Source organism: Trichosurus vulpecula, chromosome 1, assembly GCF_011100635.1.
Source record: "Trichosurus vulpecula isolate mTriVul1 chromosome 1, mTriVul1.pri, whole genome shotgun sequence".
Classification (NCBI taxonomy): domain Eukaryota; kingdom Metazoa; phylum Chordata; class Mammalia; order Diprotodontia; family Phalangeridae; genus Trichosurus; species Trichosurus vulpecula.
Window position 1 is genome coordinate 35,128,401 of NC_050573.1, and position 144,179 is coordinate 35,272,579.

Genomic DNA, 144,179 nt, shown 5'->3' on the forward strand with positions numbered 1-144,179 from the left:
TTTTTTCACCCTTGAACTTATTGGGAATGCTTCTAGCTTATCCTCTTTACATATAATGCTTGCTGATAGTTTTAGATACATACTGCTTATTTTTTTGAAGTCTCCTCTTCATACAACTGACATTTATTTCATTTCCAAACATAACAGCATCCCACAGACTTGAATGGTGATTTTCAATTTCACTCTTTGGTGATAGTGTATAATACAAATAATCAGTTAAGCTGACCAAAATTATCCCATCAAATCCCCTTATGCAAACTTGTATTGTACATTTCCCTTTTTACAGGTAGACCTCTGTATGGTTTCTCTGTAGGTACTTTGGTCCTTGGAAGAACACTAGTAAATCCCATTAGTGGTGCCTAGGAATAGCTATATCCTTCTCCGGTTTAAAAAAAAAATCTAAGTGTACCCTGCTGTTTAAAAAGTCTTATCTTTGTTTTCCCCTAGTGAGATGGTGATGAACATGCCTTTAACATAACTGTGAAGCAGCTACTGTCGCATGTGAAGCCATTCAGGCCTAAGAGAAGCCAGTACCACCAGCCAAGCGTGTTCAGAATTCTGTTTAGATGGTGAAATAAAACGGGAACCCAAGCATCCCTCACTGTGTTGCTTTGTTCTTCTTGTCTCTCTTCTTTAGCCCATCCATGTTTGCTCTTAGCAAGTTAGAATAGGCCATCTGGAATCTATTCACTTCTTTGGAGCTCACCACAGTGCTGACCTTCTTTTTCCCATCAGTAGCCGCTTATTGTCTGAAGGCTCAAAGCCTTCCACAGGCCTTTTCCATGGAATGGGTTTGGTCTGACCATCATATTTCTTCAGGGTGATGAACATGCTCTCCGAGGATCAGCACTTCTGAAAGAGCCTGGTCAGCTCCATCAGGAACTGCTCGCTCTCCAGCAGCACCCCCGCTTGCCTACTGCTTATCATTTTAAGGAAAACTTCATTTATTCTTATACTCTCTAATAGGAATGGGCAGCAAATAAACTTTTGAGATTATTTCTGGTACAGAATAGCTGGAAGGAATCTTTGAGATCATCCAGCCCAAGCCCTCTCATTTTAGATCACATTATATATCGTTTTAAGGTTTATAAAGTGACATCATACAAATGCATACATAATTCTATCTCCTGCAATAAAGCTGTGAAGCTTTTTTTTTTTTCTAATTTCAAAGGAGGAGCCAGAGGCTTACAAAAGGGACTTGCTCAGGTCACACAGCTAGTAAGTTTATCTGAGGCAAGATTCCAATCCTGGTCCCTCTGAAGAGGTTAAAGAAAAATGAATGATAGGTATGGAACCATAGGTTTCTAGGGGTGCTCCAGGCTCCAAAATACCTACATGCCAGGTCCTGCCGAAAGAATTGACTCAAGCCTTCTGGGCCAAGGGAAAAGACAAAGTTTATTAGGGATTCACCATAATGGGTTGTCTTAAGAAATCCCACCCTTTGTGACACCGATTTTCACAAGCGGGACCAGATTCAATCTATTGAGCTAGACTGAATCTGAGAGCCTGCATGGAGGCAAGATGGAGATTATATACACAAAGATTGTGGGAGGGATTGAGGGGTGGTCTGGGGTGACTAGATGAGGGGTTTAGGGAGGGTCTTGAGGAGGAGTCTAAATTGGAGCTTGATGAGACTGGGATGAGGGCAGACTCCAGGAACCAAGGGAATGGGATTAAGGGTGGGAAGTAGCTGAAGGCATGGATATTAATAGTGTCAAGGGTGGGAAGTAGCTGGACAATAAAGGACAAAGCTAGGTAGAGATTTGAGCCTAATGATGATGTAAGGTTTATGGCCTTAGGGGAAGGCCAGATCTAGTTGGAAGATTCAAGGAGAGTTCAAGGGGGCTCCCAGAGACTGTACTCCAGGTTCAAGGGGGTTCCCAGAGACTGTGACCTCATCACCTCCCCTCCCCCATGTCGACTATAGGATGTAGCAGGCTCTGAGAGGGTCAGGGAATGACCTTCCTAGTCCAAATGATACCATGGTACATGCCCAAGGCTTGCTTCTCTTCAGTCACACAAGGTGGTGCATCACTTTATGGTATTGGGGAGTGGGAGGGAAGCTAACATTTATATTGCACTTTAAGGTTTGGAAAGCGCTTTACAAATATCTTATTTGATCCTCCCAACAAGGAGGTAGGTGCTGTCCTTGTCATCTTCATTTTAGCTAAAGAAATTGACACGGACAGAGGTTAAGTGACTCGTCCAGGGTCACCCAGCTAGTCAGTATGTGAGGCGAGATGTGAACTCTGGTCTTCCAGATTCCAAGTCCAGTGCTCTGGCCTATGAGCTACCTAGCTGCCTGATTTTACAAATGAGGCAACTGAGGCAGACAGTGACATTCCCAAGGTAACGCAGCTAGCAAGTGTCTGACGTCGGATCTGAACTCAGGTCTTCCCTGGAACCCAAGTTCCGCTGACCCAGTAGGAGCCTAGGTACTCAGTGGAGGAGAGAGGGTTAGGGGATGCTGGGGGCACACATCTGCCGAGCGGACCCAGAGCAGCAGCTGGACAGAGAAGGGTGGGGTGGAAACCATGTGGAACAATGACTCGCGCAAGCGCGGTTAACCCCGACGGTTGGGATTGTCTTAGACGCGCCTAAACGAAAATATTTAATTTACTCCGAGAGTTGCTGAGGCTTTGTAGTTAATTTGTATTCCTTTGAGGAAGCAGAAAATTACGCGAACACGTCTTATGTGGCTAACTTTCGCGGTAGGAGCAAAGTAACTGCTCTTCCTTATAGATAATACATTATAGCACTCCCGGAAGGACCGAGGATTTTTTTTTTTTCCACACAGGCAGAGCCCTAGACTCCCTCCCATTTCAGCAAGGGGCCTGGCGAGGACCCCGGGCCGGCGGCCATTTTGGCGCCTTCGCCTAGGTGCCGCTCGCCGCGCTCGTCGCCGCTGCCCTCCCCTCCCCTCCCCCCAGAGTCCGCCGGTGTCCGGTCCCCGCCTCGGCCGCCGCTGGGTCCTCGCGGCCCCTCCGGGAAAGCAAAGATGAATGTGATCGACCACGTGCGGGACATGGCGGCCGCGGGGCTGCACTCCAACGTGCGGCTCCTTAGCAGCCTCCTCCTCACTATGAGCAACAACAACCCGTGAGTGCGGCCCAGCGTGAAAGGTCCGGTGGGGGGAGGGGAACGGGGGGGGGGGGGGGGGGCCGGTGGGGGCGGGGTCAGGGGTGCGCACCTGAGGGGGTGTGGCTAGGGGGTGCGCGAGCCAGGAGAGGCGAGCGAAGCTGATGGGGGCGGGGTTAGGAGGCGCGCCTGAAGGGGAGGGGACTTGGGAACATTTGAATTGGGAGAGGCAGAGGGGCCTGAGGGGGCGGGGTAAGGGGGGGGGCAGAGTTAGGGGGCGGGGTCAGCGCGCACCTGGGCCCGGAGAGGGGCGGAGCCAGCGAGCAGCCTGGACAATGAGAAGAGGCGGGGTAAGAGAGGGCGGGGCCTTGGGAGGTGGGCGGGTGGGATTTGGACGCGCGTGCGCGCCTGGAGGCGGGGCTTACGTAGTCGCGGTTAGGGGTTAGGGTTTTCCTGTAGTCCGAGCTGAGAGGGGGTGGAGCGCTGGAAATGGGAAGTGACCAGGAAAGGGGGCGGGTCCATGGGTGTAACTGGTACCGGAGGTGGGACTTCGGGCAGGTGCACGGCTGAGGTGTTGGGGCCAGAGTTTGGGATAGCGGGTGGGGCAGGGCATGGCATGGATTAGATGCAGGCTTCTGTAGCCCTTGGCATGAGTCTGGACTGGAGTATGCTGGGGGCGGGAGTGGGGCGGGGCAGAGAAGACTCCTGGGAAAGAATTTGGAATCTTTGGTTACCAAGTTTCCTAGACTGAATTTACACAACATCTTTCCTTTTTTCTCCTGGTGGTCATACAGCCAGCACCGCCCCCATGCCTCTTGTCTGTAACATAAGGCAAAACTAATGCTAGCAGCAAAGTAAATCTGAAAGCTCAACTGCTTTTTCCTTTGCAGTAAAACTACATAACTGATAATTTTCTGGTCTTAGTAGGAAAAATGTAGAGTCTAACATAAAGGTACAGTTTCATGAATTTTCTTGCACATATATTGTCAGTGACCTAGATAACATTGTGTTACCAACTGGTGAAGAATGTTCTCATGACCTACCTTTAAAAGTTCCTCTGTGCTGCAGAAGTCTATTCATTTACCTGGTTGATGCTTCTTTTTGAAAACTGTACTCTTCCGAAATTTATTAACATAATCTTTAACCTAGAAGAAAGGAAAAACATAATTCCATCAGCACATGAGAGAAATTGTTGAACGTAATAATCGAGTATTTTGAGGCTGCTGGGTGGCAAAGTGGATAGAGCCCTGGCCCAGGAATCAGAATGACTTGAGTTGAAATCCAGCCTCGCACAATTACTAGCTGTATGATTCTGGGCAGTTCACTCAACCTCTCTCTGTCCCAGACAGGCCTCTGTCTGCGCTGGTTTCTTCATTTGTAAAATGAAGATAAAAGCACCTAGTTCCCAGGGTTGTTGTAAGACTCAAATGAGATAATATTTGCAAGGTACTATATGAATTCTGGCTGCTGTTATTATTATTACAATAGCCTCCTAATTATTCTTCCTGCATCCAGTCTGTGTACTCTATTCTAGCTTCCACTCCAAGGTGCATCCCCCATGTCCTCCCCTAGCATCTTCTGTGGCTTCCTTTTATCTCTGAAATAAATTACTTGCTCATCATCCTGGCTATTAAAGCTCTCCATAGTCTGGTCTCAGCCAACCTTCAGTTTATTTCACTTTCAGTGTTACATCGTTTTTGTTCCAATCAAACTGCCTTTATTGCTATTCCCCAAATTTGGCATTCCATCTCCCTTTTCCCTGCCCTTGCTTAGGCTGTCCTATATAATATGGAATGGGCTCATTCAAGGCTCAGTTCAGATACCACCTCATCAGCCTTTTCTGATCTCTCCATTTGTTAGTGCCTATATTTCCTAATCTAAGTACATATTGCATTTCTTTTAAGGTCCCTAATGGCAAGGCTTGTTTTCTTTTGTTTGTCTTTATATCTCAACTTCCAAGAAGAAGGCCTTGGCTTGAATAGGTAGGAAAATGTGGAATGAAGAGACAGCAAGCTGGACTGGTTTAGGGAGAGAGTGCTCTAGAGGTGGGTGGGCCTGCGCTGGGGACACTTGTGGCCTGATCAGGATCCAGGGAGCCTGGATATCCCAGGTGCTGGGGTACCATAATAGGGCAACAATAATATGATGTAGCGGAGAGAGAACAGCTCTTGACATTGGAGTGACCTGGGTGTGAATCCAAGCTCTGAAACTTGGTTTTGTGAATTAGCTCATGCAGACTTGAGGATTATAGTACCAGTCTATAGAGTCTGCCTTACACGGATTGTGCTGGGATCCAGTGACATAAGAGGGAAATGTTTTGAGAACTTTGAGATAGATAATAGATATATTGATGAATATAAGCTCTTATTAATCATTCATTTAGTTGGGAAACATTAAATGTCAACTATGTGCTAGGCATGTGCTAGGCATATGCCTGTGATAGGGATACAAAGAACAGTGAAAGAAAGATCCCTGTCCTCTTGGAGCTCACATGCAAACAACCGTGTCCAAACAAGCTGTATACAGAGAAATTGGAAATACTTGCCAGAGGGAAGGCACTAGAATTAAGGAGGGATTGGGAAAGGCTTCTTGTAGAAAGTGAGATTTTAGCTGGGACTTGAAGGAAGCCAGGGAAGCCAGGAGGCGGAAATGAGGGAGAGCATTCCAGGCATGTAGTCTGGTGTAATAGTGGAGGCATGAAGTGATGAGGGTCTGAGCCAGGATGATGGCTTTGTCAGAGGAGGGAAGGGGATCAGGCTGTGTGGTGGGGAGATGTTCCGAAGGTAAAATTGACAAGCTTTGGCAACAGATTCGATATGAGGGGAGTTAAGGAGGAAGCCTTGATTTCAAGCCTGGGTGATTGGGAGGATGGTGGTATCCTCAGCATTAATAGGAGAGTTAGGAAGGGTTTAGGGGGAAGTTCAATTTTGGACTTGTTGAGTTTAAGATGTCTACAGGATATCCAGTTCAAGATTTATAATGGGCAGTTTGAGATGCAAGACTATAGGTCAGCAGAGCTGTGGGCAGAATAAGTAGATTTGGAAATCATCTGCAAGGAGACAATAATCGAATCCATAGGAGGTGATAAGATCACCAAGAGGGACAGGAGAAGAAGGTCCAGAACAGAGCCCTGTGGGACACTTACTTTTAGAGAGCATGACCTGGAAGAAGAGCCAACAAAGGAGATGGAGAAGGAGCTGTCAGATAAGAAGAGACCCAGGAGAGAAGGTGTCTTGAAAACCTCCAGAGAAGAGTATCCAGGAGGGGAGAGTGAGCAACAGTGGCAAAGGCTGTGGACAGGGCAAGGCGAATGAAGTTTGAGAAAAGGCCATTGAATTTGGCATCTAAGACATCATTGGAGAGAGCAGCTTTGGTTAAATAATGCAGTGGGAATCCACACTAGAGAGTTAAGAGAATGAGAGGATCCTACCCAGTGATAAACAGCAGAGCTGGGAACTGAACCCACATCTTCTGACTTCAAACTCAGCCCTCTTGCCACTGCACCCTGCTTCTAGATTGGTTTAGAGCAGGGGTGGGGAACCTGCAGCCTTGAGGCTTCATATGACCTTGAGGCCGCAGGTTCCCCACCCCTGGTTCAGAGTGTGGAAAGACTCTAGAGTTGAGGCTGTGAGAATTAATAAATAGCTCATGTTCAGGAGAACTTTAAAGTTGACGCAACTTTTTCCTCCTAACACCATTGTGAAACATGTCTTAGAATCACAGAATGTTTGAGCTGGAAGGGAACTATAGGTGGTGATATTAACAACTCTCATTTAATGATGGCAGGGAGGGCGTGGCCCAGCTAAGATACCAGATCAGCCAGTCCATACACATTTCCGAAGTGCCTGTTATGTGCCAGACACAGTGTTAGGTGGTGGAGTCAGAATCACAAATGACATTGACAGGTGAGAAGTTTGGTTCAAGTTGAGTGAGATGAGGTTTAATAGTAATAGTCTTATTAAAAAGTCTTAGACATCTTGTAAGAAAAAAAATCAACTGCGTGAGTATAAGATGTGGGAGCTGTAAGGGCTAGACAGGGGTTGTCTGAAAAAGATCTGGCATTTTCGGTGAAATGCAGGCTCAGCGAGTTTGTGATGTCCTGTGGCACCCAAGTCAGCCAGTGTCATCTTATCCTGCATTTAGAGAGGTGCAGTGTCCCTGGGGCCAGGGGGGTGATAGGCCAACTTTACTCTGCCCTGGGTATACCTGATCCAGAGTCTTGGACTGGGCATTGCCCTTTAGAAATGACATTGATGAGCTGGAAAGCACCCAGAGGAAGGCAAGTCAGCATGGTTAAAAGCCCTGGGTTTATACTATACCAGGATCGTGGTACTGTGAGAAGACTTAGGAGAGAAGTGAGAGTTGGCTTCAAGTGTCTTTGAAAGGTTGTCAGAAGTTGTTGAAAAAGGATTCGACCTGTCTGCTTGACCCCAGAGGGCAGAGCTTCAAGTGATAAGCAGAAGTTTCCAAGAAGCATATGTTTGGTTTGATGTAAAGAACAATTCCCCAGCAATTTGAGCTATTTAGAAGAGGCCTGGGCTGGCTCAGGGAGTACAGAGGGCTTTACACCAATGTTTGAGGATCGCTTGTTAGGAATAATTCATGGTTAGTGATAGGTTGAAGGAGCTGGCCCTGGGAGCCCCTTCCAGTTCTCAGACTCTGTGATTTACGAGGCTGTCTTCACAGACCAGAGAAGTAGTCAGTACTGGCCCTGTTTTAAAGATAAGGGAATTAAGCATGATAAGGTTACATGTTTGCCCCTCATCTCAGCCCCAGGAGTGGTGCCATGAAAAGAGCACTGGTCTTGGAATGAGAAGTCCTGGGTTCTCTACTCAGCCTGGCCCTAGCTGTCTGACCTTGGGAAAGTCACTTCCCCTTGGTGGATCTGATCTGTAAAATAGGTATAATAATCCCTGTACTACCTCTCCTGGACTTACTGTGAGGCAAGTGCTTTGTAAAAGATGAAGTGCTTTAGAAATCATCATTTTTGAGATTCCTTCTACTTCTAACATTTTGAGTGATCTTCTGACTGGTTTCACAGTATCAGAGGTCTCTTGTAGTGCCCTTTATGTACACTGTATTCCAGACAAACTGGTCTGCTCTCTGTTCTCCATTCTCAACTCCTGCCTCTGCATATTTGCAGAGGTTACTGCCCTTCCCTGGAATGTTCTTTCTTGCCTTCCAATTCTCATCTCTCTCCTAGACTTAGCTCAGAAGCTCCCTTTTCTGTGATCTCTTCAGGCAAAAGTGTTCTCTTCCCCCTCACATTTTCCTAGAGTACTTAATCTAACTCTCTCCTTTGTTCTCATCACATGCTTCGTTGTTCAGTCATGTCTGACTCTTCGTGACCCCATTTGGGGTTTTCTTGGCAAGGATACTGGAGTGGTTTGCCATTTCCTTCTCCAGTTCATTTTATAGATGAGGAAACTGAGGCAAAAAGAATCACACAACTAGTAGATGTCTGAGATCAGGATTGAACTCACAAAGATGGTCTTCCTGAGTCTAGGCCTGGTACCTAGCTGCCCCTAGCATCACATGCTCCCTTGTATTAAATGTATAATAGTAGAATTCTAGTAAAATGTGAGCTCCTTGAAGGCAGTGAATGCATTAAAAAAAAAATCTTTGTATCTGTCACCCGTGCTGAAGAGGGCTGGCATTGAAGTCAGGATGACCCGGGTCCAAGTCCTAATACTGACACACACTAGCTCTGTGATCATGGGCTTCAGTGTCCCAGGAAGCTTTTCAGGACTGTGGCTAAAATGCATCAGTGGAAGGAGTTTTCATACTGAGACTTCCATATACTGTTATACCCAAAGGTTTGTACTGCCCTCTCCTCCCTCCCCCAGATACTCATTGCCCAGTATAGTTTTTTATGTTGAATAGACAATAAATGTTGAATTAAATTGTCATAACGAATAACAACGAGTGGCTGAGCTCTCTCTGTGTTTCCACCTTGTTGTCTTCCTTGGGGGCAGGTTATGTGGCAGTGTGATTGAGAAACTTTTGTGGGATGAGCCTGGGAGAGGAGGGAGGATGTGTGAAAAACAGACTTTTTTTCTACATTAAAAAAATGATTCATTTTTAACTTTTTAAATTTTGAGTTCCAAATTGTCTCCCACCCATCCTCCTTCCCCACCACTGGGAAGGCAAGTAGTATGATATCAGCTCTACATGTGAAATAAAAATAAAGGAAGTGGGAACATTATACGTCACTTTACACTCAGAGTTTATCAGTTCTCTCTCTGGAGGTGGATAGCATTTTTTCATCATGAGTCCTTTGGAATTGTCTTAGATCACTGTATTGATGAGTGTAGCCAAGTCTTTCACAGTTGATCATCGTTACAACATTGCTGTTACTGTGCACAATGAGCTCCTGGTTCTTCTCACTTCACTTTGCATCAGTTCTTGCCATGCTTTTCTAACCTTCCCCCATGCCCCCCGGCTTATTTTCTATAGCTCAGTAGTATTCCATCACAATCATATGTCACAACTTGTTATCCATTCTCCAACTGATAAGTATCCCCTTAATTTCCAATTCTTTCCCACCTCAAAAAAGAGCCACTAGAAATATTTTTGTACATATAGGGCCTTTTCCTAGTAGTGGCATTGTTGGGTCAAAGGGTAAGGTTTATAGCCCTTTTTGGCTGTGGTTTCAAATGGTTCTCCAGAATGGATCAGTCCACAACTCCATCAGCACTTTGCTTTTGTACCTATTTTCTCCATCCCCTCCAGCATTTGTCTTTCTAATACATTGTGTGAAATGGTACCTCAGAGTGGTTTTAGATTTAGAGCATATTTTCATATGACTATAGCTAGCTTTGATTTCTCTTTCTGAAAACTGCCTGTTCATATCCTTTAACCATTTATCAATTGGATAATGGATCTCATTTTTATAAATTTGACTCAGTTCTCTAGATATTTGAGAAATGAGGCCTTTATTAGAGAAACTTGGTGTAAAATATTTTGATATTGCTTCATTTTCTGTGGTACCTTTTAGCGAAACATAGTTTCCCTGATTGTCCCTTTTAAGGATGTTTTTGCTTTGTCTGAGGTCATTGGTGCTACCCCTGCCTTTTCAACTTCAGCTGAAGCATATTGAATTCTGTTCCAGTCCTTTATTTTAATTTTATGTGTGTCTGTTCCAAGTGTGTCTCTTGTAAACAATATATTGTTGGATTCTGATTTCTAATCCGTTTTGTTACCCGCTTCAGTTTTATGTGTGAGCTCATCCCATTCCCATTCACAGTTATGATTAATGTGTATTTCCCTCCATCCCATTTTCTTCTGTTTCTTCTCTCTATTTTTATCCTGTCCCTCCTCAGAAGACTGTTTTGCTTCTCACTACTTGCCTCCCTTAATCTCCTCTTTTATCATTTCCCCTCTTTCTCTTATCCCCTTCCCCTCCTATTTCCCTGTTGGGTAAGAGATTTCTATACACAACTGAGTATATATTTATTCTTCCCTCTTTGAACAAATTCTGATGAGAGTGAGGTTCAAGCGTTGCCTGCCACCTTTCCCCCGTTTCCCCCATTTCCGCCTCCATTGCAGAGGCTCTTCTTTGTAGCCTCTTTTATGTGGGAAAATTTTTCCCATTCTGCCATTTCCTTCCCCTTTCTCTCAGCGCATCCCTCTTTTTCACTCTTTTTTTTTCCTTTGGATCATTTCAACATAATTGACCCACCCCTTGTCCTTTGTGTAGACTCCTTTTAACTGCCCTCCAAAATGATAAAGTTCTTTAGGGTTTATATGTATCATCTTCCCATGTAGAAACAGTTTATCTCTATTGAGTCCCTTATGATTATTCTTTCATGTTTTATCTTTTTATGTTTCTCTTGAGTCTTGTGTTTGAGTGTCAACTTTCTATTCAACTCTGGTTGCTTGAAAGTCCTCTATTTTCATAAAATGTCCCCCTGAAGGATTATACTCAGTTTTGTTGGATAGTTGATTCTTGGTTGTAATCCTAGCTCCTTTGCCTTCTGGAATATCATATTCCAAGCCCTCTGCTCCCTTAATGTGGAAGCCATTAAATTTTGAGTGAGCTTCACTGTGGCTCCATGATATTTGAATTGGTTTTTTTTTCTTGCTGCTTACACTATTTTTTCCTTGACTTGGCTGCTTTGGAATTTGGCTGTAATGTTCCTGGAAGTTTTCATTTTGAGGTCTTTTTTAGAAGGTTTTTGGGGGATTCTTTGCATTTCTATTTTACCCTCTGAAGCTGAGATACCAGGGCAGTTTTCCTGTATAATTTCTTGAAATATGATGTTTAGGCTCTTTTTTTGAGTGGTTTTCAGGTAGTATAGTAGTTCTTAGATGAGCTCTCCTTGACCTGTTTTCCAGGTCAGTTGTTTTTTTGATGAGATGGTTCACATTTTCTTCTATTTTTCATTCTTTTGACTTTGTTTTCCTGGTGTCTCATGAAATAATTATTTTTAAGGAATCATTTTCTTCAGTGAGTTTTTGTATCTCTTTTTCCATTTGGCTTATTCTGCTTTTTAAGTATTTTTCTTCAATGAATTTTTGTGCCTCTTTTTCCATTAGGCCAATTCTGTTTTTTAAGGTGTTATTTTCTGTTATTTTCCTCTTTTGCCAAGCTGTTAATTCTCTTTTCATAGTTTTCTTTCATCACTCTCATTTCTTTTCCTAATTTTTCCTCTACCAGGGTTATCTTTTTCTTTAACTCTTCCAGGAATTCTTGTTGGACTTAAGTCCAATTAGCATTTTTTTCTTTGAGGCTTTGTTTGTAACTGTTTTCATTCACATTGTTATATGTTGCCACTGTAGTAGCTTTTTATAGTCAAGTTCTTTTTTTGTTGTTTGCTCATTCTTTCAGCCTATTTCTTGGTTTTGAACTCTATGTCAAAGTTGGCCTCTGCTCACCTGGGAATGGGGAGACACTGTCCCAAGCTTCAGACTTTTTTGTACTTCTACTTTCAGAGCTAGTTCTGGAGATCTGCAAGTTTTCAGTGCTTCCAAGGTGGTGTGATCTGGGGAATGATGTGGTCACTGCTCCTCTGTCTTTGCCCAGGAAACTGCTGCTGTTCCTTTGCCAGCCACCTCCAGGGCCTGCTGCTGGTGCTGCACCATGTGCATTCTGGACCAGCTTCTACTCCAGTGTCACAGACTTCTCCTACCAGCCTCCTAAGTTGTCTTAGGCTGGAGAAATGTCTCACTCTAACCTTTTGTTGGCTCTGCTGCTCAAAAATTTGATGAGACATTATTTTAAAGTTGTTTAGAGGAAAATGTTGAGAGAATTCAGCTGGTTTGCTGCCTCTAATCTGCCATCAAAAAATGTCTGAGAGCTTTTGCCGAGCTTTTGAGGACTGTCATCACTCGGAAATGAATTGGTGCCTCTACTGATTGTCTTCATCCCCATTTGAAACCACCTCTTTTCTATTTTAATTTTTTCTTTCACCATGATTCCCTCCTGGCCCCCTCCCTCCCCAAAATAAAAAAAAAACCACTTATCTGTTGACTTCTGGTTCTTGCAACAGTTAAAACATGCTGAGCTCTCTATTTTTTTCCTTCACTTAAGTCATCGCTTTTTCAGTTTCTCTTTCTCCAGGGTTGGTAGTATATATCTGATACCAAGTCTATCAGAAGAATCACTCAGTTAATATTTCAGTTTTAGGGTTGTGGGATCCGACGCCATTTTAAAACAAATCCAATTGAAATTTTTTAATATTTGTAACCAGCTCGGCGTAAATGGTGTCATATTTAAAATTCCCCTTCATTGTGGGGTTAGTATTCTGGGACTGCTGCAATTTTGGAAACATTTTGCTCACAAACAGAAGGATTACAAATGACTAAAAATGCAGTGATTGCCCAGCCCCTCATTTCCATTAGTGCACTTTGAGCATCCTGAGTGTGAAGCTCACTTTCCCACTGTCCGCTTAGTGTTGACAGTGAGGAGACCTGGTTTTTGTCTGTCTTTAATGTTTACTTTAGAGCATTTCATTTTGTTCCATGTGATTTATAAAGTATACATTTTCTGCTAGCAGACATTTAAATCTAAGTTAGCTATTACTTTTGGTTCCTGAAGATGTTAAAAGATAGAACATCTGGAATATTCAATTACCTTTAGCTAAATTTTGGTCAGACTGGTGGATTGATTAGGTCTTTGGGTCTTTGATCAAGTTCAAGACAATTGTCTTTGTAACTGTACTTTATTCATTGCCCCTTCCTGTGGGCCAGGCCTTGGATTAGGGCCTGTGCACACTGTGTTTAGGTGCTTCATTAGTTTTGAGGAAGAACTTATTGGTGGGATGTGTTGTTTTTATTCCCCCAGTGAATTATTCTCTCCATCTCAGAAGTACCAGCTTTTGGTCTACCATGCAGATTCTCTCTTTCATGATAAAGAATATCGGAACGCTGTTAGCAAGTACACGATGGCCCTACAGCAGAAAAAGGCCTTAAGTAAAACATCTAAAGTGCGACCTTCCACTGGCAGTGCTGCTTCAACTCCTCAGAGTCAGGTATTTGGCAACGCAGATATGATGGTTTGTTGTGTAACACAGGCCCCTGGAAAAAACAGAAATTGTAAAGCTGACTTCGTTTCCTTTTCCTGGCACTTTGAAAATAACTGTCTATCATCGTCAGCAAGTTCATTTTTTTTCTTTTAATTCTAAAAAGATTTATTGATACATTCTGTTTTGACAACAGAGATACTTTCTAACACAAAGCCAAACCCCCTGAAGAAGCACGTTCCCTGAAAAAAGTTAACGAGGTGAAGAGTCCTGAAACAGTATTTTTTTTTCATCTCCTTAGTCAGCAGTAGGAGAAACAATCCTAGCTTAGGAGCCATGAGCCTTGACTTCTCATCTTAGCTCTGCTGTATATAAAGTGCATGACCTTGTATAACTCCCCTTCCTGCTCTGGGCTTTATTGCCCTCAGCTGTAGAATTGAGGGAGTCAGATAAGACAGTCTCTAAGGACCCTTCTGGCTCTCTATACCAGTTTAATAGCCAAAAAAAAAACCCCATTCCCCTGGATGTGTTTACAACCTGAATGTCTCATAGGCATGTCAAACTTGGTGAGTTCTGTTTTGGACCTGTTCTTACCACCACCCCACCACCCCTGCCAAAGGACACCTCCTAAATTCCCAGTTTCTATCAAGGACATCCCCAACTTTCCACTTAGCCAGGCTAGCAACCTTGGAGTGAGTCATCCCTGATTGTTCACTCGCCTTCCATATGGAGGTAGTTGCCAAGTCTTATCAGCCTGCCGATTATCTCGTCTCTGCTCACCTTGCCACTCTAGGTCAGGGCCTTCCCACTTCTACCAGAGCCACCTAAGTGGCCTCCCTGACTCTAGACCGTCCCTTCTCTAAGCCACCTTCACTGTGGCCTCCATAGATATTCCTGAAACACAGGGTCACTTTCTCCATTTGAAAGCCTTCACAAGCTCCCTTTTCAGCCCCATGCTGCGTCAGTTCCCTCACTCTTTCTAGATTCTTGCCCAATGGACTGACTTGCACACAGTCTATCCCTTGGGTCTGCAGCACTCTCTTTCCTTGTCTCCATGTCTTGGAATCCCTTGTGCCCCCTTGGACTACGTTCAGCGGCCACCTACAATGAGAGGCCTTTGCTTTTTCCCCCAGTTGTCGGTCTCTAGTCTGCCCCCCACAATTGGTTTGTATTTCTGTAGTATTTACTTAGTAGTTTATGTGTTAATTTTCCCCCAGTAAGCTGTAAGTACCTAAAAAAAAGGTTGGTAGGCAGTAGGGATTGTTTTGTTTTGTCTTTTGCCGTTCCACCTCCCAGCCCTTCAGAGATGCAGTTCAGGTGACACCTTCTCCATGAAGCTTTCCTCCTCGCACCTCAGTTTCCCACAGCTGAGCAGCCTCTTCACTTATCTAATTCTCCATTGTATAATAGCTCTTTTTGTCCTTTCCCCTGTTGAACTGTACTCTTCTGAGGGCAGTGCTTGGGTTATGGCAGCTTTTACTTGTTCACTGAATTGAAATGAAAGTGAAATAGATTGGAATTTGGATTTTTCCCCCAAATGGCTGCTGCTTCAATAGTATTTTGAACTCACTTATAATATTTTTGTCTTTGTCTTTCAATAGTGTCTTCCCTCTGAAATTGAAGTGAAATACAGAATGGCTGAGTGTTACACGATGCTAAAACAAGACAAAGATGCAATTGCTGTCCTTGATGGGATCCCCTCAAGACAGAGAACCCCTAAAGTAGGTTGGTTTGATACATTTTCAGGCCCATTTCTGCTGGATGTTTTTCTGTTTCCCCTTTTCTCTTGCCTATGTTTCCTATGAATGCCATGACTTGTTTACACATGACTTATCCTGTTGCTGGCTCTACTGCTGAGGGGTTCAATTTAGGGTAATACAGGGAAAAAATTCCCTCTCCTAGTCTACAAGTTGGGCTGAGGGAGATGTCAGCTGCAATGAATCACAAGAATCGTTTGTTATTTTGCTTGGTTTCTTGTCCTATGAAATAGCATATTGCCAGTAGAAGTTGGGCAATGACTTTTTTCCTAAAAAATTTCATCTTATCTGCCAGTGGTTTGTTTGAAAATCCACACTTGCATCAGAATAACGGGAATTGGTTTGTTACCTCCTGTGCTAAGAATTCAAGAATATTAAGCCCTTTTGTACACACTTAAGATGTGGGATACGTTTGTATTTTATTGTACAAGGCATCATTAATCAGTGTTTTTGAAAGCATTGTAATTAAAAGAGCAATGGGAACTTTTGCACTCAGGAATAAATTTATATTCATATTCAGTATCCCCACATCATGCCAAAAATCCACCAAGACACACTTTTATTTTGTACATCTTGTTCCACTAACAAGGATTTGCATCTTAGCATCAAAAACAGTACATCTGGTTTTTTAAGAGAGGGGGCTATTAAACCTTAGAGTTCTGTTATATTTCAGTTAGAGCCTCTGAGTCTGGGTCTAGACTAGGTTTATAACTTCTGGACCCCCAAAGCCGTCACCTTCCATCTCCTGTTTATATGATGTGAGTTATTCATTACTAAGCATAAAAAGTGGCTGATAAATATGATCACTATTTGTTTAAACTAATCCCAGTAGTTGAGAGGGATTTTGATAACTTTTGAGTCAGTTGTTTTTAAAACCAGCATAATATCTGGCCTAAAATATAACCATATTTATTACTGATAGCTCTTTTAAAAGCATATTAATTCTTTTGTACTATTAGCCCAGGAGAAAAGAAATCACTGTCTCCTTGTACTAAGTTGGATTTCCTAGAAATACCCCTTACCCCTACCCCCAAGAGGATATTGTTTTTCTTTTTTCACATAAAGTAGGATTTTTTTTTTTGTCCAAGAAAGGTATAGTTATATTCAAGACTTCTTATTCCTTACAGAAAGGCATTCAGGCTGCCAGTTTTGAATGATAGTGTTTTGGTTTTTTTTTCAGTAAATAGATATGAGATTTCTTCCTTGATGACTTATGGGGTTCTTGGAAGCTCTTGGAAAAAAGTGGTGAAGTAGGTTTTGCAGGCACCTAACGCCTTACTATTTTTTACCTTCCATTCTAGGTGGACTAGGTAATCAGTAAGTTCCTTTCAACTCCCAAATTCTATTACTTTTATTTATTTTTAATAGGGTGATTGACTTGCAACACACAGAAAACTAGAACATTTTACCTTTTTCTGTGTAAAATAAGTTTATGTTGTGTTGGGACCTCCTGTCCTTAGTTTTGTAATAGCTAGGAACAAACACAAAAGATATATTCATCAAATATAATATTTATACTTTTTCTTTCTTGTCCGTTAGGGAGTTAACTGGGCTTCTCAGTCTGTGTAAAGGACAAGGAAGTGAGTCAAAATGCATCTAAATGAACTTCTGTTAATGTATGGTAAACATCGCCACACATTCCCTCACCTTTTAAAGGAAAACTCCAGTGATAGGTTATAATAACTTAGTAAGTATTTAGTTCTCTTAATAGGAATACATCTGTCACATAAAGGTTTTTCATTTTGCCTTAGAAAATTATAACTGCCTGTGTTTGGAACTGTGAGATTTGTAATTATAATGAGATTTCCAAGGAAGGACTTGTTTTGAAGAAAAAGCATTGGCTTTCCCATTAGAAAATACTACAGATCAGATTGGCAGTGACAGTGAAGTAGGCTAAGAGTGTACAGAGCTGAATTGTGTCACACTCCACCAGGACAGGCCTATTGGGCTTTGTTTTGCAAGATCCAGTAGTTGAGAAGGTGCCTTTTATCCTTGTTTATTGGAGATACTAGCACTGGAGTCTTCCTTTAAGCATTCCCCTTTTTATCAAGTGTTACATTTTCAAAGAATTTAAAATGGAAAACCTAAAGTCAGGCAGAAGGTGGTTTGCATTAGTGCATGGCTTGAGAACGTGTCATACTAGATGAGTGTATATATGGTAGGCCTCTATTAAGAGCAGATGTCCTTTACTCTTTTGGATAAACCTGTAGGTGTTGAATTGTATGGCACAGTCGTAGAGTACACAGCAAGCCATAATCTAGACCCAGAGAAGATGCGCCTTGCTTCTTCTTTTCCTTTTGCCCTGCCTACCTTCTCATAGGTCTATTTTGAGGCCTGATGGGATACTGAATGTGAAAGTGCTTTGTATAAAGCGTTATGTAAATGAAAGCTGCAAGATGTACATATTCATGCCCCAGTGGGACTGCCTAATTAGGTCCTTGATAGTGGCTTTGCAGTCCTGGTAGTTTTTTTTTTCTAATTAGGTATCCTAATTTTCCTTTGTGCAGTTGTAGAAAATATAAACACTGTTCTATCCTTTGCATTCTCTTCCTTTCAACATTTTTCTTTTTCTTCAGAATTCATTTTACCCTCTTGCATGTCTAGAAAGGTTTGTTTTAATAAAGCTTTACTAAGTCACATACTTGTGTGTTGTGCCAAAAATGTGGGAGTCTCTGCTTACTAGCATTAAAGAGCGTGGATGATCTGTGTGTGATTATCACCCGGGAGGGGAGGTGTCAGCTTGAGTCTGTCCTTTGGTTCTTTTGGCCAGAGCAGATTGTAGCCATGGGTCATCCCTTAAATACTAGTCAGGCCAGGCTAATCATCAGAGGGAGACCAAGCATTCCCTCTCTGAGGAGATCAGTTTGACTGTCCTCATCTAGTCATGCCATTAGTTCCTCTTTCTTGTGCCTTAATTATAATTAGATATTAAATATAAAGATCCAGGCAACTGCTTGGGGAATTTTCCTGCTGTTTTGAGAACAAGAAAGAAGAAATCTAACTAGCGTGGATATAATACTAATATTTTTCGAATGTAGTATTTTGCAGTTTTCAGATGCAGGAGATTTGGTATTAGACTTGACTGAACTGTTTGCTCATGGTTTGGTCAGCCAGGGAGCCGTTGGGCTTCCTGTGTAGATGAGAAGGCCCAGGGGGACAGGGAGGGAGCTGGTGTTTTCCTGGAAACTCTGGGGTTCTAGCTGATGATGGGGACTAGAACTCCTTTGAGGTGAATCTCTTGGTTTTCACTGGGTTGTTCTCTTTCTTTTTTTCTTGGTGATTTTGTTGATTACAGATAAACATGATGTTGGCCAACTTGTACAAGAAGGCGGGTCAGGAGCGCTCCTCTGTGACCAGCTACAAAGAGGTGCTGAGACAGTGCCCGCTGGCTCTGGACGCCATTCTAGGTAGAGATGCTCTTCTCCCTCATTTTGTATTCTGCTCGCTTGTCTAGGGCTGCTGAGTCAGGTGTCTCAGGAAAAGTTTATATCGCTGTTTAAAATGAAATGTTCTAAGATCGGTTCAGGGATGACAGGGGCACTTGACTGCTGACATTTACCTAGTATCTTGAGGTTTACGAAGTGCTTCCTTACAACCTGATGAGGTAGGTAGCGCCAGTGTACAGTTGGGGAGACTGAGGCACCAAGCAATCTATAGTATGTGGCATAGGCAGGATTTGAATCTAGACCTCCTGACTCCAAATCTACTGCTCTTTCCATGACGTTTCTCTGCTGCCTGATAAATCAGGATCAGTTTTATATGAGTGTATAGTTTCACGTAGCACAGGAAAAAGAATAGTCACTTACTTACTGTATTTGTGAAAATGGACGATATCCCTCACCTCCTGTCTGTCTCTCTTGGGCTAGGTTTATTGTCCCTTTCTGTAAAAGGTGCGGAAGTGGCCTCTATGACAATGAATGTAATTCAGAGCATTCCTAACTTGGACTGGCTTTCAGTGTGGATCAAAGCCTACGCCTTTGTGCACACTGGTGACAACACCAGAGCTATAAATACCATCTGGTAAGAACCACAGACAGTTCATTGAACGTTCTTCAGGCCTTTCCCTGGTGGGAGTCCCCATGTGGCCAACCTGGCTGCCTAGCCAGCAAGGTGCTCCTTCCTCTAAGGGCCTGCTGCCAGCTGTGTGTCCCTGGGATGTTGTCAGCTGTTGCACATTCTCCATGTTGAATGGCCCCAGAGGTAATCATCTTTGTTGGAGACTTGTTAAAATGTAAAATGAGGCTGACCAGGTTCAAGCTTGTACTCTGGCAAAGCATATCTGCTTATCAAGCTGTGCAGGAGTGGCAGGTTCGATCCTGCAGAGGACCTGGGACCTCTCCTAGCTGGCCTGGGCTGCCTCTGGAGAGCATAGTGGGGTGTGCGCGTCTGCTGCTTCTCTGGAAAAAAACAAAAGAAATTCGAGATTTTGAGATTAGTAATCTTATTTAGCTTTATGGCGGACTAACGAGTAGGTGTCACCTTTGGAGACTGTTGAATTACATTGTGTTTGGTATCTCTTAACTACCAGCAAAATCATGACCAGAAAGTTCATTCCAAGTATTGCAATGTTTTCCCCTTATATGTTTTTACTGTTATTCAGTATAGTTAATTTAATATTTTGTTTTTTGTAAGCTGCATTTTAAGTTAGGAAACCCACATATTTGATGACTTCTGTGTGTTTGTTTTATGTAATCTCGAATATTTTAAAGTTCTCTAGAGAAAAAGTCCTTATTGAGAGATAATGTGGACCTACTGGGGAGCTTAGCAGATCTGTACTTCCGAGCTGGGGATAACAAAAACTCCATTCTCAAATTTGAACAGGCCCAGATGTTGGATCCCTATCTGATAAAAGGTAAAGTCGGTTTAATTCTGGGAGAAAAATCAAGAGACATAGAAAATGAAGAGTTAATTGCTGCTAAAATTCTATGTAGAAATCTGTAAACTAGACCATAATCACTTCTTAAAACTTCTCTTTTTGGTAATATGATACTCAAGTATTGTCTCTATTGAAATGATTTTTGCATATGTTGTCTAAATTGAAAGTGATCTCTTTCAGTGATGACTTATTTTAGTTTCTTTCTTTGTACCTGAGCCTCCCTTTGCCACTCATTTAATGAGTGTCTGTAATGTTTACTGAAAGAATTTAGACTCCCAGGGAGTCACAGTGAGCCATCTCACTGTACATGGCTGGTGAGAGTCCTTCACGAAGGCCTTAACACAAAGGTTACTAAGCAGCGGCAGAGGAAGAGAGCAGTTAGGCTCAAATGAGTACCTCCATCAGCATTTCACCTCTGGTTTGGAGGCGAGCCCTGGTATTTAAAGGCTGTGCCTGGCAGGTTCTGCTGCACTGGGAAGGCTTTGAGCAGGGGCCTGTGGACAAAGTGACTGTCCATCTGTCGTTCTAGGCCCAGCCTCGCTAAGCTCTGAGGCTCATCACTAGATGTGACTCTGGCAGGGCCTACAGTTACCCAGGAGCCAAGATGGCCACCCTGATGAAATCACAAACCCATTTCCTGGCCTTAGAGAGAAGGAAGTTTGCAGAGGAGGATGGAGTGGGCATGCTCAGTCAGATACAAGGATCCAGTAAGAATAATGCATTTATTGGGCACTAAACATGATCCTAGGACAACAGGAGGAGGAGAGCTATTTCACCTGTGATTGAGAGGCATACCTGTTGTGCAGGACAGCCCAGGCGATCGGAGGGGAGGTGGGACAGTGTGCTTAGAGTAGCCAGACAGGCTTTGGAAGAGCTAGGGCTGGAGCTGGACTTTTGAGGACTTTGATAGGGGAGGGGGTGGGAAATGAGCAGAGCCCCTGTGAGCTAGGAGCAAGGGCTCGTGCTAAGGAGTGTCAAGGAATGACACAGGCTGGGCTAGGTAATGGCAGCTTCTGAGAGCCCAGCAGATGAACACTAGGGAGTCATTTCAGGTTCCTGAGTAGGTGTGTCACAGAGAGTCATAATTTTAGAACTTTAAGGAAATAATGTTGACATTAATACGGAGCTTTAAGATGATGAAGTTAATTCCTCAAACCACCTTGTAAGGTAGGGAGTACAAGTATTAATCCTTTTACAGATGAGGAAAAGAAGGCCCACAGAGATTGAGGTAAAGGTGAAATCAACTGACTGTGGTCACTCAGCTAGTAAGTAACGGAGCCTGGATTCTGGCCGTGGCCTCCTGTCTCCAGATCCCAGTCCTCTCTCTTTATAGGCCAGGAAACAGGTGAAGTGACTTGCCCAGAATCCCACAGTGAGTTAAGAGCTGGTGCCAACATCTCATCTTGACTCCCATTTCAGCACCTTCTCTCCACACCATTTTCAAAGTGGTTTGGAAAATCTAGTCTATCAGATACATACCAGGGAGAATTGGGATGGGAGAGAGGGGAAGACTAGAGTCTGGTGCATCAGCTTTAGAAGGGTGCTGCAGTTTGAGTGGGAGGTGAGTTCTCATGGGAATTATGACCAGAGAAGAAAAGATGAAAGACCTTGGACATCGTTTATAGGAAATTTCGTAAACGGGACAGCAAATGGACTCTTGAATAACTAGACCAAAGTAGCAGATTGCTTTTTCTAGAGCTTTTAATAGGTTAAATTTTTTTTTCTAAATGTGACTGGTATATTTAACACATCAAGTGTGTACTTTAACTTGTGCCTAGAGCTTTTGGCACCAGAAAAATGATGGTGTGCTTTCTTGAGTCTGATGCTTTTGCTGGATGTTAACGTAGCTATGCCTCACACTGTGGAGAGGGGAGCCAGTAATTCCTAAAAATAACAGGCAGGCATTGTGTCTGATCCTTTGGCTTATTGTACGTGACTGTCATTTCTGTGATGCAAAAAATGGCATAAGGCAAACCAGCAGAGGAGGACACAGGCCTTAGCTCCTGCGTGGGTTTGGGCTGGGGGGCAGGCGGGAGTGCAGGGGCCGCCAGCTGTTCAGCTCTGCCCCTTTATCCTTTATGAAGATACGTTATTTAAGGTGAGAATCCACTGAACAACTCTGAATGCTTATTTTAGGAATGGATGTCTATGGATACTTACTAGCACGAGAAGGACGACTCGAAGACGTTGAAAACCTGGGCTGCCGCTTATTTAATATTTCTGATCAGCATGCTGAGCCATGGGTGGTGTCTGGGTATGCCTTCTTGCTCTTTGTTTTTTTCCCTCCCCTCTATACACCAACAAGTCTTTAGTTTTAGGTAAAGCTGAATTCTTAATACCAAGAAAATTGTCTGGGTCTACTAAATGAAGCGTGTAAAATAATAATAGCCCATAACAGCTTGCATTTATGTAGCGCTTACAAAGTACTTTGCAAATGTGATCTCATTTGATCCTACAAAAAACCTGGGAGGTAGGTGCTAGTATCCCTATTTTACAGATGAGGAAACTGAGGCAGACAGAGGTCAAGTGATGTGCCCAGGGTCACCGGCAGATCTAGTAAGTGTCTGAGGCTGGTTTTGAGCTCAAGTCATCCTGACTCCAGGGCTAGCATTGCTTTCTGCACCACCTAACTGCCTCTAAAAGCAACTTTGTTATTGACACAGCTTTAAATTATTCCCATTTAATAGTATAAGCCCAGATAGTCTATTACCCCTTCCTCAAAGGATCTCTTATTTTGAGAGACTTTTAGGTCTTTGACAAGCCTCTTGGGTCCAAATCAGAGGTATAGATTATGGTAATGGTTTATATAAAGAAAAAAGACAGCTTTATTTTTTTGGTTTGTAGATGAATTTGGAGCTTCCCCTTTGACTTTGGCTGAATAATTAATGAAATTTCTTCCCATGCTTCTGATAATTAATCTTTGTCTTTTTCTTTCTCTAGATGTCATAGTTTCTATAGCAAACGATACTCTCGGGCCTTATATTTAGGAGCCAAGGCTATTCAGCTCAATAGCAACAGTGTCCAAGCTTTGCTGCTGAAGGGAGCAGCCCTTAGGAACATGGGCAGAGTTCAGGAAGCCATAATCCACTTTCGGGAAGCCATACGCCTCGCTCCTTGTCGGCTGGACTGTTATGAAGGTAAGAGCAGTGAGCATACCCAAGGCCATTGGGGATGGAGGGAGGGGCCGTGGCGCTGCCACTGAGCACTCCATTTACTTGGCTTCCTAATGCTCTGGAGTTCTGTTTCAGATCCCTAGGAATTCACCTTGCCTCCATTGTGGGCAGCTGTGCTTTTTCTTCTTCTTTTTCTCTGTAGTGCTGTGGTCTTTCTGAGGGCTGGGAATGTTATATAGTCTTCCCTCTGAATACCTAGAATAGAAAGATCATTGCCAACAAGTCTTTAGTTTTAGGGCAGTGCTGGTGTGGGAACCAGGCGGTTCTCTGGGAGCCCAAAGTGGGGAGGGTTTGGCTCCCATTTTGCTTTCTTTTGAGATATTCAAGTTCATGTGAACTTGACTCCAGGAGTTCAGATCAGCCATGCCAGCTTCACTATCACTTGGTGACTCACCTCACAGAAATTCAAACAGATCTTATAAATGCACTTCCTCCCGAGTAGGTTTTAGAAAAATATAAAAATAGACTCAGAAGCTGAAGACTGATCTGACTCTCACAGTTAGATGAGGAAAAACAAATCTATGGTGATAAAGCTCTATAGCTGCAAATCTTTTTTTAAAAAAGCTTCTTTTTAATCACTCCTTTCACAACTTTCCCCTTCCCCAAACATGCAGTGCCCACCAAACAGGGCTTTTGATGTATTACTAAGCTATGTTCTTGGTGGGGAACACTTGACTCTCCCTGTTTTTCCTGCTGTTGTTGAGACCCTGTGCCGGCTGGCACGTTTCCCTTCTGACGTTCCCGATTGCTTGAGTATAGCTTCCTAATGGCCATGCTTCTTTCTCCCTGTTTCTCTCCCTTCTTTTAAATAAGCCATATACTATTTCCAGAACCAGATTCTAGTCATGGGTCTCATCTCTATGTGGTACACCTTGTTTGTTAACTACATTCTGTGCGTTTGTGTCTAGACGTCTCAGGCCATGGGTTATGTTACTGACTCCTTTCTTTGATTTTTATCTCTTATGAGCTTCTCAGGGTGTTCACAGCTGTTCTTCCTTCGGTGCAGGTACTTTATCTAAAGTATCTAGTTAGATGTATTGCTAATTTGGTGATTCCTGTATCTAGTTTGATGGGTATAAGTTAGCTTTTCTCTCTCTTCTTTTTCAGTTTAAAGTCTTTTTTATTAAATTTGCAAGACTCCAGGCAAATCCATTCTTATTGGCCGTTTATCATAGCATTATAGGGTTAGAGTTGCAAGGGGATCTCAAGATCATCTGTTCAAAGCTTTTAATTTTACAGATGAAGAAACTAAAAGGTCAAGTGGCTTGGCCAAAGTCATATATCTTATTAGATGATTTCTATCACTGGCCAATTTGCTGTTCCTGCATTTCAAGTCATTGTCCAGAAATTGAAGCCCCATTCTTTGACACCATCTTTTTAATCAGCCTCACTTTTCATTTTTTTAAAATATCATTTAATTTTGTCAGTGAACAAAAATCTATCCCTCTCCTCATTGAAAAGAAAAACAAAACTCTAGTAGAAAACATGCAGCGTCAGGTTAAACAAATAGCTGCGTTGGCCACATCCAAAAATGATTCAGTTTGTACTTTGAGCTCATTACCTCTCTCTTAGAAGCTGGGTAAGCAGACTTCGTCCTGGTCCATGGAGTCCTACTTGGTTATTGCATCGATTCATTCCCAGTTGTCTGTCTTTACAGCGTTGTTCTTGCTACATGAATTGTCTTCCCACTTCTGCTCACTTTGCCCTGGATCAGTTGCTGTGATTCTTCCCAGGTGTCTCTGAGACAATCTCCTCATTTCTTATAGCACAGTAGTCCCTCCATGTACCGTAATTGCTTCAGCCACTCTTCAGGTGATGGGCACCCTCCTTAGTTTCCAGTTCTTTTCCTCCTTCCTTCACATTTCCTTCTCGGCAGTTCTGCTGGGCTCTAGCATGGGGACGGCAATGCAACTCGCCGACCAGGAGAGCTTGTGGGTAGAAAGATTGAACATTGCTCCATGGCTAATGAAAACATTGTCCTGTTCCCATCGATCATGGGGCTTGTTCTCCTGGTTGGTTTTAGGTGGGGTACATTGAAGAATCTGCTGGTGACTGGGCAAAGCTGTAGGTCTGAGATGTGTTCTGTGCTTCGTGGTTCTGAGAGATGTGTGCCAAGGGGATTCTTCCCTTCGGCTGCCCCCACGTTCACATGGGTGAAGGAGTGGACTGTTCTTAAAATGATCGCATTAGGCGTTTTACCATTGGTATGGGTAAAAAGTTAGGTAGCTGGCTAAGCACCCAAAGCTGTAGTTCCTGCTGCTGAGCAGCCAAAGGATGTTGGAGCAGTTGAGTTTGGGAGCTCTGAGCAGCAGACAGACTAAAGCCAAGAAGACATCAGTACTTAGTTGGGCACCAAGACACTGAGCCCCTGGCAGTGGAGGAACAAACCAGCCTAGGTGGGAAATGGACCAGGTCAGAGCTTTCATGCCAGGCAGAGTGGGCATGGGCCTGCCCATTCAGTCCGGGCAGCTAGGGAGACCTGCTCATAAAAAAGGGGGAGAAGGTGGAAAAAGAAAGAAAAGAAAGCTAGTTATATGATTTGAATCTGTTTTGTTTTTTTAGGGAATTAAATATTTTTTCTCCAGTCTAATAGAACTTTCATGTCATTCAAAGCAAAACATTTCATTTCTCCTAGTCTGCCTGACGAGGTCTTCTGCTTTGCCAGACTGTCATATTTGGCCTGATCTTACACGACAGAAGCCAGTTTGGGTTTGCCTTTAAACACGGGTCAAAGATAACTGAAAGTACAGCTGACAATCAGATACTTGTTGCTTGAGAGGAGGAAGAGGACTCTTCTTTCCACCTATTCTCTTGGTCACTTTGGCTCTCCCAAGCTGAGTCTCGTGGTTGCATAGCAAGCTCCTGATGGCTCCAGTTATGGAGATAGTGCCTAACACTCTAGCTGTACAATGCAGGCGGGACGGCTTTTTCTGTTTCCTTAGATGCTCGAGAGGGAGAAACCTTTGATATTCTCAGAGTCCTCTGTGGCTCATTTCATTCTAGAAGCTCTCCCCTCGTCTGCCTTTTGACAGGCTCCTAGTTTGCTGGTTTGCACCCTGGTTTGGAATATTAATGCATTTGCCTCCTTTCCCACTTTGTTTCCTTCTTAGGTCTCATTGAATGTTATTTAGCCTCTAACAGCATTCGGGAGGCAATGGTAATGGCCAACAACGTCTATAAAACCCTCGGAGCAAACGCACAAACCCTCACCCTTCTAGCCACTGTGTGTCTTGAAGATCCAGTCACCCAGGAGAAAGCGAAGACCCTGCTGGACAAAGCCCTGACCCAGAGGCCAGACTACATTAAGGCAGTGGTGAAGAAAGCAGAGTTACTTAGTAAGTTTGTCCAAATCCCAAAGACTGTTTAGCCAGCACTGACTGCTGTGAAGCATCGTCATTCATGTTAACTAGAGTGAATGGCTGCTGTCGGCCAGAATTTGTGTCTGTGCCGTGTACTTAGCCAGATGTTGTCACTAGTGAAGGACACGTGGACCAAGAAGGAGCCAAATCATTTTTGTCAGAAAACCAAAATGCGTTTTGGCTTGTGGTTTGAGCCCAGTGCAACAAGCAGTGCAGTGAAAGAAGGAGAAATGGAATTCTAACCCCCAGTGGGACAGGAATTTGAATGAGCTCTCACTTCTGTCATCACTGTGCTGTTGCCAATTCTAGAAATAGATTGTCAGGTTGGGATCAAGGCTGTGGTCGGTTGGATACATGAGGTAACAGGGCTGAGATGGAAATGTCCTTTTCAGCAGACCCTCTAAGTGGGACAATGAGGTAATCTTGCTCTCTTCAGGCAGAGAACAGAAATATGAAGATGGCATTGCTTTGCTGAGGAATGCACTGGCCAATCAGAGTGACTGTGTGTTACATCGAATACTGGGTGATTTCCTGGTAGCTGTCAATGAATATCAGGAAGCTATGGACCAATACAGTATCGCTCTCAGGTAAGGCTTCAGGAGAGGCTCGGGGTATACAGGTTTACCAGATGCAAAGTTTACCTGTGAAGAACGAGCATGATTGTGGAGAAATGATCTGTGATGGACCTGTCACCTCTCCGTGGCTGGAGAGACTGTCCTGAGGTGGCAGACAATTTTCTGCATCTGTTATTTGCATAGAAAATGACAACATTTGGGGACAGATATGGCCCGGTTTTGTGTGTGCTGGCTGCTAAGTGTGTTCCCTGTTTCTAAATAAATAGGAGCTTCAGTAGAAAGTCCCTCTGACTTCTACCAATCATCGAGCCACACAATGTCAGAACTAGAGTGGCCTTTGGAGACTTTTCTAGTCCAGTGTGGGGTAGTAAAACAACCTCTGGATTTGGAATTGGAAGACCATTGCTACTTATGACTTGTGACTTTAGGCACGTCACTTGGTCTCTGTCTCTCTGGACCTCGGGATCCCCTCTCTGTCAACAGGAGATGAAAAGGCCTCTCTCTGTGAGCCGATGAAATCACTTACTCTCCTTGGGATGCATTTTCCTCATCACCAAAATGGAGGGTTGGACTAGTTTGTTTCTGAAGTCCCTACCAGCTGTAACTTCAGGATGTTGTGATCCTCTCCCTTGACAAAAGGAGAGTCCTGGGGCCCAGATTGGTAAAGGGGCTTGGCCAAGCTAAAGGCCAGGTCTGTCTGGTGTCTGTCTGCTTGTTAGAATGACATTGAAGAGCTTTCCTCGGGTGTGTGACTCTCCATATGCCCCAGCCTTGTCCCTGTCTTGCACATCTAGGAAGTCTTAATAACTTGATAGGACTGTTTATTCATATGCTGAAACAGCTTCCCGTGTGACTTAACCTCCACATCTGTGATTTCAGACCCCCATCTATTGGATGGAGAGGCTATTAGTGATTAGTCAGTTGTTCCACCTAACGTGGGCGTGTACTTCTGTTCAACAGTCCTTGACTGGTCATTCATGTTAAGCTGTGCTTGGAATCAGGAATCAATCTGAGTGGGTGGTGAGGAAGATGAAGAGTCGGATGCTCAGTGGTTGCCAATGTGGAGAAATTTGGAACTTTGGCATGGTGATGGCATTCTGTCTTCTGCACTAAAGAGGGGCTAGGCTCACTGTATTTTGAGCTGGAAGGAGCCTCCAAAAGTCCTGTTAACTTTCTAGATAAGGAAATTGAATCCTCCAGAGGGAAGGTAACATGCCTAGCCTGCTCTCAGGGAGTTTGAGGCTTTTGCTCCTCTGGTCTCCAAGGGGGAGCAGCAGTAGGGATGCTGACTTACCAGGATGTTAAAGGATCAGAGTGTATGGAACAGGATGTGACTTAGGACGCTCTCCTTTCTTTTGATGTCTTTTAGTCTGGATCCCAACGACCAGAAGTCTCTAGAGGGGATGCAGAAAATGGAGAAGGAGGAGAGTCCCACCGATGCCACTCAGGAGGAAGATGTCGATGACATGGAAGGAAGTGGGGAAGAAGGGGACTTGGAGGGCAGTGACAGCGAGGCGGCACAGTGGGCTGACCAGGAGCAGTGGTTTGGCATGCAGTGAGGCCTCTACGATCCCCTTGGATGGTAGCAGCTCAGAGTGGCCCGAGCAGAGCCTGGGGCATCCTCGGCTGGGAAGAATACCATGTTAGCTCAACGGGGAATTTGGTTTTCTCACTCTCTATTCTCAGTTGTAACTTCGTTTTTGAAAACTGAGCCTGCCGAGCTCTCCGAATCTCTGTCCCCTCCCTGCTCTTACCACGAGCAGTCTGGGAAGCATGCAAGCGTGCTCGAGCTCTGGGACAAAAGACGGTCTTTGTGCACTTTGGTTCTAAGTCTCTGACTAAGATGCTTCATAGGGAATGTGGCGGTGCAACGGAAAAGAACACCTGCCCCAGGGGAAGTGTGTGTGCCCTTGCTGGTTTCTGAAGGCGGTGCAGGTTGGCCCTTTCAAAAAATTTCCCATTTGCTAACAACTCCCACAGGCTGTTCAAAATCTCCCTTTTGATTTTGCTTCTTTCTGCAGTGTTGGTAATGCCTTAAACTGAGACTTGACATTTTGCAAACATTTTCCTATTTGATAATCTAGTGACTTGCCTGTCGAGCTCAGGCCATGATCTTCGTCATTGGCTATAGCTTATCACAGAGCAGTGAATGGGAGCCCCGTTTCTTAAGATCCCTGGCTCTGCATTTGCTGCAGTTATAGAATAAAGCCACTTTTGGGGTACAGTAATGGAATTCCTCTGGCAGAAAATGAAAGCCACTCTGCAGTTTTGGTTACGTCTTTTCTCCTGTTCTGTCTGGTCTCCAGGAATAGCCGCAGAATTAATTTTTTTGTTAAAGGTTTTAAAATGATGCTGCCTCATCTGTGTGTGGCCGTCATTGTGTGCCAGCTGCGCCTCTGCTGGTAGCTCCCTAACAAACTGGTTCAGGGCCAGAAATGTCGGCCACACAATCTCCATCTCCCCCCAACCCCATGTCTTAAGTACCTGAAGTAGAAACTGACCCAAGCCATGGTTTGAACTTTTGTGCTTAGTTGACTTGTCTGTAGCCTCATCTGCTTCATGTGGTAAAAGGATCCCTCTAAAGCAGGCTCCCCCTGCTTCTCAGAACCAAGCTGTCTGCAACCCAACCTGCGGTTCCTTCAAGATCTGTTCTTTGTCACTTGGGAGGTGGGGGGGCGGGGTAGGTCTGCTTTCTTGATCTGCCCTCATCTGTCTCCAGATGTGAAGCATGCATAAAGATAGGTGATGAAGGCCCTTCTGGGCGAGATGCCCCAGAGTGGAGGTGCACTGCTGGACTTAAATGTGAGGCTGATGTGGCATCCTTTGCCATGGTCCTTAAAGCTACAAGCTTGGCTCCTCGTGGGGCAAGCCTTCCTGCTCTTTCCTTCCAGGTGGTCCAGCACTAGGTGATGGATGTTCAGACCCCAGGGAAAGCTGATTGTGCTGGGCTGCTAGATGGGAGGGCTTCTCTTAGCTCAGGGCGACATAAGGGAGCAGCTCCACTTCCACCTTGTGCTCTTGCTTTCAGCAGTGAAAATAGAAGGGGTGATTAATGGGAGAGCATCACCTTGTGTCTGGTTTGGAGCGCTGAGCAGGCTCCCTCTAATCAAAGCAGTGCTCCTCCTCCTAGCCCCTCAAACACGAGCTCTCAAAGGCCTTTGGGGGTCACTTAGCACCTCTTCTTGTACCTGTTGCTCTGTGGGCCTGCGACTCCAGGCCAAGGTGCAGCCTCCCCTTGATGCCTGCTGACAGCAGGAGATGTGTTAGATCCCACAGACAAGCCTGGGAAACCTGATTAACTAGGTCCCCAGCCTCCGAGTGATCTCTGGGTAACTCCCAAGCTGCTCTTCTGGTCCCTGGGGGGAGAGCACTGTGAGGGAAGGGCCAGATTCAGGTTTTCCGCTTCCTTTGGGAACCTTGGCTGGACATGAGACCAGAGGAGGGCTGCCAGGGTACTAGGCAGAGTCTCCTGGCTGGCCGAGTGTTATCAGTAAGTGGGCGATGGTGGGCTTGCTGTCATAGGACTCCCTATAGAGTGCTGTGAGGTGGCATGGCAAGTGTTGGCAGCCCCGTTTTACAGAAGATTGAGTAACTTGCCAGCGATGACCTTGCTTCTGAGTGTTCAAGCTGACATTTGAACCCAGGTCTCCTGACTTGTTGGCATTTACAAAGGTTGATGGTTCATGGTTTTTTAACTCTTGGGGCTTTACAGGCCATATTGAAATGGGCCAACTGGGTTGTATTTAGCAGTTTTTAAATTAGGCCAGGACAGCCAGCTCCTCTTAACCCCTCCAGCCTAACTTTCCCTTCTGTTTGTGTCTGCTCAGGGAACACACACCCATTTAACATGTCGCCAGGAAGGTCTTTGAGATGTTAATGGTGCTGCTGGTGGGACAACTGGGCTGTCAGGCATTTTCTAGGACAGAGTGAGGCAGATGGTTGCAACTCACCTATCTTCTCTTCTGGAAGCCCCACTTCAGCTCAGTGCATTTATCAGGTGCATGCCTACTGTGTGTCTGACACTGCTAGATGCTAAGAATACCAACCAACCAACTGCTGCTACTCCCAAGAAGTTACTACTGGGAGATACAGTGTGTACACAAAGGACTAAAAATAAGACCGTAACTCTTGGAGATGAGGAGAAACGTCCCATGCATTCTCCTGTGAATCAGAGCACAGCCCCTCAGCTGAGCGCAAGCGGTGGAGGAGATGGGTGGAGGTAGAGCATCCAGGCTGGGAGGCCTTTCCTGCGTCACTGTATGCAGGGAGACTGGCTGTGGGAGAGCAGGCACCGTACTGTAGCCTTCCTGGAGAGAAGGCAAAGTTTCTATCCTGTGTGGCTAACCCCTTTAGCCCAGCAGTAGCCCTACTAGGCCTGTGCCCCAAAGAGATCACAGAAACAGGGAAAGAACCAATATGTACAAACCTTGATAGAAGCTTCTTTTGTGGGGGATGTTGGAAGAAAGTGAAGCTATGTGAATGTAATGGAAGGCTCTTGCACTGTAAGAAATGGGGACGGGGCCTGGAGACATGGGAAGACTCAGATGAACTGATGCATGCATGGAGCAGTGAGCAGAACCAGACGGATGCTTTCCATGGTAACAGCACTGTTATAAAGACAAGACTGGATCATTGTGGGGACTGAGCCCAACTTCAGAAGACCGGGGATGAAGCAGGGGAACCTTCCTCCCAAATGAGACGTACACACCCTTTATGGACAGAGCCAATGTTAGGATTTGTTTTGCTCGACTATGCATATTTGTTACAGGGGTTTTCCTTCTTGTTTTGATTTTTTCGGGGGAGGGGGGAGGTGGAGAGGGAGAAAAAAATAGATTTTTGTTAATTGAAAAAAATAAAATTAATTTTAAAAAGATTATTTTGGCATTTGTGGGCATCTTCCATCCTTGTTGGGGCTTATCTTGGTGGCAAAGTAGGTCAGAGAATGTTCTAGGGTATTAATAATAGTTGGCATTTATATAACACCTACTGTGTACCAAACACTGTGCAAAGAGCCTTACAAATATCTTTGAAGTGTTATTATCCCCATTTTATAGCAAACAAGTGACTTGCCCAGGGTCACTCCAGCTGGTGAGCATCTGAGGCTACATTTGAACTTGGGTCTTCCTCACTGCAGGCCCAGTGCTCCATCCACAGAGCTCCATCCACTTTCCCTCCTTTGAATGACTGTGAATGTGTGGCATCTATCCCTGCTCAACAGTAGAATATAAGCTTCTTGAGGACAAGCCTGGTTGGTTTGGTAGCCTAGCATAGTGCTTTGCTCTGGTAGGTGTTTAATAAGAGCTCGAATTGGATTAGAATTGGGATGAAGTAGTGCAGGAGATGATAACCTTCAACAGGCAAATCAGCTATTAGGGGGCAAGTGCCTGAGCTATTGGTGTGCCTGCTCCCCAGGGGTGCAGGGCCACCCGTTCTCCCCATCCCCAGGGACCTCCTCTTCGGCGGCCCCTGCACCCCAAGGGGAGTGCTGCCCCTTGTCCACGTTCCCTTCTCTTCCTTTCATCTCTGGGGGTGGTGTTTTGGTCTAGGAATCAAGTCAGAGGGTTTAGGGAGGAGTCCAGGGCCTTTAAGAAAGCAGAGGAGGAACCACAGGGTTTGGAGAGGACTTACAAACCTAGCACTGATGCAGGCTGGCTTGGGCTGCGGAAGGATGAGGCTGACCTTTTGGGGTCAGTCTCTCCCTCCCCTCCCTACTGAGCTCATGGCTGACGCTTCCCACTCCTACCCCATGAAAAATGCCACCCTGGACTGGCCCCTTAAGGCCCAGGTTTGTCTTTGAATTCCAAATCAGATTTCAGCTAGAGGGTCAGAGTCCCGGAGGCCTAAAAGTCCAACCCAGCCATTTTACAGATGAACCCGCGGCCCCGGGAGACGACGAGACTCGTTCTTCAGATTTAGTGCTGTCTAGTCACACGGGCAGTGAGCATCAGGTTTGGTTCTGAACCCAGGCCTTCTCCTTTGAGAGCCAGTCTATCGTACCATGCTGCCTCACGAGCAGGAGACCTCCCGTAGGAGAGGTCTGGATGAGCTAGAACTGACTCCTGATTTTGTCATATTGGAGGAAACTACAGATCTACCAGTCTTGCAGATCTTCTGGCAGCCCTGCCTTGGGTCAGGCTGGGCCCAGTAAAGATACTTCATTAAACTGTGGCCTCCTTCCTGGCCTGCTCAGTCAAGTGAGTGGGGTGTGCGGATGGGGAAGGGGTGCAGACAAAGGCTAGGCAGAGAGGAGGAAAACAGGGTGTGGGGACAGGAGCCTGGGGCTAGTGCTGACTTTTCCAGGAGATCCTAACCAAAGCGCTACCTGTTGGGCCAGCTGGCAGGGACACACATGCCCAAGTGTAGGCGGGCCCCAGCATGTTGGGGAGGAAGCTTGCTATTTTAGAAGGCCCGGGAGAGAATGCCATTCCTTTGGGAATGTGCACGTTCATTCACTTAGTGGATTTCAAGTCCTCTGAAGTGGGACCAGGGCTGTTTCCGAGCTTCCCCCATTGGTAATGATTTTTCCCCCTCTCCGGCATTTTGCTCTTCCCACCCAAGAAAGGAGGGTTGGCTGTCTCTTGTTGAGGGTTCAGATAAGATCTATGCCAAGTGCATCTCTGGGGCAAGACACATCCCTCTGGATTACCGCTCAGCTTCAGACGACATCTTGCCCAGCTGCTTCCCTCTTCGTTCCGTGCCCTCCCCCACCCCCTCCTCTTCTTAGATTATCAGTGCTTAGAACCCTGAGGGAACCAGGCAACTTTTGCCAAGATTCATGGGGAGAAATGGAGGCTTTGGTTTGCTTAGACTTGGGGGAAGGCTGTCTCTTGGGCACGCTGTGAGATGATTTCAGATGTCTCCACCCCAGGGTGCCTCACAGATGGAACATCCCTGTGGAATTCACCACGCTTGACTCCCCCCACCCCACCTCCCCCAGTGGATTGGGAAACACGGACATTGTGAGGTTGGTGCTGTTTGGTCAGCTCTAACCTCTTGGGGTCTCACGAGGATAACCTGGGTCCACACGTTTGGGGGTAGAAGGGAAGGCACTTGGGGACTGCAGCAAGATTGAAAAGGGCATTTGAAACCTTACGGAACGGGGATACCGGCATTTTCAAGCAGCTTATTAGGCATTGACCCTGCCTTGCAGGAAACCAGATAGGGGTAACACAGGGCAGGAATGTGGAGGCATTTTATATTGAGGCGGCCAGCAAGGATGGGAAGTCACTGCTCCTCTGACGAGGATTTGGGATTATACAGCTTAATTTGCCTAGAAAAACACTACCATAGTAGGCAAAGCCTTGGGAAGCCCAGAGAGGAACTGATAAACATTTTTTTAGCCTTTGCAGGAACTAAACATTTATGTCAGACCATCCTGCAGAATTTGGTAGTGTAGGGCGAGGTGTCTTAGCCTGAATTCCCCGCAATGCAAACAGTAAAAGACGGGAAGGGAAGCCTGGAGGCCCTTAGGTTTGACCCTCCCTCCTGCCTGATGAAAGGCTCATCCAATCCAGCCCAGTCACTTTGCAAACAGGCAGGGCCCAGGATTTAAACCCACATTCTCCCTCCAACCCTAAATCCTCTGCACTGCCTTCCACTGAAGTACTTCCCAGCCAGCTTGAATAATTCTTGAGTTTCGCCTAGGGAGAGCTCCCCACTGCTAACACGGATGGGTCTGCTCTCTCTACCTGTGAGTTCTCTGAACTGCCCCCAAGCCAACACAGCCAATGCCCAACATCAGCTAAGTTTCTGGCAACGACCTGGCTCTCCTCTGACATAGGGTGGCGTTTGCTTGGCAGTTGCGAGGGCCGACTCCTCCCGCCTCACCGGTCAGTAACATGGCAAAAAGGGCTCCCGATTGGGAGGTAACAGGCATAGGTCCAGCCTCGGTTCACCCAGCGAGGGCTTCCGAGCTGAAGTGAAATTCATAAATAGGGGGTCTGGATAATGGTTACATTTAAAAATGCAATGACTAAGTCAGATGCTATTTAATTATGACTGACCTTGGTCTATGAAGAGAGGAAAATCATATACCTCTTCACCGGGGTGGGGGGACCATACATGTGCGATATTTCGGTTATTCTGCCAGTTTTACATAAGGGAAGGTGCTTGTGTGTGCAGGCACGCCAACCTTTCAAGCAAGGACAATGACATTTTGAAAACACACTCTAATTTGTGAGTAAGGGAAAGCCTTGGGGTCCCGTAGGCCCCTCTGCTCTGCGTGCTGCATGTTGACCCAAGTCCCCTCCTTCTCACATGCTCTTAGGCAGAGGTGAGTCCACGTTCAAAGCCTTTTTTAGTATAAACACGTGGACGGGCCTGGAAGGGACAGGCTACCACAGGGCTACCTCACTGCTTGTCATTGCACCGAGCTCAAGAAAGGTGGGCTTCCCGGATAAGCCAAGGCCACTTCCCTGGCCAGCCCTTCCCTCAGAGCTCTCGGGATGCCAACCATTGCCTCCTTCCTGGGAGAGGGGCCAAGGCCAGGCTCCCAGGGGCTAAGCCATTCAGAAAACTGCGCCAAAGAACACCCCACGGCTGTATTGTAGAATAAATTTATTTACCTGAAACCATGATGGTTGTGATGCTTATTGTTCTGAGCACAGAAATAAACAACTCATCTTTATTTACAGTCTCTAACGTCCAACATGCGTTTGTGATCCAAAGTGGACTTGTAGCATTAGGTCTAAGATAAACGCATCACGACATCTGTATTATTGCACCAACATCTGTCTACTGCTTGGATTTCCTTAAATAAGTTACATTATTACAGTGCAAAAGAGTTGTTTGCACACATTTAAAAAAACCAACAACAAAACTTAAGTTCTGGACTGGAGGGCTGGCTATGAGTTTTAACATTCAACATCTGTAGTGTTTTCCATGAGTTTATAAATAAGCGTACTGTACACGGCTGTTTATAAAGTAGCACGTTTCGATGAGACCGTACAGAAGGTTGGCTACTTACAACAGAAGGCATGCATTACAATCAAGGATTTGTACATTATAGAAACTATGGCATTTTATCCCAGGGAGAAATATGGAAACTTGGCTGCCAGCTCCTAATTCTCGGTCAGCTGAAGTTTTTAAAGACCCAAATCTCCGTACAGCAAAGAACCGAACTTCCCGGGAGGGTTTTCAGATTTGTTAAGCTATATTGCACGTTTGTAAAGTAGTAACTGATTCTTTTTAAAAAGTGAAACCCCATCGGTAACACACGTCCTCCACATCACACACAAGGAGCTTTAGAGGAGTTTTTTTTTCCTTTTTTTTGTTTTTTTCCCAACATCACACATGCAGAGGGCTGGTAGATGTTGCTAAAAAAAACGCACATGCACGCAACAAAACAACCTCACACTTCTGCAAAATGGTTTAGGAAGCGGTTACTCCAGTATTGCTGAAAAGGAAAGAGAAAGGAAATCAGCCTGGTAGGAAAATGGGGGGAGAAAGGAAGTTATTCTTATGATCAAAATGAGACGAAAGATCAACAGTGACAGAGAGACAGTGTGGAGCTGGCTCTTTCTGGACCTCGGCTCCCTGGCCAGCACGTTCCCATGATGACCGTCAATGGCCCTTAATGGGAGGAGGGGGGACACCTGGACTACACTGCCATTTTCAAGGCTACCTGCCCTCATCCTTGGCTTGGTGTAGTTAGGAAACATCCCAAGAGGTGGTTAGTGGATGCGAAACCAGCACACAGGAGGAAGGAGGGTTAATGGTTAAAAGAGCAAGTCCCGAGTGAGCAGTGAAGGCAGGCATTCATTCCACCGGGCCCAGCCACCTGCTGGCCTCCCATCATTGCTTGTGTTCTTGAGAGATGGCCAGTCTCAGAAATGCTTCAAGATGAAGGGAGAAAAGCCCCTTTGTCGTTACCCCAGAGAGCAGCCAGAGGCTGAGCCGCTCTAATGCCCAAGGTCATCCAATGGCTGAGAAGCTTGTTCTCTGTAGCTGCTGCCTTTCCCTGCTAGACTGAGTTTATTCTAATGTGGCACTTTAGTCAAAACCTGACTGGTCAGACTCTTCAATTCCTACATGGGAACACAGATTCATCTTTGGGTGGGGAATGGGCCAGTCTCTTCCATGTTATTCTAAGCTATTGCCAGGGTACTTGGCCCCCATTAGGGCTACAAGGCTCAAACAGGCAGAGGTCAAGATGGCATTCTCCCTGTTCTCCTGGTGGAGACTGAAGAGACGGGTGTTGGTTGAAAGCTCTGGCCCATCACGGGAGCAGAACGAGGATAGGCACGCATCCGCCTCCCTCCCGGGATTCCTACCATACCCCACGGTACCAGCAACACACATGGCCACAGCCAACTGCAAAGCAGCGGAGCGAAGGAGGGCCTTATGGATGCAGGTATTGCCAAGGCACAAAGGGTGTCACAAGCTCCTTGGCATCGAACTGTGAGGTGCCACAGACCAGGTAACAATGGCAGCAGCAATCCTCGGCCTATGCGAGCAGCACCAAGACGGCCCAGGATGAATGCTGGGAAATACAGAGAAAGGAGCCAATCTGTCCACTGCCCTGGGCTGCTCCATCCTGTCAATCATCAAGGAAGGACGGCTCATTTTCCATGGCCAAAGACACTGTGCCCCTCTGTAGGGAATCTGGTGGAAAGCTAGCCTAAGCTACACTGAGGCCCACAGTGGAAGAGCAGCTGTGTCCCCTCTCCTCCTCCAGGCACTTCAGACAAACATGAGACTGGAGGGTGACGTAGGCCCAGGAGGGCACTGGAGACTCTGTCTGCTGCTTTCGTGGGGAAGGCCCCCCACAGATAACCCTCACTCCCTCAAAGGAGGGCTTGGGGGGAGAGCCTCGACTGACCTTCAAGACTGAGCAGCAGCTCACACAGGTAGTTAAAAATGGAAGGAACACACGACCTAAAATTTCAGTTTCCCTTCCCATTCCAGTCCTAGAAGTCTCTTGGCATTTTCTACAAGACCCTCCCTTTTTGTGATGCCTTCCCCTTCCCACAAACACACACACACACACACACACAGAGGAAGGCTGAGGAATGGGGGTCTAGACCAAAGGCTGTGAAGGCCACACCAGACACTCCTGGTACACCAGCTGACCCAGAGGGAATTTGTGGAAGGGTCAGTGAGCATTCACCTAGTACTCTGGACAGGATTCAACCCTTTCTCCCACTGTCATTTATCTCTGATGGGGACTCAACTTCCTCTGTGAAGCCAGCCATCTGACTACTGACTGGATGGCCTTGGCTGACCCAGAAACAGACTAAGGGGAGGAGGCTGTTGAGATTAACTACCTAAAATAATGGATGTGGGGAGGACACTCTGATTCCAGAGCTACAGACACAGTCTGACAGGTGGGCTAGCTCAGTCTACGGCCTGCCTGCCCTCTGATGGTTCCTGGGGCCAAATTCTCATCAGAAGCTTGCATGGCCGCAGGTGCCCAAAGGGTGAGAACCACACAGCACAGCAAGGGAGCATGGGACCAAGGAAGTCATCATTTATTCATTAACATCACACAGCAGACTATTTTAAAAAAAAAAAGCAAAGTTGCCCCTGGTTAACAACAAAAAAATACTCACTTTAGTTGGTGAATGTTGGAAGGCATTGGAGAGAAACACCACAGTTAGGACAGTTAATGACTTACACGTTGTTGGTATCAGACTGAACTTGAAAACATGCGCAAACATCAACCATGATAATGATGGTGGTGGTTAGTGCCACAGAGTAAAATAAAAATCGTTCTATACAATATGTCCATTTGGTCATGTGCTATTTACAGATTTTACAAAACACGCGCACACGCACGCACGCACACACACCCACCCACCCACCCCTGGAGCTCACGTTATGTCTCTATCGGAATGGGCACTAAGTGTATCTAGCAGATGACATCTCATGCCCTCAGACCCAACTTTTAACTGTGCCAGGCTCTTGCCCCTCTGGATCACAATACCAAGGCTCTGCTCTAAGGCCTTGAAGGGAAAGGAATAGACTCTATCGGGTTCGTAAGGAGTCCCAACTAGGCTTAAGCCACTTTTAAGAGTTAAAACGAGACAGGTCTTTTCCTCTGTCCATTTAAAAGGTTTTATTTATTTCTTTTAAAACTAGGTAAGTGCCGCTGAAGTGGGCAACATTGGCAAAACAATGTCTGTTACAAGAAAATACATTAGACGTTTAAATAAATAACCTTAAAAACTACATCGGGGAGATGAGTCCAGGAGAGTGAATCTGGAACAATGTTTTCTGCACAAGCGAGAATAGGCCTACCTCTCATTGAGACGGATGTAAACAAAACCATCGGCATCCGAGAGCCAAGAAGCCAAGAGGGAGCGGGGGAAGGGCAGGGGGCGGTGCTGACGGTGAGGGGCGGGAGGGGCGGCAAACCAAAAATACTGACTGAGGTAGCAGTACTCTGCTCAGTGCAGAAAAATTGGCTTATGAATAAAAAAATTAGACTGTGACGTCAAATTAAATCCAGGTGATCATGCAGAAGACAATACATGCTACTTAGTTTTAGAAAAAAACCACACACATTCATTCCCTAAAATCTGCCGCCAATTAATTTGCTGACAATGTCTGCTGGCTCAACGATTTCTTTATACAAGTATGAGACTATTAGACAGAACACTGTACATGCTTTTTCATCTACAAAAAAATATTTGCATAAAATAGTGTTAGTTCTCTGTACATGTCAATGGACACTTTAATTATGTGTATAAAAAAGGAAAATCTTGCCCCACTGGAGTCAGAAAAAGCAAAACAAAACCTAGAGTATGAAACCTCCTTCACCAGCAAACACGTTCAGGGGAAATTCAGCAGAAATAGACAGTTGCTTTAAACAATAAAAAAAATTAATTGATTAAGTTAAACATCTTTTAGGTAAAACTGCATCAGTCAAGACCAGAACATGTCACTAAAGTTAGTGTCTGTGCTATAAAGCCAGATAACCAGGGGCATAATGATCAGCACAAACGGCCAGGAAATGCCTTCGGTGCAGGCTGGGAAGGAGCACGTTTTGGAGGCGGGCTGTGCACACTCTTTACCAGGTTCCAGGTAGTTACGGGCCACAAATTTCAGGGTCTCGTCCATGAGGATCACGGGCAGGGAGATCTTCAGCACCATAAGCCACTGGGTCACATTCAGAGGTGTGATCTGGAAGATAAGCTGAAGAAGGGGGCGGTGTCATGGTGGTGCTTCCCCACAGGGGTGGAGGCTGGGGAGGCAGGGCAGAGAGGGACCCCTTGGGCCCAAAGGACTCACCGGCAGGGGTTCCACATAGAGGATGAGGAAGTGGAGGGACATGGAGAGGCAGATAGAGCCCACCAGCCAGATGTTCTCCCAGGGCGGCATCCTCAGCAGGGACTGGTTTTCCGATAAGCTGCAGTGAGACATTGACAGCAAACGCACACACACCCCATTACCCATGTGGAAGAGAACTAGAGACTAGAGACTACTAGAGGACTACAACCACCAGAATAAAAACCAAGCAACGAGGATTATAATCCCAGGCTGCCATCTTTCCAATGGTCCCTGACCCAAACCCTGGCTTCATTTGTCCTATCTTCATAGGGGTAAAGAAGAATGATCTTCCTGGGGTGGTGGTGGGGGGCAGCTGAGGCATCTTTCTCTGCTCCTCCAGACCCAAGGGGTTCCTCCAATTTCAGCAATCTCCAAGTTCTGTTCCCTTTGCCCTCTAACATCTCAAGTAATTCAGAAATTTCTGTTCCACCTGGACAATAACCAGTCACCCCAACAGCAGGACCTACTTTGTGAATTAAGGAAAAACATGCTGGGGTTCAGAAATGAGGCCTTCCTGCTCTCCCATCTGCAGGGAGGGTCCCCCTCCTCTAGCACTGACATTGGGGGGCCATTTCTTAGAAGTCCCTGCCCTGCTGCTCACAGACTTGTTGAGGAAACCATCTTGTAAACAGTAAGTGCTACAGACACATGACGATGACAGCTGTTTAAAAGGCACTGGAGCCCCTCACCTGTTGAGCGCATTGCACATCTCAATGGTCACCAGCACAGAAAGCGCCATTGTCATGGGATATGGTGACTCAAAGACACCGCAGTCCACGCCCTCGAAGTCTGGGTTGTCCTCTTTACACTGCAGGAAGTGACTCTGCAAGCAAGAGGGCAGGGTCACGCCTGGCATCTCTGCCACCCTCCCCGCCGCCCCTCAGCCCGCAGGATGGGGCCGTACCAGCTGGTAGAAGGTAATTCTTGGACCGCCATCAGCAGCAATGAACCACCATGCAGCTGCCCCCACGGTTGCTGCTCCGACATAACCTGGGGACCGAACAAATGGCACACGTGAGGGATGCCCAGGTCTTCTCTAGCACTTAGGGGAGGGACGCTTGGGGTGAGCCATTTGGGCCAGCGAGCCACTCAAGGCTAAGAGCCAAGGGAGATACCTCCGGCTCTCCATGGTGCGGTTGGCTGCAAACACCCAAGGCACATGAGCCTCCAGGGCACGCCTCTCCCGCCAATGGGAAGAAATGCGAGAGTGCCCTCAAGCCCACTTCTGCACCATCCATGAACAAAGTTTGCTAATAAATATTTGTAGAACAAAAGTAAGACTATGGGGGAAAAGTTCAACCTACCAAGAAACGACAAATTTTAGAAGGTTTCAGTATGTTCCTTGAATTAAAAAATGGTGTTACTGACAAGTCAACGGTTCTTTCAACGCTGTCCCTTAGAAACGCTCTGTGGCTGGCTGGCTGGATTTACGTAAAGTCCAGTTCTTAGAAATAAAAGTAAAACCCCAGGATTGCTCCAAAGATTCTGCCCCTTCCCTCCGCTCTGAAGTTGAAGTCAGGAGGACCATGTGTCAGACATGCTAAGCATGTTGCCTCATCCTCCTTCTGTCCCTCATAGCGCAGCTAGAAAAGACCCAGTGACATGATGTTCTCCATGGCCCTCTGCACACCACCATCATCTGGTTTACCAATGGGACATCCCTCCTGGTGATGGCTGTTGGACATTGAGTGATTAACAACTAACCGGGAGATGTTCTGACAGCTGGCTCTGGAGCCCCACAGTGAGTCTAGGACCACCCCCTTGGCTAACTCTGTGTGTGTGTGTGTGTACGCGCGCGCGCACATGCGCTGGGACTTAGATCCTTCAGAGCCTACAAGAAATCACCTTCTGAGGCACAGTTGCATTTGCAAATAGGTCTCATTCACAATGAGCCAATACGTCCATTCTGAGCACCCTTCATGGTGCATATGGCACTTTAGAAGGAAAAAAATTCTGTGCCTGGAGGTGTGAAGGTGCTGGGGCTGGGGGGAGAGGGAGAAGGATGTGATGGCATAAACATGTTCATGGAAAGTTCCAGGCCTAAAATGGGTAACATGAGTGAGTCACCTTGACTCATCTACTAACACTTCACAAGGCACTGACAAGGAAGAATTGCTGTCCAGTGTCTACTCACATCCGATGGCCAGGTAGCGGAAGAAGAGCCAGCCGCTGATGAGGGGCTCTTTGGGATTTCGGGGTGGCTTGTTCATGATGTCCAAGTCAGGAGGGTTGAAGCCCAAGGCTGTGGCTGGGAGACCATCTGTCACCAGGTTTACCCATAAGAGCTGGACGGGGATTAGAGCCTCAGGAAACCCTAAAGCAGCAGTCAGGAAAATACTACTCCCCAAAAAGAAGAGAAGGACACATAGTAGGGCCATTATTGTGGGCCACAACTTTAAATAAAACGAGAGAAAATGAATAGTTTGGGACTGAGGCAGAAACAAAGCACAAACTTGTATTCTAGCTCATACACAATTCTTCTGTTACACAGAGATCAGAATAAACAGTTAATTTTTAGAGCATGAGGAATTGGTATGTAATTCTGGGTTGCTTAAACCTGACCGTGCTTTGGAACTCCCGATGCCCTTCTCCACCCTGCCCCCTCCTCTTGGGGTCCTGCTTCACCCTCACTCCCCAAGCCCCTACCCCACTCCAAGACTCTGCCTCCCCTTCCACCATGGGAGTCACTGTTCCCGTTATGACGATGATTACTTTAAATGGCTCATCCCAGACCAGCATGCCCGCTCACAGCTGTGTCCTAGACACTCACCACACGACTTCCCCCACATTGGAAGAGATGAGGTAGCGAATAAACTGTTTCATGTTGTTGTAGATAGCGCGGCCTTCCTCAACAGCTGCCACAATGGTCGAGAAGTTGTCGTCCGCCAGCACCATCTCTGAAGCTGTTTTGGCCACTGCAGTCCCAGACCCCATGGCGATGCCAATCTCGGATTTCTTCAAGGCCGGTGCATCATTGACACCATCCCCAGTCTAAGGGCAGGTAGTTTGAGAGCAAACCGTTAGACCATGACAGACTCACTGGATCAGACAACGTCACAGCCTTCGCTGCCATGTCTCTTTCCTAAGCCTGAGGTAACCTGTCCTGCCCTAGGCCAGCCAGTGAGTGACCAGACCTGGGCCTGCAGACCCCCAGTACAGGATGTGGCCCCCTAGTCTTATAGGGAAGCCAACTTGAATACGTATAAAAACAACATCAGAGCTCGCCTGCGTCCCAGAGGAGCAGGATACCAGCCCCCATTTCCTAGCTGCCATGAGGCTTTTAGATTTCTCTGTATCATATGGCCTGTCTTCCTTCCCCAGAAGATTCATCACTGGGAAATCTCCTTCCCCTGCAAGATGGTCCTCCCATGTCATGTGAGGGCAGGGACGTGGACTGTAGGGCCCCTCTCTAGAAGGGGGCTTGGCACAGGCTGCTCCCCATTCCCCACCAACTGCACTACTTCTCGCCTTCTTGCCCCTGCAGAGCTATCTCTTCCCTCACTCTCTTTAGCTTCCTTCCCCTATCAGACTGTAAGCTCCTTGAAGGCAGGGAGTGTCTTTGTTTTTATTTGCATCTTCAGAGCAGCTTAGCAGGGTGCTTAGCACAGAGTAGGCACTTAATATTTATTGACTGACTCTTGGAGAGACTCCAGTCAAACAGGTACTACAAAAACATTAAGATGATCACATGATACTAATCTCTAAGCACTTAACAGGGAAATGAAAATTGTGACTTGGGCCTATAAGTACGCCCTCTGCTAAGAATGGCTTTCTTTGAACAGCTTAGCTGTCCCACAGGGTAAGCTGCTGCTGCTGTTTGGCTGGATGGGATGCTGCGGTTAATGCCTAGCCAGAATCCCACGCAGCTCAATCCTCCAAGAGAATGGCTCCACCAGCTTCACCCAGACCCTGCCAACCCACACCTCTCTCTGACTCCATGCCAGGGGTCTTCTCGCAGACTCACCATGGCTGTAATCTCATCAAAGGACTGGAGGAACTCTACAATCTTGGACTTGTGGGAAGGCTCCACCCTGGCAAAGCAGCGGGCATTGAGGCAGGCATCCCTCTGGGCAGAAGGACTCAGCTCATCAAACTCACGGCCCGTGAAAGCCTTGGCAGTGACGTCTTCCTCATGCCCAAAGATGCCGATCCGACGACAGATGGCCACGGCGGTGCCCTTGTTGTCTCCGGTGATCATGATGACGCGGATGCCAGCCTGCCGACAGAGCTTTATCGACGAGGCCACTTCGGTCCTCGGGGGGTCGAGCATGCCCACGCAGCCAACAAAGGTCAGGTTGGTCTGCAAAGGACGAGAGGCAAGTGAACTTCCTGGCAGCACAATGACAGAGATGCACCCCAGCTGGCCACCCACCCACCTGCAGACCATTCCCTCAGCCCCCAGTCCTGGCACCTCTCAGGCTGGGTCTATCAAGCCAAATGAATGTTACACAGGATTACAAGCTGTGACAGCCAAGTCACTAGTTTCCCAGGGCCTCACCTACACTTTGAAATGGGCCAAGAGACAAGATTAAAAGCCTCACTGACCCAAAGACCCCGGCATCTCCACAACTAAGAGCACCCACAGAGGGTGAACTGTGAAGACAGACTCAAGCCGAGGAAGCTCACCCCACTCCCTCCCACTAGTGAACAGTGCTCCATCCCTGTTCAAGAACTGCAGGAGCCAGAAACCAAAGCGGCAGGAAACTCACTTCCTGGCTCCATCCTTTTCTGAAGATGCCTCGCCCAGAGTCTCCTCAGCCACTCATCATAAAGCAGGCAGCCCGATAAGCCACCTAGTCTTGGCCCAACCCAGTCCAGTCTTCTGACAGAAGAAACAGGATTTCGAAACAGCAAAAAAGACTTATCTACTGGGAGCAGAAAACCCCTAAGCCATAACTGGCCATTGGCCTCTGGGGGAATAAGCCCCGTCTCTTTCTTGGGGAAAGGTGGAGTCGTGTGACCTTGGATCTGGAGGGTGTGAACAAAGAATCCTGGCTAACCTCATATTTAATAAAGTTGGCAGAGTCCTCCAGATTCATCTCTTCTCTTCTGGGAGGATTGTCATGGGTAGCCAGTGCCAAGCAGCGCAGCGTATCTCTGCCAGTGCCCCATTCCCGAATGACCGTCATGATCTTCTGCTTGACCCCAGGAGTCATGGGAACTTTGGTGCTCCCCACACGAATGTGTGTGCACCTGTCGATGACGCCTTCGGGGGCTCCCTGGAAAGAAAAGGACAAGACTTCCAGGTTACCAAGTGGGCTCTGAGTCACCTCCATATTGCAACACTGAGGTGAAGCAGATCAACCATTTTTGGCTTTATTAAGGCAACAAGAAGCTTTCCTTCTCATCACTTGCCTTAACAAACATCTTGCTCATTGACGTCCGGCTCGGTTTATTCGGCGTACAATAGACAGACATTGATTTTCTGTCTCTTGAAAACTCAAGGGTGAATTCTTTCTTCATCAGTTGTTTTATAACCTAGAAGGACCCCAAGAAGCAGAGACACTGTGAGATGAGACATGGCACCCTCAGGGCGCCCCCAGCCCCCATTATCCTGAGGACTGACCGAGTTGCAGGCGTTGGCACGTTCGATCCTGGAGAGGCCTTTGAGCTCCGTATCAAAGACATTCATCTTCTCAACCAGACAAGTGAGGGCAGTCTCTGTGGCTTCCCCGACTTTTTCATATACTCCTTTTGCCTTTATTTTAAAGAAAAGAAAAACGGAGAGAAAAAGGTGAGGGTCGTTACCATGGTAAAGGCTCTCCAGTGCTGGGACCGGCCCAAAGTGGAGTCTGGCTGGACAATCTCTGTGCTGTCTTCTCGAGGCTCACTGACAATTCCAGTTTGGTTTTGAAGGATGTGCTTTGTAAATGCTTTTTAAAGTGCCCATGTGTGCAGAGCTTCCCTCGATTTGGCTGCTCCCTTCTTGGGAGGTGGGGGGCAGAGACCAAATATTTTCATAATCAATTCTACCTTGACAAAGTTTTGTGTTTAAGCCTTCGTGGTCTCAGCCTATTGTCTCTAAGACAGGATCCTGCCATTTCTGAAGCAAGATAAAACATGTGGCATTCTCTGGGAGGAGACGGCTGGCTGGCTGTGGCTATGTGGCCCCAAATTAAGAGAAGCCTAACAACTCACTTGCATGAGCTGCTCCAGCCATGTAAACTCACAGATGTGCCATTTACAGAACTACAATGAACAGCAGTAAAGGGAACCTGAGTGATGGATCTCAAGTGTTTCTGGCTGGATGCAGGATGCCTCTGATAAATGGAGAACATAAAGAAAGCTCAGCCCTCTCCAAAAGGGATTAAGGAAGCTGGGCTCTAAGACCACCCACAGGGCCCTTAAAGAAGAAAAGTTCAAGTAACAAGAACAGGAATACTAGTGCCAGCTGGCCAGTGTGGGACCCTGCCCCTCAGGCAGGTGATCCTCACCTCATTGTAGTCCAAAGCAGAGTCATTACAAAGGGCACAGATGGTGGCCAGCTCTACGAGACCGTCATACTGATGACACTTCACTTGTTTGTCATCTTTATGCCTGTTCAAAGGAAGAGAAGACAGCGAGCTCAGAGCACATCCCTTCTGACGGCGTGGGTTCCAAGGTGGCTTCCTTTTTAAGTTTCAGTTCTCTATTAATGACCTTTTTTATTCCAAAGTGACGGGAGTGATGACACTGTGCCGACTGGAGAGAGGACATATTAAAATGGGGGTACTCTCCATTTATTTGTCTCCCCTTGAAGTCAAATGCTACATGGGGCTCCATCTAGTCTGCGACAGAGACCCACACCTTTACACCCTTAAAATGAAGGAAGCCCATTCTTCACACAGGACTTCCCTCCTCTGGCCGGCCAGGCCCATCCAGTACAGGCCCTCAACTCAAGAAGGTCTAGAACGACTTCTGGATAGAGAGGTCTGTAAATACACAATGTACAACTAGGTGAATGAAGCCATTTCTAAAAATTCAAAGGAAGTCATCTCTCACAGAAGATAAATGATTGATCTGTTCTTGGAGTCTCTAAGACAAGAGGCAGAAGATTAAAGGGGATGTGTAAAAGGTCTTTTCCTTGTTTCTGTTTTAAGTATCTTATTTTAAAATGAAAAAGAAATGTCACTGTTATTCAATGACACTCAGTGGGAAGTAGGTACAGTGATATGTGAGAAGATGGAAATCATGGAAATCTTCCTTTCCCCACCTACTGTATAAGCTACTTCTCATTCACAAAATAATTTACTTTGGATTAAAATGTTAGATTCACAACCTTTTCTTTTAAATATCATTTGACTTTAAGTCTGTAAGTAGTCACCCAATCATTACCTTTAGAAAGGAGCTCAGAGGATCCCATCCTTTGAGAATAAGAAATAACTTTACTTCTGCCTTGGGAAAATGAACTACTTGAGATCACAGGAGAAGATAGACAATTTACTTTCCATTAAAATGCTTCAGATCCACCAAATGCTTAGATTTTTAATCTTCCTTAGAGAATCCACCATCACCTTCATCCAGTCTGGTTTGCCAGTGGCCCCAAGCTACCTTTGCAAGGCCTCTCTCCTACAGTGTGTCCCAGACAAGCCCAGTCCCCACCATGCCTCCTTCCTCTATCTAGGACTAGTACAAATCAGTACTACCTTTTTTAGGCCAGGGCTGATGTTTGTATGCCATTTTAACATCTGTAAAGTGTCTTCCACACAGTCTCCCTCGATCTTCTGTGAGGTAGGCAACAATCGCTAAGACACTCATTTTAAAACTCCTTTACTTGAGGCCCCCCCTCCCATCTTCCCAACTACCTCCCCTTACCTACAGCTCCTTCTCTGCTGCCCACAAACATGCCCAAGTTAAAAACCACGATTAGGAGCCTGCCAGGCCTCAAACACCTTGAAAAGACCGGTGCTCACGTCCTCTCTCCCCCCAGTTCTCTTGCCTGCCTGTCCACGTTTTCTCAGTCTCCTTTGATGGCCATTGGGATGGAGCATCCTGCCCCTGAGGCTCCATCCTGGGACTGCTTCTCCTTTCTCTCTACACTATCTTCCAGGGTTTCTCATCAGCTCTACATGGATGACTCCCAGACCCACAGATCCAGCCCGAGCCTCTCTCCTGAGTCTAGCTATATGTCACTGCACTGGCCACCTCTCACCTTCAACCCCTGTCCTAACGTGCTGGAATTCCTGGTTTCCTTTAAGAACATGCACACGTACATGCAGGATATGGTTAGGATGTAAGTAAGCTTGAGGGCAGGCCGACTTCACTTGTGTCTCTGTGCCCCTAGTGCCTAGCACACAGCAGGGGCTTACTAAGTGCTTGCATTTGTGACAAGTGATTATTTGCCCAGAGCTGTGGCCAGAGGTACAGGGAGAAGCTGGCCCTCCCAATGCCGTGCCAAGCCCTCTCCATGACGATCAGGCTGCTTCTGGGTGAGTGGGTGGGAAGCTCAAACGTGGACACACTACTTACACTTCTCCCATGGGTGCGTATGTTGACCCAGTGATAGTAAACTCATTCAAGGAGCAGCTGTCCCCTTCAACTCGGTCCAGAATAAACATCTGCGGAAGAAAATAGTAAAACAGGATGAGCTTTGGGCTGGGTAAAAATCAATTACTGTTTCAGCCTGACATGAGAGCAGTTGTCTTTGACAACTTTGGTGGAAAGTCGAAGTGAATCGAGCTGATCACCTGATGCCAAGCAGCAGGCCCCGGGCCTCAAGCAGAGGGCGGCTGCTCTTTGGTCCAAGCCAACGGGCAACCCCCCTGCACCACAGTGGAAAGATTCCTCTGACCTGAATGGAAGGACCCTGCTTCCTGCCACTGGTCACCTGTGCTTGTCACAAAGCTCAACCTCATCTTCTATAACATTAATTATCATTCTATGATGTTATTCTGTAACACCAATAAGAGTGAGGCTCAGCACGCAATTAATGTAGTGAAACAACTTTACAAATAGGGCTGGGAGTAAAGAAGGAAACTACTGCAAGAGAGAGATGGCGGAGGAGCGGAAGAGCGGTGTCCTGGGGCTGCCACTTGGGCTCTGTGCTGGGGGCGGGGGTGCACTTTGCCTGCCCCACCCCTCCCCCCATCCGGACTAGGTCCTAATCCTTTTGTGAAGGGGATGTGCTCTCTGAAGCTTGGATTCAGAGGGCCACACATGGCCTCGAGGCTGTGGGCTCCCCACCCCAGGAGCTCTCCTCCCAGGGGCCTCTGAACACCTACAGTTAAGACTCTAGGCACTTTCCATTTTCTCAATACTAGAAACCACAGCATTTCCCATGGAAATTAGGATGAACACCGTCACAATCATTTTTATCTACTGTTTTGTAATATGCTGATGGCCAAACATTCAAGACCTAGGTACCCTGATGTTCTTTCTATGTATCAAGCACCAACTGCATGCATAGCACATAACAGCATTAACCTGCAGGAGGTCAGCCAAGAGACAGATGACCTGGTCAGTCCTTGCCTTGGGTGGCTGCTATCTAAGAAGCACTTTGGGTGCAGAAGAAATCAAGGAGAACATTCCTAAGCAGTAAAAGCAGCAGCATTTAGAACTGATAGATTTCATTATGAGGAACTTTCAAAAGGTTGGTCACAGAAAGGAAAATGTCATCACCTTGAAAATAGTGATGCCACTATGATGATAACTACGATAACTGTAGCCCTGACAAATATCTCATCGATCCTCACAACAGCTCTGGGAGGGAGGGGCTGTTATCCCACTTTACAGATAGGAAACCGAGGCACATGGAAGTCAGTTGACTTGTCCAAGGTCACACAGTGGGTATAGGAGACAGGATTTGAGCTCAGGTCTTCCTGACTCCAGGCTTTCTCAGACTGGGGGTAATTCTAAGGTATAGAGTTAAGTAAAACATGTACAATGTGGAAATTCAAGTTTATTCTTAAAAAACAGCTATTCTTAAAAACGCAGCTATTTCCCAGGGCCAATACTTGCTTGCTTCTCTGTAGCAGTGGAGTTCCTTTGTGGTGAGATTTCTCAGAAGTTGTCTAGTTTGTAAACGTCTATAGAACCTAGAGTCCTTCAGATCAGCTCACTAGACACTGGAAGGCCCCAAAGCGCCAGAGCACAGAGATAACCATTTTTGCTGTGTTTTCCTAAATGTCTTGGCAGGGTGAGCTAAGAGGGGGCTCTTTACTTCTAAACTGACATTTCAGGAAGACTAAAGTGTTTGATGCTGGTTATAATTTAGCACAAAGGTCTCAACTCGTGTTCCCCTCATTTCCCTCAAACTCTACTGGGGGCCGGGAGAAAGACAAAACCACGGCGAGCAGGACAGCCGACTGCACTTGCAAAGACAGATGAAAAAATTTCAACAAAATATTTAAAATTCCTAAGACAAAGCGGCCTCATCGGTCTATGGGGGACATAAACATTTTCATAGCATTTAAACCAATACATATAAAGGGCAAATAAAACCCTCATTAAAAGGGAAAAAATGTGTCCTATGGGTGATTAGAATTACACCCATTCAGGTCACTTTAAAAAGCCTTCATTTCAGGAGCATTTCTTGATCAAAATTGTATCATGGCCAGCACTTATATAACACTTTAAGGTTTAAGTATAATTTCATTTAATCCTTGCAACCCTGGGAGGCAGGAGCTATCACTAATCCCATTTTATATATGAGAAAACTGAGGCCGATGAGAAGGGACTTGCTGAGGGGGCTTAGAGCTCAGGATCTAAGGTAGGATTTGAACCCAGCTCTTCCTGATTCTAGGTCTAGCACTTTCCTTCCCTGAGCCACCAAGTTCTTCAGAGAAATATTCTCTTGTTAGAATAAAAAATAAGATGGAAAGCAGACAGAAGACTGCCCTTTACCCCGAGGGGCTAACACACCATTTTGATGGCTTGTGGCCTAGGGTTGCCGAGCCATCCCACAAGCAGGGGGGACAGTGTTCTCCTACGCTTACAAGAACAAAAGCCAACAAGCCTCCAAGCAGGCACATACATAGGAGAAAAACTAAACCCCTGCCATGGTCCACTCCAGCAAGGTTTCAGAGTGAGCTCTTAGGAAGGAGGCCGAACTCTCATCTCAAACACTGTTCTCTCCAAGAATGCCCAAAAAAAAAAAAAAAAAAAAAAAAAAAAAAAAAGCCACCTTCACGGGGGCAGCAGCGGTGTTATTCTTTTCTACAGAACTACGTATTTTAGGCATTCTGACCAGGCTTTGCCAAGAAGGTAGGTGGCACAGTGCATAGAGCACCAGGCCTTGAGTCAGAAAGACTTGAGTTCAAATCCGGCCTCAGACACTTCCTGGCTGGGTGACCCTGGGCAAGTCACTTAACCCTGTCGGCCTCAGTTTCCTTATCCTTAAAATGAGCTGGAGAAAGAAATGGCAAACCACCAGTATCTCTGCCAAGAACACCCCAAATGGGGTCACTAGGAGTCGGATATGACTGAAATGAATGAACAAACAGGCTTTAATAAAGGTTGCCAGCTTCTATAGGAAGAAACTGGGTACAGTGTGGATCATGCCCCCACCCCCCCAAACCACCCGTGCACCTAATCTGCGTGGAACTACAACAGCAAGTGGGGTCATGGGATGTTGTCTCCTTATCAGGAGGCTTATGTTGCCCTGTGGCCGTTTACCTGGCTAACCCGGCCAGAGCATCACCAGCCCACCTTTCCATAGCTTGGTGCCGACCGTGTGCCCATAATCCTCAATGCCACCAAAGGGACCAAGGAGAAGTGAGAACGGACCAAGGCCAACATCTCTCTGCTGGTACAGAACATGAGGACAGCACATCTGATGATACAAGGGGCAGGACAGATACCCAGACCCTGCCCCTCCACTATGGAGAAGGCCCCACCTCTTGCTCTGACAGACAGGAAAAAACCAAACCACCAACTCAAGCAGGCAGCAGCCCAATCGGGCCTGACAACAGAGGAGGCCCCACCGGAACGAGATCATACCCAAGATCTCCCCACAACTCCCAGGTTCCTCGCCCAGCCTGGAATCTTTGGGCCAATGACTTCAAAGAGGTGGTGAAAACCCCAGAGGGAGGGGTCCACAGGCTTCCTTCAACAGCCACAAATAGGCAGATCCAGGGACCTCCCAACCTCCCCTGTGGTAGCCCTGGAAACTGGCTCAGAGCTGCTGAGAGGCTTGCTCAGGGTCCCACACCAGGCATACATGTGGAGCGGAGCCAGAATGGGGAGTGGGATGGCGGCCCACACCCTGGCTACAGAGTCTGCTGTGCTGAGCCCGCCTGGCCCACTCCTACTCCCTGCATACGAGGCAGCGGGAGGGAGAGCTCCTTACCCTGCACACGGACATCTGGTTGGTGGTCAGAGTGCCAGTCTTGTCCGAGCAGATGACCGATGTGCAGCCCAGGGTCTCCACAGATGGCAGGCTCCTAACGATGGCGTTCTTCTTGGCCATTCGGCGGGTACCCAGGGCCAAGCAGGTGGTGATGACGGCGGGCAGACCCTCAGGAATGGCTGCGACAGCCAGGGCGACTGCGATTTTAAAGTAGTAGATGGCGCCTCTGATCCAGGATCCCCCGTGCACGGGGTCATTGAAGTGACCGATGTTGATCATCCAGACGGCGATGCAGATGAGGGAGATAACTTTGGACAGCTGCTCCCCAAACTCGTCCAGTTTCTGCTGCAGGGGGGTCCTCTCCTGCTCAGTCGCCACCATTTCATCGCGGATTTTGCCAATTTCAGTGTTCACGCCAGTGGCAACGACCACTCCCATGGCTTTTCCAGCGGCAATATTTGTACCCTAAAAGAGAATTTTGGAAGAAATGGGGGCAGGTGTCATTTTTAAGTCCCTTTTTCCCTGGGCCAGCTCCATGGCTCACAGCACCCATGACGGCCATGAGCTCAAGAGCCGCCATTTACTCAGAAAAACATTCCTGTTTTTCAGAACAATTTCAAGTTCTGGAAATTTTTGGAGTGCAATGCCTATTAGCTAAGCAGGGTTCCCTTTAGCAATCCGATTTGTGGTCAGGTTTTTGGTTATTCATTTTAAGATCTAAGATTCCCCAAGACCCATAACCCTGAGGGCTAGCTACTCTTTCAAGAAATCCTCAGTGTGTTTGGAAGTTTTTCACAAAACACAGGAAAAGTGAAAATGGGCTTTGAGAAAGTACTTACAGAAAAGAGCATATTCTTCTTATCTTGGTTGACAGCCCGGGGATCAGGCACAGGGTCCGTGTGTTTAATAACAGAGACAGATTCACCTAAATTATAAGCAATAAAATGGAGATACTGAAATGGATGCCCCCTGATGAGGAACAGTCAGTAAGCTTAAAGTTGCAAAAGTCTAATACTTTCCATGAGAAAGACAGATCACCAATTAAAAGCAACTGTCAAATAATACAAAGAGAAAGGAAAAAAACCAACGATTTCACAGAAAGGCCAGCAGCTGCTGAGAGCCAGCATTGCTGACCTGGCTCTCAATGACCTGAGCCTGCCTGCCTGCCTGCGTCTCAAGGACTGCCTTGCCCTCCCTGGCTTTAACCAGGAATTATGTGTTAATCATGTTCTTAAACACCTATTAGCAAAATCCTGTTTAACTGATGCAGATCTTTTGGTGGCAGTGCAGTTTTAAAAGGAAGATCTCCCATTTTTCTAGAGTCACTTTTGAAGTTCACTTCCTCTTCAATCAGGATTTTGCACTGAGTCATTAACAGATTCACATATTAGGGGCTCTGGAGGCAGGCTTGCTACTCAAAAGATTAGAGAGGACAGAGCCCGACGTTTTGTTCTTACAATGCAGTCAAGACAAAGATGGGACAGGAGGAGGTGAGAAAGGCCTCCTCACCCTCTGGCTCTCAGGCTCCAAGCTACAGAGTCAGGACACTTGGCCGCCTCTCAGGAGACCGAGCCAGTCCTGGCGACTTCTCCGAGAGCTACTTTTGTGTTCAAACAAGAGAGGCTGCATCAGAGGATCCTTAGTTTTCCAGCAGCAATATTTAGAATCTTGAAAGAACCCTACCTTTGTTATATAATAAAGCATTCAGGTACCATGCAGACACGAGGGGGCCAAGAGGAGAGGGCTCCCACTCACATTCCCTATCTCTTGACAAATCAATGCTAGGTTTTAGCTTCCTTTATTAACAGTTTCTATTTTCAAAACCAGATCTGAACAGCTTAGAAGGGATTCCTATTTTTCCTTTCCAGACATATGCATAGGCTTCATGTACGCTGGTAATGGGTTTACTTGTGGCCTTTGGGAATTTTCTTTTACCATAAAGAACGGTGGGAAAGCTGCCAGCCAGCCTGGGCTATTGTTTCTACTTTTCTCACATCACCTCCTCTATACAAGCAACTGCTTTACAAATTAATAATCTGATATAAAATCTTGATAACCTTTACAATTTTTATTTTTCTCTACCAATCTGTGGGCTTTACTTCAGGTTTTCATTGTTTTTTGTGCTGCTCTTCTGACACCCTTCCTTCCCCGGGTCCTTCGGGTCCTTCCAGGGAGCTCTCCACCCTACCCCGCCCGGTGCCTTGACTGAATAAACAGGGCAAAGAAAGGGCCCCTAGCAAGCTTCCAGCTTCAGTGCACAGAGTCCAGGTAGAAGTAGGGCTTATTGTGAGGCTCACTTTTATTGTTAATCATGCCTGTTTGGTAGGTGATTGCTGTAAAGTAGATCAGATCAGAGATTAGGAGATTAGAAAGCACCAAGCCTGCAGCCTCAGATTCTACAAAATGAGGCATTGTTAATAACAATCTAAGACTTTTTTCTCTTGAGGCAAAAAAAGATGGAATCAGGGCTGGAAGGGTCCTCTGGGAACATTTCAACAATTTCTACAGATAAGGAAACTGAGGCCCACTTTCACAAAACTAATCAGCAGCAGAACAGGCATTTACTGATCTCTAGGAAGGAAAATAAGTTCTTATAGGTCATTCATTATTGACCTTCCACCAGACCATACCGTTCCCCTGATTCCAGCTATCCCAGACCCCACTGCCCACAATTATATAAACATGTATGCATTACCATAGTTTTTTCCTTTACACCTTCCCCCTCTCCCCCAGGCTTTGTTTAAAAATAAAACCGCAAGAAATGCTTGGCTAGAAGTACTTTAGAAATGACTATTTTCTGAAGGATGAAAACGGTACAGGTTCTATCTGTGAACGGGGGCGGGGCGGAGGTGCCTGGTCAAAGGTGATCTCCATCACTGATTCGATTCTTCAATCCTGATCTCAAGGGCATGGACCAGGCCCCCTTAGTGCTTAATAAAAGCTCTGGACCCAGTAGCATTAATAGCCATTTCACGTTGGGAGAGCCCTTTAGCAGTTTCATAGTGACCTGAATCAGGTGCCTGAAGGCTTTCTGCTAGCACCAACAAATTACCTGTGAGAATTGACTGGTCCACTCTTAAGGTGGTAGACTTGATGGATGTCAAACGTATGTCAGCAGGAACTTTGTCACCAACTGTATTAAGAAAGCAAACATGCGAATCAACAATTAAACCAGCAAATCCGCGCTTACAATTTTAGAATGATCCATATAGAAACCATGAATGTGAGGGGCCCTTTACACATACATTTCATCCATCCCTCTCTGCAAGTACAACCATTTTTCAAACAAGCCAAGTACAATGACTCAGAACAAGCAGACCTTAATTATAACCAATGATTATTTAAGTACCTACCATGTGCCAGGCACTATACTACACTCAGGAGGTACAAAAAGAGGCAAAGGATGATTCTTGCCCTCAAGGAGCTCACAATCTAATGGTTATTCATCATACTGGGGCTCTCCCTAAGGCCCTGAGCCTCTCCCTCCTCTCCCCATCCAAGGCCCCCAGGCAAGTGTGCCAAAGCATTCATAGAGAAAATCTTCAGGGCCCAACAAAAACCACACAAAATTTCCTTGGAACACTCAGGAAGCAGAGACACAGACCCATCAGCAACCCAATAAACTCTTACAGGCCCTTCACCGATTGCTTTCTGCTTCTACGACTATTCATTCATTAAATGTCTGAGCACCTCCTCTTGTGGGCACTAGTAGAGCCTTGGAAGTTTCTAATCTCCTCCCTCCAAGCCAGTCCAGCCAGGGAGACTTTATTAAGGGCCTTCTGTGCTACACACCAGGCACTAGGCATTCAAAGACAAACAAAAGCAAGGTGATCCCTCAGGGAGCTGACATTCTAAGAGGGGAAATAAATCAAACCAAACTTTGATGTGAACTATGACCCTCAACTCCAGGCAAGGGGGACATGGCCATACAAGGGCAGGGGGTGGGAAATACAGGCCACCCACATACAGAGAAAAACAAGATGGTGACCAGCACATTTAGCTGGACCCCAGATGGTGTGAATGGGAGTGTATAACAAGGCTGGGAAGGTAAATTAGGGCCAGTTGGTAAAGGGCAGCCATGTGGAAAGGCTCAAGGCCAGCAGAACACCTGGGAGGGGACTGCAATGGGCCAGGCGAGGGGTGGCAAAGACCTGAGCTCAGAGGGACAAGATCTGGCATCTAACTATACCTGGGTTGAGGGAGGAGGAAGGGATGGAACCGAGACAGAGGCTGGGGGTGCTGGGTTGCATCCTCAACAGAAAAGGGGAAACTCAAGAGTGGGAGAGTTCTGGGAGGAAAATGAAGAGACTGGAAGACAGAGGGCACGGGAGAGAGGGGGGAAGTGATGGAGCCAGAGGAAAGAAAGGCAGGTTCCAATGAAGAGGGAGGAGCTCCTGGGTTCATTTGCAGCTAAAGTGTGGAGTGGGTGATGCTGGGGCCAATTCCCAGGAGAAGAAAGGATTCAGGGCACATGTAGAGGGGTAAGCCTCGGGGAGAAGAACTAGACTTCAAAGGGCTGAGGCGTAGAAGAAGAGGGAAGTGGGGGCTCCAGCAGATAGGCTTTGATTTCCTCGGTGGTGTACAAGGCTTTCATAGCACAACTGTTCCCAAGTGGACAAACAGCCAAAAGAAAGGAACACTTTATCGAAGTTAGAAATTGTAAATAATGCCCCTGTTAACAAATTTTAAATAATGCTCAGCTCTTGGATGATCAGAGAAATGCAGGTTAGGAGAACTTTGAGGTACTATCATGCCTTAAACACCTGAGACTTCAACCTTTGTGACTTGGACATACACTGGGAGTTTCTATGGACTCATATCTACTTATTATTACTGCCAATAAAGTTGGCAAATCGAGTTTTAAATGGAGATGTGGGAAAATAAGCACTCTCTCACATTACTGTTCTAATGGTACAATGATAGAATTTTGGGAGAGTGCAACCTAATGTTGCAGAGGAAGTTAGAAAGTACACTCTGCCCTAGTGATCTCATCTTAAGGAAGATATTCTAGAAGAAAAACAAAACAGGAATTCTGAATAAAACCATTCACAACTATTTGTAATGGCAAAAAACCCCAAAACAAATAAAAAATGACAACCCTAGAAGAAACTCCTATATTCAAGGATCAGTAAACTACCAAGCCAATTGTGGGTTATCAACAGAATGGAAACTACAACATTAACGTGACAAATGTGGAACATAAATAATGCAAAGAAAGAAAGCAGAACTGGAAACACATCCCTGACTACAATGACATAAAACCTCAAACCAAGCCTCTGAACATGCAGGCCAAAGATGGCGGAAGGGGATACAGGTAAACATACTGCCACTGTTCTGATGAAAATCCAGACTTTTCTCAGATGCAAATGGATCCTTTGGGATTTACAACTTTGTATTTGCATATTTATTGAGCTTATGAACATGTTATAAAAAGGCCTACTCTTTAGTTCCTCATCAGGTGCTTTTCCCCCCTCCTTCACATCCTTCCAGGGAAGAGGCCCAAACCAGAGGTTCCCACTTATTTGGCCTATCACCTCCTTTTCAAAGAAAAATTACTCAGTGGCCCCCTGGAAATTTACTTTCTTTAACCCTTTAACTTTTTTTAAAATTTGCATCATTTCCATATATAAATATACACATATATACATATACACATATGATGCATCTTAAATTTAATAATTTATTGTAAATTTGTGGGCCTTTTCCTACTTTGAAATTTTGGTGACACAATACTGTATCATGTAACCATACAGTATTGCATTGTAAACAAGTCATTACATGCACACATTCCTGCAGATGCATGCTGGACTTCCTGACATTGCGCAACAACACTTGCTTGTTAAGACCCGTCAGTGGACTTGACCTGATCAGTTACAATTTGCATTTTGTGTGTTTATTTGGAAAATAACATAGTCACTATGACTTTAACTCTGTTATACAATAGAGGAAACTTGTAGGAACCTTTTTTTCAAAATTTTATCTTCCCTTTTTTCCTTATGCTTCCACCACCCCCTTATTTTTATTCAATGCCAGTTACTGCACCCAAGGCTACTACTGCCCCCCCATCGTTCCAGTGCCCCCAAGGGGCAGTATCACCCACCTTGGGAACCTCGTCACAAAGAGTTGAGAAGGGCAGGGTGACTGACAATAATACCACATAGGTCCTTGCTACTCAAGATCAAACCTGTTTTGTATGCAAGTTTAGGTGGTGAAACTATACCTAAAAGTTAACTTGATGGAGATCCAGCATTCAGTTTTCTATTTGGTTTAAGAAAAATTCCCTTTACATATCTGGCAATACATTTGACCTAAATCTGCCTCAACTCTTCAATCTTTGAACCTTCCTAAGTGAGATGTGATTAATTCAATCACTGCCTAAGAACGATACCAGAGGACAGGAAAGGATGTGAGTGGGTCCCCTAGCCTCAGCATTGTGGGTTACACACAAGAGGTGTGGCAGGGCTGGGATTTGCACCCAGGCCCACCAACCCCTGATCCATAGACCCTGTAGTTGGCTTTTCAATGTGCCTCTAGAAACATCTATTCCTTTTCTGTAAGACCAGAAAAAGAAGGGGAACCAATGGCTTCCCAAACATTTTCAAAATGCATCAAAATGGCCAAGGAAAAAAGTGGTCAGGAGAATAAACACAAGTAGAGATAAGTATGCATCCTATCTCCCACCCCCATGGACAGCTGGCTGTCCTAACCTTCTAGCCTTGAAGCCCGCCAAGCAGCTCAGTGAGCTGGGTGGGAAAGAACAAGCAGGCATGAGGGAGCTCAGCAACCCCTAATACAGATACAGGAAGCAGGGAAAAGTGTGCTACAACCCTACCATGCTCCAAGGAACATTAGACTGCAGGACAAGTAAAGAAGGCAGAGGTTGTATCAGGACAACGAGCATGGAGGGGCCCTCTGGTTGGATCTCACCTCCTCAGACAAGATGCCCTTCCTATGGTAAGCTCCTTGCCGCCGTGACTGACCACTCCTCCCAAAGCCTTCCTCTCTAGAAGGGAGTCTGGGCTCTGGGGCTCACTTGGTCTGCACCTGCTGCCTTGGCTGGCATCACCTCCACACAGCAAGATGCCCCTGAGCCACTGCCCCCCACCCCCAACCCTGACCCTGGTGCCTCCTTCCATTGGACTGTAAGCTTCTGGAGGGCAGGGATGGTCGTTCTCTTTACTAAGCGCATCCCCAGTGCCTAGCACAGTGTCTGACACAGTAGGCACTTAACTATTTACTGGGTTAGGTGGGTCAATAATGTTGCACAATGGAGAGAACTCATGAACTCTTCACCTCTGCCTTCAGGTGACTCATCTAGGCTGTTTTCTCTGCCAAAGAGAATGAACGGTCTTTGGAAAGGGGAGAAGCACGGTGGCCAGCAGGGAGATGATAGCCCAGGTAAATACGGAGATAGGGAGAGTACCGAGCTGCCCTTAATGAGTAAATCACTTGATGAACAACACCCTCTGGCACAGAAAGAACTAGCAAAGACAACTTTGGGGCTACTCGGGGTATTTTTTTTTCCAAAGATCACAGAGAGCTAGAGCAGGCTCATTGGAATAGAGGGCAGAGGGCCTGATTTTCAAAGGGGACGAGACTTTATCTCCAAGCCATCAGTTAACAAGCAGACTTCAATACATTCTGGTCTTTGCCAGGAATTGAAAACAGATCTACAAAAGGGCCTGGCCCAGGGCATCCCTGGCAAAGCTGAGGAGGGCCCCTCTATCGACACATTTATTAACTTGAGAGTAGGAAGGAGGCCTGAGAAGGCAGAGTGCCAGTCAAGGGGCAGAGGTGGTCACTGTCAGGTGACAAACCAGGCTTCAAAAAGGCATCCACAAAAGTAATCACGGTGTCATTGCCTTTACAGCTGCAAGCAGGCGCCATCATGAACAAAGCACTGGGCCTAGATTCTGGAAGACCTGAGCTCAACTACTGCCTCGCTTACTAGCTATGTGACCCTGGGCAAGTCACTTAACCTGTCAGCCTCAGTTTCCTAGTCTGTAAAATGGAGACACCACCCCCACCTACCTCTTAGGGTTGTTATGAGGATAACTTAGCACAGGGCCTGGCAAACAATCAGCACTATATAAATGTTAGCTGCTATTACGAATGGTCAGAATCAAAGATAAGTCCATTAATAATTCACTGCTAATTTGGACGCTCTCCCCTGGAGCCATCAACACCCTATGTGGGGTCCTGTGATACTTAATACTTTTATCAATGATCTGGATAAAGGCAAAAACGGCATCAAATTTGCAAATGACACTAAGATGGAAGAGACAGCTAACACAAAGATGACTGACAGGCAGGACCTTGGGCCAAAGTGCACATGTATAAAGTGAGGTTGGCATGTCTGGACCACAGATGGCGGAGGGTTCAGGGAAGTGTTACAGAAGAGCAGCAGCCAAGGAAGCTAAGGCGAGCTCAGGCCGAGCCCCTAGGAAGGTGACAGAACCTAAGTCCAAGTTCAGGCAATGGCTCCCATCTACGGGATGAGTGAGAGTCAAAGCTAGGAGGCTGGGAGAACGTTGAGCACCTTGACAGGATCGGGGGGAAGAGCCTGAGATGCCCAAGGACCCTGAGTTCAATGTGTTACCTCTCCCCATCTACTCTACCCAAGGAGTCGAGGGCTCACCCCACTCTGCATCTGCTGCTCTGCCTGGTTTCAATTTCCCAGAACAAGCTGCTCGTGTACCAAGCACCCCCTGGTCTTCTCTCCACTCCTGCCTCCTCCCATTAGACTGTAAGCTCCTTGAGGGGAGGGATTGTCTTTTAATTAATTGTATCCCCAGTGCTCAGCACAGTGTCTGGCACATAGTAGGTGCTTAATGAATGTCTACTGAAGTACTATCTAAAAGGCAGTTGGAGATGCAGAACTGAAGCTCAGAATGGAGACTAGGGCTGGATATACAGAAATGTGGGTATCAGATATGTAGGGATCATAACTTAATCAGTGAGAACTGCTGGGATCACCAGGAAGATCAAGACAGCGAGGAAAAAGGTCCCAGGACACAGCCTTGGGAAACAGAGTTGGGTGGGTGAAAGGAGGAAGATCCAGCAAAAGGAGACTCAAAAAAAAATGGTGAAAACAGGGAAGCGTCATAAAAACCCCAAGAAGGATTCAGTAGGAGGTGGTGGTCAAGAGAGAAAAGGTCTGGGAAAAGGCATTAGATGTGGGTGGCAATTAAGAAAGATAGTCAGGAACTTTAGAGAAAGCAGATCCGGCGGATGACAAAGAAGCCAGATTGTGGAGGGCTTTTCCAAGGACATCACCAGAAGAGAGAGAGGGCCATAGCTCATGGGGATTGCAGGATCATGTGAGGGTTTGGGGAGGAACAGGGAACGAGCCTATAGATAAGGAGAGACTGAAGACGACTAGGCACAAATAATGGTGCTGGTAATCTGGTGGAGATGGGCTGGTAGGGTATGCCAGAGAGAAGCCAGCAGAGCAAGGGCCTGAAGTTCAAACCATATGAAGACTAGCTGAAGGATGTTCAGCTCCAACAAGGCAGAACCCAAAAGCTGCAGCATTCAGGTATTTGAAGGGCCATCTTGTAGAAAAGGCACCCGATGTGAGCTTCCCCAAGATAGAGCAGCTTTCCTCAATGCTCATTACCAAGTCACTCTATGGGTATGTTGTAGAGGAGATTCTTTGGACCAATGTGGTTCCTTCTGGTTCAGAAATTATCGGACTTGATGGGAGCTACAGCTATGCCATCCACATTCAACAATTCTCTACCTCCTGTCCAAAGGGAGCTTAGTTACACCACAGAACTTATTCCAACTCTCAACTCTATTTATTGCCCCACTTTTGATCATGAACATCCAGTCATGCAGAGTCTGGGCTGACTCTTTAAATCGAGTTCCATTTCACTAAAGGTTACAACTTAACCAGGGCAGGTGATCATCACTAGCCAGCATAACAAGGAGACTGGCAATGCATAATCTCAAGAGATAAAAGTGCAGCCTTTCACTTGACGGCAGGGACACTCCAAGCAGAAAGAAATTCCTTCAGGAAATGCTTATGCAATAAGTAGCAATATCTCACACCTAACAAGTCCCTGAGTCTGAGAGATTCTGCTCCTGCCCCAAAGAAGAGAGCTGAGGAGACAGCTTGGGAGAGTGAATTATCCATATTCTAATACAGTTCTCATACCCCAAAACAAGAGACTCAATGATCTGCTACCACTCACATTACAAAGAATCAATATTAAAAATGATTCTGCCTCCCGTTAACATTACTCATTGCTCACAAAGAGTAATCCACCCCATGTGTTCCCTTGAAAGATTGTTAGAGAATTAGGCAAATAATGAGCAATGACCCCAATAGGAAAACTACTAGCCAACGCTCCTGCTGTAAGGTCAGGAAGAGGTTACCAGGGAGGCAAAAGGAGGCTGACAGCCTCTAGCTATCAGAGTTGCTGGCACAGTTGGCCCATACCTCAGCTAGGGTGGCCTAGGCCCAGTCTACAAGTTCTAATGTAGGAGACATTTAATAATACTATGCGGAGAGCTAGAACCCCTTAATTCTAAACATGGAGTTCCAAATAAATCTTTGATCTGTATAAATACTTATTACAACAGTTTCTGACTCTTCAGAACAGTCGTATAAATACATAACCGCCCACAATTTTTGCCACACTTAAGCTACCGTGTCAAACCTCCAAGCACAGTGCCTGGCACACAGGCTCTAAGTAAACACTAGCTGATTTGCCAGACAGCAAAAAAACCCCACTTGCACTCTATCTGCCTCATCTCCAACCCTGACCATCTCCCCTCCTCCAGGGAAGTCTTGAGCGATGATGGTTCTCTTTAGTTCGATAGTCAACATTTTTTGGTGAAGCTATGTAGCATGGCCTTCGGGCATATCTGAAAGAATGCCAGGGTTGGAAGGGACATTCTCCTCCGATGGGATGTCACCGGGCCCGGGTTCCACAGCTAGGCAGTGGCGGGGCCAGGACTGTCAGCCAGGCAGAGGTCCTTTCTGTGGTCTTCAACCATTAATTTCCACATACCAGGAACTCTTTTCCTCCATCCCCACAGTACTTTTCCATTCAAACAAAGTTAAGCAAAGCCAGCTAATATAGCAGGTGTGATTTATAGGAGAAATAAAATTCTATAAATGAGATCTTCATGAAAGGAAAACATCTGCAGGTATATAATGGAAAATAACACTGATTCCAGTGAAAGGCAGTATGGCCTAGTGAGCTGAGTACAGGTCTTGGGAGTCAGAATACCTGGGTTCAAATCTCTGCCTTGGATATTTATTAGGTAGGTGGCTAAGGTAATGTCTCTAAGTCTCAATTTTCAATTACCTATCAGTTGGGGATAACATCACCTATGGGGTGTGTCTCATAGGGTTCCTCTGAGCATGAAACGAGAGGGGAGGGATGTGAAACGCTCTGCAAAGGTTAGCTCTCACCACCATGATTCATACTATTACAGGCTTCTCCAAGGGATGGGGAGTGAGGACTGAGTGGCTGGAAGGAGATGAATAAGGTACAACCGTCATCCTAACACTCTCTGGACTGGTATGGATGGCAAGTCAACTGTGCATCTGGAAAATCAAATATCTACTTTTTTCATGACCTTGAGTTTCCTGCCTTCTCCTAACAGACCTGCCACCCCAGGGAAGAGAGCAATCAGCAGAATTTTCAACAATCCTGGGGCTCATCCCCACCCTCATCCATCTAGTAACTGGCCAGATAACTTTCCTTAAGGACAGCCCGACCATGAAACTCTCCTACTTGACCAACTCCAGCTTCAAAAAGCCTCCACAGCCTGGGCCTGGCCAATCTTTGCAGCCCCTTTCCAATGCTCCGAGATCCAGACACATTGGTTTTCTCCGGCTCATCACACATAGCCCTCCTGCAGCCACCTCGGTGCCTCTGCCTTGGCTATCTCCCTCATGCCTGGAATCCCTTCCCTCTCCTGACCGCTGTCTCCAAGAGTCATCAAAGTTTTTCCCAATCCTCACACTCAGTCCCAGAGCCCTCTTCCTAAACACCCTTCTTTGTATGTATTTGTCTTTAAGGGGGTGTACACTGATAGATACCCTTGTGGTCTCCAATGTTATGCTACAAGCTCATTCGTTTCATTCTTGGTACCTGTATCCTGAGTGCCTAAAGCTCAGTATGTGCTTAATAAACGCTTGTTGACTGACTGGCCAGTGAGGGCAGATAATGCATCTATTATTCACTAAGTGGGCCTGGAGTTTGTGCCCGGGCGGTTACTTAGCCTCAAGTGTTCTAGGCAGATAAGACCAGAATCGCTAAAAGGTTGCTAAAAGGGTTTTTCCTCTGCTCCAATAATCCAATTAACATTTATGAAGGGCCTACCAGTCAGCCAGGGTGCTGAGTGCAGGAGATACCACTAATTAAAAAAGACAGTCCATGCCCTCAAAGAGTTTACAATCCAAAGGGGGAAAGACAACACAGAAAAGGGGGTGGGGGGAAGGGGACACCAGCGGGTGTCTTGTCCCAAAGGGCTGACGCTAGGCAGAACAGCAGATGCAGGGTGAAGAGAAGTCTCATATAGCAGAGTTCCTTGTCCCCACGGAATCCCATGTCCAGGCCCTGTCCCCATCTCCTGACTGTGAATGTGTCTTCATCTTAGTCATTCTTTTTCCTCAGATTTGTCGATTCATTTGCCAAGTTTGGGCGGGGAGCTTATTTTTTCAGAGGGCACCTCTCTGGGAAGCAACGATGAAGACTCTGAGGTGTAGACAAGAGCCGAAGGGTGAGAAGCAGTTTCTTACTATGTTCATGCCATCCAACTTTCCCCAAAGCATGGAGTAGTGGTGCCAGCCTTGGAATCAGTAAGCCCTGGGTTCAAATTCAGACTGACACATGCCAGCTACATGACCAGATGTACAGCACCCCAGCCTCTACAAGTTGCAGATCAGCGATCTATCAACATCAGAAGAGAATTTCCACCATGGGAGTTCTCCAAACTGATGCAACCAAAGGTCTGGCCCCAAACTGAAAGCCTACAGGGAATCTCCTGAAATGCTAAGATCCACTCCTGAATCACAACACTGTCATCATATATGAGCTATTCCCTTTAAAGCTTTCTTCATAAAAGCCAAATGAACTTTAAGGGGGACAAAAAGTGATCACACCAAAAAGGTAGAAAGAGACTAAATGTTTAAGTCACTCAGATGGACCCCACAAAGGTGGCATCACTGGGGGAACCACATACACCAAATAAGTGAAGAACTACAGCTATGGCCTTAGCAGAATTTGCAAATCCTACAGCTGAAAGCCACTGAGCTCTTCCAAATGGAAAGAGGCAAACAACTTTAAGTCATCCATCCCCAAAGACCAGGACTTAAAACATTCATGAAAGTACTTAAGTGAAAGGAAACCAAGAATTATGGCTGTGGCCAGAGTCTAACACGGTGGTACTGCCAGCAGCCACCCCTGGGAGAGCCCTGCTAACGAAGGGCTGAAGCACATCCAGCACCCCACACTGCCCCCTCCAAGTCCAGGGTAGCCCATTCAGCTGAGCCTCACAACCATCCTGGGAGGCAGGCGGTGTTACTATGCCCATTCTACAGAAGTGGAAACTGAGGCTAAGAGAAGGTAAGTGACTCTGAGGCAGGATTCAATCTTAGGTCTTTTGGACTTCAAACATCAGTAGTCTAGTCATCCTGATATTTAACTTCTAGGAGATCAGGAACATTTTTATCTACAGCCATGCCTATCCCCCAAAAGAAACCCCAAGTTTCCACAGCCCAGCAGGGAAGTTCTAGTCTCCTCACCAGCAGCTATTTTTAGCCTCCAAATGCAGGACTACTGCCAACATTAAGTTGATTACTGGCAGTGCCACAGAGACAGCCATTTTAAGCATGACCAGTCCTGACAACAAGATGGTGCAGAGAATATGGAAATGGTTAACCACCAAGGGACAAAATGATGCCTGCTGAAATGAAACCTGGTAATACTATTTTTCTTGCATATTAAATGGCAAGAAGGCAATAAGCATTTATCCAGTGCCTACTGCATACTAGGCACTGTGCTGGGCATTTTATGAATATATCTCATTTGCATATTAAATTTATTTTGTTAACAAGATGCCTGTAGTCACAAGACATAACTCAGACACTTTTGAGGGCAAATTAACTCCCACATAAAGTTACTATCTGTGGAAAGAACAAGGCTCAAAGAAGGGGAAGGACCTTTGCTGGGTGGGGATGGGACAATGATAACGGCCAACATGCCTCTTCTCTCACACTCCTTCCTTAGGAAGTAACAAGTTTCATCCCTTTCTTTCTCTTTTCTAAACCAGTGTACTCCTTTTTCCCTACCATTCCCCTCCTTCTTCAAACCCTTAGAAAAGGCCCAATCTACTCCCAAGGAGAGCTAGTTTAACTCCCTCAATACCCTTAAGGTTCTAAAAGGACATTTGTTTCTTCTCTCCCTATTAGAATGTTAGCACTTTATCATCATACAGCTTTTTATTGCTCAGATAAATTTACGTTTTTAGGTTTCTCTAGACTCTTGTGTTAATATTTAAAGGTTTCCTACTCAGCTCTGATCTTTTAATCAGAAATTCATGAAAAGTCCTCTATTCCAAAAGGTTAATTTTTTTTTCTTTTTAGAATTATATTCAGCTTGGAAGCATAAATTATTTTTGGTTATAAGCCTGGTATCTTTTGCTCTCTGGAATGCTACATTCCCAGCTCTCTCCTCTATAGTAGAGCAGGGCTGTCCAAAATGTGGTGATTTTTGTGGCCCGCCTACAAGCATAGAAATTTACATAAATGCTTTAGCAAATGAAGCTGAGCTGCCGCAGGGCTCTCACTAAAATGGCAAATCAAAATATACTGTCTATTGTTTCAATAAAAACCTAAGGTTGGACAGCCCTGTAGCAGAGGCAGGCAGATCATGGTGACCTGACGCTGGTTCCTTGATACTTGCACTGCTTCTTTCTGGATGTTTACAGTATTTTTTCATTTGATGCAGGAGAAGCTCTGGATTTTGGCTAGGACATTTCAGTGACTTCTGAGGTTCCTTTCAGGAGGTGATCTGTGGATTCTTTCTACCTTCACTTTATCTTCTGGTTCTAACAGACCGAGACAATTTAAACTTATTTTTTAAATTAGAAATACAGTGTCCTATTTTATCATGGTTTTCATGAAGTTCTTAAAGGATCTCTCTCCTTGACCTGCTTTCCAAGTCAGTTGTTTCTGGTATTAGTTATCTTTTCTATGAATCCGTTTTGCCATCTCATGGAGTCACTGATTTGTTTCGTCTATTTCTGTTTCCAGGGCATGTTTCTTGGCTAAGGTGTATCACTTGGTGGACTATTTATTCTCTCCCCAATTCTTTCCTCCAAAGTTTTTGGTTCTTTTTTTTTTCTCCTGCTTTATTTCCTCTAGGTAATTCAAGTAGTCCTTGTGGAAAGTCCTTTTTTCTTTCCCTTTGAGACTCTATTTGCAATTGTTATGAAATTACTAACTCCTTCTCTGGGGTGGGGAGCTCTAGAAGAACAAAGATTTTTGATACTGGCTGACCAATTCCTCTCTGGCTTTAGCTCCCGAGTTGGCATTTTAGGCCAGGCCAGGCTTTGCCTGTACTGCACTTCTGCTTGGCCTTGTGTTCAGTCGGCTGACTTCCCTCTTGCTCCCAGGATTAGGCCTCCCTGCTCCTTTGAGAGTTAGAGCACAAGGCCTTCAGAGCCCTCTCCAGCCCTGTTTGACAACGAAATAGAGAGACACACAGCCATTAAGTTTGTACAAAGGGCTTTTCAGGTGTTATCTCTTAGGTTTACAAAGAGCTTTATCTATGTTAGAGCTTTAGATCTTCACAACCCTAAGAGGAAGGTGCTATTGCTAGCCTCAGTTTACAAATGAAGAAATTGAGGCTGAGAGAGGTTAAGTAACTTGCCCAGAGTCACACAGGGAAGAACTGGAACTCCAAGTCCGTGACTTTATATAAGAAGTGTTAGAGACACTGAATATACACGGAGGCCCCTGAATGGCCTAGGCCCAGGCTCTCTCTACCCGAGCAGTTCAGCTGCGTTGGCTGCTGCCACTTCTGAGGACTTTCCTGAAGGATACACGTGCTTGTGGCCTGTCTCTGGGAGGCTGCTTGGCCACCCTGCACTCATGCAGGAAGGCCCCTTTCCTACTGCCCTTGGCTGACTCTTGTGTACAGTGATGGGTGGCAACAGTCACTCAAGTTTCTCCATGCATTTCTCAACAGTTTGGTCTGGTGTGAACGTCAGTGTTTTGTTGGGAGCGAGGTGGGAACTGGGGGGAATGGGAAGTCGGCCTCCTCTTCAGGGAGCCATCTTGGCCCAAACTTAGCTATGGCTCAAAGAGTTGTTAATGGTTCGACATCTATGAGGCAAGAGGTTTCCAAGAGAGCGCCCCAGGGAAGCGCACCTGGCACTGGGCTGTTTAACATTCTAATCAATGGCTTGGGGAAAGGCACGTGGAAGCCAGGTTTAGGTCTGCAGATGACATCAAGCTTGGAGGCAGACCTAACACACTGCATGACAAAGCCAGGATACAGAGCAACAGAAATGAACCTAACAAGATGAAATTTGACAGGGTAAATGTCACCTTGGGGAGGTGTGGCTAGATGGCCATTCTACAAAGTGGCTGGGAGGACTGTGAGGAAGAGCGGGCAGGGCAGCGGGGCAGCCTCAAGCTCGCTGTGTCCTGGGCAGAGCTTTCCAAAGAGGGAGGCCGCGGTGCCCTCACCCTCTGCCCTCCTCAGACATACGTGGAGGCCGGGCAGAGTTCTGAGCAACACAGTTGAAGAAAGACTCTGACAAAGGGAGAGTGTCCGGAAGGGGGCAACCATAAGCACTTATACAGCACCTGCTGTGTGCCGGGTGATGTACAATTATCTCATTTGAGGGCTGAAGAAACTAAGGCAGAGGTTAAATGACTTGCCCAGGATCACACAGCTAAGAAGCGTCTGAGGCAAGATTTGAACTCAGGTCTTCCTGACTGCAAGTGTGGCACCCCCTCTACGGCACTGCCTCATTGCCTGAAGAGGGTTCCGGGGGCTTGAGTTCATGTCACATGAGGATTAACCTGGAGAGAGAAGACTCCAGCAGGACATGATGCGTACTGCTCGCCCCAGAGCGGGCCGGGCGCTGCAGAGGTGCAAGGCGGGCGTTCCTCTCACTGCGTGAGGTCCTTTCCAACATTCAGATTCTGGGATTCTGACTGAACAGGAGTGAGTTCACTTCTAGGAGCAAGAGATGCATGCTCAGAGCTTGCCAAGTGTTTGACGCGGGCGGCCACAAGCCCTCAGGCCACAGTGAAAGGTGCTGTACGAAATTCACTCTGACAACCAGAATTTGTAATCTGAGAATAAAACACATTAATGACCAAAAACCCCACACGAGATGGTAAAGTGGTACGTGCTTTATGACCAGAAGGCTTTATGTAAAAGAAAGGCAGCCTTGCCTGAACCTTACTATTCTCAGCACCCAGAGTGTCTGGCACACTACAATGCTCAATGCCCACCTGCTGGACTGATGGACACTTGGTGCGATTGTGAGCAGGGGAGATGAGCGGGTCTTCAGGGAAGGTTTCAGAGCAGACAGGCCACTAGATGGGACTCACAAAAGGATGGAGCATGTTTACAACAAAAATCATTATTTAACAGCACAAAAAACCCACTATTTAAAACCTTATCCATGAAGGACCCCCACAATGAGCAGCCACTGGTTAAAACCAATAAAAGACAGAATATCGCTGATAACTGAGCCCAATCACTAGGCCTCCACTGGAAAAACATGCAAAAACAAACTAAAAACCACTTTTGCTAAGTTACCAAGATTACGAAAAAGCAAACCACTCATCTGCCATGCGTACATGAGAAGACTCCTCTATCCAAGAAGGGTGGCTTCATATTAGATCATCATGACTGATGCTTAAACATTTGGTCCTGCACAACCACAAATAAATCTTATCAGTTCTAATGAGCATCTCAGAGAACCCCAACCTAACAGTTACACGAACACTTGAGGAGAACCTAAGAGCCCTCATAAAACACTCCTCATTTGTGCTCATGCTGAACCTCGCCGGGTCAGCAGAAAGCCCCAAACTGGGGTTTCAAGGTCCCCCCGTGCATGTGGTCCTGGCCAAGTTCAAGCCCTCAGGTCCTTCAGTTTCCTCAACTACAAAATAAGGGATTTGGAGTAGAGATCAAGGGTTCCTAACCTGGGGTCTGGAAACTTGGTTTGTGGTATTCTGATAGCTGTATTTTAATACAATTGGTTTTCTTTGTAATCTAATGTCTCTTATTTCATGCCTTAAAAAAAAAATTACTCAGGTGGCCCCCAACCTTCACCAGTCTGCCAACAGGGTGTACACAAAAAGGCCAAGAACGCTTGGACTACATGTACCCCAAGAGCTTGAAATTCCCTGCTAATTAAAAGTTGGTCGTACAAATATTTTATTAAATATTGTATCCATTTTATGGATAGTGAAACCGAGGCCAAGTAACTTGTTGAAAGTTACTCAGCAAAAGTGAAAGCCAAGATTCCCATTCAAGTCCATGCCACCTTTGGCTTATTCCATGAGAGAGTTCTCCTCCCATCTAAACAATTTGAACTTAACTGTCAGGCAAGCATTTTAATACAATTACCAATTTGGGCTGTGATGCTACAGTCAGAGTGGAAGGAGAAGCCTGCTAATACACATTTAAAGCCTCAGGGACAATGAGCTAAACAACTAAAAGATGAAAGAGCTGTCCAACAGCCCTGCCATTTCTGAGGTGGCAGTAGCAGCGGCAGAGACTATGGGCCTGCCAAAGTCTCCTTGGTTGTCCTTCCTGACTTTTCAGCGACCCTGCTGGGAGACTTCTCCTCACCAGACTGGATTGGGCCAGCTGGCTCTACACAAAGGGCAACCCTCAAATTCCAGTACTGGGGGCTGTGCTCTCCTGCATTTTATTTGGAAGAGCCCCCATTCTAAGGAGGTTGACCTCTTACATGCAGATGATTCACTATTCTGTTCAATGGTTTTGTGGATGATCTGGAGGGAGGCCAAGATGGCAAGCTTATCAACTTGGTGGCTGACATGAGGCCTGGAGATATGACTGACACAATGGCCAAGAATCGAGCTCCAAAAGGCAAGACCGACAAAACCGAACAATGGGTCAAGCCCTGTAAGATCCCATTTTCTGACTGAATAGTAAGCTCTATACCAGGGTTAAAAAAATTACTATAAACTACAGGATTGGGAAGGGAGTGGGCAACACCTGCCATATCTCAGTTCCTGTGGGGAGGAAAAAAAGAAAGGTCATGCTCAGGTCCCTCTTATCCCTGAGAAACGGTTTCTTGAGCCTGCAAGCCCTCTGGCCATTGCTTCTTTCCCTTTCCTAAGCACACTCCCAGAGAAAGCTGCTGATCCTTGATGTCCTCCTTCCTCCTCTCCCCATTAGTCAGAATGCTCCCCAGTTATCAATGTCTGGAATTGCTAAACTTGATTGCCTTCTGACCTAGCTGACCCCACTCCACCCTCCGGGATCCCTCTGCTCCCCAGCACTGGTCTTACTTGATTCTCTTCCTTCCTGTCTGGCCGCTCCTTCTCAGTCTCCTTTGCCAGACCCATGCGCTCAAACCCATGGCCTGCACACCTCCGAATCCCGAGTGGACCCCCACGGTCCCCTCTTGGGCTTGCTTCTCTTCTCCTTCCTTTCTTGAGAACAAGAGTTTTCCATTGCTTCATTTTTTTTTTCCCTACACAGATGATTCCTATCTCTATACACCCAACTCAAAGGTCTCTCTGGAGCTCTAGTCCCCTATCACACATTAGGGTCTGCTACATGGATGTCTTGTAGAGACTTCAAGCACATGTACAAAAAACGACTCACTTTTCTTCCATGAACCTAACACCTCCCCCCTGCCCCTTCTCTCCCTCAACTTTTCTATTTCTTTTAGGGGCATCATCACCTTTCTAGATACCAAGGTTTGCACCCCTGAGGTCATGCCTAGTAACTACTGTGTATTGAAAACATATATACACACCCATGCCTATGCACACTGTCCTCCCCCATGATCTAACCTCATGCCCAAACCTCATAAACCTACCACTGTAAAACCCAACCCTTACTCTCTGATCACAAAGCCAGCCCCTGGAGTGTGCACAGAACAATGCTGGACATGCTACCAGAAGCCCTGGTATCACATCCCAGTTCGGCCAGTCAGCGACTGCTGGTTGGGTTGGAGGTTACAAGTAACCTCCACAGGTCTCCATCTCTTCAGCTGTAAGAAAAGGGGGTTGCACTAGACGGACTTGAGTCCTTTGCATTTGTACACTTTTGACCCAAAGGCTTCCCTTGGCCTACTCCAATAGCCTCCTCTTCACTGGTCTCCCTGCTCCCAATCTGTTCCTTCTCCCAACCTTACACAAAGCAGATAAATTAAAATTCCTAAAACAGAGACCTGATCATTTCACTCTCCTCAGTAACCATAAGTGGCTCCCTACTACCCAAAAGATACAAAACTGCTTTGTTTAACATTTAAAGTCCTTTGTTGGTTTCAGCCTAATCTTTCCAAACATGACCTGTGCCTCATCTCTCATCTGCGTGCACTGCCCTCCACCTCCATTCAGCCTTCTTGTGTGCTGTCTCTCCCCACTAGAGGGTAGGCTGCTTGAGGGCACAGACTTTCTTTTCTGCATTTGTATCCCCAGTATTTAATCGAGTCCTTGGCACATAGTAGGCACTTAGTGGAATGCCACCAATGGCATACACACCCAAATTTACCACAGATAAACACACATGATAAACCAACAGTACGATCCTCCTAATCCTGGGGTTATTTTCAACTCCTGCCAGTACAATCTTGCTAATGTCATCCCGCTGGTTAGTGGTTAGTGATAAGGCTTGGGAGCAGACCCTGTCTGGGACCTCTCCACAGAGGTCCCATCTTTCTGCTGTACATGACTACTTAGGAAAGGTGATTTCCTATATGGGCTGAATGTGGAATGTGTCACAAATGTCTGCATTAGAGAACATTTCACTCCTGATACTCAACCATTTTAAATTGGGTTTTTTCCTCTTGAATTAATTCTGAAGCCACCACTACTGAATATCTGGTATTAGATTGAAGTTCAAACACAAAGCCGAAGATCACAAACTATAATCCCTTTCCTAAAACAGTTTCTAAAATGAATGCAACTAAGTGTATATTAGCAAAGTGTATCATCTCTAAGAGATACAAATTTTAATCTTAAATATAGACTGGCTCCAGACATTCAGCAAACCGTCTGTATCCTCGTTCTGTGGTGAACAACCCTACAGACCACAGCCTCGCTGGGGTCACCCAAGGGTGACTGACCTCAGCAGCACACTCAAAATCCCATCAATTCATAAGCCTAACATGAAGCTTCTGGGATGATCTCATCTTCCCTTATTCCTAACATGCAAGGAGATGATCCTGAAAGCTTTTAAAACCCCACATGTTCATTTCTCACAAAATGAGGTCTGTTTTTTGCTTTCTCTGTTTATCATCCATGAAGGGAGATGTCTGTCTGGAAGGTATCGGTTAAAAGAGTGCCAATCTTAAACAATAAACAGGTGTGGTCATGGTCTTGTTTTATCTGCCAATCTGTTTCCTTGAGTGCCTTTGCAGTAACTATTTCTGAGATTTGTTTTTCCTCATTTTCTTTTTGTTTTGCCTGTTTCTCCTTGGAAAGAATGCTAGAGCACAGTCCCCAGCACACCTGGTCCATTAGGAGAGGTCCTCAGGGGCAGTGTAACAAATGGTCCTCCCAGTTTCTGGCCACAGATTGATCGGCAATATGAAAAGCTACCAAGCTTATCCCCACCCTTCTTAACCAAGGACTACAAAATGGTCCCTTTCCCAATATGGAGGATTTGGACCCAAAACAGCAATGCTCTCCAAAGAAGATCACTGAGAATGTGTACAGAACAATACAAAAGACCCAAGTTCTAGCAACTAGCTGTTGGCCCTCTGGACTTTAGGAGTCTGTGATTCCCCAGTTTAGAGTTGGGTTACTCAAGAGATACATAATTTCTAAAATGTCACACTTTTGGCAGAAAGGCAGCAACAGTTTATCAGCTTAATCCTCATTCAATTTATTACTTTGAATCACATAAATCAAAGATTTAGAGTTATCTTTATTTAGAAAGAAAAGACATTTGTAATCAACTGCCAATATGCTGTATCCAAGTAAATCATTCTTCTTTATTAACAGCAGAATAAACGGGGGAAAAAACCCTAACAAATTTAAGTGAGATCATATTAGATTATGTGTAATCACTTTGCAAATCTTGAGGCACTAACTACAGTTTCAAGCTTGAGCTGACATGGCAATCCGGTGAGGGGAATTAGAATGGAAATGGGAGACCAGCCCCTTGGTTATTTTTGCCACTCAACTCTGACATACAAATATCACTGACTTCTTGCCTAAAAAATTCAAGCTTCAATAGGTATCCCAGGGAGAGATGTTTTATCAATTCCTTACATGGTAATCTTTTTGCAAACGCCAAGTCAAAGGTTAGCACTCCCAATATGCTTGCAACACACAGGACTGGATAAAGCTGGCTGGCAAACTATACATCACCCTTCTCTCAGCCTCAAGGATTCAGTTCTCCTTTGGGCAGTTCACAATGTTAATATATTTTTCACAGAATGTACAGTCATTCTGAATGCCTCAGCATGGTATCGAATATGACAGAGAGACAGTACATTTCAAGGGATACTGCCATCTGTCTGATTTACTTGCCGAGCTTCGACATGAATGACCCCATAGATACTATTTACACCAATGCTTAGGGAGGGAAAAGCCTTCAAGCTGTGGCCTGAGGGCCAATAAACCAAAGATAATCAAACTACTTTATACGCTTTAAATGTACAAACTACTTCATCTAAAGGGAATTTTCTAAACAAATAAGCCATCAATAGAACTTAGATACAGAGCCTAAAATACAAGTTCCCTGCCCTCAAGGAGTTGACTTGGGTGGCGGAGGTGAGAACTACACTGCAAGTTCACAGAAAAAACTGAAATCTATTCACAGTAGACACAAAGCTGTTTGTGGGAAGAGGGAGCTAACCATGGGGGTAGGAATCCAGAGAGACTTCCTGGAGGAAATGGTGAGAAGGGGGGAGCATTCTAAGCCTGGGTGGCAGCCTACACAAAGGCCTGGGGTCAGAGAGGAATGTGGTGCACAGAACAGCAAGGATAGTCTGGCTAGAGCATCAACCAATAAGTGTTTAATAAGCGCCTCCTCTGTGCCAGGCTCTGAATGCCGTGGACACCTCCAGTTCATCCCAGAGTGTCAGAAATGTGGCTTTAATAAATCAGCAGCTATGTGGAAGGTAGACAGATGACAGGCAGAGATCCAGGCGCCTTGTGAGCAGGGAGCAGGGATCCCAGGAAGGTTGGGGAGCAGAAGTGACAAGCCTTAGCATGAGATTGCCAATGAGAGTGGAGGGAGAAGTAAGAGTAACAAAATTACTGAGGGCTTGAGAAGTGAGTGTGACTACCCCAAGGGGACCCTCACCAGAGAAACGGGCTCTGAGGCAGGGCTGGGTGGAACTCATGAGTCTCCCCCCGCACCCCCAGACCCAACAAGATGGAGATGGTCAACAGGAGGCAAGTGGTGACGCAGGCCTGGAGCCACCTGCCTAGGGACGATGCCTGAACTAAAGGGACAGAGCCTCAGGGCACTCCTCTGCAGAATGAAGAGAGTGAGGAGAGGCCGGATCACCGGAACCTGGAAAGGAGAGGATCATGCCCAGTGCCGCAGTGAGGCCAAAGGACTGAAAAAAGCCCAGAATCTGGAGATCAAAGACTTCACCAGGAGGTGAGAAGTAAGTGGGAGGTGAGAAAAGAGCAGCAGAGTCGGCTTTTTCTAGGAATTTGGTTGCGAAAAGCAGAGCCAGGATAATCACTAGAGATGATAAGACCAAGAGAAGGCACTTTTTTTTTTTAAAGATGGGGAAGTCTAGATGTTAAAAGCAGAGAAGGCACCAATGAATAAGGGGAGCATGACTTTTATAATTACCTGAATTTACCTCACAGATATTAACAGAGTGAGACCACACGTGCTTTTAAAGCATTTTAAAAACATGGTGAGTAATGAGTCTAGAAGACTAAGTGAGTTTTGAGTAAAACGTCCAGAACATGCCTCAACAGGATGCTCGCACCTCTTGACTCAAGTCCGGTAAGGCCATAGTCATGGAAAAACAAAACCAACCCCACGCATACATGCCCCAACATCAAAATATCCCATTTTCTCTTAGGGATGGGTTAGTCTATCATGAGAGATGTTTATCTTCTTCATGTCAGACTTTAGAATGAAGGCCTCAGGAAGAGATTAGAAGCGAGTAATAGGAGGATTCATTTCAGGACCTGGTCAAATACAACCTAGAATTCACAATTTCAGAAAGTTAGAAAACCACCAAGGCAAGGTCAGAGCCCCAAACCCGGGGAGTCTAAGATTCTATGACCTGGAGGTTGAATTCCAGAAGCTCCAACCCGCCCAAGGCCAGCTGTATACCGACAGCTGCTCCTTTCACCCCCATCTCAAGCACTCACCCTCTTGTTCTTTTCATCTGACTGTGCTGTACCCTTCAAAGAGATCTGAAGGGAGGAAGCCTACATATGGATATACTGAAAACTATATTCAAAATACTGACCTACTTGTTAAGAGTATATATTTTTTTTTACCTAAAAGCCAGCTTTTTCTATATCATAGCAAGTTAAAGGCCACGCTGAAAAGCCAGCACCAGTTAGACTGGAAAGGCCACACAGTTAGCGGAAGTGTGTCTGCAAGCTGGGGTGCTCTCCCTCCAAAGTGAGACACTGTCAGGATGGGGCAAGGCTGGGGGAGGGGGTGGCTGCCCTGGGGATTCTTCAGGACTCAAGAATTAGAGGTGATGGAGTCTTCAATGACCCCCTAGCTATAAAACTTGGGTCAGGGATAGAAGCACTACCTGCTTCCCTTATGTTGCAGCAATGAGGGAGTTGTTGCTAATGCTTCTGCTGGGGAGACCCAGCTGATCAGCTTTTTTTAGGGGACTAAAGAGGATGGAAGAGCACCTACACCACCCTCACTAGTCAGCCCAGACGAGCTGCACCAAGGGCAGCTGACGAACTACAATGAAGATTGCTGAGCCATTCCCGATGATGTGGAAAAGAATGGAACAGAACCGGGACAAAGTCAGTGAGCTCAACTTCAATTCTCTAGCAAAATTCTAGAACATCTAACTGAAGACAACAGCCAGGGAAGAGTTAAAAAAAAAAAAACACACCAAGTGGGATCACAAAGGGCCAACATGGGCGTCATCAAGAATGAGTCACACCACAATAACCTCACTCTCCTTTCTGAAAGGGTTACATGGAATGCTATGGATACAGTTTACCCAAACTTCAGAAAAACATCTTTATAAAGCTCTAATAGATTTGTAGAAGACAGAGACACATGAGCTCTCTCTCTCCCTCTCCCTCCTAGTACACTTAGGTGAATTTTAGATTAGTTTAATGGCCAGACCTAGAGAGGAGTCATGGGTGGTTCAATTTCAGTTTGCTAGGGCTCCAGAGGAACAAATGCCCCTGGGATCTTGGCTTTGCCCCAGGCTACCTAATGTTCTTGGTGGTGACCTACCTGTACCTATCCCTTGTGATTCTCATCCAGGCCCTTCCAGAAATCTGCCCTAGGGGGTCCACCCTGAATGTTAGAAGCCTCCCATGCCTTCTCCTGATGTAGCTAGGACACCAATGGAGTACTTGAGCTGTCCAACTGTCACTCCTCAGCCCTGCCATGTGACAAGTCTAATACATGTCTTCTTCGACACTCTTCAAGCCTGTTCCTTTATGAAGCATCTCATTGTGATTAGACCCAGCTACCACACACCTCTCTCCTGCCCCATATTCATTTTCAACTCTTTAGAGGCAGTAAATCAGCAAGCATTTATTGTTTGTGGGCCAGTCGCCTATTTTGCATACACCCCCCCCACACACATACTTGCAGACGCAGACACTGGCCCCCCCATGACATAATCAATCTTGTAACATAATATTCTGGCACAATCTGCCCCTTCTACCACATGGTCTGTATTAAAAATACCTCTTGTTTTTGATAGAGTGCACACAGGCATCTGTGCCGCTTTTGGCTTTTTGAGGTCTCCCTCCCTCCATCTCTTGCCTCAATCAGTGGTAACTTCAACGTGGAAGGCTGGTGTCCCCCGACTATTCTGCAGCAGATTTTTTAAAGATAGCGATCACACTATGAGCTGCAGCAGGGCCCTGCCCAGGGACAGAGAAAAGGGAAGCAGACCAGTCTTTAGTGACCCCATGCCCTATGGCGTGGCATTAGTTACTTTGCTATTAGCAAGACAAATGAAGTGACTCAACCCCAAGCTGAGAAGGAACAGAAAGACAAAAGGATGTGAAAACATCATGTTCTATAGCAGCAGCTCATTTCCAGTCCTCACTGTTCTGAGAGTGTGTTACACACACACACACACCCCTTGGTCAAGTCCTCTTACCTCCCTCAGTGTTCTCACCTGCAAAGTGAAAAGAACTGGACTAGATGTGAAGGTCCCTTAGGACAAGTATGATGACAGCCAGGGTTTGAAAAGATCGACAAGCTGGCACCACTGCACTGAACTGATTGAATCGCATTCATCCCTATTTACTTTCAAGTCTTCCTATGACAGTTCAAAAACCCCACTTCCTAAGTACAAGATGGGGGAGGCAGCCAGACAAAGGACTAGGTGGAAACGATACAGGGGCTTTAATGAATGATAGACTTGCTCAAAGCCGGCAACACAGCATGGCGCCCCCAAGAGCATGAATGGAATTTTATGCTGCACTGAGAGGCAAGGTTGTAAGGAAAATGGAGGTGAGAGAACTGGTGTACTCCAGGGCCTGCTCAGAGCACAGGTGGAGTCTGTTCTATCTGGGATGCCATATTCTAAGAAGGAAATGGACAAGCTGGGGAGGGTAATCAGCATGGTAAAGGCCGTGAGTTAAGGCCATTCCAGAACAGGCTGAAGAAACAGGGGATGATTAGAAAAGAAGACTTTAGGGGGAACATAAAAGTGTCTTCAAGCATTTGAAAAGCTATCTGTCCTCTGGGGAAGAGATTATACTTGATGTCTCTCAGGCCCCAGAGGGCAGAACTAGGAAGGAAGAGAGAAAGCTGCAGCGAAGAGGCAAAATTTAGGCCCGACCTAAGAATCAATTTTCCAGCAATTCTGGTGGCTGTCCCCAAGTGGAGTGGCCTGCTCCAGATTTTCCCTTCCTTAGAGGTCTTCGGGCAAAGGTGACTGATCCTGGCCACTAGACAGGTGGTCTCAGTAAAGGGCCATGTAGTTGAACTCAGAGGACTACAGCTCCACTGCTGGCTCAGGCACTTTACACTTTGGCCCTTTGCTGCCCAGAAAGCCTTGGAACTCTCAAATTCTGCTACTCTGTGACTCCCTACTCTTGCTGCCAATCAGCTCCCATTTCCTAGTGTCACTTCCTTAAAGGACATTTTTACCTTATTCCACTGAAAATAACCCAGTCCTCCCTTGTTTATTTACCCCTTCAAAAAAGACATTCAGAACTTTTTTCTTCTCCCTTGCCCTCTTCTGTGATCTCTTGACTAGAGAGCTCTTGAACAATGCCATTTACTGATGCAAATTAAGAGCAGTGGCTCACTGATTCAACGTCAGAACGGTATCTCCAGCTAAGACTAGTTAGGAATTAGAAATGGCTTAATAGCTGGGAGCGGAGCAGAGTCCAGCGTGGGCTACGCCCAGACCAATCAGACTGGGAGCTGGGCGAATCAGGCCCTAGCGCCCTGAATCAGTGAGCTGTGGCAATTACCAGACTTCTCAACCTACAAACACCAAAGACAACAGAGAAGGTTAGTGGGAAAAAACTGCAGGGACAGAGTGAAAGGAATTCGAGGTTTGGCCCTGGGGGCGGTGGAGGTGGTGCAGCTACAGAACTACAGATGCAGTTGCTTCCCACCCCAGGCCCACGTGGTGGGAGGAATTGAGTGGCGGGATCAGAGTGGGAGTGCAGAGCCTGCTCAGATCTGAGTCATGGTCTGGGTTGGCGGTTCTTGGGGGAGGAGGAGCACTGGTGTGGTAGAGCTTGCTGTGTAGAAAAAGCTCTGAAAACAACAGTGCAGCCCCTCAAGCTTGGGACAAAGTATTCTATACTCTATAAGCAGTCATACCCCGATGAAAAGCTCAAGGGTCAAGCAGTTGGCTGGGAACATGGTCAGGCAGCGAAAACGGACTCAGATTCAGACTCAGACTTTGGAATCTTTCTTTGGTGACAAAGAAGACCAAAACATACAGCCAGAAGAAGTCAACAAAGTCAAAGAGCCTACATTAAAAGCCTCCAGGAAAAAACATGAACTGGTCCCAGGCCATGGAAGAGCTCAAAAAGGATCTGGAAAAGCAAGTAAGCGAAGTAGAGGAAAAATTGGGAAGAGAAATGAGAGTGATGCAGGAAAACCATGAAAAACAAGTCAATGACTTGCTAAAGGAGACCCCAAAAAATACTGAAGAAAATAACACCTTAAAAAATAGACTAACTCAAATGGCAAAAGAGCTCCAAAAAGCCAAAGAGGAGAAGAATGCCTTGAAAGGCAGAATTAGCCAAATGGAAAAGGAGGTCCAAGACCACTGAAGAAAATACCACCTTAAAAATTAGACTGGAGCAAGTGGAAGCTAGTGACTTTATGAGAAAGACATTATAAAACAGAACCAAAGGAATGAAAAAATGGAAGACAATGTGAAATATATCTCATTGGAAAAACCACTGACCTGAAGAATAGATCCAGGAGAGATAATTTAAAAATTATTGGAGTACCTGAAAGCCATGATCAAAAAAAGAGCCTAGACATCATCTTTCAAGAAATTATCAAGGAGAACTGCCCTGATATTCTAGAGCCAGAGGGTAAAACAGAAATTGAAAGAATCCACCTATCACCTCCTGAAAAAGATCCCCAAAAGAAAACTCCTAGGAATATTGTTGCCAAATTCCAGAGCTCCCAGATCAAGGAGAAAACACTACAAGCAACCAGAAAGAAACAATTTGAGTATTGTGGAAACACAATAAGAATAACACAAGATCTAGCAGCTTCTACAGTCAGGGATCGAAAGGCTTGGAACATGATATTCTGGAGGTCAATGGAGCTAGGATTAAAACCTACAATCACCTGCCCAGCAAAACTGAGTATCATGCTCCAAGGCAAAATATGGACTTTCAATAAAATGGTGGACTTTTAAGCTTTCTCATTGAAAAGACCAGAGGAGAGAAAATTTGACTTTCAAACACAAGAATCAAAAAAGAAGCATGAAAAGGTAATCAAGAAAGAGAAATCATAAGGGACTTACTAAAGTTGAACTGTTTTGTTTACATTCCTACATGGAAAGATGATGTGTATAATTCATGAGACCTCAGTATTAGGGTAGCTGAAGGGAATATACATATATACATACATACATACATACATATATATATATATATATATATGTAGACAGAGGGCACAGGGTGAGTTGAATATGAAGGGATGATATCTAAAAAAAATAAAATCAAATTAAGGGATGAGAGAGGAATATATTGAGAGAGGGAGGAGAAAGGGACAGATAGAATGGGGTAAATTATCTCACATAAAAGTGGCAAGAAAAAGCAGTTCTGTTGGAAGGGAAGAGGGGGCAGGTGAGGAGGAATGAGTGAATCTTGCTCATCAGATTTGACTTGAGGAAGGAAGAACATACACACTCAATTGGGTATCTTACCCCACAGGAAAGGAGGAAGGGGATAAAAAAGGGGGGACAATAGAAAGGAGGGCAGATAGAGGGAGGAGGTAATCAAAAGCAAACACTTTTGAAAAGGGACAGGGTCAAGGGAGAAAATTGAATAAAGGGGGATAGGATAGGAAGGAGCAAAATATAGCTAGTCTTTCACAACATGGGTATTGTGGAAGGGCTTTGCATAATGATACACATGTGGCCTATGTTAATTGCTTGCCTTCTTAGGGAGGGTAAGTAGAGAGGGAAGAGGGGAGAGAATTTGAACTCGAAGTTTTAAAAGCAGATGTTAAAAAAAAGTTTTTGCATGCAACTAGGAAATAAGATATATAGGCAATGAGGCATAGAAATCTATCCTGCCCTACAAGAAAGTAAGGAAAAAGGGGATGGGGGGAGTGGGGTGACAGAAGAGAGGGCTGACTGGGGAACGGGGCAATCAGAATATATGCCATCTTGGAGTGGGGGGTAGGGTAGAAATGGGGAGAAAATTTGTAATTCAAACTCTTGTGAGAATCAATGCTGAATACTAAAAACATCAAATAAATAAACAGAAATGGCTTAATGTCCTTATCATTAGGGCTGACAGAAGATGTGTATTCTGCCAGGAAGCTGAAAAGGGGCTTATTAAAAAAAGTCAGAATAATTCACAAACGCTTAAATTATGCAGCGTGACTTCACACACTCTACCCACCACTTTTCATACAAAAGCATCAATGACAAACACTTTCATTTCCTTTGCTAATAGATGGCACCTCCACAGAGGACTAAGAAGTCCCACACTTCCCGTGGGCAGACAAAAGAAAGGGCCTGGGCCTCCTACCAGCCGTGTGACCTTGGAGGAGACACTGGAACTCTCTGTGCCTCAGTTTCTCTTCCATAAAATGGAGTTTATAGACACATCACCTGCATCTTAGAGAGGTTGGGAGGAGTGCTCTGTAAACCACAGTGCTAACTAAAGAAATGTGTGGTTGTCATTTTTAACTCAGACAGTGACTAAATCACTTCCCCTTCCTGGCACTGTTCATTCTGGTACCTCTAGTCCTCAAGTCACCAGTACTGGTTACAATATTAATTGTACGATATTAACTCCTTGTTTCAGGAACAAAGCCCCAGCTGATACTAATCCCTAGGACAAAAACATCCTTCCAAAGGCCACCACAGGCTCACTGGCACAAGTGGGAGCTGCAGCGAATGCCATTCAGGCACACTTAATTTAAGTGACCCTCTGCTAACCATTCCCCTCTAGCCAGACCCTTAGAAAGTACTGACTTTCTAATGAAGACATATGAAATTATCATGAAAACAAAATTAGATGGTAAACTCCTTCTGAAATAGCAGGAGCGAGCTCATCTTTGCTAATCATAGGGGAGATACACAATGCTGGCCATTGATCAATAAAGACATTTATTAAGGACACAAAAAGACGTAAAAGACAGTCCCTGCCCTCAAGAAGCTTCTAATCTAACGGGGGAGAAAACAACAAATACACACAAGCAAGCTATCTCCAGGATAAATAGGAAATAATTGACAGGGGAGGCACCAGAATTGAGGGGGTGGAAAAGGTTTCCAGTAGCAGATGGATCTAAAGTGCCCATGTAGGTGACTGAGTGACCAAAAGGGCACAATGAAATAAAGTGGGCCGGCCATCTCGGCTCTGCCTGAGGGTTCTGACATCCATCGAAGACCAGAGGGTCATCAATCCAGAGACAGAAGAGCCCTCTGAGATCTCGAATCCAACTCTCATTTTACAGATGAGGGAATGGAGGCACCGAGGTTTTCTTAATAAGTTATTCTCCAAGACAATCTTTATTTATGGCTCTTTCGTGAGAGGAACAATTTCTAAGTGATATCTTGTCCCTTTCAACCTAATTCTCATGCATAAGACCAAGAATAATTTTTTTTAAAAACATGTACAGAGGATGAAAACAAAAAATTCACGTCCTTTATTTTCAAAGCCTTCAAGTGATCCAAACACAAAACATTAACAATTTCAGCACCATTCCTGAATATCAGTATTCTAGCACAAACAGCATGCATAAGCCAGACAAATACAGTAATTCAAACAAATCTTGTACAGAAAACTTTAGTAGTCAATGTGTAGGGGAAGATGCCAAAACACTTTGAAACATATAATTCAGGAAACAGCAAGGCTCTGTTTTGATGCTGGCCTACTCCTAAAATGTGATAATAAGATAATTCATATATGCAAGGGTGCTCATTTAGGTGTAATTACAGATAAACACACAGACTTAAGTACAACAAAACACTACAAAGCAGAATGCTTAGATGTGCAATCTGGAAAAAAAAACCAACCAACTACTCACCAGCTATTTCCACGATATCCCCAGGAACTATGTCTTTGGCTTTGATCCGCTGGACACTCTTCCTGTCCTGCCGATAAACTTTACCCATTTCAGGTTCATATTCCTTAAGAGCTTCAATTGCATTCTCAGCATTTCTTTCCTATAAGAAAAAAGTAATATTAAATGCCTACCAAGTAGTAGTTAAAAACAAATGGAGGAAAAAAAGACATTTTAAGATGTGTTAGTGATGGCAATATCACCATTAATTAACAAAGCGAAGTCAGATTATGAACTATCGATCTCTTGCTGTCATTTCAGTGGTGAAGTCCATTTCTAGGCCAAAGAGCCAACCAAATTTAAAACCACTAAATTTAGTTTAAATTATAGTCTGGAAGAATGTCAGACACCTGTGTGCTCAAGGTCATTCTGTGGTTCAAATAATTCACAAATGTCAAGGTCATTCTGATGAAAATTAAGTTATTCAAGACTACTCAGGATCTTACAATACAAATAGAAGCATTCTATGATCTGATCAAACAGACAGGACAAGAAAAAAGGAAAAAGCAGCAGCAGTCCTTGGACACCCTTGGCGGCCCCGTTGTACATTGAGGCATTTCAGGAAGCCAAGATCCATGTGGTGTCCCCTCAGATCACAGAATTGAGAGCTGGAAGCAATTGTAGAGATTATCTAGTTCAGCCCTATTATTTCACAGATAAAGAAAGTGGCCCAGAGCCATTAAGAGACCTGCCCAAGGACACACTGACCTTTCAAGAAATAACTTTAGAAATTTCTGCTCCAAAAATGCTACAGACAGCTTCTGTTTATCATAAAATGACCCAATTTACCACATTTGATAGTAAGCTTAGTCTTATAAAGCACTTGTGTCAGGGATATTCCCACTCTATTCTACACACTCTCCCCAACATGGCTTTCCTTAAGCATAGATCTCAAACTGTACTGGTTCTCTACTGTGAGTACAAACTATGTAACTCCTCTGTTTAAGATTTAAAGCCCTTCACTACCTGGACTCAACCTAATTTTCCAACCTCAGTGGACATTTCTCCCCATTGGCCAGAGCTTTCTGCTCCTCATGTCCTGTCCATATACTTTCGCAGTGGCTATGCCCCCCTAGAATTACTCTCTTCCTTTAAGATGGAGTGGAGCATCATCTACAGTCTTCCCTGACCTCTCCCCTACCTAACTGCTAGACTCCCACCTCCCTAACTACCTTCTATTCTTTCCTTTATTCTGTATATATTTGAATATGTAGTTTATGTCTAGCTCAGGACCTAGCAAAGAATAGAAACTTAGAATAAATGCTTGTTGGCTGACTGGGCCCTTTTCTCTCCACACTCATTTGGTGACCAGTTACCATGGGTTTAATGATCAGTTCCATGCTTGCTAATAACTACCAGACCTCCACATCCAGACAGTCTCCCCTTCCAAATTCCTAGTCCTGCGCCAGCAATTCTAAACCTGCCTATTGGACAGTTCAAACTCAATGCCTAGTGGCACCTCAAACTCAATTCATACAAAAGTCATCCTCCTACTTCTGTTGAGGGGTACCACCATCCTTTTGGTCACTCAGCTCTAGACAGCTGTGAAATCATTCTTGCTGCCCCCATTCCACATTTCTACCTCATGCCCATGCCCTCTTCCCTGAACTCCTGACTCAGGTCTCTCCCCAAACCCCAGACATCCCACGTCACAGCTCTCTTGGTAAACTTCAGATATCTTTGGGCTGCTGATTTCTCCAAGTATATTAGCATCTATCTGGAATACAGGTAAAGCATTGGTCCTGGAAACGCTGCCAACCCATCTGCTTTCATTACCGTCCGCGAGCACTAATCCTCACCTCTCCCTGACCCCTTAGTTATGCTTGCTGTGGGGTCTGAGCCTAGCTCCACCCTACTGCAGGGGACACTAAACAAAACAGAAGACATTCCATGTTGACTTTGAAACACAGTAAACCACATTTTTGTAGTAGATTATTGTCTTACGGGCCATTCTAAGTTTATTTATTATTACTGTTGTTGGTTTATTATGCATTATACTCTCCTCGAGGGGAGGAACTTTCTCATCTGTATCCCCAGAGCTTAGCACAGAGCCTGGCACATAGTAGGCTCTTAATACTTACTGAGTTGACTTGATTATAATCCATGAGCACAAACTGGCTGAGTGATTAAAGGGGAAGAGAGAGGAGCATGCTGTGGAAGGAAACTATAGTAGGATGAACAATTTCCAGAATTTACTCCAAGCTAATGCTGAGGTCCTAAAACTGCTGCCCAGGAGTCAGGAAAGCCTAAGAGAAAAGATCTTCTAGCTCTCCGGTAAGCCAGGTGGCTTCTTAGCAAGCTACCTGAAGGAGAAAATGTAAATAAAAAAAAATCACAGGAGGGGAGAGAAACAAGACAGTTTTGCTGCGGACAAAAAGAAAAACCCAGACTGCTTCTTTTTACTGAATCCCTACAGAAGATCATAGATTAGAATGGAAAGAGACATGCTTATGGAATTAACGTGAGAGGACAGGTCACACTGCTAGGGTAAACACTCGGGCTTACCTGCCACACGCCCACAATGGCATTGGCCACTAAGATAAGGAGGATTACAAAAGGCTCCACAAAAGCTGTGATTGTTTCTTCGCCTTCTTCAAACCAGGCCAAGACCTGCAAAGGAAATGACATTTGCTGCAGTCAGCAGAGCAGGCTATATTCCACTTCAAGGTGCCACACGATTTTTTTTAATGTCCCCGGAAAAAGCCCAAGAGCAGCAGGGTGTTTACAACCACCACCAGGCAGCTTATGACAATTCATGGACATTCAAAATGTCACCAAAACCATCTACTGAGTGTCAAGCATAAGCAGAAAATACAATCACGTTCAATTTCAAGGTGGCCAGAGACACAAGCTATCCTCATCCTCGTTCCTGAACCCTCATGTGGATTGCTCTGTCCACCCTACAGTCTACACAGTCAAATTAACCTCCAACAAAAATCTCTAACCATGCTATCTCCTCTTGCTAGAAAACCAAGAACAAGAATCCTGTAAAATCTCCACAGCTCTCCATAACCCAAAAGTACAACCCACTTTAGGTGTTGCCCAAGGCCTTCCATGACTAGACCTCAACCTATCACCCCTATCTTATCCTCTCTTTATCTAGGCTCCAACCCAACCAGCCTCCTCACTAATACAAATACATCCTGTGCTTGATGCCTCCTGGAGTCTCGAAGGATGGGCAGAACTGGACGGAGCCGGGAGTGTAGGTGGATGGTCCAATTCTGCCCATCCTTCAAGGCTCAAATCAGCCATCTTTTTCATGAGCTCCTGACTCCTCCCGCCCCTGCCCCAGGCCCCCTTAATCCAAGAATGATCTTTTCCTTCTCCAAGTGATCATAGCACTTTGTACCTCTTAACCTTTTCAATGATTAACATATTAATCTTAAGCGTTACAAAGCACCTTCTTCGCAGCCACCAGCAGGAGACAAGGAGACTGAGGTGCACAGAGCAATTAACTCACCCAATCACAGAGCCTGACATTCACTTGCTGTTAGATTCTACTCTCCTTGAGTACAGGGTTCAAATCTTATTCTTCTTTGGAGTTCCCAGGATTTACCAACCACCAGCTTTTGAGAAAAGTTTTAGATCTAAACCAACAACACCTATTCCTAACTGAACAGCCAGAGGGGCTAAGAACTTAGTAAAGAAACAACCCAGCTCCTGGTCTGAAATCGTTTGAACCAGGAACTATTGGTTAATATAGTACTTTGTACATAGGAAGCAGAAATGGTTGCTAAATTAATGTGGATGATAATATACTTTTTTAAAAAGAAGATGAAGGCTGAATATTACTATATTCTCAAAGCAATTTCTAGAATTCAAATTACCATTCATGAACAATCCAAAGAGGAAACAAGTAATGAAAATTATGCTAACGAGACCAGCTAATTAAAAGTTATTTAAATTCCCTTAAGCAGTAGACATGATCATGTAAGATATGGGAACAAAAGCAACTAACGATATTTTAGAATAACTGGAATTTTTACCCCAAGTTTATTTTTCAGATTTCTTGAAAGCTGGTTGAGAATTAAACTACTCCCAAGTAGTGCAGTGAATAAAAAAAATAGGTTTTGTTGATATCCTTTCTTTTTTACATCACCTGCTTTCCCCCCTGTATCTCCCCCCAGAGAGCTAGCCCTTATAACAAAGAATTTTTTTTTAAAGGGAAAAAAATGAGCAAAAATCCTTTTTAAAAAATCAGACATTTGCAATATCAGGCAGAGCATTTCTCAAGGGTATTCAGATACATAGCACAACCCCAGGGTGGCAAGAATGCACAGCGGACAGTGTCGGGCCTGGAGTCATGAAGATCTGAGTTCAAATTTGGCCCCAGACACTTCCTAGCTGTGTGACCCTGGGCAAGTTACTTCAGTGTTTGCCTCAGATTCCTCATCTGTAAAATGAGCTGGAGAAGAAAATGGCTAACCACTCCAGCATCTCTACCAAGAAAACCACAAAAGGAATCACAAAGAGTTGGACATGACTGAAATGACTGAACTACTGCAACAGCCCAAGTTCAAACATTAATAATCACACCAGCTAATGACAGGATCGTGTTAAGAAGAGTGTGCCACAAAACTAAGACCAGCAGACATCACCCTAACCCTGCTGGTGCCAAAGCGAGCATTACAAGGTCTACCATAACTTTAATATAACATAACATGCTACTACCTCTTTAATTGAGTGACAGGTGGAACACAAAGAGTTCAAACGAAAGCACTCCACTTTAACTAGAACAGGTTCTGAAGACGAAGGAAATACATTCCAATATTTTGGGACACAGATTCTGTATTTTAAACAAATACTAGTAACAGTGGCTAATAAATTAAATGGATCTAGTTAACAGGCAGTGAATATATTTTTGAACATTTTTGGTATTAATGGCAATAAAAACATATCTGGCTAAAATCCTGGCCACAAGAAATTGGTATGGTCCTATCCAATGGGTGTTTCACTGCCTACTATTTAATGGTGGTAAGGGCAAGGCACAGAGACAAAAATGAGGAAAAAATTGGAATACAGCCCAGTTTCCAAAGAGATACTACAAATAATGAGCAGGCAAACCCCAAGGATAGAACGAGAAAGGGCCGGGCTGGGCCTAGGAGGGCCCAGACAGTATAAAAAGAGGCCCTCCCCTGTTCCCGGAATCACTGACACACAGCACACTACCGCAGCCCCTGAGGATCAGGCCTAGCGCCAAAAAGACAACTTCTCTGAGGAAGTGATAAATTGTGATGGATGCAAGATCGCAGCTGCTCTGGTGCTAGCCTTCCAAATGCTTGCCAAGGAGAGCATATTAGAAATAGGAAACTTAATTCTCCAGCTAGGGAAAAAAATTGTTGGACTTGAGGAGGAACAAGGGCCTTTCTTAAAGGTCAGTGAGGCATTAGCAACTTGAAGATAAGCTTCGCACCTTGTTAGAGAGAGGATGAATTTCCTTCTTGGCAGCCGGTCACAAGGCACACATTTAAGTAACCAAACTACAGGCCTTTCCCGGCCTCCCCAGCTCCTGATGTCTTCCAGGCTAAGGTTACCTTCCATCTACTATCTATGTAACTGTCTTTTGAGTTAGAGTGTAAGCTTTGTGAGCACAGGGACTGGCTTATGTATTGCCAGCACTTAACACCTGGGCTTAAATAAATGCTTGTAGCCACTGATCTTTTCTCTTTAGTTTGAGAGCAAGACCATGTTAGTTCGATTAAAAAAATTTTTTTCCATAAAAAAAGTTTCATTGTGTTTCTCCTTCTGATACGAATCTAAGACTTAACACAAAAGACTATCAGATGAGTATTCTGGAAGAATAGAAAGGATCTATGAAGAAGTACTAATTATTGCTCATAGAAACCCCATAGCAGGCTTACCTTTAAGGGCAGAAAGTAGCTGCTAATCATTTCTATTACAAATAAAATAAGAAAAAAAACTAATAATGGAGCCTTCAGTATAGCCAAGGATGGAAGAACACATCAAAAGACAGTCAACCGAGTATGGTTTATAAGTTTGAACGGAAAAACAACGTTGATTTCAGACTATAAACCCACAGGAATCAGCATCATTAACCACACTAGAAGCCGACCACATAAAACTGGCGAGTCCAATCAACCCAACTATTTCTTTGAACCTGAGTGCAGTCCTCTGTTCTAGGCCTGGGAGGAGAGGGAAGGAAGGAGCCACAGAGAAGTATCAGTGTTGGCACACTAGAAAGGGGAAAGGCTCAAGAGGTTCAGGAGAAAGGCAAACCAGAGTCTGGGAACAGAACTGGAAATAACAATAAGGTAAGAAGTTTATGAAGAGTAACTGGCTTATCAGAAGCTGGACTAAATAAATCTATGTAGGAAAAAGAAAAAAAATTCCTAGCACTTTCCCACAAATAAAAAGGCGGACAGCATCGAACAATGACCTTAGAACCCCAGGGTCGCTTCGTTTATGTTCTCGTTCTCTCTCCCTCTCTCTCTCTGACACATACATACATAATGAATCTATACTGAGGGCCTTCCCAATATACTCTGGTGAATATTATAGCTAGGTGGCGCAGTGGACAGAGCGCCAGGCAGGAACCAGGAAGATTCATCTCCCTGAGATCAAATCCGGCCTCAGATACTTCCTAATCGTGTGACCCTGGGCAAATCATTTAACCCTTTTTGCCTCAGTTTCCTCATCTGGAACATGAGCTGAAGAACAAAATGGCAAACCACTCCAGTATCTTCACCAAGAAAACCCCAAATGGGGTCACAGAGAGTCAGACACGACTAAAATTAAACAACAAATCCCTAAAAAGTCAGCAGTGTAAAAATAATTGCACTTTCCTATATTCTGCTATAGCAGAATATTAGCCAGAGTTAACAGTTTACTCTCTGGTTTAGCACATCAAGTAGTCACAAGAAACATCCTGTAAATGTTTATTTTTTACAATCTAAGAAGACCCAATTACACAACACATATTCCCATCTCTATCAGACATGCATCAAAATTATAGTTACAAAATACATTTGTTAAAATAAAGGAAATAATTAAGCATCATTAAAACAAAAAGCTAATGCAATAAGAGAAGATTAGCACAGTAGTTTTTCTTCTGCCTCCTTATATCTGCCTTGTTGAGCCACTCAAATTTAACCAACTTTCATTTTCAAATTGTTTCCCAGTCATCTTTTATCAAAGAATCAAAGAATCATTCAGAACCAAAAGGGACTTCAAGTGTCATCGTCCAATTAAGAATCCTCATTTTACAGAAGAGAAAAAATAAAGCTTAGAGACTAGTTCACCGGCTCAAGGTCACACAGTCATTAAGTAACAGAGCTGAGATTCAAACGCATGACAAGACTCATTGTGCTGCAGCCCCCAGAGAAATCAAAATTCAAAAAAGATGACAGTCCTGGACAATTCCCAGTAACCACCACAAGGTAAGTGGGTTGGAAAGGTTAGAAAAGATGCTGCTCGAAATACTCTGAAAATGAGTATGTGAATTCCCAGAAACCGTAAACTCTATTAAAATTTCACAATAAACTATCCTTTCACCATCCATAATATGCTATGGTTTAAAATATACTATACAGAAAAAGACTCCCTTCTCTTTCTGTATAGATATGGGGTGGGGTGAGGGCAAGGACAGGGGAGAGAGGGAGAGGCGCAGGGGGGAAGAGAGAGGAAGAGAGAGAGAGAGAGATTAAGAAATACAGCTCATTTCAACAGCTCAATTAAAACTTTCAACACTGATCTCTCTCTGTCTTGGTGTTACCAACATCACCACTCTGAAGCCAAGATTAACTTTGCTTCAACGTATACACGACCACGCTTCTGATGTAACCTTTCAGTGGTCCCAAGTACAAAGCTGTGTTGGTCCAGAAATGAGATTTAAAAAACCATTTTAGCCATCTAAAGGTATAAGACATTCACCAGCCTAAATATTCAGTCTGCCTTGTTTCATGAAGTTAAATCAAATTCACATTTTATTCTACTTCTCAACAAATTGCTCTCGGTTCAAGGTAAGGCAGCAAAGTCATCTCCAAGGCGCTTTGGCCGCCTACTGTTTATTCCTTCTGTAAACTATTCAGGACTATTAGCAGTTGCTTAGTCCCTGAATGAATCCACACGGTATTTGCAGTTAAAAGCTCAAGTACATGTTGGTGGTAAAACGCTGCTGATTCTTCTAAAATGCAAACTGATTAATCTATACCAAAGAGGATTCTCATTTTCTCAGATATACTGGAGTTAAACTGTGTAATTTAAGTTTAAAAAACATGGGGGAAAAGAGCCGTATCAGGAGGTTGGGAGCAATTCATTAGGCTCAGCAAATTGTTTGTTATGATATCATGCCTCAATTTTCCTCCAAAGGAAGAATCCAAGGGCCAGACCCTAAAGGTAATTTAATTAATGGCACTCTCACACAAATTATGATGTACACCACACTCACTGGGGAAAGGCTCATTGTTGGCTTATACCACTAAGATTGTGTCTACGAATGTTTACTTCTTTTAGATCTACCTTTTGGAAAAGAACTCAGAGGTCTGCTGTTCTAAGTCAACAGCTCCGCCTGTTCAAATCTCCTTCTGCTAAAAGATAGGACAGAGGAAAGAAGGTGGCCCCTTGGGGCAGCTGGGAGTGTACCTGCCTGCCAACAGATTCACCTCGAGTGGGTCGTTTGGGGGTTTTCTAAAGCCATGCCTGGCTGAAAATCAGAGGCGCGCACATGCCGCCCGAACAGATGCGGTCACATCAGGACCAATCCTTCCTGTTCTCAACTTGTGGGGAGAAGAAAAATTTTTGTGAATGAGTTTTATTTCATCCAGAGAATCGAGTTTTCAAAGCTTTCCTATCTACCGCATGGAGCACATGTTCTCTGGGCTCAAAAAAAGAATAACCCACATGAGAACTTCATGATAAAGAGAGCAAATCGGTTACTAACTTATCAAGAATATAGTCGCCCCCATCACCTCCGGAGGTTCTCATTCTTTGCATCTCTCTCTCGTTTCTTAGCAACCCCACCAGCACTTGCATGCAAACGTAGACTGCCCGGCTCACACCAACCAGGAAACTGCCCAGTTCAAACATTCTGTCTATGGAACAGGGCAAGCTGAACTCTGTCCCATCCATCTGAGTTGTTCTATCTGTTTGGTAGTCAGTCAAGTCAGGGAAAGGGGGTGGGGGTGGGGGGTCCAACTTAGATGAACATACCACCACCCAGAAGGGCAAGTGACCAAATTTGGTCAAGCACAGAGACATCACCAGCGTCATCATTCTTGTCCCCGTCAGAAGCAACTGTCACCTTGCTATTACCAGAAAGGGAAAACAACTGGGAATATTCCTCTGGTAAGTGCTATTTACAGATGACAATGATCCCACCATCATCTTCATGTGATCGTACAACTTGTTAATATGGAGAGGCCAAAATTTAAAAATAAAAGGCCTAATAATTTGAAAAAAAAAAAAGCCTTTGGCTTTAGAAGCTTACTTGGCTCTACAATATATTTCTGGAAAATCCAATTAGCTTTAACACCCTTAGTTAAAAAAAAAAAAAGACCCCTCAGACTGAAGCATACATTTACTTTCTAAAAAAAATCAATAGTTTACATTATATGGACACAAATGGCTAACACTAAGACAATATCCTTTGACATGGCTTCTTTGCTTATCTCAATTATTTCTGCTTCTAGCTTTACAACTTTCATCCCTGCAACATTTGGCCAACTAATACTTTTAAAAAAAGAAAGAATTTTTTTATACTTACAAAAGATATGCAGGCTGCCAGCAGTAAAATTCTAACTAATAAATCTTCAAACTGTTCAATTACAAGCTCCAATAAGGTTTTCCCTATAAGAAATGCAAATTATTAAAATAGTTATCTTAAGAGCCTCAGCAAGAAACAATGAAAAAAACCTTTTAATCAAATGACTTACCTTCTTCTGCTGGCAATTCTGTAGAATGCAGAGATTTGCAAGGGAACATGAGAGAAAGAAAAGAAGAAAACATTAACATTCAGTTTTTCTCCAAGAAAAATTGTTAAAATTTAAACATCCTCCATTCTGGAAGACAAAACCTTTAAGTTAAGAGAAGACCAACGACCATTCTTTCTGTAAATTAACAGAAAGATACGATTTTTTTTTTTTGGTTAATGACCTTGTGCCTACATGTCAGAATTAAGCCCAGCCACCTAAGAAGGGGACCCTAAAACGGATATATTTCAGCCGGGTCACCCCTCCTGCCAGATGTGTCTGTGTGTGTGGTGGGGGGTGGGGTAGTCTGACTCCGGGGAGCCCAGAAGGTCAGAGGCTTCTGAGTTCTAAGCCCCACAACCACGGGAGGCCCATTGATCAGCTTCTCATTCCCCAGAAAAGAGCTGGAGCTGCGTGGGTGATTCACCGAGGCACAAAAAGAAGGTCAAGGAAAAGGGGCCGGGGAAACGGCCATGGCAGGCATCCGACTGCGGAGCCCTGCGGAGCCCCCCTCCCCACGTGGGGAAAGCTCCTCGGAGGGAGGGGGGGATTCGCCGCGCAAACCCGGGCGGGGAAGCCCGAGTGGGAGAGACCCACGAGGTGGAGCCCCAGTCAGCCATCTTCCTCTCTCTTAGGCCGCCTTTCCAGCCAGATGCTGACTCTACACGCCCAGACTCCCGGCCCCGGTCCCCCCGGACAGCCCCCTCCTCCGCAGGGGGCCGGGGAGGGGGTCCCGGGGACCCCACTAGGAGGGGCTGCCTTCTCGTCCTCCCGGGAAAGCCCCGGATGAAAGGCCGCGGGAGGCCCCAATATGGGGGTCTGGCTGAAAAGCGTGGGTCCCCCTCCCCTCCTGCGCAAAGCGGTTAACATACAAGGGTGGGGGGCGGGGGCGAAGGGAGGAATGGGCCTGGACCCCCAATTAGGAGGGGCTCCTCCTGTCCTCCGAAAAACGGGCAAGGACCCCAGAGACACGGGGTGGGGGCTTGGAGAGCGTGGGCACCCCGCCCCCGCCCCGGCAGGGCCCCCTGCAAGGAAAGGCTGAAGCCCCTGGGCGGGCGTGTGTCGGGCTGCCCCCTCCCCGGCACCGCAGGCGGGGAGCCTCGGGCCCCCTCCCCCCCTCGCCGCAGCGGGCGAGCAGGCGAGCGGCTGCGGGCACGCACCGTTGGAGCCCCAGCGCTCCTTGAGCTTCTTGACCTGCTCCAGGCTCAGCCCGGTGCTCTCGTTGACGCCAAAATAGCCGAGCACCTCCTCCACGGTCTTGGTGTGCGCGTTCTCCATAGCTGCGGAGCCCGAGCCCGCCAGGGGCCGCCTCCGACTTCTCCCGCCCCGCTAGGACGCGCCCGGCTCGGCTCGGCTGGGGCCGCCGGCACCGGAGGAGGCGGTGGGAGGGCCGGTTCCCGTGCTCTCCACCCCCCGCACCACCGGGAGCAGCAGCAGCCGCGGCGTCGCTGCCTCCTCCTCCTCCTCCTCCGCTGCCTCCTTCCGCTCCGCCGAGAGCTGAATCACCCCACGGGCGCCCTCCCCCCCGCGGCCCCTGGGCAGGTGACGCCGCCCCCCGCCCCGCTCCGCTGCGCTCCGCTCTCCCGGCGCCTGCCCGAGCCCGGGACGGTCCCCTCGACCGCCAACCGCCGCCCGGTCCGGCCCGGCCCGCGCCTCGAGCTTCGCTCGCCTGCCTGCCGGCCCGGCACTGGGCCCCCGCTGTCGCCCCGGCTCCGGAGGCGCACCGACGCTCCCGCTCGGGGAGCGCTATCTAGTCGGAGCAGTGCTCGCTCCCTCCGCGGAGCCCCCACCCCAAAGGGCCGCGGCGGCGGTGACCCGAGGAGGAGACTGCGGCGAAGGTGGCGGCGTCGGGGACGGGAGCGAGCGGCGCGGCAGCGACGGCGGCGGCGGCGGCGGCTCGAATAGCATTTATTCGCTGCTGCCTCCCCTCTCGCGGCCGCGGCATGTGGACGCCGCTCATTGGCCGAGAGGCACCAGCGCGGCGCCGGCAGCCGGGCCACGCCCCCTGCCTCCCCCTTCTCTCCCCTTTCCTCCTCGCTCCTCACCCCCGCCCCTCCCTTTCCTCCTCGGCTCCAGCCCTCGGCCGACTCCCTCACCCACGCCGCCCGGGCCGACGCGCTGGCCCCGCCCCCTCCGGCCGGCTTCGAGAGCCCGGATCGAGGCTCTAGAAGCCCACGGCGCAGGCGCACAGGGGCCGCCGGCCTGCCGTTCCGAAGCGGGCATGGCGGGCGGTGGAGGCGCAGGCCCTGGGCATCCTCTTGAGGGAGCGCCCGGACATCCCGTCGTGAAAAGACGAGAGGGGGCCGGGCAAGCCCTGGGGGCACCCTAGGGGTCGCGGCTTTCGATGTTCAGCTGAGACCCCGGTCGCCCCGTGCTCACAGGCCTCCGCGCGAGGCCTAACCTGGGCCCACTCGGGACTTTCCTCCACGGATTATCTCCGATCTCTCCCCACTAGAGCTTGTTTGTACAGTTTTCCATCCTTGGGCCCCTCCGTCATTAGACTGTGATCTCCCCAAGGGCAGGGCCGACTTTTGTCCTTCTTTGTCCCTCCCCTCTCCCCAGTGCCTGGCACACAGTAGGCCCTTCATCATGTTAATTGAGCTATTGACATGGGGCCACGTGGCTTCTTCTAAGGCTCCTTCGGGTGAAGAAGAATCCTTTGAACCTTGAAGACCATCCCATTTCTGCACAGTTCTCACTGCTGGGAAGTTCTTTCTGCTATCTAGCCTCAATCTGGCTCTGAAACCTTCACGGAACACCCCTGGTTCTGCCTTTTGGGGTCAAGCACAACAAGGCAAAGCAATCTTTTCTTGGAATGACAGCCTTCTGGGAAACTCCTTCCACTCAACTTTGTAGAATGTGGATTCAAGGTCCTTCATTCTCCCAGTGGACATCTTCTGTACGTTCTCCATTTGATCAATGGACTTCCCACAACGTGTGGCCAGAACCAAGAGAGTGTTCCAGACATCATCTGACCAGTGCAAAGGACAGTGGGCATATCAGCCTCCTATCCTGGGAGCTAGGACTTTCAATGTGTGAATTGGAGATCATATTGGCCTTTTTTTGGGGGGGGGGGGTGGCAATATTGATACATTTTGAGCCTGCAGACCACTGACTTCCCCAATATCTTCCCTTCCAGTCAGTCCAAGGTGAGGCAGTTCATAAGTAGTCTACACTAGAACTCAGATCTTCTGTCTCCAAATCCAGTGCTTGTTCAGTGTGTCCATCAGAGTTTGAAATCTGCCTCCACCCTGGGAAGTCCTGGGAGGAACAGTGGTGTATGTGGATCTTCATAAGTCCCTCATGCCAGCTTCTTCAGAAGATTGACAAAATCCAAATTGTAGCACTTTTTATGTGATCCTCAATCCTATAATGCCCCAATTAACAAGCATTTATTAATCACTTGTTAGGTGCTGGGCACTGTGCTATTTGCTAAGGGTAAAAAGACAAAACTGAAACAATTCCTGTGCTCAAAAAGCTAGGCAGGGTAAGTATGATCAGTTCTGTTTTGCAAATGAGGTAGCTCAGGTTTAGAGATTGAGCGACAATCAAGGTCACACACCTAGGGAGTTGGGGAGCTGAGACTAGAATCTCAATCTTACTGGGTTTTATTTTTTTTTTCCACTACATCACTGGGGTGAGGTAGGACATAAAGGAATTACCTTCCATTTGTACTATGTGCTTCTTGCATATACACTTTTTACAACTATGTCATCTCTCCCATTAAGATGTGAGCCCTCAAGTCAGGAGGATCTGAGTTCAAATTCAGTCTCGGAAGCTTCTAGCTGTGTGACCCTGGACAAGACGTGAGTTGCTCGAGGTCAGGAAACATGTTTTTGCCTTTATGTTCTCAGCACTGATGTGCCTGGCACATGGTAAGTGCTTATAAATGTTTGTTGACTTACTGACGGTGACCTGATATTACTCTGGTACTAAAGTTCAGGATACGTACCAGAGAATGTAGTTTGGTGAGATCAGATGAATCGCAACAAATTGCAGATTGCTTTATGTTGTCTCATTTGAGCTTCACAACAAATGTGTGAGGTAAGTACCACAGTTATTAATATCCTATTTCACAGTTGAGGAAACAGGCTCAGTAGATTAAGTAATTTGTTCATGATCTCACAGTGTCAAAGGGAATCTGGGGCTCCCCTGAATCCAATTCTGGTGCTCTTACAAATAAACCATGCCCCTCAGGAAGATGGAAGGTGTAAAGACTTATCTGGAGGACTCATCTGGAGGTAGCCCAGAAACCACTGAGCTCTGGGTCTTTGGGAAATCTTTGAGAACATCCAATTGGAACGACTCTGGAGAGGAGCCACATTGGATATTCAAATGATTTAGACAACTTTAGAGGTTGTCCATTCCAGTCCATTTTAGAAGTGAGGATACAGACTCAGGGAGGTTAACAGACTTGTTCAAGATTGATCTTGGCGTCATTCAATTAAGGTACTATTCACCACTACCCTCTTCTTACCAGACATTGACTGCCCTCAGAATTCTCTGTATTAGGGTACCTGGGTTGAAAATCCCTAAGGCCACAGGAGGTGAAAAAGTAAGAAATGGGAGTGCTCTCCTGGGGCAGTAATCCCACTGTCCTTTACCCTGGCCAGACCACATCTGCAATATTGTGTTCAGTTCTGGGTATCACATGTTAGGCAGGACATTGATATGCTGGTACATGTTCAGGGGAGGGCAACCAGGAGGAAATCTGAAACCTTGCCCCATGAGGATTGGTTGAAAGAACTAGGCCTGTTTAACCTAGAGAAGACTTAGCTGGGACATGACAGTACTCTAAATATCTGATGACCAAACGGAGGGAACAAGCTTGTTCTCTTTGGTCCCGGGAGGCAGAACTGAAGAGGCAGAGAATCAAAGATTCACGAAGGCATGTCGGGGCTCCACTTAATGAAAAACTTACTAAAAGAGTTGTCCAAAAGAAGAAAGGTCTGCTCTGGGAGTTGGCGGGGAGGGCCTGTCGTGTTGAAGAAGAGGGGACTCTTTGGAAGATAGGTGGGTTTGTATGGGCGCTGAAGTCTCTTCCAACTCTGAAAGCCTGTGATCAGCCCCAGTCCATTTTGGATAGTTCTAGTCACTAGGAAGTTTTTCTTTACAACTTCCACCTATTGCTCTTAGTGCCTGGGGGTGGCAAACACAAGTCTTATCCTTCCTGCATATGAAGGCCCCCTGAATTCTTGAAGGTAGCTATGGACTCCTTCCCCACTCCCCAACCTGTCTCATTATCTGCTGTTTTCGAGGTATCCTGGGGTGGTGGAAGGAGCGTTAAATCTGAAATCGGAAAAACTATTTGAATCTCTGTTCTGTCTAGTACTATGTATATGTCATATACAAGTCAGCAAGTCAGCTCAGTGGGCCTCCATTTCCCCTTCTGAAAAGCCCCTTGAGAAGAATTGCACTCTGCCTGGTGAGGGTTAATGAATACTTTCCTAGCAAAAGAAGAGGGAAGAGTGGCATAGTAATTTATTATTATTATTTTTAACTCCCACACTTGGTCTTATGATACCACTTGTCTGCATTAGAAATCACAGGTTGTGATCTGGGAACTTTTAAATACCTATTGGAGTAGCATAGAATGCCTGAATACTTAGTTCTCAGCAGCGCTGTAGTTGGGAAGATGGAGGCCCTGATGCCATAATGTGATGTATATTTTCTTTTCTGTCACTTTCTCCAACAGGGGAAAGGAGAGCCATTTTGCTCCAAAACCTACACTTTAGCTGCAGATACTTTGTTCACATATTCTTTACAAAACCCACGTCTCCCTGACATAAAGGAAGTTCCCCAAATATAAAGGAGTTGCACCACTTAACTGGGGGTGGAGAGGAGGGACCTCGCATGGAATCCATGAACAAAAATATGTGCAAATTAGGTTTTCAGAGACAAGCAGCTTTCTTGCAGCAGGTTGCCAAAGCAAAACATTTTGTCTATGTATAGAGACAGAGCACACCCTGAGAGGAGCTGGGGAGAGCCAGCTCAACTGCCCCAAAGAGTTCAGCCTGAGGACTGGAAACAGATTAATTCCTCCAGCCAGATGCAGATCACACTGTACTGCCCAGCTGAAAGAATCACGCACATCATCTCATTTCGTTTTTTCCAAGGAGTGGAGGCTGGCATGAGGTTTTGATTGATACCTGGAAGAAGATTTAAAAAAAAAAAACCAACAACCATGAAGCAAGCAAACAAAAATTCTTGTGTATGGTAATGCACCAGGTGAAGCAAGGTGGAAACTGGTTGGGTTACAGCCATGGAGAAACTTTCCGTGATTGTTCCAGAGTATTGCACTTGAGGGGCTGATGGCTACTTTCTCTCTGGTAGCACACCCATACCATGTATAGCCAATCCCAGTTATCTCTTCTAGAATACCAGAAATATAGGGGCGTTACATATTTTTAGGCATTATGGAACTTGCAAGGAAAGTGCTTTCTAAACCCAAAGGCCTAGAAAGCTGTGGGGTTTGTTTATAAAGGTAAATTATTATTATCATTACAGCTCTGTACGCTAAGGCTGAACTGGAATCTAAAGATCCCACTTCTGTGATTCCCCCATCTCTTTACTTGTATCCTTACTTGTGAAATAGGCAATCTTCTCTAATTAGCTCCATAAATCAATAAATAAGAATTTAAAATAATAACTGGCCCTTATATAAAGGTTTGAAAAGCACCTCATGTGTTATTTCATGTGGCCCCTACAACAACTCTATGAGAATGTTATTATTACCCCTAATTTACAGATAAGGAAAGTGAAACTCCAAGGAGTCACCCAGTAAGTGTGAGTCAGCATTTGAACTCCTGTTTTTCCAAGTCCAAGTCCAGCACTCTATTTCCTAGGTCACTTAGTTGCCCCATTTATTAAGTGCCTAATATCTGCTGGACATTGTGCTAAGCACCAGGAACACATATTCTGTCAGGGGCAGGAAGCAAGACAAAGACAACCTACAAACATCATAGGATCATAGTTCTAGAGCTGAAAGCCACCATTGGAAGTTATCTAGTCCAAAGTCACCAGGTAGAAGCGGCAGAACCAGTAATCAGAAACTGTGACCCCAAATCCAGGGCCCATTCCTCTGTGTCATGCTGCTGCTGCTACTACAAGCAGAGCCATACAAGGCACTTGCAAAGCTCTTTACAAACATTTTCTTATTCCATTCTGGTTTTAAATCTTTGATCCTATAAAGATGAGAAGAATGACGTGACCGTAATAAAATACTAATAACAACAATAATGATGATGTTGATGAGTGAAACTCCAAAATTTCTTTGTGTATTTATCAAATCAACTGTACTGAAACCAGAGCATCATTACAGACAGAACTGTTGCTCACCACCACGAAGATAGAACATTGACCATAAACATTTAAGAGTGACATTTAAAAAAATTATTTTCAGTTCCAAAGTCTCTTCTTCCACTCCCTAACCCATTGAGGAGACAAGAAATATAACAACCATACATACGAAGTCATGCAAAACATTTCCACATTGATGTTGCAGGTGAAAAAAAAGCAAGAAAAATAAAGTGGAAAAAAATGCCACGATCTGTACTCAGAGTTCATCAGTTCACTCTCTGTCAATGGATGACATTTTTTCATCATGAGTCCTTTGGAACTGTCGCAGACATATTGATCAGAGTAGCTTAGTCTTTCACAGTTGATTGCTATTACAATATTGCTATTGCTGTGTACAATGTTGTCCTGGTTCTGCTCACTTCACTTTGCATCAGTTTGTACAAGTCTTCCTAGATTTTTTCTAAAACCACTCTCTTTATAATTTTTAACAACACAATAGGATTCCATCACATTAATATACCACCACTTGTTCAGCCACTCCCCAGTTGGTGGGCATCCTCTTAGTTTCTCATTCTTTGCCATTTCAAAAAGAGCTGCTATAAGCATCTTTGTACACATGGCTCCTTTTCCTTTTTATTTGATCTCTTTGAGACACAGACCTAATAGTGTATTGCTGGGTCAAAGGCTGTGCACAGTTTGATAGCCCTTTCAACATAGTTCCAAATTGTTCTTCAGAATGGTTAGATCAGTGTACAACTCCACCAACAGTGCATTAGTGTCCCAATTTTTCCACATCATTTCCAACCTTTGTCATTTTCTTTTTCTGTCATGTTAGCCAATCTGATAGGTATGAAGTGATACCTCAGAGTTGTTTTAATTTGTATTCTTCTAATCAATGGCGATTTAGAGCATTTGTTCATAAGACTATAGATAGCTTTGATTTCTTTATCTGATAATTGCCTGTTCATATCCTTTTACCATTGGGGGATGGCTCTTATTTTTATAAATTTGGCTTAGTTCCTTACATATTTGAAAAATAAGACCTTTATCAGAGAAACTTGCTTTAAAATTTTTCTTTCTGGTTTTCTGCTTTCTAATCTTGGCTGCATTGGTCTTGCCTGTGCAACACCTTTTCAACTTAATGTAGTCAAAATGATCTATTTTACCTTTCGTGATCTTCTCTATCTCTTGTTTGATTATGAACTCTTCCCTTATCCAAAGATCTAACAGGTAATTTTTTCCATGCTCCCCTAATTTGCGTATAATATCGCATCTTATATCTAAATCATGTACCCATTTTGAGCTTATCTTGACATATGGTGTGAAATGGTCTAAGAATGAGATTTTTAATAGATGTTGACATACTAAAAGCTATCACTCCACCCCCACAAATACACGGAATAAAAAAACTTTCAAAATATAGAGACCTAGCAGAAGATAGCAAATGCATGTGGGAACAGGACACAGTCCATGTCATCACTGTACTATTTGGGAGTTGTCCCAAAGAGGTTTACGAAGATGAGTTTACATCCCAGTACTCCTATTCACTTACCCAAAGCAGTCATTTTTATATATCTCTGCAATAGCCCCCAGATCATTAGATATACATACAAGAATAACAAGTCAGCTAGTCAACAAGCATTTTATTACGGTTTTTTTTTTACATGTCTGGTAGTGTACTAGGTAGTGAATGGCAAGAGAGTGACTTGTTCTACCTGAACCCTATTTAAAAAAAAAGATGAGAGAATTAGATAGCAGTAGCAATAACAATAAAAACCCAGCAGAATAAATTGGAATAACATAGGCATGCAAAGGAGTACCTATTAAACCTGCTCCTGGAGCTGTCCCAAGGATGCTTTCAGTGAGTCTATAGAAGACATCCCTTACATCTCAGCATTTTTATTTAGCTATGAAAGGGAGTTATTTTATCCACCTGTGCTATTATAGTCTGTGGAACATTAAATGTAAAAGAGCAAGGCCAGTCTAGTAACTTGTCTTGGGTCTGTTCCGTCTGAACTCCACTGAAAAGATGAGAACAAGGTAATGACAGCTGACAATATCTGGCTCTTTAAGAGAGCTCTGTGAAGTGTTTTGCAGGTGTTCTCTCATTTGATCCCCACCATCCTGGGAGTCTTATTATTCCCACTTGGCTGATGGGGAAACTGAGGCTCAGTAAGTCTAAGGGGAAAAAGAAAGACCATAGTTTTAGAACTGGAAGGGAGGTTGTCTAGTCCAACTCTTTCATTTTACAGATAAGGAAACTGAGACCCACAGTTAACCACAGAGGTTAAGTAGTTGTCTGGGTGGCACAGTGGACAGAGCTCAGGACATCTGGCTTCAGCCACTTACTTGCTGTATGGCCTTGGGTAAGCTGCCTAACCTCTTTCTGTTAAAGTTTCTTCATCTGTAAAAATGGGGATAATATGTGTGTGTGTGTGTGTGTAAAATTAATGTGCAAGGCACTTTGAAAACCTTAATCAATGCTACTTATTATGTGACTTGCTCAAGGTCATAAAATTTGTGTTGAGGCAGGATTTGGAATCCATGTCTCTTCTGACTTCAGGTTCAGCATACTTTCCGCTATTGCCTCACCCCCCTCTACCATTCTTATAACAATAGATACAGGCCTATCTCTGGGACCATATTTGAAGCCCACCTTTTTTTTTTTTAACACATCATCTTCCAAGGATGCTCTGTGGCTACAGATCATGGAACACAATAATTTCAGTTGAATCACAATTATAGGTGACCCATGGGGCAATGAAAAAACACAGTGGACATAAGGAAGTTGCAGCTTATTACCGACAATGAACTGTGCTCATATCTTAAAAGCTATTGTTAAGGACGTGAAAACTGACTTCATATAGCACTTTAAGTTTTGCCAAGAGTTTTTGTATACATTATCTCAGTTGACCATCACTACAACCCGGTACCTCAGGTATTATTATTCCTGTTTTTGCAGATGAGGAAAATGAGGCTTTATAGGCACAAAGTGACTTGTCCTTGGCTATGCAACTAACAAGTGTTAGAAATGGGATTTGAACCCAAATCTCAAAGTCGAGTAGAATATCCATTATGCTTACTACCATTCATGCTATGACACCTGGGACTGGAAAAGAAGGAAGGACAAGTCATGTAGCAAGAGAGAAAGATAACAGAAAGCCCAAAGATTGCACCGGTACCCTCAAAATGTTACCAAAAGACCTGTAATAATAGCTAACATTTATCTAGCATTTCAAGGTTTTCAAAGCACTTTACAAATATGTCCTCTGATCTTCAAAACAACTCTGGGAGGTAAGTGCTATTATCATCTCTATTTTACAGATGAGGCACAAAGAGGTCAAAGCATTGGATGGATTCTTCATTGAGATTTTTATAGAAAGACATGGATTTGCACAGGATAAGAAGCTATGGGAGGGGAGGGGGGCGCCAGCGTAGAAAGTGCCCACACAGATGTGATCAACAGATCCATCAACATACTGAATTGTAGCTTTGGCTTCTCCATGATGAAGTTATCCATCTTAAAAGTGGGCTTCATAGATGCTCTTTCCAAGGTTCACTGGATAGCTGAACTCAATGTGTAAACTGAGTGAAAGACAAGGATGGAAAGAAAGGGAAACTATTATAGGAAATTGGGATTCTGAAGAAGGAAGGATTTGATGAATGCTAATAAAGAGAGAAAGGAGTTCATTGGCTGGCTGGCCGGCTGACTGGAAGTAGGCCAGGTGAAAAAGGCCGGGAGTCAGGGAGCAGGAACTGAGAGGCATTTTGTTCCTATAGAGGAAAGAGAGACTTAGTAAGGAAATGTGGGGAAAGGCAAACTGCTAGATTAAGATTCAAGTGCCTGCACAGAAGGAAGCTGTGATGAGGAGCCAAAGGATTTTACCTGCGATCTAGTTAAAAAAAAAAATAAAAGGTTATGTCCCTTAAGGAGAGGGGTTAAGGGGATGAGCCAAAATTGATTAAAACTGTAAAAAGCTGATCACTCTCCTAAGCTGAACCAAGCCAAGCTAGGTTCGACTAATAATCTCTGCCTATTTAAATATAGTTTGTATCCCACGATTTCTTGAAACTCAAGGTAAGCTTCACTTTCCTAATGGCTGGCTAAATGTGTGTTTGACAGGGGACCCACTACAGAGGAATCCTGATGATTCCTAAAACAGTTTTCTTTAGGTCCACCATGGCCTCAGAGGCTCTCTGTTATGTGTAGGATGAAGAACAAACTACTTTCCAACTTTGAATTTCCACTCTACATGAACTCTCTGCTTTGGCCCAGCTTGTGTGTACTCCCTGTTCCCTGGGCACACCGAGTACATTCCTATCTCTGTGTCTTTCTTTGTTCACTGTCATTTGCCTGATCTGGAATGATCAAGGCTTCAGCCTTCCACCTGTCCACATCCATCCTTCAAGGCACAGCTCAAGCACCAGATCTTCCAGGAAGCCTTGCCCTCCCTCCTCTGAATTCCTATGGTATTTATTTTCTGTATCACCTGTTTGGTGCATACAATATTAGCCTGATACCCTTCTTTGACTTTTCCCGAGCTTTCTCTCTTGACTTACCAACTAGATTGTAAACTTCTTTAGGGCAGAGGCCTCAGATTATTTGTATGGTCCTTGGTATCCTGCATAAGGCTAGCTATCTGGTAGGGGTTCAATAAATATTTATTAAACATTTATGTGCCTAGCATTGTGCTAAGTGCTGGAAATTAAAAAAAAAAGAGGCAAAAGACAGTCTCAATGCTCAAGGATCCCACAGTCTAATGTAGGCAACAACATGCGAACAATTATTTACAAACAAGACTATATATTTTTATCTGGGACTTGAAGGAAGCCAGGGAAGCCAGGAGGTAGAGATGTGGAAGGAGAGATTTCAAACATGGAAATCAATAAATATATTGAAAGAAGGAATGCTTGAATGAAGTAAAGGGAAAGTGTCCCAAACCCAAGTTTAGGTGATGCCAACAGAAGTGACCAACTGTAAACACCAGGGAGACTTTTTTCGATGGCTGCCCTGGTCTATTTCACCATTGCTCTAAGCCCACTGTGGTCTCCTTTCTCTCTGGGGTTACTTTTCCTGAGTCAGCCATTCAGTAATCAACAAGCATTTATTAAGCCACAGACTATGCTAAGCACTGGTGATATAGAAGAAGGCAAAACCAATTTTTGCCCTCCAGAAGCTTATAACGTAATGAAGGAAAAACCATGCAAACAACTATGTGCAAAGCAGATATATTCAGAATAATTTGGAAATAATCTCAGAGCATAGTTATGGTAACACAATTTTAAAAACGAACCCATATATCTGTGTCAAATGAAGTGCTGTAGAATGGTTTTCAAAATGGTAGCTCCCTGTTGGGATAATGTAGTTTAAATATAGCAGCTATTCCACCATGCCCTCCTTCCCCTCAAGTCAGCTTGCCCTTTGATTTTATGGAAAGATGTCAAAAGTTCTTCTTTACTGCCCCCCCCCCACTTCCTTTCCCTTTCTTCTGTCTTAAGGTGCTAATAGCTTCAACAACAAGGTGCTCACGGTACCAAGATGAACTGCCTTGTCAAGCCCAGGAGAGAGATGAATAAAGGTTGAACGTGATTTTAATTTTTAAATCATTGAACTGGTCTGATGGATTCCTCCTCTGTTACCAGGGAGCAGTATGTGGCTGCAGCAGCAGCAACAGCCAGAGGCAGGTAGAGTTTCAGTCCGGCAGAAGTCCAAGGACTGGGCATGCAAAGGATAATGTTGCAGTGGGCAGATTCCTAGAATAGGATCTTTGTTCCTGAGCTGACCAGCTGGCTCTCTCAATTCCCAACAATAGAAGAAAAAGGGGGAGGTAGGAGGCTCAGGGGTTTCCTTTTGTAATCTTGCTGTAGTTACCTGACTGCTCACAGATCTCCTTAGATTAGTCTCCCTTTTAATCACCTTGTGATTTTTCTTTTCCTCTCTTGATTGGGGGCGGGAGTTGGGGGAGGTGGTGGGGAGTGGGGATGGCTCTTCTGGTGTATCCTGATAGGCGCTTGTCTGACAGGCCCAGCCTGATCCAAGAGGAGATGATGCATCTGTTCCATCTGGTTCAAGCAATCTATTAAAGCCAAGACTATCTTCCCCCCAGCTCCTTTCCTTTCTCCTGCTCATGCTGTTGAGTCCCTCATCATCATCTTCCTCTGTAAGACAAAAAGCAAAATTGCTCTAGTTTTCGTGCCCAGTTCATTCCTTGTCCACACCTTGCAACCTCTAATGGGGTCTGGTTTGGGGGTCAGAGGCCTTGGGGTCAGATCCTGGCTCTGCTACTGACTACTATATGTGACCTTGGCCAAGATGCTTCATCTTTATGGGTCTCAGTTTTCTTATCTTTAAAATGAGATTGGATTAGACTTTTAAGGTCTTTTCATTCTGATTCCTGTGAACTTGCAGCTCTGGGGTTCAGATCCTGGCACTACCACCCTATAAAATGAAGGGATACCTGAATTCAAATCCAGCTTCAGATTCTTACTAGCTATGTGACCCTGGACAAGTCACCTGACCTGTTTCACTCAGTTTCCTCATCTGTAAAATGGGGATAATAATAGCACCTACCTCCAAAGTTGTTGTAATGATAGAAAGAGAAAGTATTCATAAAGTATTTTGCAAACTTTAAAGCACTATATAAATGCCAGGTATTATTATTGTCACCTTGGGACCTAGGGCAAATCGTTTAACCTCTCTGAACTTCAGTTTCTTTCTCTATAAAATGAAAGGGTTGGACTAGGTGACCTTCAAGTTACTTCCAGCTCGAAATAGGCTCAGGCTTTTCATTTCCATTGTTTTTCTACTGCTCCTGTTTTGGGAAATCCCTTCTCCACTCAACTGCAAACTGATCTTCCTAAAGTGTAGATCTGACTATGTCCCATCAATTCCAGTGGCTCCCCTCTTCCCTTTGGGATCCAGTGTAAAACTTTCTGTCTGGCTCTTAAAGCCCTACATAACTGGGTCCCTCCCTACTTGTCCAGTGTTTCTATACCTTACTCCCTTCCTCAGACTCTAAGCGGCATTGGCTTCTCTATTGTTCTGCGAACAAGACACTCCATCGATGGTCCACCAGGTCTGGAATTCTCTTCCCCCTCATCTCCCTGTCCTGGCTTCCTTCAAATCCCAGACAAAATCTCACCTTCTACAGGAAGACTTTTGATAAATAGATGGATAGATAGATAGATGGATAGATAGATAGATAGATGGAAAAATGGATAGATAGATGGACAGAAAGATAGATAGGTAGATGGATGGATGGATAGATAGCTAGATGGATGGATAGATAGATGGATAAATGGATAGATAGATGGATGGATGGATAGATGGATAAATGGATAGATAGATGGATGGATAGATAGCTAGATGGATGGATAGATAGATGCATAAATGGATAGATAGATGGATAGATAGATAGATGGATAGATAGACAGGATAGATAGATAGACACATACATATATAGACACATGCATATATTATACATGCACACATACATGCATGCATTTACATGTGTGTATGTACATGCCTATATATGTATACATAGTATGTACGTGTGTGTGCACATGTATATATAATTTGTTTTTAGTTGTTTGCTTATTGTCTCCTCCATTAGACTGTGAGCTCCTTGAGAACAAAGACTATCTTTTGCCTTTTTTCATATTCCTAGCCCTTAAGACAATGCCTGGCACATAGTGGATGCTTAATAAATGCTGGTTTACTTGACTTAGAAGAGCTTCCTATGACCCAGGTGGGTTTTCTCCTTCTTCAGGTCCTTCGTTCTGTCTTCTTTCATTCTGCCTTCCTGCCTAAAACTGTTCATGTCTTTGGCCTGTATCGCCAATCCAGGGGTGAGGAACCCATGGCCCCGAGGCCACAGGTGGCCCTCTAGGTCCTCAAGTGAGGCTGTTTGACTGAATCCAAACTTCTCAGAACAAATCCCCTTAATAAAAGGATTTATTCTATAAAACTTGGACTCAGTCAAAAGTCTGCACTTGAGGACCTAGTGGCCTCGAGACCACAGGTTCCACACCCCTGGTAGACTAGCTCCTGTGGAATATATGTGTGAGGAACAAGACAGTTGTCCACTGCCTCCTGCTAGTTACTTCTCGTCTAAATGGGCTGGAGAAGCAGTGATCTCCCATTCAGCTTTGAATCTAAACATCTTGCTGGTGGGTCTACCATGGGGAGGATGAAGGTGGGGGGAGGGGTGATGTTCAGGGCTAGGTGGCTCTCTGTCCCATCATTTGGCTGGAGATGTTTGCAAACATTAGATGTTTCCCTTCAGTGACTCATTAGATGAGAACAGAGAGTCTTCCTCTACCTAGAATACAGTGCCCCGATTGCATCCTCCTACCATTCCCCCTGCCCTGCAACAAAAACAACCCACACACATAGTTTTGTCCTCAGTAGTCTAAATGCTCTCAAGATTTGATATGGTATCTTGGAGACACCAATTTCAAGGCCTAAATCTGGATCATCTCAGAGGGTCAACTCCTGATTGGTGAACCCAGTAGAAAGATGAACCAGGATTAAAAAGGATTAAAAGTGAAAGAATTGCTTCCAGTGGCAGTCAACAGAAGTCTATTAGCAAGTTAAAGAGGCTCATTGTTAAGATAACACCTCTAGAAGACAGGCCTAAAGCCTATTCTTTTTTTCTCAGTTCTAGTGAAACCCTAGGTCAGTAAATTTAAGATCATCATAGGCAGGCTTGTGTTTGATAATGGGAAAGATAAAAAAAAAATAGTACCAGGTAGCTTAAGTTTCCAAAACCCTAAAATTAAATGAATGAATGAATAAATGAATGAATGAATGAAGTTCTGTAACTGCAGAGCCACACCTGGAGACAGACATGGATCCTAATTTTTGAGAGGGGAAGATACGAAAAGGCTAAATCCAGATCCCGTCTGTTGGTGCCCCCCCCCCCCCAATTACAACGAATGGAAACATGGTCTTTACTGAATGCTGGAATGCTGCACCAAGCCAGCCCTGGGAGAGGTGGGGGAAAGAGAAGAAATGTGGCCTCCCCTGGGGGCGGGGTGGATGGAAGAGCAGCTGTCTTAACTGAACACAACCTAGAATGAGAAGCTGTGCTGAATTATCCATTCGCTGGAGGGGGAGGGGAGGAGCAGCTCGACCTGAGCTGGAATCTTGCCAGGGCAGTGGGATTAACTGCCAAGCCCTGGCCAAAAAAAAAAAGGGCTCCGGGATTTTTATTTTTGTTCATTTTCCATTACAACTGCACAGCAACACAAACAAGCCACACAACAGTATAAGCTGCCGGGAGCATTTTTTTTTTCCTGTACAGTTTGCCATCTGAATACCCACACATCTCACTGACCTCATCTTACTGAAGTCTCATTCTCGGAGCTGGATGACTTCTCCACCAATGGCAGAGGGAAGAAGGCATTGCTATCGCCCAACTACATGAGTGTAGGAACCAAAAGGAAATTAAGAAAGGTCCTTTCCAGCTATAAATCCCACAAAGATGTACGCATGAGCACAACAAGAAGCCAGTGGCATCTGTGAGAAGGCGGATGTAGCTTAATCCCTGCATGCCCCAGTCCCTGGCCTCCATTTCCATGTTGCCTTTTGGAGTCCCACTAAATCATTAATAAATTTATCTTCATTTTCACTTTCTCTTCACACGCTTCTTGCAGTCACGGAAACCTAGCTGTCTGCAGAAGTCTCTGGGTCCCGCATAACACCCTCTACACTGATGTTTGCTCTTTCTCTCATGCTCCTCAACACACTGGGCCAGGAGAGGGGATAGGTATACCCCCTAGTTCCCCATGGCCCCTTCCAGATCATTACTTCTGCCATTATCATTCAGGAACTTCTTTCAAAGTTCATTCCATTGGTCTTTACCTACTGGTTTGGGAGTTGTTGCTTTGACCTCCCAACCTCCAGGACACTCTCCTTTCCTGTTTCAGGGAGTTCAGGACTTAGCTCATGACCTTTTTCTCTAGCCCAACCCTTGCCCTCTTGACACAGAAGTTGTCATTCTCACAATTTCCATAGCAAGCAGATATCCTTGTTCCCAGTGTTCCCAGTCTAAAAAACCCACCTAAATATCACCCTGCCTCATTTACTTAAAGCAGTGGTTCTCAAACTTTTTTTTAATCTCAAGACCCTTTGTAGTGTTAAAAATTATTGAGGCCCCCGGCCAAGATTTTTTGTTTATATAGATTGTATCTACTAATAATTACTAGAAATTAAAATTATTAGAAATTATATCTTAGTCTCACGAAAAAAATTTTTATCTCATGTTTAATATCATTATAAAAATTGTTTTGGCTTCAGGTCTTAGTATCATTATGAAAATCATTTTGGCCTCCTGGATCTCCTGAAAGAGTCTTGGTGATGCCCAGGGATCCCTGGACCATACTTTGAGAACCACTGACTTAAAGGCACGGTCAAATCTTAGATTTCATTAGGACCTATCTAAACTCTGAAATTCTCCTCTTTGATCATAATATGCTGCCCTTTCATCTTTTCTTTTCTTATTCCTTCATTCTTAACAAGTCTCTCATTGATTCATTCTCCTTCTTTTACCCAGTCCATCCACCCTAGTCTGGTCTCGCTTTCTTCTCTTCGCTAGGTTGGCCCTAGAGTTGGCCAGTCCAATTGTTCTCCACTCTTGAATCGCTTGTCACAATCAGCCCTTTCTGTTCCTACTCCCAAGCTGCTACGGGAAGCTAGAAGTTACACTGACCAATCAATCAACAAAAATATATTAATATGTGCCAGGCACTGGGCTAGGTGTTTGAGGTACACCATGACAATAGGGACATAGCCTCACATTTTGTGATCCCAACTAGGCCTTCACTGTTACAGGGCAAAACTTATATTCTTCATTGATTACTCTCTCTCCTGTTCCTCTTAGTGTCAGTTCCAATCCTTCTCTTTCTCAAGTCCCGAAGTGTCTACTCTGCACCCTGTCTGGGTCAGTGCAAATCCTTACCTCTGACTTTGCTGAGAAGTTATAACCCATCCACTGCAAGGGGAGACCCTGCTCAACATGCCAAACCTCTCCATTTCATTACCTCCTCATCTCCTCTTTGACTCTTGGCTCTGAGATTTAGCCTTTCTCGTGGATAAGGCAAAGTTCCCTACATGGGTCCTTAGTTTCATTCTCTTTTCTGACTCCTCTAGTAGCTTGGGCCCAATGCCCTCCAGACCCTGCTAACAAGGCTTCTGCCATGGACTCGCTTTTCTGTTTCTATGCTTTCTTATCAGCTCCCAAGGATTCAAGCATCATGACCCCCAAAACCCATTTAGCCCTAATCTTTATCCTGGACTTTAGTTACATACAATCAACTAACTGTCTAAATACCTCCTCTTACAAAACCCATGGGTATCTCAAGCTCAATGTGTCCAAAAGAGACTCATTTTCTTCCCTTCTCCAAGCTTGATTTCCGTTAAGAGTGCCACTGTATTTCTCGGGATCTAGGTTTATAACTTCACGTTGATTCCTACTCTTCCTTCTCTCCCAGCCTCCATACACAATAGTTGAGGAGTCTTAATGATTTTGTCTCCATAGCATTTCTCCTCTTCTTCCTCTTTGTTTTACTTCAAGACTCAGTTCAAATCCCCCCTTCTGCAGAAGGCTTTTCCTCTGCCCCCAGATTCTAATGCCTTCCCCTTCGAGTTTAACTTCCATTTACTCTTACTTACTACTTAAATGCACTCTATATGTATCTGATATGTATTTAGTTATTAACATGGCATCTTTCCATTAGAACAGAAGCTACTTGAGGACAGAGCCCATGTTTTCACTTTTCTTTGTATCTCTAGTTCTCGGCCCAGTGCCTGGCACACAATAAACCCTTATCAAAGGCTTGTTGAGTGACTGACTATACTCACAAGGGTATTATTTGAGGTTAGGTCTCTATTCCCTCTCACCAGGACTACTGTAATCATCTCCTCATTGGTCTTTGCTTCCAGCCTCTCTCCCTTCCTTCCCCACCCCCAATCCAACCTACTCTTCAAATATCTGACAAAATAATCTTCCATAGACATCATGTCACTTCCTTGCTCAAAAATCCTTAATGGGTCCCCATTACTTATAGGACAAAATACAAAACCCCAAGCTTACCTTTTAATGCCATCCATAGTCTAGCAGCTCACACTCACCTCCTTAGCCTTAGTTCATATCGATCCCTTTTACAATACAGACCGCCACGTTTACCTGAATGCTTGCCTCCACTAGGTTGCCCAAACCATCTCCCATGAGTCCCTCCTGACTGCTGCTTCTCACAGTCCCCACCTTCCTTCCAGGCTCATTTGTGATGAAGCCTTCCCTAATTAATCCAACAGCCAATGCTCCCCTCAATGCCACTCATACTAAAACTTATTTGTGTCTATGTCATACACCTCACTATGCCTCAGACCTTGAGGCAGGCACTTTTTTTCTTTGTATCTCCCATGCTCAACACAGTGCTTGGCACATAGTAGGCACTTAAAGGAATCACAACATCAAAGGGTTGGAAGGGACCTTGGAGCCCAACCTCCCAAGAAACTCATGCCACTTTTGGATAATTCTCATTATTGGGAAGTTTTTCCTCCCACCAAACTTAAATTTGTCTCTTTGTAATTTGTATGCATTGCTCCTAGTTCTGCTTTCTTTCTCTGGAACCAAGCAGAACAAGGCTAATCCCTCACCCAGCCCTTCAAATGGTGGAAGATAGATTTCATGTTGCCACTAAGTCCTCTCTTCTCCAAGTTCAACATCCCCAGTTCTTTGAACTCATTCTCACATGGCACGAACTTGAAGCCCATTCTCCTCCTAGTCACCCTCTTCAAGATGTTCTATGATTTATTAGCATCCTTCCTAGTGTGTGGTATTCACCCCTGGCACAGGATGACCAGGACAGGGCCCAGCAGGATTATCTCTTTCCTAGCCCCAGACACCGGGCTGTTCAATGCTCCATCAAATTGCATTCACTTTCTTTGTAGTTATGTCACACTGATGACTCATATCAAACCTGCAGTCCACTAAAACCTCCAGATCTTTTTCAGATGAATTGCTGTTTAGCTCAGGGCTTCTTAAACTTTTTCCACTCTTGACTGTCCCGACCCGCAGTTTCTAAGCGCTGGACTCTAGTCATATCTTGTGTCTATCTTGAACTTTGAACTTATTAGGGCTTAATTTTTATCCCTGTTAAATTTCACTTGATTCATTCAGGCCTGATATTATAGCGGGCCAAGATAATTTTGAATTCTGACTGTCAACCCCTGTGTCAGCTGTTCCTCCCAGCCCTGGGTCATTAGCATCCCTTTAATCAATGTGTGTTGAGCTGAATTGAATTATAGCTCCAACATCTGACCTGTGGAACACAGGAATAGAATTGGAAAGAGCTCAGACAGTTGGCACATCAAAATTCCAATAAACATGGAGAAGTGTCCCCTGGCATGGATATCATCCTTCTTTGGGTTCCTGAAGGTCCCCTGGGTTGCTTGGAATAGTTCCATGTGCAAGGTGGCATTCTGTCTAGTCTACTTTGGGATCTCCCTGGGCCTCTGATTCTATCACGTCAAGTGATATCTGCTCCAAATTCATGAGTGTACCATATCCAGAGAGGGAAATAATTTTATTCAGGAGTGCACCGTGGCAAAGCAAAATGAATTATTGACAAAAATGCTTGAGAATTAAAGATGGATTTTTTTTTTTGTTGGTAGAAGGAGAGGTATGCTATAAGAACAATCAATATTCTGGGTCTATCAGATCATTTAGTCAAGTACGCAGAGCGTGGAAATACGTAGGGGTAGATGTATCATTTCCGGTGATATAAAACATCCCCAATCCATTATGCTGCACTGGGATTTCTTTTTCCTTCTTAATTCTGGGAAAATTTGCCAACTTCTCTTCCTTTCCCTCTTGCCAGGGAAAGAGAATAACCTGCCAGAATGATTCTGATGGCCTCATTCTGTCACTCTTCTGTGCTACCAAGGGCCTCTGAAGGAGTCCCCAAGTGCTAAGTACCCAAACTGTAGCAGAAACATCTTCCTTATTTTCTCGCCCCTGAGGTGGTATTGATGCCAGAAGCCCCCTAGCATCAAGCCACTGAAAAAGTCAGAGCTCACAGCAGAATGAAAGTTTTCGGTGGTTTCATTCTTTTTACTTGTATATCAGGGCCTTGCACAATCGTAAGAACTTAATAAATACTCATTGACTGACATAGAGTGGGAAGGAGCTCAGAGACCATCTTCTTTTACAGATAAAGAAACTGAGGACTGGGAAGGTCAGAGACCTGGAGTTGAAAGATGCCTTGGAGACCTTCTGGTGACTAGTCAGTCCAAGCACCTTCTTTCACAGATGATGAAATTTAGGCCTAGGGAGGTTAAGGGATTTGTCCTAGGTCACACCTGGTAGCAGTGATGGGATTTGAACTCAGACCCCCACCCCCACCCTCACAAGAGATGAAGATGTTTTCTAGTAAAAGTCAGTTGAATTGAATCCACATTACTCCATTTAGATCTGTAACAATTCAAAGCTGTAGGGCTTTTTATGCCTGGGGCAAGTAGTACCTTCTATAGAAAGGGGCTGGGAATGTGCTTAGGAGGAACTCACTCCAATCCACTATCTAGTAACTTCTTATTTTAATTAACTAATCTTGCTAACTCCAGGCTAAGCTTGGCTGTTTCTACGCTGACAGTAAGATCAGCACCCTCTGAATTGGTGCCCTTAAAGTCTGTCCCCTGGAGCTGGGATCTAGTGACAGCTGAGTTCATTTGACAGATGAGTCCGCTGAGGCCCTCCACAGAGGAGACTCCTGGTTTAAACTCTCCATTTGGCCTCTATTCTTGGCAGGGGACGTGTGGTCTATTTTCTGAATGCTAACTGCTCTTCATAGAATAGGCGAGCTGGCCTCTTGAAGCTTCTCTAAGCTGGTGACTCTCTCACTAAGAGTCCCAAAGTGGGAGAGTCCCAGTGTCTGTTACCCAATGTCATCTGTTCTTTGTGTCCTCAGTGCTAAGCACAGTGCCTGGCATGTAGGAAATACTTAAAAAACGCTTGTTGACTGACTGACTAACCAACTGCTATAGTCCATAGATGGAAGTGTCATTACTTCTGCCTTCAGCTGATCTGGGGTAGTCTCAAGTTTTCTGCCTGAAGTGTTGAAGTATTAGCTTTACAGCAGGGGGTTTTAACCTGGAGTTTATTAACTTAAAAGTTTTTTTTTTTTTTAGATAATTATTTCAATGTAATTGGGCTTTTTTTTGGTAATGCTATGTATTTTACTTTATGCATTTTAAAATATTCTTCTGGGGAGGCTATAGGCTTAACCAGACTGCCAAAGGGGTCCGTGAAGGAAAGAAAGAAGAAAGGAAGGGAAAAAGAAAGGGAGGGAGGGAGAGAGGGAGAAAGGGAGGAAGAAAAGATAGAAGGAAGGAAGGAAAATAAGAAGGAAGGAAGTATAAATTAAGTGCTTACTATGTGCCAGGCAGGCATTGTGCTAAAAAGCTAATATCCCTGCTTTAGAGCCTTGTAAAAGTAGTGAATTTCATCACAAAGCTAGATACTCTGGGGTTTCAGCGTTAACCACTTAAATTGTCCAGTCAACAAACATTTAGTGAGAGCCTCTTAAAATGCCTGACACCATTCTAAAAGCTATTTGAGATACAAGGAAATAGATGGTAATATTTGCTGTCCTTCAGGTGCTTAAATCTCATGTAAGTGCTGACTGGGCTGGAGACAGAAGGGGAAAGGAGAAAGGCTTCAGTCATGCCCCAAATCTGAGAGTCCCCAGGAATGGCCTTCCTTGATGCTATGTCAACTTGGGCAAATCTCTTCACTTTTCCAGCCTCCATTTCCAAGGCTATCAATGCTTACATTACCTACATACACCTTAGCTTCTAGGTTAAGATCAAAGAAGCAGTGAATATAAAGTATATAAACTAGGATTACTGGGATAATGGGTATGAAAAGTGCTTTATAAACTGAAAAAGCTAAACAAATAGGTAGGATTTGGTTTGGTTTTTTAATAAACCAATATGTGATTTCATCACTACTCACTGGGAGTATCTAGTGAGAAAATTCCCTCTACCAAATAAATAGATCACAGCTGCTCTTACAGAGTTGCCTGGGGGCACAGAGAATTAAATAGTTTGCTCAGGGTCACACAGTTAGGATGTGTCAAAGGCCAAACCTGAACTCAGATCTTCCTAATTTGGAAGACCAGCCCTTATCCACTTCACCACAGTGTCTGTAATACACAAATGGTTATAATGATTAGATAATTATGCTAATTATATCATAATCATATTGGATAATTGCATACATTTTATTCATAATGATAGTTATTATCTTGTTTTCATCTTTGTTGATGGGGTTCAGAGAGGAGCAGTTCAAAACAAGTCACTATCTTGCTATTCTTGGCTATCTAATGTTCTGTGAAAAAAAATCCTTTTTTTGGGTGAGGCAATTGGGATTAAGTGACTTGCCCAGGGTCACATAGCTAGTAAATGTCAAGCCAGATTTGAACTCAGGTCCTCCTGACTTCAGGGCCAATATGCTATCCACTGCACCATCTAGCTGCTTCTATTCTGTGAATTCTTGCACAGGTAGATACGCTGAGTACTTTTGTAGTTGAATAAAAGTATTGGGATGTCAGCTCATCTTCTGTACACGCATCAAAAGCATCTTTGGGACAACTGCTGTATGAGACAAAATGACAGGGGTGACATTTACCTTGTACCTTTCCCACATGGGTTTAATATCTTTTGCTAGATCTCTATATTTTGAAAGCTCTTCATTTCATGTAGTTTGGAGATTATGAGTCTTCCACATACAACTTCTATTAGAAATGCTATTCTTCAACATTTAGTGATTGGTATTGAGAAAGAAATGGCTTCAAAAACTAAGCCTTAAACCCAATTCACTCTGGAGCTCCTAGATTGAACAATAGGTCCCTTCCCTCCTAGAACAAAGTGAATGTAAATACTAAATGATAAGTAACCGGTTTTCTTTTGTCCAGGAACCCTGAGGGTCTTCCCCTCCCGTTTATTTATTTGTTTTTTTTTTTTTTTTGGAGTTTTGATTAAAGGGGCCATCCCTTGATTAACTTCTTAAAGAGGCCTATTCATTGAATGGGCATTAACTCACTCAAAGTGAGAACCTGAAAAGACCTTAGCCTAAAAGGGCCAGGGTCTCCCATTGCATCCTGGGGCATCTCTAATCATCCTGGTCAATATCAAGCCACCAAACCCAGATGGCTCTGGAGGAGAAAGTGAGGCTGGTGACCTTGCATAGCCCTCCCTCACTCAAATCAAAGTCATCTGAAAGTCATGTCATCATCTCCCTGATGTCATGGTTCTCTTTGAGAATGAAGACCAAACACAACACAATGATCAATGATATGTGCAGGTAACTGTGGGCAGCAGTTCTGACCGTAATGATGTTTTAGGTCCAGAACAGTTTAATTGCTGAATTTTCAAGAGTGCTTGGGGGTTTATATTTGGCGTACAGGGATTTGTCCTCTGTTAGTTTATAAAGAATAGAGAGTTTTCAGTGTATATTTCTCGCCACCTTATCATGACTTTCTGGGTCTCTGGCAGATGCTAAATTTTTGCAACCTGCTGTGATAGGTTGCTCAATTACCACCACTTTACTACACAGTCTGCATCAGTCAAAAACCCCAGTCTCCCTAAGGGCACCTGTCTATAATTTCTGGTGACAGTGACCTGGCCCTGAATTACTATCATAAACCCCTTTATGTCTGTAAATGATCTTCAGGACTCAAGCATTTATTTAATACTTGTTTGTCATCATTTTGTCAGATGAGCTCATATGAGTGTTACCCATGGAGTACCTTTTGATTCTACTCCTGGAACTTAGCCATTTCGTAGGCTCTGACTGGAGAGAAATCACTTCAGATTACATTTGACAAATCCAGTGACTTACACCTGTTGCCAGTGTGTCATTAACGTTCGAATTAATAATTAACAAACAATAATAATTATTAATAACTACAATGCCTCAGATACTTCATTTTCTCTCTCTGTGTGTCCCTGTTTTGTGTCTCCCTGTCTCTCTTTCTGTCTTTCTCTCTCCTCTGTGGCATCAGATTCTGGAAGACCTTGAATGCCAGACCAAGGAATTTTATACAGTAAGCAATAGGGAGCCATTGAGGGCCTGGGAAAAGAAGAACATATTTATAAATAAGAAAAATCATTCTGGCTGTGGTAGAAAATACAGATTGAAGGGAGAGAGGATGGAGGCAGAGGAAGACATATTAGGATGTTATCTTTTCAGTCTCATTGGACATTACTCTCCTTCCTATACTCTGAATGCAGACAAACTGGCCTTCTTCCTGTTCCTCACATACAATATTCTATCTCTCATCTCTATTCCTTTGCACTGGCTGTGCCTCATGACTGGTAATGCCCTCCTTCCTTACTTCTGCCTCATAAAGCCTCTCTCTTTTTTAAGATGTAAGTGAGACACCAATTTCTGCATGAAACCTTTCTCAGTTGCTAGTGTTCTCCCTTGCAAATTACCTTGTATTTCACTACTTTGTATAACTTTGTATTTATTCCCATCCTATTTATTTTGTATATATTTTTATGTCTTTGTTGTCTCCAACATTACATTGTAAGCTTTTTGTGGGTGAGAATGGTTTCATTTTTTGTCCTTGTATCCCAACACATTGACCACTTCCTGGCACACATTAGGAATGTAATAAATAAATGCTTGTTGATTGATTGAGCTAATCATACCATACATGCCTCAGTATAAACAAATCTCTAGTACCTTTCTACTGTGTGATCAGTCATTCAAACTCCTTGGCCTGGTATTTAAAGTTCTTTATGCGGGGTTCCACCCGACTTGTCTAGTCTTTTCTTAACAGTCTGAGTGGGTGGTTATGAGCCTGGACCAAGGCAGGGATGATGGAAGTAAAGAGGAGGAAACAGATGTGAAAGATGTTGTAGAGGGCAAAGTGATTGGACTTTGTCACTGGTTGGGTTAGGATTCTCACTTAGGATGTGAGAGGGACCAGCTTGTATGTTCACAGTTGTTGGCATGTTGTCTCCCTCATTAGACCGTGAGCTCCTTGAGGGCAGAGTCCATCTTTTGCCTTTTTTTGCATCCCCAGTGCTTAGCACAGTGACTGCTATGTAATAGAAACTTAACGAGTCCTTGTTAACTGACTTGGGCAGGCCAAGTCTTGATTATTGTATTCAGTTCTGGCTACAACATTTTGGAAAACGCACTGGTAAGTTACAGAGAATGGCCAAAATGGTGAGAAACCTCCAGTTCATGTCTTCTGGGGACTGGTTGAAGCAACTGGGGGTGTTTAGTCTGGAGAAGAAATAACTCAGAAGAAGACTCTTGAGAGCTGTCTTCAAGGATCTGAAAGGTTATGTGAAGAGGGATTAGACATAATGTGCTTGGCCTCAGAAGGTAGAATAATGAGCAGTGGATGGAAAAGGCAAAGAAGAAAATTTAATCATGACATCAGGAAAAAGTTCGTTCCTTCCTGGGTTGGTTCCTTCCTTCCTTCTTTCCCATTCAAATATTTTATTTTATTTATTTATGTTTTTAGCTTTCAACATTCACTTTTATAAGATTTTGAGTTCTAGATTTTTTCTCCCTTCCCTCTCCCTTCCTAAGACAGCATGCAATCTGATATAGGTTATACATGGACAATCATATTAAACATATTTCTACATTAGTCATATTGTGAAAGAAGAAACAGAACAAAAGGGGAAAAAACCATGAGAGAAAAAAAAGAGAGAGAAAATAGTATCTTTTGATCTGCTTTCAAACTCCATAGTTCTTTCTCTGGATGTGGATAGCATTTTCCATCATGAGCCTTTTGGAATTATTTTAGATCATTGTATTGCTGAGAAGAGCTAAGTCTATCAAAGTTGATCATTACATAATGTTGCTAACAGCAACATTGTGTATTGTACAATGTTTTTCTGGCTCTGCTCACTTCACTCAGCATTAGTTCATGTAAGTCTTTCTAGGTTTTTCTGAAATCCACCTGCTTATCATTTCTTATGAAACAATATTATTCCATTGCATTCATATACCACAACTTGTTCAGCCATTCCCCAATTGATAGACATCCCTTCAGTTTCCAATTCTTTACCATCACAAAAAAGCTGCTATAAATATTTTTGTTTTTGTGGGTCCTTTTCCCTTTTTTATGATCTTTTTGGGATACAGACCTAGTAATGGTGTTGTTGAATCAAAGGATATGCACAGTTTTATTGCCTTTGGGCATAGTAGGAAAACCTTTCTAACAATAAGTGTTGTTCCAAAGTGGAGTAGTTTGCCTAGATAGATGGTGGGTTCCCCCTCCTTAGAGGGCTTCATGGTGAAGCCAAACGATCCCTTGTTTGGAATGGAGCAGAAGAGATTTTAGTCAAGTGCAGTTTGTACTAGATGGTTTCTCAGGTCTCTGCTCGGGGATTCTGTAAATGGGTGAGGAAGAGGAAACAATCAAAAGATAACCCTCAAGGTTGTGATTATGGTAGACTGGGTGAATGGTGCTATCACAGAAGGAAACAGGGAAGTCAGCTGGAAAAGCAGATTTAGGGAAATGTTGGATGTGAAGTATTAGTGAGACATCCAAGAGGAAAAGTCCTATAGACAGTAGGAGATGTGGATCCAAAGTTTAAAAGAAAAAGGAGATAAATGATGAAGAGAAAGAGGGAGAGATAGATGAGAGAGAGAGAGAGAAAGAGAGAGAGAGAGAGAGTAGTAAGAAAGATAGGTGAATGGGTGTACAAGTGACAAAGGAAGGTTTTGTGTAGGAGTTGATACCTTGAAGGAAGTTAAGAATTCTAAGAGATGAAGGTGAGAAGAGAAGGTCTACTAGGTGACAATATTGAAATCTGTGGAGAGGTTGACAAGGATAATTGATAAAAATCCACCAGATTTGACAATTGCAAGATTATTGGTGGTCCCAAACATGCCAAAATATTCATAACAACATTTCAGGAGATTGCAAAGAAATAGAAACAAGGCAGGTACTCACTGATTGGGGAATGGCTAAACCAATTGCAGTACATGAATGTGATACACTATTACTGAGTTGTAAGAAACAATGAATATGAAGAGTTCAAGGAAGTATAGGAAGACTTATATGAACTGATTCAAAGTGAAGTAAACAGAACCAGGAAATATATATAAAATGACTACAAGAATGTGAGTGGAAAGAACAAAAACTCAAAACTGAATGCTATGTAATAATTATAATGGACAAGTTTGGCTCCAGGAAAGAAACAAAAAAATGTACCTCTCTCCTTTCTTTGTAGAGGTGGGGGACTGTGGGTATGGAATACTGCAGAAATATATGAATGTGGAATGCTGCATATACTGGTTGATGTGTTAGTTGTGCTGAGATTTTTTCCCTCTCTTTCTTTTTTATTCTTTGTTACAAGTTTTGACCTTATGGGTAAGGGAGTGGGGCATAATATATCTGGAAATGAAGGTGGTATAAAAACAAAAGATAGCAATACAAATTTAAAGATCACTTAAGGAGGTTATTTGTGACCTTTGAGAAAGGAGTTCAGTGCAGAGGTAGGTGGGGAAGCCAGCAAAGCAGAAGGGAGAGGATAGTGAAAAAATGGAGACATTAGATGTAAATAGCTTTTTTTCAATATCTTCAAATAAAGAAGAGGAAAGGTACTAACTGGAAGTCAGGTGGAAAGGCCCAGTGGTCAATCAATCAACAAGCATTTATTAAACACTGACTATGAACCAGGTACCATGTTAGACAATGGAAGTAAGGGAAGCTTCACAAGGAGCTTCTATTCTAATGGGGGAGGAAAGAAGCACACATGAAAAGAAATACAGCATAAGGATGAAGAAAATAAATCCAAATACATACAAGGTAGTTAAATAAACAGTATTTTGAGAGAGAACGCACCAGCAGTTGGGGGAATTCAGGAAAGTACACAGTGGCTAAGCAGATGGTAATGCATCTCCATTAATGCCATGCCCATCAGGTAGTGATATCTCTTTCAGACAGAAGGAGGGAGGGGAGGTGATGATACAAAATTTTGAGAAATGGAGGAGGGCCATGGTGAGTTCAATTCAGAAGGCCTGAATCTCCTAACTAAGCAGCAGACTCGGTCCAAAAGACTCAAGATTCGGGGTGAAAGGACAGACAAGGGAGTTTGAAAGACTAAATCTGTAGGATGAGACTGAGAGCTGATAATAGGAACAGAGTAGGACTGTCAAGCAACACTGAGGGCCAAGCTGAGATTGGTTACGATTCTTCATTCTTGATGTTTCTCAAATCTGTCTCCTCCTCCTCCTTCTCCTTCTCCTCCTCCTCTTTGCCTTGCCTCCTTCTCTCCCTCCTTCCCTTCCTCCCCCTCCCACCCCTCCTCCTGCTTTTTCTTCTTCTTCTTCATCATCATCATCATCATCATCTGGAGTTTAGTGAGTAGGGGGACAACATGGACAGACCTTCCCTTTAGGAGGACCACTTTGCCAGCCAATCAGTTGTTTTTTTCATTGCTTCACTAAATCTAGAAAGATACTAGTCTAAGCCATTCTGGGAACTTCTCTGAAAAGTTTCAGTTGTCAAGTCCCCTCTTTTTCTCTGTCAGAGGTCAAGGTTACCATCATTAACTAAGCTTAAGTAGAGAATGGATTGAAATGGGGAGAGACTTGATGCAAGGAAACCAACCAGAATGCTATTGTAATAGCTCAGGTATGAAGCCATGAGGACCTGCACCAGGGCATTGCTGTATGAGCAGAGAGAAGGGGATGGGCAAAGGAGATGCTGTGAAAGGCAAAATGACATAATTTGGTAACAGATTGGATATGTGGGGTGAGTCCAAGAAAGAAGTTGAGGTTGACTAAAAGGTTGGGAGGCTAGATAACTGGGGGAATGGTAGTGCCCTCTACTGTAAAAGAGAGGTTTGGAAGAGAAATGGGTTTTCTTTGGGAGAGATGATGATGAGTTCTGTTGAACTGTCTTTGGGAGCTGTCTTTGCTCTTGAGGCCAGGAGAGAGATTAGGGTTGGACTGATAATTAGAGATTAGGGCTAGATCTGAGAATCATTTTCATAGGATGATAAATGAATCCATCAGCTGATGAAATTGCCAAATGAGATAGTATGCAGGGATGCTTTTAAAAAATATTTTATTTTTCCACCAATTACACATAAAAATAAGTGTTGACTTTCATTTTTTAAAATAACATTTATTTTTCCCAATTACATGGAAAAACAATTTTAACATTCATTTATTAAAATTTTGAGTTCAAAATTCCCATCTTTCCTGAGATGGCAAGCAATTTGATATAGGTTATCCATGTGTAATCATGCAAAACATATTTTCACATCAGTCATGCTGTGAAAGAAGACACAGACCCCACCCTACACCCAAAATGACAAAAATCAAGAAAGTGAAAATAGTATGCTTCAATCTGAATTCAGATTCCATCAGTTCCTTCTCTGGAGGTGGATAGCATTTTCCATTGTAAGTCCTTTGGAACTTTCTTGGCTTGTTGTATTGTTGAGAATAGCTAAGTCATCTACAGTTGTTCGTCATACAATATATCACTGTTATTATGCACAATGTTCTGTTGGTTCAGCTCATTTCACTTTGCGTCAGTTCATATAAGTCTTTCCAGGTTTTTCTGAAAGCACCCTGCTCTCCATTTCTTATAGCACAATAGTATTCCATCACAATCATACACCACAACTTGCTCAGTCATTCCCCAATTGCTGGGCATTTCTAATTGCATGAATTCTTAACCTGAGGTCTGTAGAATTAAAAATTTTTTTTGATAATTCAACTTTGATATAACTGGTTTTCTTTTTAATCCTGTGTATTTTATGCACTTAAAAATATGATTCTGAGAAGAATGTAGGTTTCATATATTTTGTTTTTATATCACTTAGAGTTCTTTTTACATTCTTCCCTCTCTCCCTCCCTCCAAATCATCCCTCATAATAAAGAGCTTTCTTAAAGAAACTTAAAGTTCTTAAAGAACTTATTTAAAAAGAAAAAAGAGGGAGAAGAGAAAATATTCAATAAAACCCATCAATACATAGTCTATAGTAGACATACATTTATTAAGTGCCTACTATATGCCAGGCACTGTGTTAAGTGTATAGTATAACAAGAGGTAAACACCCTCAAGGAGCTTGTAATCTAATAGGGGGGAGACAATAGACAAACAAATACATAGAGACAAGATATATATGCATATATATGTAATAGGAAGTAATTAACAAAGGGAAGACTAGAATTAAGAGGGTTAGGAAAGGCTTGTTGTAGAAGATGGGATTTTAGTTGGGACTCAAAGGAAGCCAGGGAAGATAGAGATGAGGGGGGAGAGCAATCCAAGAATGGGGATGGTGCTAGGGCAGCCAGAGGAAATGCCCAGAGCCAAGAGATGGAGCGTCTTGTTTGTAGAACAACTGGGAGGCCAGTGTCAGGGTAAGTGTTGGGGACTAAGATGTAAGAAGACTGGAAAGATAGGAGGAGGCTAGGTTACAAAGGGCTTTGAATGCCAGACAGGATTTTGCCTTTGATCTTAGAGGTGATAGGGAGCCACTGGAGTTTACTGAGTAGGGGAGTGACATGGTCAGACCTGCACTTTAGGAAAATCACTGGTAAATGGAACAGAGGATGCAGTGAAGAGAGATTTGAGGCAGGCAGACCTGCCAGCAAGATATTGCAATACATTAGTAACTGACATTATGTGCAATGTTGTAAACCCACGGACCCGTATCTCACCAAAAAGTGGGTGTAGGTACTTTCTCGTATCTCTTCTTTGGGGTCAAGCTTGTTTTTTGTACCAATTGTTATTTGTTAAACACAACACCAGGGAGCAGCTAGGTGGATAGAACACCAGCCTTGGGGTCAGGAAAACCTGAGCTCAAATCTAGCCTCAGATACTTACTAGTGACTCTGGGCAAGTCACTTAATCCCAATTGCCTCCCCCGCCCCCCCCAATAGAAAAAAATAAAGATGACAGCAACTCTACCAAAGGAAAGCTACTTCTTTAGCATTTGGGTATATTCACCAATTCTAGAACAGAGCAGGTCTTCCGCCTAATCAGTATCACCTACTTCAGTGGAAACATAAACACATATTGAGCTGAAGGACTTTCAGGATGTTCACCTCTGGGAATCTTGAGAAAAAAGACTCTTTACTCTGGACCCAATCTCTTCTCACCTTCCCTGAGAATTAATATCTACAATAACTGCCTCCTTCTCTGTTCAATTCAATTAAAAATATTACTGAGAACCCACTATGTGCCAGGCCTTGTGCTAAGTGCTAGGGAGAAAAATGAGAAAAAGAAAAAATTCTCTAATATGCTCTGTACAAGGTCCTTCCCTTTTGCTTTCAAAATATGCTCAGTTCTCCCAAATCTTAAAAAAAAAACATTCCCTCCTCAGCCTTGTAGTTATTGTCCAATCACTTCCTTCTGCTGCCAAAGTCTTCCAGTGTGTGACCTACATAGCTACTCCCTCTATTTCTTATTGGCTCATTCCCTTGCTGGAAGTGATTTTCTAAAAACTCAGCATTGAACATCGATAGAACTAATTAAACTCACTTGGTAACTATTTGCATTTAAATGAATTTCCAAATATAAAATATCATAGCAACTTTTCAGTTGCTCCCTCTCAGAACTCAACAGGGTCTTTTTGCTTTCCCATTTAATCTAATTTGCTTTTTCCTCTTCTGTGGGTTGAGTTGAGAGGCAGCTGGCATAGTGGTTGGAGGGCTAGCCTCAGAGCCATCATCATGAGCTGGCCTCAGTTCCTGACACACAGTGACTGTGTGGCCTTGGGCAAATTGCTTAGCTCCTGAGTGCTCCAAGCAACATTCTGAGTAGCAGAGAAGGTGCTAACCTGTGCAGGTAGTCTGTCAGGCAACAAGCTTTTATTAAGCACCTACCTACCATGTGTCAGGCCCAGTGCCAAGGGTTGGGGATACAGAGAAAGGCAAAAACAATCCCTGCTCTCAAAAAGATCACAGTCTAATGGGGGAGATGAGGTGCAAGCAGCTTTGTTCATACAAGGTAGAAACTGCGAATGGGAGCAAATCTCAGAGGGAAGGGCAGGGGAGTGAAGATAGAAAAGACCTCCTACAGAAGGGTAGATTTGAGCTGAATCTTCAGTAAAGCTAGGAGGCTGAGGTGAAGAGGGACAGTGTGTCTGTCATGGGGGACATCCAGTGGAAAAGCACAGTCACGAGGTGGAGAGAGAGAGTTCAGTGCAAGACAGAGCAAGGTCAGGGGAGTTGGATTATAGGATAGGGGAATGAGGTAGGAGGGAACCAGATCATGGAAGGGAGGCTTTAAATGTGAAACAGAAGTTTATCTTTGTTCCTGGGATTATTGAGTAGGGATGTTATGTAATCAGACCTGTACTTTAGGAAGATCTCTTTAGCAGTTGGACTGGAGCGGGGAGAGACTTGAGGCAAGGTGGCCAACTAAGAGGTGATTGCAAAATTCTAACCATGAAGTGATGAGGACCTGCAGCAGGCTGGCAGATAGAAGGGGCTAATTTATAAGAGATGTTGTGGAGGACTGAGTATTTGGTCATGGTCTTGAAGAGGACCATGACATCAGGGAGGTGATGCCATGACATGCAAATGAGTTGGATTTAAGTGAGGGAGGACCAGGCAAAATCACCAGCCTCCCTTTCTCCTCCAGAGCCACCAGGGTCCAGTGGCCAGATATAGATCATGATGACTGGAGATGACCCAGGATGCAGTGGGGGACCTTGGGTTTTACAAGCTAAAGTCTTTACCAGGTCTCAGTTTGACTGAGGCAGCACCCATTCAGTGATTAAGGCTCAATAAGAAATGAAACAAAGAATGGCCTCTGAAAAAGAAAAAGAATATTTGAAGAAAAAGTCATTTGGTGTTAATGTGAGTGAAGAGGCAAGGACAACAATGAGGTTCAAGCCTGGTTGACTGAAAGGTTGGTTGTGCCCTAGACAGCAATAGGAGAGTAGAGGAGGACAAGAAAATGAGTTCTCTTTTGGAATGTTGAGTTTGAGATGCCTACAGTCTGTTATATCTAAAAGTTGGTGATATAGGACTGGAGCTCTGGGAAGAGATTAGGGCTGGATAAGTACATCTGAGAACTATTAGCATAGAGGTGATAATTGAATTCATGGAAGCCGATCACCAATTAAGAGTACAGAAGAAGAGAAGAGGGCCCAGGGCAGAGCCCTGGAGAAAGAACACTTTGGAGGAAGAAGGAAGTATATCATTTGGCAGTTTCATATTTTAACATCGTTTTTTCCAGTTAACTACTTTTATTCTCTTCACCTAACATCATTTTTTTTTTACATTTTATTTTTTCAACTAATAAGCATTTATTTTCTTTCCCTCTGCCCTCCAAAGCAAAACAAAACCTTTATAACAAATATGCGTAGTCAAGCAAAACAAATTCCCACATTGGCAAAGTCCCCAAATGTGTGTCTAAATTCTGCGTAATTAGTATATTTCTCCTTTAGTCAGGAGATGGGCATCAATTCTTCATCAGGTCCTCTAGAATCCTAGTTAATCATTGTGTCGAGCAGAGTTCTTAAGTCTTTCAAAATTGTTTTTAGCTAAGGTATCACTTAACTAGTACCTTAACTAGGTACTGAACTCTATTTCTATGTTGTTAAAGGGCTGAAAATGTTCTTAATGCCATCTAGATTTCAGTGCCCTTTGGGCAAAGCTCTAATCACTCTACTCTCATTATGGCTTTCTCCCCTGGGGTGTTACTGTGATAAGGATTAAATAAGATATATTTGTACAGTGCTTTCTAAATTCAAAACGTCACAGGCAAGTCTCTAAATGGGCACTTTTGAAAATGGGCTCCCCCGTAGGAGATTTTTACAGGTGATCATGACCTTAACAATGAATTGGCTCAGGGAGTGTTCTCTCCCTGGGAGAATTGAGTTCACATCACAGGTCAGGCTATATTTTCTTGTACCTAGGACACCTATCTCCATAACACCTAGCTATCAAACATAAATGAAGAAGGGAAAAAGGAGAAAGAAGTCAGTCCCCAGATCGGCCTACAAGTAACAGAGAGATAGGGGTAGCCTGTTGAACTCATGGCCCTGGAATCCTAGTGTCCCAGAATCTGGGTTCCATAGTCATTGTAGCCTTGATGGCCTGAGGATCGAGGATTAAACTTCAGGCATGTCCTTTAGGACCCCATCCCAGAGGAAGGACTCACCTAACATTCATGTGATAGGTATACGTGAGCTTGGTGGGGCCAATGCTATCCTCTGAGCCTACTACCTCAGAGACCAAGGTGGTATAGGGGAGATTATGTCTCAGAAGTATTGGAGAAAATGTTTGTACATTTTCCCTTGGTATTTTTGAAGTAAATATCCCTTTTTTAAAAGCAAATTGATGGTAAGTGAGTAAATGGGTATGAGGTACTAATCACTGGTCTCTTAACAATGGAAGAGACATCACTGGTAGGGGCTTGAGCCTATGTCAGTGGAGAAGAGATACCCCAAGGTGGGGATGTAGCAGCCTGGTTCTGGGAGAGGCGTCAGAGCATTCGTGCTTCTCTTTCACTACATGGTTAGTCCACCAGAACTAGTTAGAGAATGTCTATATATGCTCTACTGTCTCTCCAGGACACTTTCCTTTTATGTACAATCTACCATGTCTAAAAGTTGGTGATATGGCACTGGAGCTCTGGGAAGAGATTAGGGCTGGTTAAGTAGATCTGAGAACTATTAGCATAGAGATGATCATTGAATCCATGGAAGCTGATCACCAATTGAGAGTACAGAGGGAGGAGAGAAGAGGGCTCAGGATGATTCTCTTGCAGCGTGCTACTCAGCATCTTCCCATGGAGAGACCGTGATGGCCCCAAAGAGATTCTACCACATCTGCAATTCTGCTAGCAATGAATGACTTTCCTTGTTTTTTCAGAAGTCCATATTGGAGAAATTGAACATTGAACTTTGTTGCTTTGAATTAATTATTTTTGCCAATTTGATGGGCATGAGAGGGTGCCCCTTAGTAGTTTTAATTCATTGGAGTTGAGATTTTTCACATTTTCCTTAATACTTTGAGCTCCTCTTTTGACAGCTTTCTGCACTGATGTCTTAACCATTTATCCATCAGGAATTTTTAAATATTACTTTATTTTAGATGTCAGCTTTTCATCTGTCATGTCATTGTTCAGTTCTTTTCAGTCATGTCCATCTCTCCATGCCTCCATTTGGGGTTTTCTTGGCAAATCTACTGATTCAACCATTCTGTAAAGCAATATGGAACTATGCCCAAAGGGCTATAAAACGATGCACTCCCTTTGATCCAGCAATACCATTACTAGGTCTACATACCAAAGAGGTTTTTTTAAAAAGTAAAAGGACCTATATGTACAAAACCATAGCAGCTTTTTAGCGGTGGCAAAGAACTGGAAATGGAGAGGATGTCCATCAATTGAGAAATAGCTGAACAAGTTGTTGAATATAATTGTGATGGGATACTATTGCACTGTAAGAAATGATAAGCAGGATGCTCTCAGAAAAATCTGGAAAGACTTATATGAACTGATGCAAAGTGAAATAAGCAGAACCAGGAGAACATTGTATACATTGAGAACATTGTACCAGGAATATTGTGAATGACTTAGCTGTTCTCAGCAATACAATGATCCAAGACAACTCTGAAGGATTTGTCATGAAAAATGCTATCCATCTCCAGGGGAAGAACTGAAGGAATATGACTGCAGATTGAAGCATACCTTTTCTTTACTTTCTTTATTTTTCTTTTGTTGTTGTTGTTGTCTGTGTTTTCCTTCACAACATGACTAAAGTGGAAATATGTTTTGTATAACCGCACATGTATGACTTATATTGCTTGCCTTCTCAATGAGGAGGGGAGGGTTAGGATGGAGGGAGAGAATTTGAAACTTAAATTTTCTTTAAAAAAATGAATATTAAAATTCTTTTTACATGTAATTGGGGAAAATAAAATATTACACTAAAAATAATAGCACCTGCCTTATTGGGTTGTTGTGAAGATCAAATGAGATAATATTGTGAAGCTCTTTGCAAAACTTAAAGCACTCTAGAAATGCTAGGATTAGCCACAGATCTAGAATTGGAAGGGAATCCAGAGGTCATCAGTCTCTCATTTTATTTTATTTTAATTAGATTTTTTATTTTTAGTTTACAAGACAGTTTTACATGTCTTTGAGTTTCAAATTTTCTTCCCTTCCCTCCCCTCCCTCTTCCTCCCCACCCATGACAGCATGCTGTCCGATATAGATTCTACATAAACCTTCTCATTAGACTTATTTACACAACAGTCAAGTTGCAAAGAAGAATTATGACCAATGGAATGAGTCATGAGAGAGAAGAAACAAAACCAAAAAGGAAGAGAAAAAAAGAGAGCAAATAGTTTGCCTCAATCTGCATTCAGACTCCATAGTTCTTTCTCTGGTTGTAGCCAGCTCTCTCCATCATGAGTCCTCTGGAGCTGTCTTTGAGCCTTGTATTGCTGAGGACAGCTAAGTCTATCATTTTAAATGCAAAGATAGAAGTCCATTGAGTAGATGAAGTGTCCTGTTCCTGTTAAGTCATGTCTGACTCTTCATGACCCTATTTGGGTTTTATTGGCCAAAATACTGGTCTGGTTTGCCATTATTTCCTTCTCCAGTTCATTTTATAGATGAGGAACCGAGGCAAACAGGGCCAGATTTGAACTCACGAAGATGTCTTCCTGATTCTAAGTCCAATGTTCTCTATCCACTGTGCCACCTAGCTGCCCCACTCCTACTTAACCCTTAACCTTTAATAAATGAAAATAATTCTAGGTCGAAAGACATCTGTTGAATCAACCATTCAAAGACATTTCGACTAAGTGTGTTTCAGGAGGTGTGACAGGAGACAGGAAGTCAGTTTGCATTGGTCTTGCTCTGTGGGACTTGAGTAAAACCACCGAGCTAATTTGGAATGATCATGTGTCTGGTACGGGAGAGGACAAGGAACTATCCCAGCCACATCTCCAAAAAGGAACTGTCAGATGGGGGTTGTAGAAGAGACAGGAAGTGAAGAGTCCTAGCTTCAGGTAAACTCCCTCCTACTCACCTTGATCACAAGAGGATCTTGTGAATTTTAAAGGGTGGGAATATTTTGAACTCCCCATTGGCATCCCAGTCCTTGTCATGTCCTGAGACATTTGACATCATATCTGCATTGGAGAATCTAACAGAAAGTTACACCATGGCTAAGGGGAAATTCATGAGTTCTCTACAAAGGGGAGAAAAGGACTTCCAGCAATCAAGGGCTAAGAGTTACAAACTTGGTTGCATGTGCTCTTTAAGCCTCAGCCCACTTTCCTCTGGACTGGAGGGACTGGGCAGAGTGTCACATACTTTGGAAGGGATGTTTTCTACCAGGTGGTCTTACTATGCTATTCTAGTAAAGACTCCTTTCTAAAAATGAATTGTCTTTTTTTGACATTCATTTTTTAATACAATTTTGAGTTCCAAATTTTCTCCCTCTCTCCTTCCCCTCCATCTTCCCTAAGATGGTAAGCAATTTGATATAGGTTATATATGTGCCATCATGTAAGACATTTCTATATTAGTCATATTGTATAAAAAGAAACAGAACAAAAGGAAAAAACTATGAAAAAATGAAGAAAGTGAAAATAATGTGCTTGGATCTGCACTCTGACTCCATCAGCTCTTTCTCTGGATGTGGATAGCATTTCCCATCACGAGTGTTTTGGAATTGTCTTGGATCATTGTATAACTGAGAAGAGCGACGTCAATCATATTTGATCATTGTACAACGTTGCTGTTGTTGTGTACGATGTTCGGGTTCTGCTCGCTTCACCTTGTATCAGTTCACGTCAGCCTTTCCAGGTTTTAAAATGAATTAAGACTTGATGACTAATTAATATCAATCAGTAATCATAGGAACAACACACTGATGGGTGGTTGGGTGTGTCAATCTACAGCATTAGAAAAACACCCCCAAACCCTAATGGAACAAGTAGCAGCCACACTCTGGAAAACCTGACCTGCTGGTGCAAATGGAGACGTCAGAGAAAGGATTCATCTCACTGATGCAGCAATTAAGGCCTAAGGTCTTACCTTATTACCTAAGGGTAATAAGTAGCAGAACTGGGCTATTACCCAAGTCTTCTGATTTAAATCCTGAGTTCCTGCTGCGGGGACCTTCTGGGCAAATTCATTGGGCTTCTCTCAGTTTGCTACTTTCTCCACTCTCCTGGCATCTGACTCAGCTGTCTATACAAATACACCTTTAAATTCTTCTCCAATCATTCAATCAACAAACTTTTATTAAATATTTACTATGTATCAAGGACTATGCTAAGCACTGGGGATACAAAGAAAGGCAAAAACTGTTCCTGCCTTTAAGGATAATTTGATTTAATGGTGGAGACAACTTGTTAACAACAAATAAGATACATGCAGAAGAGATACAAGGTAACCTTAGAGAGGAAGGCAGTAGGAACTGGGAGAGGGGACCAAGAAAGGCAGAAGGAGGTGTTTGAGCTGAGACTGGTAAACATTTTGTATGTACCTGTTGTCTCCCCCATTAAATGATGAGCTCCTCAAGAATGGGAACTGTCTTTTGTCCTCCTTTGTATCCTCCTTGCTTAGCATAGTGCCTGGCACACGCTAGGTGCTCAATACATACTTGTTCACTTGCTTTGATTAAGTGGGAAGGAAGCCAGGGATTCTAATAGTCAGGAACTGCAGAGGGAGAACATTATTGTACCATTCCTGGCACCATACCAGGCTGACTTCTGCTGAAGGGTCTTTGCTCTACTACTCTGTCCACCAAGAGTTCCCTCTCCTACACACACTGTGTTGTCTTCCCCCTTTAGAAAGTGAGCTCCTTGAAATTAGGGACTGTCTTGCTTTTCTATTTGTATCACTGACGGTTTGTACATAGTAACTGCTTTTTCACCCATCCATCCACTCACCCATCCGTCTATCCATCCATTCATCCTTCCATCCATTCTAGAATCAGCTCACATCGTGCTTCCTCTATGAAGCCATCTCTAGGAATCTCTCTCTCTCTCTCTCTCTTTCTCCTCTCCTCTCTCTCTCCCTCTTTTTCTCTTTCTTCTCTCTCTCCTTCTTCTTCTTCTTCTTCTTCTTCTTCTTCTTCTTCTTCTTCTTCTTCTTCTTCTTCTTCTCTCTCTCTCTCTCTTTCTCTCTCTCTCGGTTAAGTGACTTGCCCAGAGTCACACAGCTAGTAAAGACAGATTTGTACTCAGGTCCTCATGACTCCAGGGTCGATGCTTTATCCACTGTACTGTGCTAATAGCTCTCTTTTTTTCCTACCACACGTAAAGTCTGTGCCATACAATTTAGGGCTTAATTAGATACCACTTTCTCCTATGGGACACCCTGGAACACCATGATCTCTGAAGAATCCAAGCCTCAGGTCACCCAAAGGGCAATGGAGAGACACATGATGGGTGTGAGCAGGCTGTATTTCCAATAATAACTTGAACACAATTAGTGACCTAAAAGATCTCATTAAGGAAACGTCTGATTGCAAAGGGAGCGGGGCCAGGCAAGTGGGAAGATTGAAGGCTAACAGATGCATGGCCCTAGTGCTGCCCCAGAACTCGTGAAATGTGGGGAGACTCAGATGGAGGCCTCCAACACTATGGGGAGGTGTTCTATGGGGAAGGAGGGGAGGGCACAGATAGGGATGAACAGGTGTGGGTGAATTGTGAGCTGTCCCAGTGAAAGCATGACCACATCAGTGAGATTACACATCCACCAACACATTAAAATAAGTGTATTATTCGTTGTTGTTTTGTATGTGTTCCTTTTACCTGTCACAGAATCAACCAACAAGCATGTTTTAAGCACCTACTGTGTACCAGGCATGGTGCTAGATGCTGAGAATACAAATACAAAGAATGAAATCATTCCTGACCTCAAGGAGCTTAGATTCTATTAAAGGCAGATAACACATACGTATTGACCAATATATAGGACAAATACAAAACAAATACAAGATTGGTGAAACATCAGGTAGTTATGGAGGGAGGGCACTTGCACCTGAGGGATCAGGAAAGGCTTCATAGAGAAGAAGATGCACCAGCTGCTTTTCCAAGGAAGTGATTCTCCTAAGGGGAAGTGAGGAGGGAATGCCTTCCAGACATGGTTGAATGGCCAGTGCAAAGGCATGGAGATGAGAGATGGAGTATTGTGTGAAGAACAGAAAGGACAGTTTGTCTGGACTACAGCATGCAGGAAGGGGAATATCATATAATGAGCTGGGAAATAGAGGTGGAGGCCAAGTGATGAGGGCAAAATTGCAAAGTACCAAACAGGAGGGTTTATATTTTTTTCTCCAAGACAGTAGGGAAGCATTGGAGGTTATTAAGTCTGGGAGTGACATGACCAGATCAGAAAATGAGGAAAATCACTTTGGCAGCTGAGTGTGTGTGTGTGTGTGTGTGTGTGTGTGTGTGTGTGTGCGCGTGCATGTGTGCGTGCCTGTATGTGTACGTATGTGCATGTGTATGTGTGTACGTGTGTGTGCATGTGTGTATGTGTGTGTGCATGTGTATGTATGTGTATGTGTGTGTGTGTGTGTGTGTGTGTGTGTGTGTGTGTGTGGCTGTGTGTTTGCCCATTTTTGTATCCCCAGCATTTAACATGGCGCCAGGTACCTAGAATGTGCTTATTGACTTGAAGGATGGATTAGAGTAGAGGGACCCCTGAGGTAGGGAGACCAGCTAGGAGGCCATTGCAATATTCCAGTCGGGAGGTGATGAAGGTTCAACCAGGGTGATGGCCATGTGAGCAGAGAGAAGGGATCTGTACAAGAAGAGTTACAGAGGAGAACCAGGAGAAGTCAGCGATGAACTGACTATGTGAGGCTAGGGAGGATGAGAAGTGGAGACCATCACCAGGGTTATGAGACTGGGAGACCAGAAGAGTCTCTCCAATTTCATTTCAGACTCTTCCGGGAGGCAGGAGCTGTGCCTCATCCTTTTAATATAATCTATCAATTATACACGGTGAACATAATAGCCACCACCACTCGCCTTTCAATGACCCTATAAGGTATGGGAGGCTCTTTGCCCACAACAACCCTGGGAGATAGGGTGTAAGCACTTCATGGTCCTGTTTTAATTTCTCAGTGACTTCAGTGTTGACACTATCCAGGACATAAAGTTTCCATGGACTGCTCTGAATCTACCTTGGTATTTCCCTCCCAGGTCTCTCTTTGGCCCCTACCAGGAGCTAAGATGACATTGAAAAGGATCTGTACTCGGCACCCAGGTTGGGGCTCATCCCTTACATCAGACCCCAAATCCAAGCTAAGGCATAGTGAAGGACTCGGGCCCCCTTTCTTCTCTTCACTCTGCCAGGCCTTGGTCCCCAAGCCTGGCCAGATCGGGTGGCTTCCCTGGAGTTTCTGGGGCTCAGAGACAGCTTTAAGCCTTCTGGTTTCCCTGGAGTAAAGCAACCCAAACATGGAACCTCTAAACTCAAGGAAAAAATCACAATGTTTTTCAGGAAATAGCTGCCCTCTGCCAGAAGGCACATCCACTCTGTTATTCCTTCCCAGGGGAGTTACATTCTTTTTCTCATAGAACAACTCAATAAACAGCATACCCCATTGAATCGACAAGCATTTATTAAGCAGTTTTGATTACGCAAAGGCTAGACTTCTCCAAGGGAAACATTTGGACAGGGGTTCTTAATCTTTTTCTTATTAAGGACCCCTTGGTCAGTCTGGTGAAACCTGTGGAGTCTTCCTCAGAATCACATTTTTAAATGCACAAAATAAAATACATAAGATAACAAAGGAAACCAATTGTAGTGAAATAAAGATGTTATTGGGCAGCTAGGTGGCTCAGTGGATAGAGTAGAGGGCCTAGAGTCAGGAACACCTGAGTTCAGATCTGGCCTCAGACACTAACTGTGTGACCCTGGGCAAGTAATTTAACCATGTTTGCCTCAGTTTCCTTATCTGTAAAAGGAAATGGCAAACCACTCCAGTATCTTTGCCAAGAAAACTCCAAAAGGGGGTCACAGAGTTGGACATGACTGAACGACAAAGATATCATTATTTTTTCCATCCAGGTTGAAGGACCCCTGAAGTCTGTCCCTGAAGCTAGGTTAAGAGTGCCTGTATCAGGGCATGAGCTCCGGTCTGAGAAAGGAGATGGACCTGAAGTTCAAGTTCATGTCTGGTCCTGAAGAACCCCATGGACACAGCATGGGATCTCCATCTCTCTGCCTCAGTGGCTTGAATTACAAGATGGAAGCTTCCTTCCAAAAGCTGAGCCTCGACTCACTCTTTGCTTCACTGACTCTAATAAGGACCATGCCTGAAGGCATGACGGAGACAATTCCTCTCAGTAATAATTTCCGTTAAAACTTCTATGTGAACATAAAACAGGGAAATTATGCCAAACACACCCCACCCCAGGTTCACTCACAGAGGCATAACTGGCCCCCTCCAATTGTAGTGGGCTCACGCAGCAGCCACTGCTCATCCCAGATTCCTGGGAGACATGTTAAGCCCAGTAGGGATGGCTCACCAATGCATGCATGTGGTCTTGCTGGGTTTTTGTGGGGAGTGGGCACTCTGTCCCCTGGGCTCCTTAGCTAATGAGATAAAGTATATGGAGAGTTTTTTGAGACAGCTGAGGCCCTCTCCAAGTGGGAATTATTTAAGAGGCTTCAAAGGCTGTTTCTGTAGGAAGAAGGCTCCAACCAGAAATCTTACTCCCTTCCTTATTCAGTCCCTTCCCTTCTCCCTTGCCTGCCCAGAAACATTTTTAGTGACTGTATCCAAATCCTCTTCATTCTCTTAATTTGATTAAGGAGCTAAGGGGAGAGGGTGGGCTGGGGACTAGCTTGGGTTATGAGGAAAGATTAGAGAAGCTGAAAGTCTATCTTAGGCTAGGTGATAACGGAGTGAGGACAAGCTAAGAGCCCCATGGTATCAAAGTAAGCACATAATTCAGAGGGAGGGCAGGGACTTGTCATGAACAAATGTCACCCTTCCCACTCCCCACCCCAGGAGAAATGGAAGCCATGGCAGGAGAGGAAGGACTTGGAGGAGCATCCGGAAAGAGAACATTTCTGTTGGTGAATACAGGGGGAGAGTGATTTTTCCCTAGGTTGGGTGCTAGAAGTTCCCAGGGCCTCCTGGGTTCCTGCTTTATGGTCTTTGAGGCCAAAAGAAGTTGCCAGGGGAAGTTCTGGGGAGCTGGAACAGAGAAAGCCTGGGAGGCATTTCGGGAGGGGTTATTTATAGGATGAATGAGAAGAGAAGGGGACAGACTTGGAGAGGTCTGAAAGGAAAAAACAATTGGGATTCAAAAGAAGTGAAGGCCATCCCCAGCTGCCTGCTAGTGTCCCTCCCTCCCCACCATTAACTTTTACATTTATTTTGTACACATTTACTTTAATGTATATACAAAGCAAGCAAACATTTATTGATTTTTTTTAAAGTTTAAAATTCTTTTCAATTCGGAACTTAACCAGCCCAAAAAGAGCATGTCCATACACACAGTGGACACAGAAAGAGGATTTTCTGTGAAACTGAGTCTCCATTTCATGTTGCTTGTTTTTTTAAAACATATATAATAAATTCCACATTGTTGTTGTTCAGTCATGTCCAACTTTTCCTGACTCCATCTGGGGTTTTCTTGGTAGAGATTTCCATTTCCTTTTCTAGCTCATTTTACAGAAGAGGAAACTGAGGCAAACCAAGTTAAATGATTTACCCAGGGTCACACAGTTAAGTGTCTGAGGTCAGATTTGAACTCAGGTCATCCTAACTCCAGTCCCGGTGCTCTAGCCACTGTACCATCTAGATGCCTTATATTCCATATCTTACTTTCAAAATATCTTGCTTGTCTGTGAAGAAAGCACTTAGGCACCAACTGTATGGAGGCATTGTGCTCGGAACTGGAGATACAAAGAAAAACCAAAATGACCCTTCCCTCCAAGGACCTTACATGCTAATGGGGGAGATGACATATATATACACATACACATAGTACATAATATGTGAATATATTGTATACACACCTATACAGATACATAAATATCACAAACATGTATGTATATTATATACTATGTAGATATATTGTATACATACATGTATATGTATTAATGCATTATAAATATATGTGCATACTATATGTTAAATATTGCATGCTACATATATGTACATTATATGTTGTGTATATGTGAGTATCTATCATCTATCCATCATCTATCATCTATCTCTTTATCCATCCATCTCTCTCTGTCATCTAGCTATGTATCTATGTGTCTATCTATCTATCTATCTATCTATCTATCTATCTATATATACCCCAAACCCCACATACTGAGCAGATACCAGGTAACCTTGGAAGGGAAGGCACTGGAAGTCGGGGTGGGGCAGGAAAGCCCACTTAGAGAAGATGATAATTCAACTGAAGGAAACCAGGGATTCCAGGAAGTGGGGGTGAGGGAGTAAGAGCATTCCAGGTGTGGGGAACAGCCAAGGTAAAGGCGTGTAGGTGGGAGTGTGATATATGAGGAATAGCAAGGAAGTCAATGTGGCTAGACAGTCGAGTGTGTGGAGGAGAGTCATATGTAATAAGGATAGATCAATAGAATGGAGCCAGGTTGGGAAAGGCTTGAAATGCCAAACAGAGGAATTAACATCTGATCCTAGATCTAACTGGGAGCCATTGGAGTTGATTGAATGAAGGTGGTTTGGGGGCATATGACGCTGGCTGACCTGCCCTTTAGGGAAATCCCTCTGGAAGGTAGTATTGAGGCTAAGCTTGGGATGGGGAGAGACTTGAGGCCCAAAGATCAGCAAAGAGGCCCAGGTGAAAAGGGATGAGGGCTTGAACCACGACTGGTCTGTGAGAGCAGAGAGAAGATACCTAGAAAAGCTGTTGTGAATGTAGAACAATAAGATTGGGCCCCACATTGTATCTGTGGAGAGAAGGAGAGTGAGGAATCTGTGCTGTTACCCCCAATAGGATGGAAGCTCCTTGAGGGCAGAGGATTGTTGCATTTTTGTGCCTGTGCTTTTGACACCAATCATGGGGCCTGGCACTTGGCAGGTATTTATTAAATACCTGTTGATTGATTACTGTTGATTAGATAAAAATGAAAATTTAAGACAACTTTATGTGCTTATCCAGCTACCAAATATAAATCAACATTTTAGAGCTCCGTATTTGGGAGGCTGCAAGGAGGGAAATGAACCCACTCAGATGGTGCTGGTGGGGAGGGGGGTTCTCCAAGCCATTTTTATCTTTCTAGAGAACCATCTGGCAATATGTAATGGGAGCTATGAATCTGTTCTTATAGCCTTTGACCCAAACCCTCCACTTTGGGGAAAATACCCCCAAAATATCCTACGGGGAAAAAAGGAATTGGAATAAAGATGTCCACTGAAGTGCTATGAATAGCAAGAAACTGGAAACAAGCCAATGCCCCCACAATAGGAGAAGAGCTAAGGAAGTTCATGATGTCAGAGAATGTCCGAATGGGAAAGATTCTCAGAGTACAGAATGCCAGAGGACCATGACATCGGAGAGGTGATGCCATGACATGCAAGTGAATTGGATTTAAGTGAGGCAGGGCTGTGCAAGGTCACTAGCCTGACTTTCTCCTCCAGAGCCATCTGGGTCCAGTGCCCAGATACACTTCAGGACAACCGGAGACGGCTGGATCTGGGCAGGATTTTAAGAGGTTGACTATCAGAATGGAAGAAACTTTGGTGGCCACCTGGATTCCTGATCTGGAGTTGGAATGGACCTCAGAGGACATCTAGTCCAACCATTGCATTTTGCAGATTGAGGAAACTGAGGCCAAGGGGGTGAAGGGATTTCCTTAAAGCCATATTCTGTTGGATAGTAAGATGATAGAATCAGAAAATCTATTAAAAATGACCCCAGGGAGGTCATTGGTGAAAAGAAAGGTTCTATATGCAACAAAATATTCATAGTAGCATTTTTTTTTGTGGTAGCAAAGATCTGGAAACAAAGTAGATGTCCCTCAACTGAGGAATGACTATGGTATTCCTGTGCTGTAAGAAATGATGAACATGATATAGAGAAATGGGAAAAGACTTGCATGAACTGGTTGATGCAAAGTGAAGGAAGCAGAGCCAGAAGAATGATAGGCATAACAACAGTGTACATGGAAAGACCAACCACAACACAACATAAAATGAATGTTGCAGAACTACAAAGAATAAGTTTGCCCCCAAAGAGGAGATAGAAGAACATTTCCCTTCATTGTTTTATAGCACATCACACACAATGCCAAATTTTTTCAAAGTATTAATCAATTTTAATGATTTTTCTCTTTTTTTAATAAGGCATGGCTCTGTAGGAGAGAGGAGAGGGTTATGGGGGGAGTCTAGGCAATGTGAAAGCCAAAGATTAATAAAAGTCTATTAAAATGACCTTTTAATGTGATCTATGTTGATCCATGGAAAGATATAATGTTGCGTATTACAATGATCTGTGTTTGTATATTATTCACCCCTATTAGACCATGAGCTCCTTGAGGACGAGGAGACTTGTGAAAGGTAGAAGCAACAGAACTTGGCAACAGATTGGATATGTGGGGGTATGGGATGAAAGAGTGTGCTGAGTTAAGGACCATACCAAGGTCGTGAGCCTGGGGGCCGGGGAGGATGGAGGTACCCTCAACAGCAATAGGGTAATTGGGAAGAGGGGAGGATATAAGGGGCAACATAACGAGTTCTGTTTTGGATATGCTGAGTTTAAGATGTCTATGGGATATCCAGTTCAAGGTGTCCAAAAGGCAGTTGCTGATCCATGACTGAAGTCTGAGAAAAAGGTTTTGTTGTTTAGTCATGTCCGACTCTCTGTGATCTCACTTTGGGGTTTTCTTGGCATAGATACTGGAGTGGTTTGTCATTTCCTTCTCCAGCTCATTTTACAGATAAAGAAACTGAGGCAAACAGGGTTAAGTGATTTGCCCAGGGTCACAAAGCTAGTAAGTATCTGAGGCCGGATTTGAACTTATAAAGATGAGTCTTTTTGATTCCAGATCCTTTCTACTGCTCCATTAAGTCTGGATAAATAGATCTGAGACTGAAGAACAAACAGCAACATAGAGATGATAACTGGAACCATGGGAAATGATGAGATCACCAAGTAAAAGAGGGAGAAGAGAAGGTAGTCCAGGGGATACTTTGGAAGGAGGAAGTATAGCTTTGATAGCTTCCTATTTTAATTAATTATTCTTTTTTCCAGTTAATTGCTCCTATTCTCTCCTTAAGCATTTTTTAAAAGGTAAATTTTATTTTTTTCAAGTACAAGGATTTATTTTCTCTCCCCCCCCACTCTGTTCCCCCCCCCCCCACCACTGGGGCAGGGGGAACCCTTATAATGACAATGCATAACCAAATAAACCAAATTCCAGCATTGTCCATGTCCAAAAATATGTCTCATTCTGCATATTGAGTCCCTATCTCTCTGGCAGGACGTGGGTCCTCTGCAATCCTGGTTGGACTCACTGTATTGACCAGAGATCTTAAGCCTTTCAAAATCGTTCTTAGGTAATTATTCTCCTAAAGTAGGTGCTAAGTTCATTTGTCTCATATTGCTGTAGGGCTGGAAATGTTGTCAGTGCCCTTTGAGCAAAGCCCTGCTAACTCCACCCTAGTTATGACTCCAGTTGGGGTGCCACTGTGATGCGGATTAAGTGACGGATATATGTACATTTCAAAATGGCCCAGGGCAACCTCTGAAAGGCGCCTCTGGAAACGAGCTCCCCTGGAGATGATTTGAAGGTGATCAAGACCTTTCCAATGAATAGGCTTAGAGAGAGCACCCTGGGAGAGTTGGGTTCAGACCCCAAGTCAGGTTGGGTGCCCTCTGCTATGAGATAGCATACTTGGCATTTCTTGTACTTGCGATATTTCTAGGCTACCTATCTCCATAACACCTAGCCATCAAACAGAAATGAAGAAGGGAGAAAGGAGAAAGAAGTTGGTCTCTAGATTGGGTTTCAAGCAACAGAGGTAGGAGAAGCTTAACTC

The 144,179-nt window shown here is 44.5% G+C and overlaps 2 protein-coding genes across 4 annotated transcripts; one reads left to right on the forward strand and one right to left on the reverse strand.

Annotated features, from left to right (window-relative positions):
• The first annotated feature begins 2,859 nt into the window (after window positions 1–2,859).
• ANAPC7 (anaphase promoting complex subunit 7) lies at window positions 2,860–32,146 on the forward strand. Of its 2 annotated transcripts, none has more exons than XM_036736092.1 (11): window positions 2,860–3,099; window positions 13,364–13,550; window positions 15,143–15,262; window positions 18,594–18,705; window positions 19,165–19,318; window positions 20,008–20,150; window positions 22,311–22,428; window positions 23,115–23,311; window positions 26,458–26,682; window positions 27,143–27,293; window positions 28,651–32,146. In XM_036736092.1, exons 1-11 carry the CDS (start codon window positions 2,999–3,001, stop codon window positions 28,838–28,840), a joined length of 1,698 nt encoding a protein of 565 aa, XP_036591987.1. In that variant the 5' UTR covers window positions 2,860–2,998; the 3' UTR covers window positions 28,841–32,146. The 2 variants fall into 2 exon arrangements, with proteins under 2 accessions (XP_036591987.1, XP_036591996.1); XM_036736101.1 differs by having other exon boundaries at window positions 3,037–3,122; window positions 28,651–32,127.
• Window positions 32,147–35,820: 3,674 nt separating this feature from the next.
• Window positions 35,821–96,391, reverse strand: ATP2A2 (ATPase sarcoplasmic/endoplasmic reticulum Ca2+ transporting 2). 2 transcript variants are annotated; one of them, XM_036740688.1, is made up of 21 exons: window positions 96,025–96,391; window positions 94,829–94,846; window positions 94,660–94,742; window positions 87,444–87,548; window positions 84,903–85,041; window positions 55,868–55,948; window positions 53,655–53,740; window positions 52,816–53,280; window positions 48,999–49,087; window positions 46,985–47,087; window positions 46,117–46,248; window positions 45,906–46,028; window positions 45,551–45,769; window positions 44,515–44,850; window positions 43,321–43,541; window positions 42,685–42,887; window positions 41,455–41,540; window positions 41,240–41,373; window positions 40,512–40,629; window positions 40,295–40,415; window positions 35,821–36,675 (listed from the first exon to the last, which is right to left on the reverse strand). In XM_036740688.1, exons 1-21 carry the CDS (start codon window positions 96,140–96,142, stop codon window positions 36,662–36,664), a joined length of 2,994 nt encoding a protein of 997 aa, XP_036596583.1. In that variant the 5' UTR covers window positions 96,143–96,391; the 3' UTR covers window positions 35,821–36,661. The 2 variants fall into 2 exon arrangements, with proteins under 2 accessions (XP_036596583.1, XP_036596577.1); XM_036740682.1 differs by lacking the exon at window positions 35,821–36,675 and having other exon boundaries at window positions 39,312–40,415; window positions 96,025–96,343.
• Window positions 96,392–144,179: the final 47,788 nt, after the last annotated feature.

Excerpts from the sequence above, each read along its gene's own strand:
- ANAPC7 (XM_036736092.1), top strand. The coding sequence starts at position 2,999 with ATGAATGTGATCGACCACGTGCGGGACATGGCGGCCGCGGGGCTGCAC. Across the intron at positions 18,706-19,164 it reads GGCTCTGGACGCCATTCTAG|GTTTATTGTCCCTTTCTGTA; the intron begins GTAGAGATGCTC and ends CTCTTGGGCTAG. Across the intron at positions 22,429-23,114 it reads GAGCCATGGGTGGTGTCTGG|ATGTCATAGTTTCTATAGCA; the intron begins GTATGCCTTCTT and ends TTCTTTCTCTAG.
- ATP2A2 (XM_036740682.1), bottom strand. The coding sequence starts at position 96,142 with ATGGAGAACGCGCACACCAAGACCGTGGAGGAGGTGCTCGGCTATTTT. Across the intron at positions 44,851-45,550 it reads CCAACTTTATTAAATATGAG|ACCAACCTGACCTTTGTTGG; the intron begins GTTAGCCAGGAT and ends CGTCCTTTGCAG. Across the intron at positions 42,888-43,320 it reads AATGTGGGGGAAGTCGTGTG|TATTTTCCTGACTGCTGCTT; the intron begins GTGAGTGTCTAG and ends TTTGGGGAGTAG.